This window comes from Barbatula barbatula (assembly GCF_947034865.1).
Source record: "Barbatula barbatula genome assembly, chromosome: 19".
Taxonomy (NCBI): domain Eukaryota; kingdom Metazoa; phylum Chordata; class Actinopteri; order Cypriniformes; family Nemacheilidae; genus Barbatula; species Barbatula barbatula.
In genome coordinates this window covers 13,780,040-13,901,935 of record NC_136782.1, presented here as the reverse complement: position 1 = coordinate 13,901,935, position 121,896 = coordinate 13,780,040, and the positions used below count along the sequence as shown (strand labels likewise).

General features: G+C 38.4%; 10 protein-coding genes across 19 annotated transcripts in view; 3 read left to right on the top strand and 7 right to left on the bottom strand.

Annotated features, from left to right (window-relative positions):
* Nucleotides 1-3,903: 3,903 nt before the first annotated feature.
* Nucleotides 3,904-31,876, top strand: aipl1 (aryl hydrocarbon receptor interacting protein-like 1). Of its 5 annotated transcripts, none has more exons than XM_079481444.1 (8): nucleotides 3,904-4,657; nucleotides 5,233-5,303; nucleotides 25,374-25,485; nucleotides 25,881-26,060; nucleotides 28,652-28,840; nucleotides 29,445-29,621; nucleotides 29,737-29,878; nucleotides 30,074-31,876. In XM_079481444.1, the coding sequence occupies exons 3-8, from the start codon at nucleotides 25,390-25,392 to the stop codon at nucleotides 30,658-30,660; spliced, it is 1,371 nt and encodes a 456-aa protein (XP_079337570.1). In that variant the 5' UTR covers nucleotides 3,904-4,657; nucleotides 5,233-5,303; nucleotides 25,374-25,389; the 3' UTR covers nucleotides 30,661-31,876. The 5 variants fall into 5 exon arrangements, with proteins under 5 accessions (XP_079337570.1, XP_079337574.1, XP_079337571.1 ...); XM_079481448.1 differs by having other exon boundaries at nucleotides 4,289-4,657; nucleotides 25,881-26,433; nucleotides 27,779-28,840; XM_079481445.1 differs by lacking the exons at nucleotides 3,904-4,657; nucleotides 5,233-5,303 and adding an exon at nucleotides 24,912-25,285.
* On the top strand, nucleotides 31,376-40,806 carry trarg1a (trafficking regulator of GLUT4 (SLC2A4) 1a). Its single transcript, XM_079481451.1, has 3 exons — nucleotides 31,376-33,145; nucleotides 38,663-38,789; nucleotides 39,087-40,806. Exons 1-3 carry the CDS (start codon nucleotides 32,756-32,758, stop codon nucleotides 39,092-39,094), a joined length of 525 nt encoding a protein of 174 aa, XP_079337577.1. The 5' UTR covers nucleotides 31,376-32,755; the 3' UTR covers nucleotides 39,095-40,806.
* Nucleotides 40,683-59,269, bottom strand: gosr1 (golgi SNAP receptor complex member 1). 2 transcript variants are annotated; one of them, XM_079481450.1, is made up of 10 exons: nucleotides 59,099-59,269; nucleotides 58,220-58,331; nucleotides 58,036-58,123; nucleotides 57,708-57,815; nucleotides 57,479-57,570; nucleotides 53,308-53,382; nucleotides 46,424-46,453; nucleotides 44,619-44,701; nucleotides 43,911-43,942; nucleotides 40,690-43,754 (listed from the first exon to the last, which is right to left on the bottom strand). In XM_079481450.1, exons 1-9 carry the CDS (start codon nucleotides 59,127-59,129, stop codon nucleotides 43,938-43,940), a joined length of 624 nt encoding a protein of 207 aa, XP_079337576.1. In that variant the 5' UTR covers nucleotides 59,130-59,269; the 3' UTR covers nucleotides 40,690-43,754; nucleotides 43,911-43,937. The 2 variants fall into 2 exon arrangements, with proteins under 2 accessions (XP_079337575.1, XP_079337576.1); XM_079481449.1 differs by lacking the exon at nucleotides 43,911-43,942 and having other exon boundaries at nucleotides 40,683-43,754.
* A 268-nt stretch (nucleotides 59,270-59,537) lies between these two features.
* Nucleotides 59,538-71,447, bottom strand: cpda (carboxypeptidase D, a). Its single transcript, XM_079481479.1, has 21 exons — nucleotides 70,681-71,447; nucleotides 70,317-70,564; nucleotides 67,257-67,399; nucleotides 66,939-67,108; nucleotides 66,449-66,828; nucleotides 66,176-66,367; nucleotides 65,925-66,092; nucleotides 65,736-65,845; nucleotides 65,467-65,566; nucleotides 65,221-65,363; nucleotides 64,963-65,132; nucleotides 64,524-64,826; nucleotides 63,927-64,122; nucleotides 63,707-63,842; nucleotides 63,481-63,627; nucleotides 63,306-63,404; nucleotides 63,145-63,209; nucleotides 62,784-62,915; nucleotides 62,519-62,704; nucleotides 61,875-61,977; nucleotides 59,538-61,611 (listed from the first exon to the last, which is right to left on the bottom strand). Exons 1-21 carry the CDS (start codon nucleotides 71,316-71,318, stop codon nucleotides 61,385-61,387), a joined length of 4,056 nt encoding a protein of 1,351 aa, XP_079337605.1. The 5' UTR covers nucleotides 71,319-71,447; the 3' UTR covers nucleotides 59,538-61,384.
* Nucleotides 71,448-72,233: 786 nt separating this feature from the next.
* ywhae1 (tyrosine 3-monooxygenase/tryptophan 5-monooxygenase activation protein, epsilon polypeptide 1) lies at nucleotides 72,234-76,686 on the bottom strand. The gene is made up of 6 exons (XM_079481333.1): nucleotides 76,421-76,686; nucleotides 75,065-75,264; nucleotides 74,874-74,980; nucleotides 74,556-74,762; nucleotides 74,140-74,276; nucleotides 72,234-73,048 (listed from the first exon to the last, which is right to left on the bottom strand). Exons 1-6 carry the CDS (start codon nucleotides 76,482-76,484, stop codon nucleotides 72,996-72,998), a joined length of 768 nt encoding a protein of 255 aa, XP_079337459.1. The 5' UTR covers nucleotides 76,485-76,686; the 3' UTR covers nucleotides 72,234-72,995.
* Nucleotides 76,687-77,178: 492 nt separating this feature from the next.
* On the bottom strand, nucleotides 77,179-81,567 carry crk (v-crk avian sarcoma virus CT10 oncogene homolog). The gene is made up of 3 exons (XM_079480794.1): nucleotides 80,983-81,567; nucleotides 79,809-80,389; nucleotides 77,179-79,560 (listed from the first exon to the last, which is right to left on the bottom strand). Exons 1-3 carry the CDS (start codon nucleotides 81,200-81,202, stop codon nucleotides 79,423-79,425), a joined length of 939 nt encoding a protein of 312 aa, XP_079336920.1. The 5' UTR covers nucleotides 81,203-81,567; the 3' UTR covers nucleotides 77,179-79,422.
* Nucleotides 81,568-91,766: 10,199 nt separating this feature from the next.
* lrrc75a (leucine rich repeat containing 75A) lies at nucleotides 91,767-105,187 on the bottom strand. Of its 2 annotated transcripts, XM_079480895.1 has the most exons (5): nucleotides 104,456-105,152; nucleotides 103,838-104,326; nucleotides 101,691-101,819; nucleotides 99,935-100,035; nucleotides 91,767-94,731 (listed from the first exon to the last, which is right to left on the bottom strand). In XM_079480895.1, exons 2-5 carry the CDS (start codon nucleotides 104,090-104,092, stop codon nucleotides 93,906-93,908), a joined length of 1,311 nt encoding a protein of 436 aa, XP_079337021.1. In that variant the 5' UTR covers nucleotides 104,093-104,326; nucleotides 104,456-105,152; the 3' UTR covers nucleotides 91,767-93,905. The 2 variants fall into 2 exon arrangements, with proteins under 2 accessions (XP_079337021.1, XP_079337020.1); XM_079480894.1 differs by having other exon boundaries at nucleotides 93,252-94,731; nucleotides 103,838-105,187.
* Nucleotides 105,188-106,458: 1,271 nt separating this feature from the next.
* Nucleotides 106,459-110,668, bottom strand: poldip2 (polymerase (DNA-directed), delta interacting protein 2). Of its 4 annotated transcripts, none has more exons than XM_079481856.1 (12): nucleotides 110,509-110,668; nucleotides 110,180-110,378; nucleotides 109,411-109,492; nucleotides 109,223-109,320; nucleotides 109,045-109,141; nucleotides 108,824-108,899; nucleotides 108,603-108,710; nucleotides 108,369-108,505; nucleotides 108,226-108,252; nucleotides 107,606-107,731; nucleotides 107,453-107,532; nucleotides 106,459-107,280 (listed from the first exon to the last, which is right to left on the bottom strand). In XM_079481856.1, exons 2-12 carry the CDS (start codon nucleotides 110,362-110,364, stop codon nucleotides 107,166-107,168), a joined length of 1,131 nt encoding a protein of 376 aa, XP_079337982.1. In that variant the 5' UTR covers nucleotides 110,365-110,378; nucleotides 110,509-110,668; the 3' UTR covers nucleotides 106,459-107,165. The 4 variants fall into 4 exon arrangements, with proteins under 4 accessions (XP_079337982.1, XP_079337983.1, XP_079337981.1 ...); XM_079481857.1 differs by having other exon boundaries at nucleotides 109,411-109,486; nucleotides 110,509-110,603; XM_079481855.1 differs by having other exon boundaries at nucleotides 110,484-110,566.
* Nucleotides 110,343-113,519, top strand: vma12 (vacuolar ATPase assembly factor VMA12). Its single transcript, XM_079481860.1, has 8 exons — nucleotides 110,343-110,639; nucleotides 110,718-110,956; nucleotides 111,039-111,251; nucleotides 111,337-111,410; nucleotides 111,659-111,748; nucleotides 111,847-111,889; nucleotides 111,995-112,107; nucleotides 112,209-113,519. Exons 3-8 carry the CDS (start codon nucleotides 111,080-111,082, stop codon nucleotides 112,302-112,304), a joined length of 588 nt encoding a protein of 195 aa, XP_079337986.1. The 5' UTR covers nucleotides 110,343-110,639; nucleotides 110,718-110,956; nucleotides 111,039-111,079; the 3' UTR covers nucleotides 112,305-113,519.
* Nucleotides 113,520-116,947: 3,428 nt separating this feature from the next.
* Nucleotides 116,948-121,896, bottom strand: part of smtnl (smoothelin, like) — a gene marked incomplete at its 5' end in the record, with an annotated part of 16,110 nt that continues 11,161 nt past the window's right edge. Inside the window, 3 exons of the mRNA XM_079480856.1 lie at nucleotides 116,948-119,168; nucleotides 119,995-120,146; nucleotides 121,238-121,361. Coding sequence (XP_079336982.1) covers nucleotides 119,042-119,168; nucleotides 119,995-120,146; nucleotides 121,238-121,361 — 403 coding nt within the window. The 3' untranslated portion in view covers nucleotides 116,948-119,041. The remainder of the gene's footprint in view (nucleotides 119,169-119,994; nucleotides 120,147-121,237; nucleotides 121,362-121,896) is intronic.

Sequence of the window (121,896 nt, the reverse complement as noted above, 5' to 3'; positions counted from 1 at the left end):
TTATGAAAAACATAGTACTGCTTTACCAATTATCAGCACTGTTCTGACGTGTTGCAACCACTCCAAGGGCCCAGGTTATAAAATGGTCTTAGCATTTCAGAACGTAAGTTGAGCTGTTGAAAACGTTTCAATGGACTCTAACCTTAGTCTATTGCCATGCATACATTTACAGAACTAGCTTGCCCCTAGTCCCCTTTATCGTTGTATTTATTATATACCAGACGATGCACTTATTGGACTTGATGGATTAGTAATGCAATAGTCCACTTCAATTCCACCCAACAAAAGACCTCAAGTTCCCCTCACAAAGGTGTACCTCTGTTACCATAGTGTGGTTTATTTGTTTGTTAGATTTCATTTTGGTTACATTCCTTTTGTTCGGCAAACATTAAAACAACGCCGAGAAAGAAGGCAGGAAGTTGGGAGCAGATTTGTTTTGTAGCTCATGCTTTCATGCTCAGTTTGCCTGTTTTGCAACTTGCAGATCAGCTTGTCAAGGAGAGCGTGTTCCATCGCATGAACAAGGCTAATCATATCTGTAAGTAGGCCTTGACCTTGAACATGGAAAGGGAGATAAATTCCTCTCAAACTTTCACTCATAGGACTTCTGACGGGAGTCCACCACAAAAATAATAGGTGACGTGATGAATAGTCCTATGGGACAACCCATCATCCTCACCTTGTACTGTAGGTGTTTTACAATGGGAACATGTTTTATATAATAAATTAGTTCAATCATAACTTCCTCTCCATTAGAAAAAAGTGTAATCATTCCATCTGTTTATTATGTTGCTTGCAGTAAATCTGTTTTTATGAATAAAGGTAATTGTGCTTACATAATCCTTTTGATTAATAATTAATTTTTTGACTGCATGTACCACATTTGACTGATGGGTTTCACTGACTAATGCAGTTAGAACCACATAATGTGATTCCGTATAGGACTTAATGTTTTCTCCCTTGTGTAGTTCTGGTTTTGTGCTGTGCTATAGGTATTGCTGGGTTTCATGGTAAGGTATCCTGACAGAATGCTAAATAATTCAGTTTAAACAAAATCAGGTTGTGCTGTTCGTTTCTGTAGCTGTGGCTCAGTCATAAGCTCAAATTCCAAAACCGATTTTAGGAGACTATCGTAAATTACATTAAATGACATCCTGTATTTCTGATCAATTTCTTAAGCGATAACAGCTGGCCCTGCTTTTCATGCTTGGATGTTTTCTAAATTGCTATTGGTATTATTGAATACCTGCTCATAATGAGCCATCATTAATAACTGTCAATCAACCCAACATCACACATTTCATTAAACAAACAAACAAACCTAATAATAAACCATCTTCACATTTTCACACATTCTATTGCACAACTGGCTATTATATCGGGAACTTGGAAAGTCTGGCCCTACCTTTACAAAAAAGCAGGTTCTAGAAGTATGTAGGCCTACTCTGAGGTTCAGAGCGCATGATGTAAATATAGCTAAGGCCGTGTCACCAAGGTCTTGGCTTGCTTGCTTTTGCAACTATCTAGTGTAGAACAACATCCAGGGCATGACTCCTATCCCAGAATATGTATATCTGTAATGAAGCCTAAAAACATTTTTTAAACCTATTGTCTGAATGATCATGGTGATGATGAAATATATATTTTGCATGGTACAGCATGTTTGTATTATACGATGCGTTGTCACAGAACCGTATTTGTGTTTAGTCAGGACTATATGATTGTGATAGGATATATGACTGTCATTTTCAGTCATGTGGAGCCGTGTAACATGATGACCGGTGCTGAGTCATGCTGCGTCTATCATGAGTATGTACAGAAGGTGTGTTTTTGATTGAAAAGGGTAAAAACTGAAAGTTGTCTTTTGCAGTGGCACTTTGGACAACTTTGGGAACTAAACAGTTTCGGAGATTTGAGGGTGAATATTTTACCACTACCTACTTTCACATGGTGAGCACTGGCTCTTTAAAATGCTGTTAAGTGTCATCTCGCACGCACTTGCTTGTGCTGAGTCATTGGGTTCAGGCTGGTTTTGTAACCTCCACCCAGCGGGATGTCTCATTGGCTCAAATTCTTACTCAGCTGCCTGTGTGGTTGGCTGCCAGGACCACTAATCGGTTTTCTTTCGCAAAAGGCAACTCTTAAAGTTACAGAGGCTTTACTCTGATTCGTCTGGCTGCTGCTTTACAGTCAACGGGGAGGGGTTAGTTAAAAGTTGGGCAAATAATAGTCTAAATAAAACTGCAAGATGTATATAATGCATTGTGGTTGGTAAAGAGGTAAAGAACTCTTAATAATCTAAATTATTTAGTTTTTCCGAGTTAAAACAATTTTATCGACCTGGTACATTACAGAAGTTGATTACACCAACAAGAATATTTTTAGGGACAGATCAGATACAAATATGAATTAGCTTTACTTGCAACAGTTCTTTTTCCATTTTAACATTTCTTTCTGCACTAAGTTAAAATAGAATAGATGTTAAGTCATTGTAGCAACGTTCCTAAGAAGTGAATATAAGTGAAGAATATATTATATCTTCACATATTTGAAGAGTCTTAAAATCATACAATTTTGAACAATGTATGAATCTAAGAGTACAAGTCCAGGAATAATATTGATCTCAAACCTACACAAAAGTGTACAAATGTGTGTCTATGTATGGGTAAATTCAATGCACTATTAACATCATGTATCTGTAATTACTTAGTTAGTAGGATCACATTCTTGGTTTTACATTTTAGAAATGTATATTATATATAAGGATGCCCCTAATAAGAGAAATGCGATCATCTTCAATAGACGGTAATTTTTGTAAACAAAATGGTATAATCATGGAGGTGTTTTGTTCTACTCACGCAGAAAGGCTCTTGTCTGGGAGTGGACCGATAGATTCCTGGAATCCATTTAAGAGCTGGAACAATATTAACCACAGCACAACATCATCCCAAAATGTTTACATGGGGGCGAACTGAATGACATTTAATAATTCAATTGATGGGATTAATTCTACAAACACTATGATGTGGTACGATTTACTACAGTCATGTGAGCAAACTTTGATGCAGCCTTAAGTAAATGTGTAAGTGTATGACGGAAAACCTCATCATATCATAATGTTGCATACTAAGTAGCAATCCACCATGTTCACATAATGTCATAATTTACTATAACTACAGTACATTTATTGATGTTGTTTTTCAGTTCTGAAAGCTTGTGTGTAATTCTAAATAATAACACTAAATCCATTCATCACACTGTTTCTTATTTCTCTCCCTGTGGGCATTTTTGTTCACAGTAAGCCCAAAACAAATAAATAAATTTAAAAATTCTGACTTCAAGCAATTCAGCATTCAGTGGCAGGAATTTGCATTTTTGTTTAAAAATCCCTCTTGATTCAGCAAGCCACCAATTAAGGTTTCCGTCCACAAAATGAGCAATAGCGTAAATGGTAGTCAGCTTTGTTTAACCAGAAACCTCAGGAATTATTTTCATAGAAAATGAAATGCAGCATTGTCCTTGCCAGTCGTTTTTCACGTGATCCGTTATAAATAATAATTTAATAAGAATAATTTATTCTAATTATGTTTTGTGCCATTGTATTTGTTCTACTTTGTGTCAAATGTATACTAAATGCTGTGGCAATCTTTTTTTAATGCTGTTTAGTTGAAAGTCAGATTTAAAGGAAATCTCATAAACTGTTACACAGAGGTGCTCAATAATTTGCTCGTCGAGAACCACGCAACGCCTATCGAAGACTCCATTGGACAGCATGTTTTACACCAGTCTAACTCTGAGCATGCCATTAGCTCGCAGAACTGCCATTCAAGATCGGTCACAAGTGGGCGTTACTTATGTTCTTTGACGTTAGTGTTTGATTGGTCAGCTGTTGCTTTTGGCGTCACTGCGCTGCCAGCTGATCGGGAGAAGCCGGTATGAGGGGAGTTGAAGCAGAGCCTCGGGACGCAGCGATGTTGTGGGCTAGATCGTGACATTTACCTTGAAAGGTTTACGGTGTGTCGTGTTGAAGTTAAGCAGTGGCACTGTTCGTAAATCCTATAGCATTCCTTTAAATTGCTGAGCATTTTCGCACAAATTCTATTTTTTAGCTGAGTCAAGCTTTAGCTTTGATGTCAGGAGGGACTTGGAGTTAAGGTGTGGCTTTCGGAAAAAAGCGATTTACATATGCCATGCCAGTACTTTGATGATTTCTTAAGGTTATTCATAGTTTTGGCGAGGATTTGTGATGCGCGTGTCATCGGTTGGGTGGGATGAGGTATTTAAATCCAGGAAGCGATAGATTACACAACGGAACATCCAACGTTAATCGCCCCGAAAATGTCAGAAATCGAATCTCGATGACGGATTTTTAACGTTCGTCGTAACTTTGAGCAAGTGTGAGACTCCACTTTCTGACCGAATTGAATCTGTGAAATTTCATTTGAAGAGATCGCGACGTGGTCTGGGAAAGCGCAAGGTTCAGAGTTGAGTCGTAACGTTACAGGGCGTGAGCCGTCTTTTAGTAGACAGTCTGTAGGACTATAAGGGAGGAACTCGTCTATCAAATAAATGATGTTAAACATATGATTTCTGGAAGTGTCACCGGTTACCCTTAAGACATGCGAGTCGATCTCGACAATTCTACCAGTTGAAGAAGGTAGGTGTCGTAACTTGGCTCATTCAGAAGTTTTCACTCAAAAGGTGTTTGTAAAAACTGAAATGTTTAATGTTTTACGTGCTTTTAAGAAGCGACACTGCACTTAAATCGATTAAAATCTATTTATCAACTCGAGTAGGTTTACAAAGTCCGACTGAAGTCATTGAGAATTAACTGTGTATTAACACTATAGGGATATAACAGTGGGCGTCGCTCTACTTTAATTTAATATATCAGACTCGTTTCTAATTCTGACGTATGTTTGTAAAGAATATTTCAAATGTAATATTTTCTTGCTGCGTTGTCTTGCATGTTTAATCATTTTAACTTTTCCAATGAAAAAAAAGAAATAGGCCTTAAACGTATATTAAAGCCTGGTATACGAAGTATTTGGTATAAAGTATAAAAACAGCAACAGGATATTCGGATTAGTGAGAAATCTCCACAAATCCAAATAATAGGCGAGTGCATGGCAAATTCCACAAGACCCCACCCAGTACGCGATATATACGAGATTTTTTCCTCTCTTTCCCCCCCCCTCGAGATTACTCACTTTTCTCCTTTTTTACACGCAGGCCAACATCTGGAGAGAAGACCTCGGTATGTCATTGAATGGATTTCGTCTTTGGTCTTCTTACTGCTGAACGTAAGTTATGAAAAGATTGCTTAGGGTGAGAAGGGCAGGGCAATGTGTCAACTATATGTTTTAAAGCCCTGTTTATTTTCCGATTAAGTCCAGCAGGCTGTTTAGCTTTTGTGAAATGTTCTTTTACATAATCGTTCAGGTCGTTACATTTAAAATGACTAGGCAAACAATGTGCAGGATTCACTTCCATCACCAGATGACTGTCTGCTTTCTTTCCTTGAATTTATGGGTGGAATTATCTCAGGAATGAAGTGTTTACAAGCACTCTTAACTCGTGTTTATGCAACATTTTTTAATGGATTTCATAACTTGCTCTTGTTTTAAGGAAAAATACATAAGCTTAAACCACGATTTACTATTTACTCAGTATCAACCTTACTTTACAGTACATACCGATGCTAAGACCCAACTAACAATTCACAGGAATTGTTCATGTTTTGACTTTTAAGGTCCTCCTGATACAACAATTAAACAGTTGTCATATTTCTGAATATAATCTAGATTCCTGCGTCATTTCCTTGGATAAAATCTTAATTTTATTTAAATATCTATATTTATATTAACTAAATAAATTTTTAATCGATAACCGTATTCTAAATGTAAAGCTTTTCTTAACTAGGTTAGGTCTGGAATATGAAATCCTTACCATTTGTAAACCATTTTAAATACGATAAGCCCATTTAGATTCAGATAGAGCTTATTATAGAAGTAGCAAAGTTTATGGAAAAAGAACATCTGTTCTTTTTCTGTTTTCTTGCCCAGGGTGATCACTGATCACATTCAGTTGGACGTTTTGGATCTTTTCGTTCGTTTTTAGACTAAATTTTTTTTTCTTATGTAATGACTCTGATAAGAAAGACTATTATTTCCTGATTTATAAGTGCTTGTTTATCTAAAAACGTCGTTGAAATGTTTTGCCCTGTGATTCTGTTGTCTCGCCTTACTTGTTCGGTTCACTTATAGGCGAGTTTATTCTTAATCTTAGCTAGGAATACCAATACAGAAACCTACCCGCAGTGTCTGAAACTACCCGTATAGTCTAGGCACTAAATGAAAAAAATCAGTGAGAGGGCTTTGATTACTATTCAAGGTCTCTGCCGTTCAAGTGCTTCCTCTGTGTGGTCTCTGACATTTATCTGCGTTGTCTTTATGGCGAAACATTTAGTTTCTGAAACATTTAACTTTTCTAAGTTCCATTTTTATTCTTTCTGTTTAATCTTGACCCCATATAGTACCTCGACTTGCGTATATGAGCTGTTAGAGGTATTTCGTAAGATCTGTGCTTAAGAACTGACACGGCCTGTAGAGTTGAGCTTTGTGTGCGTGGACACAAGAGAAGAAACATCATAGCATGGATATTATAAAAAGCCACACCCTTAGTGTTACACGCCATTGCTGTTCTGCAAGGCCCTTTGACACTTTCTTTTCTCTTTATCATTTGAGGTGGTTTGAGAGCGACTTTATCCTACATTCCACCATGGCCTCTAACTGAGGCAGCAGTCGTGCTGCACAGACTGTGAGTGGGTTTTTTTGCAGACGAAGCTCGGCTGTGACATTGATTTGCCTGTTTGGCAGGTGGCTGTAGTTGTGTTGAGTGTGGGAGGGAAGGATCTCCGAAGAAGGTCTGCTGTTGTCTCAAGGACAGTGGAGCTTCCCGTCTGTGCAGTCCTGTGGGACCAAATGCTGGCCGCTCTGGTCTCAGGAAGTGAGCCTGCAGTGCTTCTGTCTACATTTTTTGTCTCTGTCCTAGAGCCAAGGAAGCCTTTTTCATAACAACTATGTCACTAACATTACTTACGATGTGGTCCAGTTACCCTTTTTGTGTCTTTTTTATGACAACCGTTTTCTAGCGATACCTTTCCTTGTATTACTAAGCAGATGCTTTGGGGTACTATAGTAAGTTTGGTTGCAGTGCTACCCTGATGAACCAATATAAGTTCCCTGTGTTTAAATAGGCTGCAGGCATTGTGTTCCACGCTGTCATATAAGTGACCCACTTTGGGGTTTTGTGCTATTGTTCTTCATTGAACTTCGGTTCCCAATGCCCAGGAAACATACAAGGCACACACACATTGAACGTGCATATTATTTGGAGTTTGGGAAACCTCAAAATTCTATCCTGGGGAAACTACTTGTTTAAAAACCTGTTAACTTCACTTGCGGACTAGCTCCAAGTCTCAGAGCAGCCGAGTTACAGATCACATCAGCAGCACGGAGTGTGAGCTGGCCTAGCTCTGTGGGAGGGTGGAGTTAGTCTAGCACAGAGTATCTCAGACAGCATGGAGGGCCTCTGCAGACAGGATGGAATTTATACCATATGTACCAGGCATCCCAAGAATGCGTGGCGCACAGACTTAACCAACGGAAAGAACTGCAGAAAGCGCATTGGAAAGGGGTGAGTGAGAACAGAAATTTGTGTGTGTATGAGGGAGAGAGGGATGAATCTGTTGAGCGCAATATTTTGGCTTTCGGTAAGTGGCGTTGATGAACTGCGGCTATGTAATATAAACAGTTAAAATCGCAGTTTGGTGCTGCGCTTTGCATCACTTTTGATTGCGATATTGTATCCTGTTTCCAAATCACTTAATGAGTAACTAAGCTTTGCTGGACCTTTTGCATACCTTATCTAATAACATGCATACGTTTCTCACAGTTTTGACAGAACGCTTCTCTGGTGCTGAATAGAGATATTACCATTCAATTTTATTTACCCGTAGCACACTATTAAAAGCATGACTGAATCGAGTCAAAGCTCTCGCTTCCTCTGCCGTGCTGGGAAAGGCAGCTGCCGCTCTGATCGTTGCTAACTTTGTGAGCTATGATTCAGATTGTGGGGTGGGTGAACAGGCAATGCTTTGTCATTACAACAGCCGACATAATGAAAGAAGCTTCATTTGAGTTATTGCTTATTCATGGTTTACCAGCTGCCATCGTGCCTGGGTTCTTTTTCATTAGATTGCAGTTTTGTCTATGCTGCTTATGCAAAATGTTCTCATGTATAATGTAGTAAATTGTCATTGCATTAGACTTGAGAGGAGGAAGAGGTCCTGTATAGTCATGTAGACACGTATGCAAGCAGCAGAGCTTAGCCCAGGACCTGATAATTGTTTTGTCATATTTGTCATGTTCTTTTTGTGACACTGAATTGTGTGGAAATGTGTTTTTAGCTTTGCCACATAGGCATAGTTTTACAAAACGATGCAAAAAAACTGAAGCCTTGTTTTTAATCTTGGCCAGATGTTCTGCATTCTTTGGTGCTGCAATCAGCATTTCAGAAGAACATGCAAAGAACGTGCCATTTACCTTTGAGTTATGAACTGCTGTGGTTTTCTCAAGGTGGTGGTCGTCATTTCTTTATACCCTGTAGCGTATGGCAGCTATTGCAGATGTGCATACGTAGCATGTTTGTTATTTTATGTGTGTAGTATAAGTAGGTCTTTAAAAAGCATAGTTTGTGCTGGTCAGCCGAGTCGCCATTAGCATATGTGTGGATGCTTTTAATTCTCTTAAAGGCTCTGTGACTTCCATGGGCCTCTGGAGCTCTCGTTTGAGATTTAAAGAAACTCCACCCCTCTGACCCTTCCGCATTGCCCCATAGTCATTTCCATTGTATAAACCAGCTGGAATTTCCTCATATCAAACTGTTTTGCCTACGTGTTTGCCTGTTTGTCAAGGGGCTGGAGGAAGTCTAGCAACGGTTAAGGAAGCACGTCTTAGAGGTCAGAGACGCGAATTGGAGGCGGCGCTCATGTAAAACAGGAGCTTATAGTTTCCGAGACCTTAGGATATGCAGATTCCTAGTTCTGGCGTTGGTGAGACAAATTTCCTGGTGAAGTTTGGGAGAGGAGAAGGATGTATGTGGTTTGTCGGTGTACCGGACGAGCCCCTGTTAAGTCTTCCTGTTTACCACCTCTCACTTCTCTTTTTCATTAAAAATCCCTTATGTACAGGTGCATTTATCCGTAGTATGGTTAATTCCCATCTCTTACCCTTCCGGCATCTGGAGGTTTTCAGTCTTTTCATCTGTGCATTAGTGAAATGGCATCTATTTCTCAGTGTCTGCACTTCTCCATCTTTTACTGCTGCCCGCCGGTTGACTCATGCTGTGATTCATGGCAAAATTACCCGAGCAGTCTCAGCATTTGAAGCATCGCTGTTGGATCAGCGGCCCGCTCTGATTGCCTGGGCTTCACAACTATGTGTGATTAAGGAGGGAACAGAGAGGCAAATGGTCTTGATGCTCGATGCATATGTAAAGGGTGGCGAATAATGCACAAGCCCAGTGTGACACTCAGCTCTGTGTATCTGTGCTGTCACATTAAACAAAATTTGGACAGTGGACTTCCGGACCAGATGTAAATTTCTGTGTTTGCTTCTTCAGCATGTCTCAAGATCCAGGCTTTACGTAGCAAACTGTCATCCATAAAAGAGCTGCACGATTGCAGAGGTGCATTTGTTTTTGCATTAAGCTTGTGCAGCCACTGACTTCTAGTTGGAAAGGACTGGCCGTTTTTCTTCTCCCCCAGATGCAGATGATCCGTTAGCATGCTATGTCATGTGGCATTTCATAACTAAAATGTATTCTTTTATCCCTCAGGGCTCAAGCGGTTTCCATCCAGAGATTCTTATTGCATTCAACCAGTTTATGGTTTTTCGCTGTAACAGAAAGACAAGAGACTTTCCTGCGTTTCAAAATCTGGGTGTGGTTCTCTCTTTTCTTTTTTTATTTTCTCCTCTTATTTTCTTTACTGTACTCCCTCCGAAAGCTCCTGCTTGACAGGACAAGCATGACAGGAATGTAACATCTGCACCACCGGCCTCTGACTAGTTGCGAGTGCACCTTTAAAGCCGGTTACCCCTAATAATCATTATCTCGACTCAGGAATGACCTTGCTGGGTTTCCGGTTAGATAAATACGGAATTTAATTTTAATTAAAGATCCCTCCTCCACCCTCTCCATCAGTTGCTTCTCGATTACCGCTGAAGAGGATGACTGACGCATTGATCCTCAGTGCACTTCGGTTGGTGATTTATGTTAGACGTATGTTACAGCTGTGTGGCAGCTAAAGGATCTGCCTGTATGTCCGCTGCTCCTGTTTTGGGGGTGTACTCACTTTGAAAATATTGCTTCTGACCTCATCCCATGGGCGTCACAAGTGGGGGGGGGGGGGGGTGACTGAGTACATAGGGCCTTGGTATGTGAGGGGCCTTGAAGTTCCTGAAATTATATTTATTATTATTTAAAAATTGTTCGCCTATACTGCGCGTCTGTGCAACTTTTGTTCTCCGCTAAATTTGAGAAGCTTCTGCATGCCTCGTCGTGAACTGCACGATAGGCTCTATGAGTGAAGTAGAATAGACTTCCATAGATCGTGAAGCATTTTGTCATCACTCCGCAAGAGATCTGTGTATTCCTAACCCAGAGTTTTCCATTTCCCGCTTACAGTCTGTTTTTCCTGACGCCGCTCACAGCAGATTATTGATAGTCTCATCGACAGGTAGATGAAGTACAATGCACTTTACAGCTAGTGCTTGATCCGATTAAAGTAGTATTTGTTATTAGTGTTTGTGTCGGAAATATTTTTGTTTCAGTACGGTGGTCTAAATGAACACCAAATTCGCTGTTCTCAGCCTCCACAAAAATAAGGCAGGATACTATGAGAGTTATATTCTGCAGACGACCCAAAAAAATTGTTGAAGGGACAAACAACTTGCATCTTTTTGTTTTTATCTGCGTATTGAGGTAAACTTCTGAAATGTGCAACGTTGAGGCAGTTCTTCTGACATATTCTTTTAATCCCTAATAATATATAAACATTCATTTAAAATAGTAACATGCTAAAGTTGAAAAGAACAATTAATATGCAAGTAGTAAAAAGATGTGCTTGTGTATTTTTAATAAAAATGTATAAGAGGGGAGCTATTTTTTCTTGACAATCTCGACTTTGCATTAAACTTTTTAAACTGTCAATTCATGTTCAAGGGGATACTGAGGTGATCTATTAATAATTAAATATATCACAATTCATACAGAAATGAGATTCATAAATAAATATAACAATTTACTTAAAAAATTGCATTAAGAGGCCCCACATATTGCCTTTGCAGAGGCCAGAGATTCTGTGCTACGCCCCTGCCTCTTCCTATTGTCTTCCAGTTGTTGGACAATCACCGCTCCTCGCCACTCAGCTTTAAATCCAGCGTCTGTGGCAATTAGATTGAAATGCACTTTCGTGTCTCATCTGCCATTCGAGCTGTTCGATGTCTCCTGGTAACGTGAGCATGCTGCCGCTTTGAACGCAACGCCTAGACAGCTGATGTCTCAGACGCAAGACTTTGAGTTCAACAAAGTACTCTAGAGATGAAAAGTAAAGGTGTCCTCACGTCTTGAAGTGTTAGTTAATCGGTTTATTTGAAATGGTTTACTGCGTGTGGATGTAAAGCTGTAGGCTGGAAAACAAGTTTTCCCTTGGTTTGTGGAGCAGACTGACTGTAATTGTTTGGGAAGGTTCTACATCTTTACAATAAATCACTCCTTGGGAACACTGTGTTCTGCACGACAGTATTTTCATGCATTGTGTGTTTGTCAGGGAGTCGGAGTGTTTGAAACGGTGAGCGTTTAAACGTGCTCCATTATGTCCAGCGTTGACCACTTGGTACTGAAGACCGTGGCTCTCAGGAATCTTGACTGGGTGGGGACATTAAAAAGATACTTCACCCAAAATGTTTAATTCTGTCATCATTTACTCACCTTAGTTCGAGTTGTTCCAAATTTGTATACTTTTGTTCTCATGAACACAGAGAAAGATATTTGGAAGAATGCTTATAACCAAACATATTGTGCCCCCCATTGACTCCCAGAGTAGGAAAAAATATTTCTTTCTTTTTTTGATTTGTGGAACTCAAAAGCAGATATTGTGAAGAATGTAGGACGGCAAACAGTTCTGGGGAACTTTTGACTAACAGTATATTTTCCTACTATGGTAGACAATCGCGGGCAAAATCTGTTGGTTATAAAGATTCTTCCAGATATCTTTCTCTGTGTTCATCAAAACAAAGACATTTCTACAGATTTGGAACAACTCGTAGGTCAGTAAATGATGACAGAATTATTTTGGTGAAGTATCCCTGAAAGCCATTCGACAACCAGTGAAAATAGTTTAATGCTTTGTTCAATGAAATGGTTTGGAAAGTGTCTGGTTTTCCATAAATGCATGTTTGCACAGACAGCATTGTCTTGTCTGTGTAGCGCTCATTCAATAGGGTGTCCCAATTCCATGGGTGTCACTAGTAGAGAGCATATTAAAGTGTGAATCTAGACAGTGGTTTGTGCATTTAAGTCTTGTAACCGAAGCCGTCAGCCCTCCCTGCTTGCAGTGTCCTGGACAGAAGGATCTTATCTTCGCCTTCAGACAAAGGTCAATATCACCACCCGGGTGTCTGATAACAACAGTCTCAAGACCCAGCAGAAGGGGGAAGCTGGTACCGAATGTGATTTCTGTCACTGAAAGCAAAGTAGATGCATTGACTGTCCGTTTCCCTGTTGAATGGTTAAATAAGTATGGGAAGATAACTCATGCTGTTTGGCAGGAGCTATTGTTTGCAAGTCATTGGTGTTAGAGCATGAATGATTCTTTATATGAATTGTACTTTGTTTTCCCACGGATAAAAGTAAATATGCATTTTAATTTTTTTAAATTGTTTACCAAAAGTTTGAACCTTATTCGATGGTGGGGTAGCATGCACAAACCATGTGTGTATGTATGTGAGAAAGTGAGAGAGAGGAAGCAAGTTTGTGTTCTTGCGTAGGGAGTGTCAAGTCCAGATCCAGTTGGATTTACTTAGCGCTTTGGCCCCTTTTTTCATCGTTCAGCGAGGTCATTGGGTTCACAGAGGCTGTATGCTCTCGCCTTTAAACCACAGCAAAAGTGCAGAGCTTTAGAGCCACCTTTAACACCATGCAGATCAATGGGCGAGTCAAGCCTGGAGACTGGCTGTCTGTGAAAGAAGAAACATTGAGAGGAAATGAAACCATACTTCACGTACTTCTCTAAGAGAAGAATGAATAGCTTGATTTCTGACTGTGCGCAAGAGATTTCTTATTGTGGTGACTCCTTCGGTTAAATGAATCCGACTCGTTTGAAACTAAACCTTAGGTCGATTGAATGAGGAGACTTTTAATGCTGTGCGAGTGGTATATAGTCTAGCTGCAGAACCGTTCTGGCATGATCAAAAGCTTTTGTCCTGCGCGCAGGCAGCGTATCTATCTGTACTCAATTAGAGGCAGGAGCTAAGCGGAGTGAATGAATGCTGAAGCGGTAGCAGGACTGCAATACCTCAGGGGCAGAGAACACATGACTAAACTGCTCTGTCTCTCTTGCCTGCGTGGCTTTGCCAGTGAAAATGGGAAAGCTACTGTTCAAAATTTATCCAAATATGCTCTTTTTCAGTCACAGTGTTTTTCGTTTTTCCACTCTGTCTGGATTTAGTTTTCCACTCTGTCTGCTTGTAAATTTGACAGGAGTTTTGTGAGATGATACATGAAATGTACCATCGCTACAGTTGTTTAATATTATAACTGATTTGTACGTTTTGTTTCTGTTGTCTTATTGTACGTCACACAACGTTTTCTTTCTTTTTTACCCCGCAGGTCCAACCACGCCCAATTCCTTCTGGAACAGACTCTGAGGAGCCACTTGGCTGACCTGCAACAGTTCTTCACTGGCAAGCTTTATGTCGTTGTGTACCAGCTAAAGCTGCCAGCTGAAGAACTGTTGTGGTTGGCTCTTTCCTGGCACATCCGGGGTGACAATCCAGAGGTAAAGGCATTGTGGGTTAAAGCCCGAATCCTTCCAGACGGCTAAGGCCTTCTCAACCAATCCTGGATCAGACGGATTCCACTTTTTATTTTCTCTCCAGCAACCTTCCCCCAAGCTCACGTGAGGTGAGCCATCTAAGCTTGGCTATTCGTACTTCTCGGGCATGAACAAAGGATACTGAGCAGGGTCTGTGCTGACTCAGCCAAATTCCTTGCCCGGTGAGGTCCCCTTGCCCTTATTTGGGTGTGGAGCAGGCAGGGAGTGGCATTCTGAACTGAATAAGATGGCCATCTTGCATTGCTGCCGGAGCAGCGGTTGTCTAGTCTGATGTGTAGCTGGAAAAAAAACACAAGTTTGAACAACAATTCAAACAATAGTTTATTGTTCTTATATATGTTTCTATGTATTCTGGAGGCTTGCCAAGGCTTTGACGTGTTTTTCTTAGTCTCAAAGTTCCTCCGGGAAATGACTAATGAAAGCCTGCAATGCGTATGTAACTTCCTTTTCCCATTTGAGGCTATACTGTGGCATTAATATGATTTCAGTTTGTTTGAACAAAGTGTACGAATCCGACCTTGGTCAGACTTTGTGTACGCACATACAGGCCTCCATATATACACACCCTCTTCAAATCACTTGACCCTAGGCAAGCCGTAAACTCTACCTCGAGGCTGGCCTCATTGCCGAAAACAAGATATGAAAACAGTACTTTCTAAATCCTCTCAGCCAGATGAAAACGATAGAATAGTCTTGCAATTTAGCAGAAACAGATGCTTTGTGCCGGAAATGTGGTCCGCCTTTTTCTCCCTCCATCAGGAATGCATCAAAACATTTTTTTCGAACTTAGATAAGATGTTAGACACATGTAACTTGCATATGGCTCTGACCTCCACACAAGGGCTTCTTCAGGTCATAGGAGAAGATTTTCTACCTGATCCGCTCTAGTCTAATGTCAATCTCCCCACAAGTGCATTAAAAGATTGTTGAGGGTCGTCGTCTCAGCTCCTCTTAAGCTTAGCCAGTCTGTATTGAAGGTGCACTTAGGCCATAGATAGCATTTTATTATCAGAACCTTGCACTCCAACCTCTTGCCATGCTTTTCTGCTTCTCATGGAGGACACAGATCTCCGTGTTTATCAAAATGTGATTAAAGATGTAATTCTGCTCAAACAAAAATAAAGTGGGAATGGGGAAATTTGAATCCTGTTTTTTATTTGATATGTATTTTGGGTCTAAATTATCTACAAATGTTTAATAATTGAACAAAGACAGCCAAGAGAACAAACGGGTATGCTTGAGTCAAATTTCCTGAAACTTTAGTTTGGGATGGAAATAAGTGAGGGATAATCATTTTACCTTTGTGTTCTTTTACATTGTCATATTTGAAAAGGTCTTGTTCTGACCTCTTAGTGCAGTGGTCTGAATTAAATTCTCCAGCAGTTGTAAACAAAATACTTCACAGAGCTCTTTTGACTATCGAGATATTAAATAGTTTTCAGCAAATTTAATGGCATTCCTTAAATATACAGGCTATGAATTTGATACAGGTTACAGAGCAATTCAGCTCAATTAAATTTTTGCTGAAGCTTGATCTTAAAATTTGCTGCAGGCACCCCTCAAGTGCATTAAAGTACCCAAATGGCAAAGGTCAGGATACCTCATAGTAACTGCAACAGGGTTAAAAATGCCTTAGATCTCCAGTCAGTGAGCAGCCGCCCTTCAAACAACATTGAACACTTCAGATAATTTGCAAACCCAAAAAGGGTCATTTAGCTGAAATTATGCATGCAGTTAAGGCTCCACTGTCAGACTTCTTTTCAGTTCACTTGAACTCTTTATTTGTTTTTTAATTGTATTGTAGGCCTATGCATGCGTGTGGAATCGAATGTTGGGATTTTTGCATTAACAGAAATTTCTAATTCATTGCTCATCACAGCATGTTTTCCACGCATGCTTCCACTCGCTTTCGCACAAAATCTGTCTGTTTGGATGCAACAACATGGACCGCTTGGACGGTGAGAGCGTACAGCCCCAGACATGGTGCGAAGGGGTTTTTCAATCATCTAAATTTCCCCTCCACAGGGTTAAAGCTGCTTAATCAGATTATCTTGAGTTTCAGTAGGAGATCATTCACCTGACGAAACATCCATGTTGCAACACTGTTCCAGCATTCCACAATCCTGCCCGACCTTTGCCCATGGGCTCATGGCATGCCAGTGCCTTTTTCACCAGGTCAATGTACCATAGTCTACCTGTTGCACAGTGGGTATGATGTAACCGGACTGATTAGCAAGCAGCATGGAGTGTAATGCGGTGCTGCACAATGTCCCAAAGTTTTGTGACTGCTTGTTGTTCGAGAAGGAACACTTGTATTGAAGGGAGCAGAAACAAAATCATTATAAAGCATTCGAAAGGTTATGGTGATTATGGTCACGATGGTGTGGCAAAGCTGCTTAGCAAAATTCATTTCAGGAATGAGTCACATGAATGTACTACAGTATGTAATGTGATTTTAAATGCTTATTCTTTAACTCCCAAGCTGACAAGTATTTGTACTCTACAGTCTTGCATAATAATGTATCTTGTTGTTGCAAACATAAGATAAGTGCCAAAATTTCACATGCAGTGCAGTGCTGGTTGCTGCAGGCAGTGTGAATGCAGTCTGATGCCTTTACAAATAACACAGATCTACGAGTACTTCAACACAATACACTATGTATCAGTACTTAAACTTAAAGGAACAGTTCACCCCAAAATAAGTAAGTGAGGGAAACAGTTCTGGGTGACTTGACTACCATTTTCAACTATAGTACTATGGTTTAACTCGAAGGTGAGTAAATGATGACAGAATTGTAATTTTTGGGTGAACTCTCCTTTTTTTTCAACTTCATCTTCCAAGCAAAAACAAACGCCCATTTCACCAGGTCTATGTGCGGGCCTTGTGTTTATAGCTGCTCTCTTCAGTCTTGTAAATTTATCAGATGCTGCTGGAAAATCCCTTATGTAGGGTGTCTGTGGTCCTGATGACTCAGAGCAAATGTACAGCCACTAATGTATGAGTAACTAGCGTCCTGGTTAAATGAAGCAGTGTGATGCATGTGGCACATCCAAAATAGACATGGAATATTAGGAAAATGGGTTAAATGGGTGTATTTCAAAGGTGGTAGATGGACAGGAGGAGAGTTTTTGATTAGCAAGAGATCCAAGAAAAATTGTGTAGGAACATACTAGAGGGTCACTGTGAATGTGGAAATTGGAGGTCCGGCAGAATATTTTCTTTTATCATTAATTTGCCATCGCGGTATCTTCACGCTTAATCCCAGCAGTGACATAACCGCAGGACCTGTCCACCAGATGATTCCCATCTCTGCTTAAACTCTGGTTATATAATTCCATGGAAAGTCTGACCAGGGAACTGCCGGAGCTAGACAATCTCATTAAAGGGACATGATGCCTACTTTTATTCCCTTCTTTACTGGCTTTTATGTAACTTCTAGAAAGCTTAAAAACCTTATAGTTCATTAAATGAAGACACTAATTACAACTACCATTTTATCTTATTATTTTGTTACCGTCGGTTATGCCGGGCTAGTGTCAGTCAGGGCCAGTTTAAAGTACACTATACAACAGGGGTGGACATTGCAGTGTGCCTTCCTAAAGAGATTGTCTGACCAATATGTAAAGCAACTAACCACAGTCTGTTTTTATAGGCAGTTAGGTATGAAGATGTACCGCAATACCACAATAGGTTCCAAAATGATGCCGGTAATGGTTACAATTGTTTCCATAATTAAGTCTTCAAGTAATTTTTCAGCCATATGACTATACCAGCTCTATAAATATCATTAGAAGTATCCATTACAATTTAAAATAGCAATATCATGCATATTATTCTACATATACAAATGACTACTAAAAACACAATCGTTTAACTTTATCATGGACACTCGCTCACACATGCATTAGTAAATGTGCTGTGCTCCAGTCCAGAGAGGTTTGAAGACAGTATGTAGTTCCTGGTTCGTTGTGAGGAGTATAGTCTGTGAACAGGGTGACATGGCAACGGCAGGATGGCATGAAGCCTAGTGCTATTGTTTAAAGAAAGAACAGCGCTGTTTCCCACACTGACCCATGTTGCTCTCAGTTGTTTTGACTTGACAGGCATTCAAATTATCTGTTTTTTTAGCAGGGAGATAAATAAACTTTGATAAGAGAGAATTCAGGCATCCCAGGATCCTGAGTTAAAGGGAAAGTTCACCCAAAAATGAAATGTATGTCATCATTTACTTTCCCTCATGGCATTTCAAAATTGTATATCTTTCTTTCTTCTGCAGAACACAAAAGATGATATTTTGAAGAATGCTTGGTGACCGACCATCGATGGTACCAGTTGACTTTTATTGTATGGACACATAACCAATGCAAGTGAATGGGAACCGCCGTTACATTCTTCAAAATAGCTTATTTTGTGTTCTGCAGAAGAAAGAAAGTCATAAAGATTTGAAATGACATTAAATGATGACAGATTTTTTATTGTTAGGTGAACTATTACTTTAAGAACAAAGTCTTCATTGGACATACACTTACATAGCATACTTGAAGAAATTGTCAGTAGCCTTTTGCAAACACAGGTTGGACGCTATAATCAAAATAGGCGACAAAGATTTGAACACACGTTCCCTCAAACTCTCCCACGCTCTCACTGTCTTTCTTATGGCTAATTGACCCAATTTTCAACAGTGGAGGGTGTGTTGGCTTCAGAGGAGGTCAGTGAGTACATTTGGGTGGGTCTGATGAAATGTTTTGGTATGAACTGGGGTCTCATTGTATGAAGATGAAGATTTGTGTCACAAAGAGTTAAAGTGAAAGTTCACACAATGTGTTCACAACCATTAACTCACCCTCTGGTCGTTTCAAACCTGTATGACTTTCTTTCTTCCACAGAACACAAAAAAAGATATTTGGAAGCATGTTGTTAACCAGCACCCATTCACTTGCATGGGTTTTGTTATCACGTGCATTGTTTTTGTTTAAAGGCCATCATCATATCTAACAGCAGTGGTGTAGTGGAAAAATCATTATCACAGGGAAGAGGAGAAATAATCCTTCTGAGAAACTGTCCACTAATCCCTGCCTTAACCCCGGACGGACCAAATGAACAAGGATTTCTGCCACACCCCTGCATGAGGTTTAATTTTAATATAGCATCATCATTAAACTAGGTGTGGTGGATAAAACATCCACCTATTCCCTTCTTCTGTTCATCCTAAAGTTCATGTATTTTACGCTAACTGCAAAGTAACGGTGCACATTCCTCAGTAACACTGCTAAATAAACACTGAAGATGTTGTATTTTTCCACAACTTCCCCGCTGCCTGGATTCTGGAGAGTGCACTGTTTAGTGGACCTTTTGCTTTGGCTCTCTGCGTGGAGGAATGTGATAATGCATCCCAGCTTTAGTTTAGCCCTGCGGCTGGCTGCCTCAGTCTCTGGTCTCGAAACACGTGTCTGGCTCTGACTTGGGTCCACACGGTTCCCCCCAGAGACCAGCGGGACCCTAGCACACCACTCGCTGCTTGCTCCCCGGGACAGCATCTCGCCACAGTTACTCCAGTGGTACAGTGAGTTAACAGCTGTGTATCTGAAAGCTCTGCTCATGCGACCAAATATCAAAAGGCCTGGATGAGCAAAGCATGTCTTTGAGGTGGAGTTTATAATTGAATGTTTGAGAAATGTCTCAGTGGGGTGTGACGAGACACTTATCTTACGAGACAAGACACGAGAATGGATTCTTATAACTTTTAAAAGAAATCCCCAATGATGAAATATATTGGGAAAAATCTTTTATTCAACTTAACACAAAATGCAAAAAATGTTGGCATTATAAAATAAACTTGTACTTTATGAAACGCATTCAACTAATATTTTTACGAATTATATTATGCTGTAATAAACAATATTTAAACACACCAGTTCTAACTCGCTTGTAATATTTTTAAAGCCTTATTTGTGTCTTCGAACCGACTACTTCCTTTGGCAGGGACGTTAGACGCCATCACGCATATAAAGCTCACAAATAATGCAACATGGGCACAAATCTCTTAAAACGTAGATACAGATTCATTCACAGAGTAATTACTTTCGAGGGAACACATTTTTAATAAAGTTTGAAAAAGTTGTCAGAGGCTTGATGGTGGTGACGTTGATATCGAGCGACCTTATTGTGTAAGGAAAATTGTGTTCGGATCCTGCGAGATCTCGTGCCACAAGATCTCGTCACACCCTGGTTTTGTGTTCATATATAAAAGTCAATTGGGCACAATGTTGTTTGGTTACCAACATTCTTTAAAATATCTTAGTTTGTGTTCTGTCAAAAGTCAAACAGGTTTGAAATGACATGCGGGTAAATGTGTCGACTTCGATGCATAAAATGCTACACTTCACAGTAAATCACTGTTAGCTTTGTTGTCAGTACACAGTACGGTGACCTGTTTGTCTGTTAAGTAATGCTATGCTTAGACTGTATTATTACCAGAATCTTTCGTGATAAGGCTTTGGCTTGGGAAGCCCAATGGCAGTCTGTCAGAGATCTGCCGTGGAAGACTCTGAAGTCCAAAGAGGTTAAAGAGCATTTAGGGTTCAGGTCTGGGCTACGGGCCATCCCAGAATATCCCGCTCAGCTGGTCTCCCTGAGTGACATAGCTTATAGAAAAGCTCGTCCCACATGATGCTGGGAAGGTGGCTGTGTCAGCAAGGGCTCAGTGTGTGTGCGTTCACTCATGTGCCCTTTGAACTGCCTGCTATGTGCAGTGGTATGTATCTAAAGGTCGAGGGGAGGTACGTGAGGCTCCAGCGGGGAGATTTCTAGACACCCGTTGCCCTGGATCCCAAAGGCCAGCACGACACTGTCAAATCTGAATTAATTATCCTGACAGGAGTAGTGGCTTGTGGCGTTATATATGGGACAGAATACTGTCACATCTTGACATGAAATCATCAATAAGATTATATTAAGCTCTTGCTTCTAGCCAACAATGAAATCTCCAGAATGTCAAACATTTTGATTAAATTTGCTTTGATACCAAAGTATGTTCAAAATGAACTCAAACAAGGGGTGTCACAATATGCCGATATTGACTGTGATATTATACCGGTAATAACCAGGATATTAAACACATAATTATCAATATTGTGTTTGTAAATTGTACATATGAAAATATTGTGGATTATTTACCACCCGTTTCAAACTTGCCCCAAGAGTCACAATGAAACTTTCTCCACCTCCCTTCAACTGAACATAAACAAAATAAAGTAATTTAATTTGCAAAAACATCATCAAAAACATAAATGTTTTTTATTATAAATTCCAATTAATATCTGAAGTTGGGTTGTTTTGATTGATAAATAATAAATACAGCATAACACATCAAACATAAAACTAACATATAAAAAACATTAAATAATGAAAAACATGATTTTTGAAAGAAATGTTGGCCCCTCCAATTAACACAGTTAGAAATTACTTGATAAATAAGTACAGAATTCTTATTATTATTATTTATATTATCTATTCAATAATAATCCGTCAATTTAATCACAGAAAAATGAGAAAATGATGCATGCAATGAACTTTGATGATATATCTGCCCACAAGAACGTTAAAGTTCCCCCTACACTCGAGCCAGCCTAATACCGGGTCTGATTTGACTGATTTATTTATTAAGAAACAAAAACATTTCAACACGTGATGTCCAGTGTATGTCTTCTTATGAAATCTTTTTGCCACAAGAATCTAATATTGTGACAGCCGTAATGCGCTGGTTACTCAAATGATCTTATCTATGATTTCATATTTGCTAGCATCTCTATTTTATTGTTAATATTGATTTATCATACATTTCTGAGACAAACATGATATTTACTGTAAATAATCCGCTGAAAACTCCATTAAGCAATATAAATATCTGAGCAACACAAATCCCCCTGTCATATCAACTATTGTTTTTTTTACATATTTAAAGTAACTTTTTATTAGATGACAGCATACAGAGATATTCAGAAGTAAAATCACAAATCATGTTTGTGATCTAGTAACGTTGCAACGTTGGGTCAGTTCAGTTAGTCTCCTCAACTTTATCAAATTTTCAACTTTCAGACTATCTCCGCACATCATGAAATCTTGAAGTCAGTTATCCGTCAGTTACTCGCTTACTGGAACACACAACTTTGGGTTGAGATTATTTCTAGAATGTTCTAGAACACACTGTTTGATTATACAGGTGTGTCTGCTTGCAGGCCCAGGCAGCTCTTCTCTGCTTCGCTTTATCCAAACAGACACCCTCCTGCTGGAGCACACGTGTATTACACATACTCTCACTTCATTGCAGATGTTTATTATTAGTGTGAATGATTCAGTGGTATTGATATAAGAATCCCATAGCAATATACAGTCAAAGGTCTCATAATTCCTAGCCCTCTCAGTCTTGTTGCAGAATCATCATGCTCCAGCCCTATCTAAACATTTTAAGGTTGGGTCCAATACATGCCGTGCAAAAGGATGTCCACACGTGTTGGCCAATGACTCAGTGGGGGTGGAGAACATGTCACGTCCAATGTAAAGCAACACTGACGCACGTTCACTAAACCACGGGGGATTGAAGCATGTCTTAGCTCCCCGCACATGTCCTGCTGCCTGAAAGCAGAACGCAGTATGTGTGAAAAGCCATAGAAACAAGCTCCTGAAGAAGACCGACTGTCTCAGAAACCACTTCCTCTCCCCGTACAGGAAGCGTCCGACAGTTTCGTGAAGCCTCAGATTAGCACACTGTCACATTATGAAGAGGCTGAGAGAGAAGAACAGCTAGAGTGAATGACGCACACACACACGCACGTATACCTATGTGGGCCTCATCATGTTAGCTTAACGCTGACAAACCAGTGACACCAGCACCTGTCTACACCTGTCATAAGCCTTTTTATCTCTTCATGAATACCCGATCGCAGCTTTATTTTGCACCATGCAGTGAGTGTCACATTACATGAGCAGATCATTGATACTTTTCATTATTCAGGTTTTCATTGTAGCATTATTTCAATGATGCAGACTGCACTATCCAGGCAGACAAACGAGAGTGGCACAGCATGCGTGGGTGATCCGACGCAGTCTCCATGACTCACTATGACACCAAACCTCAGTGACAGCATCATTACTGTTTATTTTGCCTTCGTGGCCGCTGAGGAATCACCATCCATATAGTTTAGCAGAAGAAAATAAAAATAAGATTTATAACTTCATATTAATCAAAAGTTGTATATGACTCTTTCATCTGTGGAACACAAAAGAAGATATTTTGAGAAATGTCTCAGTGGTTTTGTGTCCATGCAGTTGAAGTCAATGGGGTCCAATTTGGTCCGGTTATCAACATTTCTACATATCTTCTTTTGTGTTTTGCAGAAGATATGAGGGTGAGCAAGCAATGAAAACAACCTCTTTAAAGAGGTGGAGCACCAGCATGTAAAACACTTACATCTGCTTCACTGCACAACATTGTAAATTGACACTTAATTGCATTTTTAATTCACTGGGGTATACTGAAATCACAACACAAATTACATGTATTTCAGAAAATAAAAACAGCATAATGCTTTTATGATTGATTGGGGCCTGTTCCCATGGTAACATGGTGATAAATTCACTTTCTGAAGCCGTTGAAGATCTTTCATCTGTGAAGTGTTTAAAATAAACCTCAGACATACCTAGTAACTCTATTGTCGGGACAAAATATTGGGCAAGTCTTGAATATTATTAGCAACAGGTTGCCTTTATTTAGCACATTAAATTGACTTAGTATACATGATATAATATGATTTACAGTATAAATGTTACTCAGTCTATGAAATCCAGGCTAAAGTCTCATAATCTAATTTTGCGATGACGAGAATCAAAGTTTGATTCCAAGCATTCATTTGACTATGATTTCAAACTTTGACATGAACTTAGTAAACATTTAACATTATCAAGGCTATATTTTAATGTTCTTGAAATTATGTAGGATGATTTTATGTTTGCACTGACTGGATCAGATATTACACAGCATAGGCTATATTAAATGGATAACTCTCCTGTAAAAATTCATTATTTACATGCCCGGCCTCTTGTTATTTCAAAGCGGTATGACTTTCTTTCTTCTGCAGAACACAAAATGTCGGTAACAGAAAACTGTTGGGCCCTATTGACTTCCATTGGTTTTGTGTCCATACAATAGAAGTTAATGGGGACGGTATTTGATTACCAACATCTTTTGTGTTTTGCAGTTTAAAACGATGACATAAGTTTCCTTTTGAAGGTGAACTATTCCTTTCTGATATAGATCAGATTTGGAACCAGTGTCATTTTGCCTCTGAAACAATTCTATAGAGCCAAATAAAGATCTCACAGCGCACACCGTGTCCAGCAGAGGGCGATGCATAGTCTTAAATGAACTTTAGATGACTGCCACTTCTTCTACAACATTGTGCAACACAGTATCAACCACATGATGTCAGGAATGCACACTAAAGTACATTCGGTTATTGTCAGAGGAAATGCAGGACACCCAACACATTACAACAGTATAGAAAGTGGGACAGCTGTGGCCATTACATTTCAGAAGGTTAAAAAACTTGCAACTTTTCTAACATTGCAGCGTCTAATTGGAGTTCAGATATGCCACTGGCCTGCACACAATGTTCTGACATGGCTTGTAAAAGCTATAATTGCATTAAACCGAGTGGCTCTCTTCTGTAATCCAGAGCAATCCTAAAAAGCCATAAAGCAGACGGGTCGTTCCAAGCTTTCTTCTCTGCTGGAGCTCAAGCAAAGGCAATGCTTGAACACACCCCTAGAGATCCAGCTGCTTGCCACATGTGTGTGATAGGGTCACTGAGTCCATTAGCCAGCTATATAGCCTACTACTAGAATGCTTGTGAACTACCGTGAGATGGAACATATAAAGGAACATTTGCTTCTTTCATTGATGCTTCCCAGAAGCTTCCAGACTCTTCTGGTTGAAGATGGATGTAGTGTGAAAATGCTGAGGAAAGCCTTCTGTGGATGAGAATGATATGTGAGGGTGGGGCTGAGCCTAATCCTGTTATTCCAGCCTTCTTAATCCAGAAGAGCTAGTCAGTCTTTACATCTTTTTCACCACCTGCTGTGACAACAAACACTCCAATATAAACTTCTAATACACGTATACATCTTTAAAAGCAGACATACACTGGACATCATGGAGGACAGCATGATGCTAGGGGCTGAAGGGATCAGGAAGGCCATTTTGCATGGAGGGACTGGTGAGATGCCCAGATTTGTCACAGGAACTAAGGTATATCTGATGCTCATCTACAGTGAGATACGTTTCAATGCAAATGCAATGCAAGTTCTGTTGAGATGAGTAAAGTAGTTCACTGCAAATAAAAACGGTTAAAATTTAGGGATAACTTTGATCCATTATTCATATGATGAGCCATTCTTATCTGTTTCAGTGTAAAAGCAAAAGACTGCTGTGTGTAAATTTAAACCTGTATAGTAGAGAATTTGTGGCTTTTGTTTTCAACATAAAGAATGGATGTTTAATACAAGGGTTTTTAAATGATATGATGGATTTTAAATGTTGAAGGACTGTTTTAGTAATGTCTGTTAATACATCCCAAAGTAAACTAGTGCAGAAGAATGAGTTAAGGGTCTATGGGTTAACATATTCTTCTGCATTCGTCACAGGTGACCTTCCATTTCCGCACCCAGCTCTGCAATGATGAGCACACAGTCATAGATGACAGTAAGAAGGTAGGTACACCTATGGAAGTGGTCATCGGGAACATGTTTAAACTTGATGTCTGGGAGATTCTACTGACGTCCATGCGCATAGGGGAGGTGGCCGAGTTCTGGTGTGATGTCGTGGTAAGTTTTCCAATCCTCTATGAACACCAGTGATTTGAGGGAATAAACTAGGTGGAATAAAAGTATTGGTATAATGTGGCTTGTATAGGGAATTTCAGTCCAATGTCTTTTAAAATTAAATAGAAACAAAACTCAGGAGGGACATATGGTCAATATTAATGTACAAGACTGATAGAATACAAAGACACATGAAAGTTGTGAGAAAATCAGACTTATTCCATCATATATTCATTCTTAAACTGATCCTAATATACATGTAAACCACGTATTGTGTTGTCTAGTAGTGTATAACACATATCTTTATAAATAAGTATACTGAAGACTGAAATAATTTAAATACTGTTAAACTGTGGGAATAGAGGCATAGGGGAAAGTGGGGTGAGTTGTGCCAGTTTTTACAAAAAAAAGTTTAAAGTAAGGCCATGACTGTAATGCCTTCAACTTGAGAATGTACATATATTTCAGGATGTGGTGCATCCCTGAGAACAATAACTTTGGATCTGAAATCAATTGTTTCAGAAATATAGCTTTTGGGAAAAAAGTGGTCTTGTGGCACAACTTGACCCTGACGCGGCGTGAGTTGTGCCTTTGGGGAGAATACGCTGGGGTAAATTGTGCCAGTGATTTCTGAAGTAAAACAGAACATTCTAATGTTGTGAACTGTAGTGCTATATGAAAGCAAGACAAATGAAATACAAAATTGATCATTTAAGGTTTATTTAGATATTGTCACCTTATTAAACTATTGGAATAAGTCATAGTTTGTAGTTTTTGGGAAAACACAAAAAATTAAATACACAATAGGCCTAGCTATCTTGTCTATTCCTTAACATCCCACTTCTCAATGCTGCAGGGGAATATAAACTTCTGGCTGTACCTGTTTATGGGGTGTGGGTAGTTCCTTGAGCACATCACCTCTAGGGATGACTTCTATATAATTCTTTTTAAATGTAAAGATGTGGTTTCCATCCACAGACTTCTTACAACTTTGCCTTTTTTTGCTCATGTCTCCACCCTCAACCTTCTCCACCAATCCAACGTAGTTATAGGATCTGGTTTACCTGCAACGCTGGAGATGTCACTCTCTACTGTAGACAGTCGCTTTCTTTTTGGGTTTGGTTGGTTTGGACACTTTCAGAGCCCCTCTCTTCTAATTTTCATTCATTTTCGGTTTTTCAGCCCTATTATTTTCGCTGTTGTGTGTGTATGTCAAATAGTTGAGGCGCTAAAATGTAAGAGTACAATGTACAATTACAAATTAATAATATGTTGAAAATAATCATAAGTGGGGGTGAGTTATACCACTGGCACAACTTAACCCAGGCCCTTTGGCACAAATCACCCCACACCCACAAGTTTGAAAACTAGCATGATCCAGCAGTGAAAACGCTAACATCATGCTCACTGTATATACACATTGTGTAGCCTGCTATAGCACTTAAACAGTGTGAAATGTTTTTCCAACATGTCTATAATTGTTCAGACACTACAATCAAAAAACCTTGATCATAGAAATTTTACTTTGAAAGACAAAAACAGTTTTTTGAGCTAAAATGTGCTTACTTCTCATGCCATGTGTCTCTCTTCTTTGGAAGATGAGTAAAATGGATGGCTTTTCAAAATTATGTGGTCACATGACCAATTTTTTCTATGGTTTTCCAAAAACAAGGGGTGGAACTACTTCCCCCCTGGCACAAACCACCCCACTTTCCCCTTAGGATAACTGACCTATAAAATAACTGAGGCTTGAAAGCCTCTGCTTATTTGTTTTTAAATAATGTGTCAAGCATTAAATGTGTTCAGATCATCAGGCAATAAATTGTAACCTTTCTTAAACCTTCAAAGGCAGCGTTTATTTCTGCCCCACCAAATACTGTCCCTCAAAAATAATGCAAAAATTGAACGATATACACAGTTTCTTGCTCTGAATCAGTCTATATTATAAAAAGTGCTATACATAATTAAAAAAGAAAGGTTTTCTGACATTGAATAAATGTTGCTGTGATAACTTGGTCAGGATGCTAAAACAAACAGAGTAATGTTTTGATGTGTTTAATTAGGTTGTGGGAAATCAACTGATAGCACAACCAAACTCAAAATCATAAAACAAAAGCATTCATCAAAGTATCAGGCATTTTCATATGCAGGCCTCATAACACTCACAACAAAACTTGTGTCAAAGCTAAAGTAAACAGATAACCATTTGCCCAGAGTAAATACTTCCAGAGACCCAATGGCTGGCACTTAAGTCAGTGACCTTCATGGTTATCTACAGGCCGGAGGCTTTGGAAAAGCTAGTGAGTTACCGAGTGAAGGCTAAAGTGCTTACAAAATGGGATTAATCCAAGTTTGTTCAACATTGCTGCATTATCATCATTGTTTACTACTGCCATCCAGAGGTACCATCTGAAATAGATTACTGTGGCTAACAGACTGGAGAATCATAGGAATGGCAAACACATTTATGGACACTTTGGACAGATACACACTTATGATAAACTCAAGAACAGTTGAAATTGTGCAATCATTTTTAACTTTCCCGCGGAAAATAAAATATATATTTTTTATGTTTATCCTTTATGGTCGAGCAGCACACAGGGTTGTATCCCATCGTGGCAAAGAGTCTACGACGCATTGCAGATGGGAAGGATCCAGTGGACTGGCATATTCATACCTGTGGCATGGCCAATATGTTTGCATATCACAGTTTGGGCTATGAAGATCTGGATGAACTTCAGAAGGAACCACAGCCTCTCTTCTTTGTAATGGAACTTCTAAAGGTCTAAAGCAGCTATCAGATGTCTTGAGATTTACACAATATATTTGGATTAACTTAGAAATGAGTGGACATTTGCATGGACGCACTTTGATAAATATTTTCTCATTTTTAATGAGATGACGAGTTTGGTGATAACTTAATATTTTCAATAATTATGTTGTTTATTTTGCCTTCCAATTAATATCAATCAAATTGGCTTGTATTGATTTAAGCCATAATAACTAAAGAATACAGCTAACTAACACAATAAAACACAATGAAAACATGATAACACAATAAAAAACTAGATTTTTGAAAAATCTTAAAAACAGAGTTATGTCATTTTGGAACCAAACTCTTCAGATATACAACTGATGACTTTATGACTACAGACCGTTGGCCTGTGGCTCTTAAATGTGCAGTTCTACAACACTGTAACAGTACGCACAATCGACCACTAGGTTGCGCTAGGGGGTTATTTTTCAAAATCTTTAGGGACCTGAGGGACCTTTATGTGGAAATAAATACATTGTTTAAGTCGCTTTAAAACATCAGTTTAAGGTTTATTTTCTCCACAATAAGAATAAGAATAAGAATAAACTGTTTAGTCTGTGTATGTGGTACAGGTACAACAGCCCAGTGAATATGACAGAGAGTCATGGGCTCTGAATGATGAAGAGCGACTTAAGGCTGTACCTGTGCTTCATGGTCAAGGGAACAAGCTTTTCAAACAGGGCCGTTTCGAGGATGCCACCATGAAATATAAAGAAGCCATCGTCTGCATCAAGAATGTGCAGTCAAAGGTAGATATAGAACCCTGTATCTGACTGTTAATGTATTACTACAAAACCAGAATTTACTATTATTATCTGAAAAGTATATTAAAGAATACATAAAGATTTGTAAGAAATTTCTCAGGAGAAGGCATGGGAAGCTCCCTGGCTTAAACTGGAGAAGATGGCCAACACACTCACTTTAAACTACTGCCAGTGTCTGCTGCACATGGAGGAGTACTATGAGGTCATCGAACACACATCTGACATCATCAACCAACACCCCGGTGTGTACATTAGTACTGTATGCCAGATCCTTTTTGTCCATTATTTTATAACCAAAACATGCAATATCATCTACACCACACAATTAATGTCATCAATAGTTCTACACATCAAAGAAATCAAAGAGTTAAATGTTCGAATTCACATGGTGTTCAAAAAGCCGTTGTGTTAACTAATTTAATTGAATGTTTTTTAAGGGACAATGAAAGCTTTCTCTCTGCGTGGTAAAGCGCACATGGAAGTGTGGAATGAAGCAGAAGCAAGAGCTGATTTCATGAGAGTGCTGGATCTGGATCCGGGAATGAAAAAGACGGTCAAGAAAGAGCTAGCAGTTCTCAAAATGCGTATGGACTTAAAAAATGAGGAGGACAGATTGACGTACAAGGGGATGTTCACAAAACTATCAGAAGCACAAGAGACTCTGGAGCAAAAGCTTCCAGACCAAGAGATTCTGGAGCAACCATCCCCAGAACAAGACGGAACACCTCTGGAAGAAGCACACGAAGAACAAACCAATCTAGAACAAGCAGGTTTATTGCAAACAACTCCAGCTAAATATTTTTTGGAAACTTCAGAGCAAATGTATTCAGCACGACCAGCTGACATGACTACAGAAAATGTGATTCCAGAAGAAACTAGCAGAGAACAAGCTACCACAGAAGAAAGAAATGCTGTACACATGATTCTGGAGCAATCGACTTCCGAACAAACATCCCCAGAGCCTATCAGTCCAGAACATGCAGTGCAAGAACTAATGTCTTCAGAACAAATTACTATAAATTAAAGTATTTAAAGAATATTTTGGATTTTTTTCTCTAGAAAAAAACGGGCTTTAGGCTACATTCACATTTAAACCCTGATGACCTGATGCTATCTATAATGTAAGATTTACAGGATTGTCATTGTAGTCTATCCAAATGATCCAATAAAAACAGTATTTCTTCAAACGAAACGAAGAGATGGCAAATAGTATATAATTATTCCTTTGTTTTATTTCACAAATGTGAGCGTAGTGGTTATATTAAGGACTAGTCTTTATTAGAAAGATTGGCTGATGGTAAGATACATAAATCCACCATTTTAAGCTAACATCATACGCATTGAAGTGTTGCATTAGTCGTGTACAAACAAAGCCTTGTCTTGATAATGCTACAGTCACACCGTTTCTCTTCTTCAACCAATCTTAAATCGTTTTCTGATAGTTGACTCGGTATATTAAACTGGGAAAATATTTTTAAATCTAAAAAGATTACATACGTTTTCACTCTTCAAAGTGCTGAATACATTCATTCTTTTGGCAGACGCAGCTACTTACATTGCATAATACTATACATTCGTATGTGCAATCCTCTGGGATCAAACCCGTGACCTTGGCATTACTAGTGCCATGCTCTAACCACTGAGCTACAGGAAAGCTGAATAGAGAAACAGACAGCAAACACGTGATGTCAGGAGCGAATGAATAACGCTGTGGGCTTTTGAAATCTTGCAATGGGATCTGTTGAGAAACACAAGAGAGCCCCAGACCGGATCAATGCCATTACGTCATGTGATATTGCTGTAAGAGGATTCCCCTGTGATACTGTGCACATCTTGCCAACACATCCACATGCTCCTTGTGTATCCGGGATTAAATAAGAAGAAAACTACATGGATAATTCAGCATCATCCACAACGAGCATCATCCACAGTTAACCTAGTCAGTCTGTCATTTAAAATGTTTGTATGGTAAGAATATGAGTGTGTATGTAACATAACATATGCTTTTTGTCTCTGCAGGGCCGTTTAAATGAAAATGAATTTTTTAAACCCCCAGCACATTATTGGCTTTCTACTGTTCAACAAATGCTATACAATTCAAATAAGCAATGATAAAGTATCGTAAACCTAGACTGCTGTGATAGTCTGAATTAAGCATGTCAAAAAAATTTGACGCATATCAGTTAGATATCTCAAAAAAGTTCTGCCAGGCGAACTACTCATAAAAAACATTTTCAACTAAAATCATGTTCTTTATTTTAAATGGTAGGCTATTTCAATATTTCAGTATTTCTAATGCAATCATATATAACCTATATAGCCTATAATATACCCTTAAATATGCTATAGTTTAACATGTCATGATATATGCAAAGAGTTAAATGGCTCGCAGAGATACAGGGAGGTGTTGCAACATCCTCTGGGGAAGAACAGTGTCAGTGTTGCATGAGAAGTCCTGCAGGACCCTGGCTGCTCCATCATCAGACTGAGAGAGAAACAAAGCACTCGCTCTGTGCCAACAGCAATTCTCAGCCTGCAACATAACAACAGACAAAAGACTCTCCCGTGGAGCAGGGCACCTTTTTATCGTTCCACGTGAAAACCGTTTCAGCACTTCATCGGAGCTCTTTGGCTAATGCTGTTAGGTGTGTTGTGGAAATGCAGAACTCTAGATGAGTGAGTGACTGACTCGCCTCTCTGTGGTTTAGTACATCGTGTGTGGGCGCTCAAGAGGAGACCAGGAGCATTCTGATCCGGACTGAAATACCCACCAGCGGAACTTAGTCAAATTCATTAAACCCGACCGAAGGAAGGAAGGAAGGAAGGAAGGAGAAGATCAAATCGAAATGGGAGGATACTTCTATTGTTTTATGCGTTAATTTCTAAGAGGCTTTTTGACTTGTTTTGGTTAGTTTACTACGGGACATCTTTTACCAGACTTTCATATCATAAACATAATAACGAAATAAGTAATAATATCCATTTTAAATTGGAGAACGAGCTGTTCGTCCGGCAGTAAATGATGGGAAACTAGCACCGTCCGATCACTGACAAGATTAAACGATATTTCAACTAAAGGGAGTTTTTCTTTCGGACATATTCACTTTTGGATTTGCAGAATGGCGATAAACACAGATGCGGAGTTCGCTAAATCCAACCTGGGGGAGAGCGGCGCCACGCAACCGGAGTCCCAAGAGACCGAGAAACTTCTCACAACAGCCGCCGAGACCCCCGGGGTTAAACCATCCAGCTCGTTTACCGTCAGCGTCGGCGGTGATGCTCTCGATGCGGATCAAAACGGCCACAGTTTGCCGCTCAGATCCGGATCGGTGGGGCAGCTCGGATTGGCACCCCTGTCGCCGTCCAGAGTCAGCCTGAGCCGCACATCATCAACCGGCAACACCGCCCAAGAGCAGCAGAAACCTAAAGACTATCTCATATTGGTCATTTTATCCTGCTTTTGTCCCGTGTGGCCGCTAAGCATCGTTGCTTTGGTCTATTCAATTATGGTGAGTAGACAGCTAGTGATCAGAGATAATTTGGCACTTTTTTAAATGAAGTCTGGCACGCGCTCACGTTTATATACTGCTGCATGGCACACAATTGAAGGTGCTTGAACATGTCAACTCACACAACGATTGTTTTTCAGTCCAGTAAAGCCAGTACTAATAGCCCTGGCGCGTATGCAAAGCGCGGAACGCCGCAGTCCAAAGACAAGCCCCAGTATCCCCCTGACAGGTGTGATTTACAGCCCTGCATATGCTCGCAGTAAACGGCCTGGATGCTGCGTGCTGACGATCCATTCGCCAGAAAATTGGTGCAGCCTGCTTTCGATGTTAGTGAAGCATTCAAAACTTTGAGGGCTGCTCTTTAGACACAAACGTGGTGCGTAAAATTGTAAAACACCTGAAGAATTTAGCCATTCATTTACATTTACCAATTCGAGGCTTTATTTACACTGGGTTAGGTGAAAATCATTTGAGGTTGCTTTGAAGTTGTAAGGGTTTACATGCTTTGGATTATCATTTACATACATTTTGGATTGCTATTCCACATTTGCCTTGAATAAAGCCTACTTTTTCACACGTTTATGAAACATTACCGATAACTACAGTTATGCGACAAATATAGTAAAAGGGTTTACTTCACCAGCTCATTCTGTGCTGAAGTGAACTGAGGGTGTGCACATGCAGGGTGTGGTACCATTGAGAAAACTGATGTGTGTCTGCTCCCATTGTCCCACACAAGCTCACTATACTAAAATGATATACCAAACTCCTGAAGGTAATAGATTTAGAGACATTTGGCTTATCTTCTCTCTCTCTTTCTGTGAATAACCTTCAGCAATACAACTTTTCATCACAGTCATAAGAGACCAGCTTCTGAACACATGATTTCAGTAAATTAAATAAGACACTGTCAAAGTCGGCTTGAGTGAAATCTGAACCGTTGTCTGCTCAGAGCTTATACAACTTTGGGATAAACAATTTGAGAAATACACTGAAACACTATAGATGACCGTCAATGGATGCAGACCGAAAGGTGTACCAATATTCTGCTTCTAACACCTGTACTACTGACCGCAGGGTCATGCAAATAGCTTCTGCCTCCCTCACCCTTCAACGCAAATTCAAACCATTATTTTTTCCATGTCAACAGTGTGCCAGCAAAAAGCAGAGCTGGATCACAATTCAATAGATGGCCAGACAAATCAATTTTTGGCCATTTAACCAGCTATAAAAATGCCTTTGCATCACTTTTTGGCCATGATTTGTAAGCTTATCTCTACAAGACAAATGTGAATTTTGCTATAGGAATGTGCATGTAATTCATTTCTATTAGAAACTGAATTTTTATTTGTATTTGATAAGTTCATTTGCAAAACAAGCAAACATATTTTTCATGTGCATTCCAAATAATATATATCAAACTGTAGTTGGGTTGTTCTAATTAAGTAATAACAAAATATAGCTAACAAACTCAATAAAATATAATTAAACAAAATACTATATATAATACTAAAATACTAAAAAATACTGAAAAAAAACATTATTTAAAAAAACGACTCTGTTTTTGCTAATAAACTCTTCATTTTTTATTGAACCCAGTAATTTTAATATGCAGGCTATTCATTTTTAGAATGTGGATTACTATTCGAAATCAACCAAAACTAAAAGTTAATTTTTTTTAAATGAACACGAAACAAGATCACAGATAACTTAAGCAACTCCCATTGTCATAAGGTACAAACATAGCTAGAGATCATAGGTATCAGCTGGTGGGTTACAACTAAAAACAGATGACAGAAAGAATGATGCTAAATGCAAATAAGAAAATGCAATTAACCAAAGTACTTTTTAAATGTCTTTTGTTTTGCAAAAATTCTCTTGATAGAAGCTGAGCAGGGCAGAAGCCAACATAGAAAGGTTGCATGGCATTTCTTTATCTTTAGGCAGAGTTGACAAATATATCCCACAACAGTAAAGTACACACAAAATCCTGTAATGGCCCTATTAACCTTTACCAAGTATATAAACAAAGGATATAAATGTTTGTCTCTTCAGCTTTTGATAAACACTGATGACATCGGCTAAAAAGCTATTTTATTTCCCAACCCATCCCCTCCAATCACCCAGCATCTTTGTGCTTAGTAACGCCCATCAATTATTTTAAGCTTCCGTGTCAGGTTACCAATTGATGTTCAATATATAAAATGTGGGTCATGAACCAAAACCTGTTGAGACCACTGATTCAGAAAGCAATTGTAACTGACAAAATATTACCAAGCTGTTGTAGGTACAGTATACCACCAGGAGCCCTGAAATCAATGAGCTGTGTTACAGAGGCTAACAGATCCAAATAAAATTGTAAGTTGAAGCTCACAGAGGCAGAAAGGAGCTAGTGGATGGGAGAGGGGAGGTGGAGGCATAATATTTTATTGGACCGAGCAGTGCAATGGGTGGGCCACTAAAGCAACGATTGCACACTCGGGAGGTTCTGTTGATGAAATATGGTAAGCAGAACTGCAGCAAAAGGACGGCTTACACACACTAAATGCATTTGTTGTGTTGCACTACAATAGAAATTTGATCCGACAGGCGGTTGCCACATTCTGTACCATGCTTTAAAATAACCGTATGGCGTTTGGAAAATATTGATATTATGATGATTGTTGTTTGCCTCTCAAACAAGCTCTGTCAATGTTTTTACTGTGCTGAATGAAACATCACATTATGAAAGCAAACAAGCAGCGAGATAATTTTTCAAGCGCACCTGCTCATACACACCGAAAACAGGCACACTTTTTCTATAGACTAACCGCATGTGCGTTTATGCATTTTACTAGTGCATTCAGTGTCCTATACATTACATCAATTCATGTTTTCCAGGACACCAACATATTTGTACAGTGGACGTGCGAGTGTGTTTGGTTTCGTACGTCATGCATCAATGTGCAAGCTTTCCTCCAGACATTCTTTCCTGCGCTGGCATGGCTGTTTATAATTAATGGTTCAGGCTTCTCAGGGAACACTGAGAGCCCTTGTTCAATTCCAGACTGCAGTGGGAGATAGCGAGAGATGAAAGGTGGGGGTTTCCTGTGAGTGCCCTTCTGTGAAATGGATTAAGAAGGGAGAAACTGAGGAGAAAGTTGGGTCATCGAATCTGTCAGATGACCCAAACAAATAGCCCAGAAGACTTTCCAGTTCACAGGAAAAATAATACTGAGCGAACCTCCCGGGGAATCAATGTTGTCCATTTGCCATGTCATAGAACCACATCCCCCTTTACTCGGAAAAGCCACATACTGACCATTAGAATCCACTGCAGCTTCTCAAAACCGCAGTGGAGCAAATTGCGCCTTAAACACAAAGAGCCGGAAGCCATTTGTACAGCCATATACCGTAATGTAACATCACAGCATCACCATGGACTCTCTTCACTAGGTGTGAATACATTCCAGACGTGAGATCGAGATGCGAAAGAGTCAGAAGGAGTTTTACTACTCAGTTTTTTTTCTAAAGACCTCTGCTGATTGAAAGCACTGATACGGCTTTTTGCCGTGATTAGACTTGGAGATCAATAACGTTTTGCTGCTCCAGCCACATATAATACCCCAGCTAAGATGTCAGAGCCAGTATGTAGTATTTGAACTAATCAAGGCTGGCTAGGTTAGTGGGAGAAGGAATGCTACAGGTATGAGTTAAATGACACATGTTTGCTTTAGTTTTGCTTTAGTTCACAAAATGGTAAAACAGCGAGGTCAACAAAACCAAACTAACATACTAAAGCTTGAATTAATGTAATTTCTGGGAAATAACGGAGCAAAGACTTTAAGGAAGCAAAGACTTAATGTGTGACTGTGCCTTAATTAACTAGAAAAACCCAGAGAAATATTCACAAGACTGGATAATTTTTTTCACTGTGGCTATGAAATAAACTGATCCTCCCTATGGATGAAAGGAAAACTTTGTGTATGTGTAAGATTGGGGAAGCTATTTAGTTTCCAACAAGACCAGTGTAACAGCAGTAATCCTATCCACATTTTTCAATGTGAAGCAATGTTACTATGTTTGATGTGCATTTATCATGAAGGTGAAAGTTTACCAAGTAGTAGCATTTCAATTATCCATATACAGTGCAGACTTATTACAGTTTTGTTTTCAGTTGTAGTTTATTAATAGTTTGATTTTGGTTTTGTTTTTATATATTTTGGACTATTTTTTTTGTGCTTCTGTTGTTTTATAATTTAGTTACCTTGCTATATAAAATTAATATTTTCACTCTAGTCATATATTTGAAGTTAATAACTGTGCATTTAATTTAATTCAATTTTATTTATATAACGCTTTTCACAATGTGCTTTGTTCCAAAGCAGCTTTACCGGAGAAACATTTTTTGGTTTATATCTGAGGCCACATTTATCATTTTAATTTAGTTTTTCAAATAATATTTAGACAAACATTTTATTTCAGGTAACAGAAATGTTTTAATCATTTTATTTTCGGTTTTAGCTAACTACAACAACCTTGATGTGTTATGTATTTGTCACTAAATGAAATAAAATAAAATGGTAAATCACGACTATAATATCAAAACGTAACCCCTTATTTTACAATAGAGCAACACATATTGCTATGTTTTACTCAAAAGAATAGTTGACCCAAATTCTTCTCAAACTTTCCATAGCAGGAAAAAAATTAAGAAAATTTTGGGGTAAACTAATCCTTCATTGCTCAAGGAAACCCAGGAAAAGTCCATTCAGCACCTTGGACAGCACCTCTCCAATGAAACAGAGCCTTGAGACTCCAGAGCGAACTGGTGATATTGTGTCACGCCGTAAGACGAAAAACCATGCTGATGTGATATAGAATGGAATTAGCATTTGAGTGTGGGGAGAATGGTTGGCCACTGTATGTCAGAGGCTTTTTCCAGCAGGATCTATTGCTCAATATTGATTACTTTAATGCAGTCTACTGGAGAGGCTCTCCCTAGGGTACACTAACAGCCTAATGGGTGGCTGTGGCATAGGGCTGCACTAATAAGGAAACATGGTTATCAGCTCACCCCATCTTGTGTCTAAATCACTTAGACAATTCACAGTGTGACCTCCAACCCCTACTTTTGATTCATTTCTTTCCTAAATGTGGACGTCGCAAACTTATTCACTCTTAAGTGAAACGTATGTAGAGCTCACACTGTCCATACTGTAGTTAAAAAAAGCTATTTGTAGGATTAAGGGGTGGTTTCCCATAGAGGGATTAGACCAATCCTAGACTAAAATAAATGTTAGAGTTTCCACTGACATATCTTAAAATACGTCAGTGCCTTTGTGTCATCTTAAAATGAACACAAGTAATGTTTTTAGTAAGGCATGCTTTTTAAAACGACTTTATGTTCTAATTTAACTAAGGCCTAATCCTGTTTTAAGATAACCCCTGTCCGGGAAACCGCCCCTAAGTGTTGTATTAAGAGTCTACAGTGATATTTATCTATCACTAAAATCATATTTTTCTGTTTTGCTACAGTCGAGAAACAGTCTACAGCAGGGCGATATGGATGGGGCGAGGCGTTTGGGACGCCTGGCTCGCCTGCTCAGCTGTTTTTCCATCATTCTGGGCCTCCTGATTATCATAATCTACGTGGTGGTTTCAGGTAACCCCAAAGAATCACTACATTTATATTGATGCATTATATTCAGGTTTATTTGGAGATTTGTGATTTCAGTTTAAATTATTTGATTATTTAAATAGAGACACCAGTCCACAGACTTACAGTGTAGATGACTGCTTGCTGGGAAAAAGGTTTAGCCTTCATTATACTATTATGAGCAAAAGCCATACATAACTCATTAGAACAAAATATTTTTAGAGATTATTTATTATGGTACGATAGGTTTAATTTTTTTAGCTCTGCTTGATTTTTAATGTGTGTTTTCTCCTTTGTCCTCAGTAATTTGACAATGAAAAGGAAAACCAATAAGGATCAAAAACAACCATCTACAGTACTGCAAAAAAAATGAATCACAAATGGTATATTAAAACATTCTCCCTCCTAAAAATAATGCCACTGACATTAAAAAATAAACAAGAGGAGTGTAGCAACCTGATAGGAGCCAATTAAATAGCAAAACTGCATGCAGTAGGGTAGCATGCTCGATGAAAAAGAAAACAAAACCCCATACGTTACGAGAAGAGTGACGGCTTGCATTATGTAAATGAGACACAGTGCTGTTTCAACAAGAGGACAACACGATGAACGACAGGACTTTTCTTCGGAATCTTTGCAACATTGATACGCCCAGCAAGCTGTATTTTAACCTTATATTACTCCTAGATGATCATGCATTCAAAAATTATGCACAGATATATTTGCAACGTAACTACCGATGTATGTTTTATAAAAAGATTTATACATGCAGTTCGAGATAAGGGCATACTACACTGTGGCCTATAAAGGGCTTGACAGACTTAAATGGTCAATGGAAATATCATTGGGGAGTTTGATTTTTGGTTATTTCTTTTGTAGATTTTGATTACAAAAATTTACCAAAATGACCACTTGCATGCCAGATCTTTTATGGGGATAGCCAATTACTGTCAGCATCTTTTATTTTGTTTGGATAAAGATTGGAATGTGTTACTGTCCAGTGCGTGCCCTATGCTAGTTTTTGCCATATTCTCTAAGTGAGACAAAGTGAAAAGAAAGCTGTCTGACCACCAGACTCTGGAGGTAAAACTAAAGCATGCCAGGCCTCTACCAAACATAACTGCTGGTGCATGGACCTTCACATACAGGCATGCAAGGGCCAGCACCATTCCAGCCTCCGTGCCAAGATCTTCAAATCAGTATGCTAAACAAACCACAGGACTATTCATCTTTCCGATGTTCTTTTCGAGCCAGAATGCCAGTCATCTCCCTACTTAATCCTTTATAAATATGAGATGTATATCAACATATTTATAGATATATTTAGGCATGCTGTGGGTGGACAATACAACACTTCTCTATTTTCACACATATTTATAAAGAGGTTGTGTGTACGGGACGTAGTTTTGAGACATCTGACAGTGTTTATTGCATCTCTGCGATCGCTCATCCCATCACTGACATGCTGATATTTATCAGAACTACCAATCTTAAATAAGAGAAGAAAATGGAGGTGTGGATATATAACAGCACTTATCTGGCTAGTTGGTTAGGCAGAGGAAGATATTCAAACACAGCACGAAATCTATTGATCTGCTTCATTTATACTGAAATACAAGTATTTTTTACAGCCCTGTCATTGATTTCAAAGCACTTTATCACATATTACATCAATATTCTGATGGTGGTTAGCACTAATCTCACATCCGGTCAAAACTTTTGTCCACTGTTACTTTTTGTATGACCTTGTGTGCTTTGCATTTCTCTCCAGAAACAGACTGCTTGCTCCTTAACTAGAATTAAGCTTCTCTTATTGCCCTTTTCTGACCATAATCATTTGTATGTTGTTCATTATAATCATGATGCCAATATGAATGAGATGCAAAAATGCTGCTATGTGTCTTTTAAAACTGTGATTTATTATGTACAACTTTCGGAATCTTGGTTCACTTGTATATCTGTTTTTTCATAGTTATTGTGTACCTTTGCAAGTGCAAAATAAACATTAACATGCATGGTCCACAATTTGTTTCCCGTTATTGATCTTGTACAGCTGTGGAGGACCAGGGAGGAACAGATTACATTAGCAGCAAAGTACAAAAGTAAAGCTTACAGCACACAGACAGAAAGACAAAAGCATTCTCTTTTAAAGCCTTCTCGCCAAAAGCACACATATACACGCTTCATTTTTCATGCCCCTGACTATTGCTGTTCTAAATAATGCATGACTAAGGAAATGGCACAAGATCTACTGGCTGATTTTGCACTTCCCCGGGTCTCTGATCTCCAAGTATGGCCCTATGCCGAGCCACGCTCTAGCACTCAGCACTAACAGCTCTCTCACTCACAATGACACCATATTTAAAACCTACACAAATCTAGTCACAAGCTTCGGTATAAATAAAGCATTTGTCTTATTCAATCAGAATAAAAAAATTCTAATTTATTAGCAAGGGAAGAAACAGACCTATGACAAATATATATGTGTATATTTGTGATTTAAAAACGATGAACCTGCCCAAGGAACCTGCTTCAACCGTGCTTAAAATTATTAACACAAATATGTTATCTTCCTCATGTTATTCAAAGCCTGTATATGACTTTTCAGCCTGATCTCACAGGAATTCGTAACGGTTTAAGGAGGTGGCTTTTTGCTATGAGTTTTTAGTAATCGTATCTTTTTGTACACAACGTACGATTACCTGATATTAAGATTGGAAATTGACTGGGCTTTCAACAACACAAATGATAATTGGCTTGTAAGCCTAAAACATATATCAATGTCTAGAACATAATAGCAGGACATTATCTTCACACAACCAAATCTGATTTTTTGTTACCAAAACAAAGACAGTGACTTTAAATGAGAAACTGCATCCTAGTATTTACTGAACGTCCAGTACTTACAGCAGACTGATAGGCGCTACATGAATTAGCCCAAAGCGTCAGGTTAAGTGAGCTGTTCAAGGACAAAATAGTGACAGAGCAAGACTGTGATCTCAAGTTTCAGCTTCATCTGGCGACTCGGCATCCATAACTTTTTGGCAAACAGCCTGGGAAACAAAATATTTTGTGACCCCTCTTATCCTACACACAACACACACACATTCCTACCTAAATGAAGTAGGATCACTGAGGTACCTCGCTTTTCAGAACTCAAGAAAATCTTATCTACAGATTGTTGACAGAGAGATTGGTGTTATTTATATAAAAGCAATACCACTTTCTTGCCATAAAGATTACATCGAAGACGAATTCCTTTTTAAATTACATCAGTGCCAGATGTTTCTAAAGTGCAAATGGTTATAATGCTAATATCCACCACTGTTTGCATCTGTTTGGCTGGTAACTACATTTCTAATCTTTCCGAAACTCATCTTCAATTTAAAATGGTAAACAACATCTATTAAATTGGAAAAAAAGTTACACTTTTGTGAGAACAAGGCAATTCAGTCTTCTGTCTCTTTGACAAGACCCTTAAAGTACCTTAACATTATTACTTTATCTCAGGGTACCCGCTCAATGTTTTGGAACAGAACAATTGGAGACTGATGTGACCTTTAGATAATGTACCAAAGGGGAAGGGAAGAAAAAAGCAATTTGGCAGGAGATAGCATTGGTTTATTGTTGTCTGGGAGCTGATGTCTCCATCGACGGTTGTATCGAGTTGTGCGTGAACTCTTTATACATCTATGGAAAGTTCAATGGCACTGTCACAATTTGACTGGTCCAGTTGTAGTGGATTGTTTGTCAGTGGACAGACTGGTGCCAATGAGAGGATATGCCAAGCTGGCTGGCTCAGCAGAAAAGCCCAATTTTGTCATTTGTCAGTGCAAGGAGAAAAGAGAAATAGGTGGTGGGGAAAGCAGACAAAGACTGATGTGGGCTTCCAGTCTTTCCTTCTCTACCCCTGTTCTCTCCTGCATACCTTATTTCACAGTTTGCTGGTCTTCATTCTACATACAGTACACTCACTGCGCTACTTCTTCATTTTCCTGTACGGTTTCATTTTAGCTTGTACATGTATATATTATGTATAAAGATCTGGCCTCTTTCTGCCTCTCCGCTTCAGTTTGTAAAGCTGAGGTGTGGATTCAAGTCAGTCGACTGTGAGGAATGCTGCTTTCAGCTCCTGTCAGAAGATGCAGTTGGTTAGCTGAGCGACAGAAAGCAGATCTTTACATATATGAAAATAAACATAAAATCGGCAGAACCTTAAAACAAAGTGCTACACATATAACCAGCTGCAACGCAACTATTTTATTTTTGCTGTCCTCCTTCCCAATATGCCTCTCTCCAGTGTAAAACGTCCTCATTTAGAGAGTTAAGAAATATAAAAAAAATAGAAGATGTGGAGGACGGACCTCTAGTGTTTGACACACATTTTTAATATCCTGTATATCAATAATTTATTAATTCACAAAGTACACAGCATGAGAGAAACCCTCAGACTAAAAGGACCATCAAATTAAAACCCTTTTTTGATTAATAATATACATGGAACAAGCACAACGTCAGGTTGACGCTTCAAGCATCGCTCTTTTTCTCAAAGCCACTGTTATGATACGCTCTATTCCTGTTAGTAATTTGGTCTCCAGTCCCAGTTCACATCCGAACAGCATGTTATTTGTAGTAAAGAAACAAAGAAAACGCTGTTAGAGATAAACCCTTCCCATTGCTAAATACAAATAAGGTCCATGCTGGCCACAATCAATCCTGTTACCAGAAGAGGCCAAGAGGGCATCTGCTTTGTGGCCTTAATGGTCCGTCTCTCATCCAGCCCTTTCCTCAAGGCTTGCCAATGATCTCCAGCAGACCCCCAAACTTTGGATAGCGTCCCTGTTCATCAGTGAAACGCATACAGAAGTAGAATGATGGTGCAGACACCGATGACTCCTCCCAGAATTAAAGAGTCCCTCCTCTTCCTCAAATTGATTCGCTGTATTAGGTTATTGATGGCAGGGAAACGGTCTGAAGTAAGAGGAGGAGTTAAGGAAACACATTGAAACAGCAGATTTCTTTTTTAAACATCAGTCTAGGTTGCAATAACTTGTAATATAAAACATAATTTTAGTAGACAAAGAAAGGAAGGGATACAAAAGTAAAGATTATTTAAGTATGACTCACTAAATTGAAAAGTCTACATTGAATCGGTCAGTCTGTTTTTTTCGGTCAGTAAGGAAATATATAGATGGTTTAAAAGCAACAACATAAACAAACGTTACTGCTCATGCACGCTCTTGTGGCCCAAACATACTTCTGGTACACATAAGCAAATAATACAGTCCCTGCAGAATATCTCTAATAATAAGCAAAATAAATAACAAGTAAATTAAATAATTAATTATGGGGCAGTTTCCCGGACAGGGTTTAAGGCTAGTCCCAGATTAACTGAAATGTTAGAGGTGTCTTTAACGAAAATAATTTACACTGGCATATCTTAAAATATATCAGTGCGATTGTTTTGTCTCAAGATGCACACCAGTGATGTTTTTTGTAAAAACATAACTTAAATTTCCTAATTTAACTAAGGCCTAGTCCTGGTTTAAACTAATCCTTGTTCGGGAAACCGGCCCTATATGTCTAGCCAGTATTGCTTTGGGTTACCAGTAGAAGAACTGCTACTTACCGCAAACCCATTCGACAAATTGTTTTTATACTATTATTATTCAAGAAAATGTTAATATAAATGAATATTCATATAAATTATGTATAAATAATTTTTATTTGCCAGACCGTATAACAAACACAGACCCGAAGATAATTTCAGGTCAGGTGCGTGCATTTGATAAAACAGTCTATAGGAAAATATCCTGTGGGTAGCTTTAAGGATACTGGCCAGGGTGTTGACCCTACTCTGTATAGACTTTAATATTCCACGTTGGGAGGTCATGTTCTCCTTGGTTGCCATGGCAATGCTGTGGACAAAAAAAACAGAAGAGTGGTTTTATTAGGATTTGGGGATCATTGCACATTTGCACTAAAGTGGTCAAAAGGCGCTCACTGTGGTACCCTTGACACAAGATCATTGGTTTGGAGGCACAGCACCTGTCATGACTGCAGACACAGATAGCATCAAAGACAGCAAATGCCTCTTCCAGCAGGTTTGATTTCAGACAGGAAGGGTGCAGCATGCAGAAAAGTGACCAACCATTACAGATCCATTTCCCTTGACACTGCAGAAAGTGAATACCTCATTTTTTCTCAACTAATGAGAGGTTTTCCTGCAACGGCCATCAGTGGCTCTAGCTTAATGCGTTTCAATTAAGCAGCGCTCTCAAAGTGCAATTGTTTGAAACTCATGATCCTACGATTGCAGCATTATAAAACTCAAGGGTAGGTCCCAAGCACCAGCACTTATTTGTTTTCTTCAGCTGAGTCTTGCTTTCTTGTTCCTAGTAGAGAAGATTAAATTGCTACGTGACTATATAGCTCACTTCAACTCCAGCTTCGGCTCACCAGGATTGCGAGTGTAGACTGTAGCTTCTTGGCACCCATTAAAGCTTCTCTCTGCAAAGTAAAAGCCATCGGATACGTTCCACCATGATGTTTTGGCCTCGCTCATGGAGCACAGGGGATATTACCTGCCATACTTTATTAGCACCAAGACGCCACCTAGCATGCGTTTGAGCCACAATTGTGAATTCATAATATAAATGTCTAATTAACTCAAAAGCAACTGACCATTAGTTACCAGTACAGTTTGCTTCTTCCCAAGAGATGAATTAGCCAGTAGCCATACCCCACTTACACAAACAAGGTAAAAAGCAAATGAAACATGACAGTGCGCCCTGAGGGCTGTGAACTCCCTGGTGCTTTTCAACTCCAGGTGTCCCCAGTCACGAACAAGAAACTATTTTGTCACAGCCAGACGTTTGCAGTGACACCACTAGATGCCACGGCCATTTATCATCCAAGTTCTGCTTTCACACATTCCAGGGCATATGCTTTGCACAAAAGTAATATGAAGAAAATCTCCCAAACCTCATCTCCAAACAGAGCTTTTAAATACATACATTTTTAACGTCTCAGCCATGATGGATCTCACATCATTAAAACATCAAGACCACCCCCCCTACACTCCTCAGGTCTTTGATGAAACATTAAACAATGATATCTCATTTTCACTCCTTGGCTGTGGTTGGTGCAAAATGAAGGTAATGATAAAATGTAGCTGATACAGCATACTTTTTTGATTGAATGAGACAAGGGCGAAGACCAGGAGATTACTAAATCAAACACCTGTCGCAGGCTGTGGGCTTCCCCTTCTGTCGGTGCGGCAGTGAAATTGAAGGACACGTGGGATGCGCTCATGCATGCACATAGATCTTCAGTGAGACAGCAAGATACTCACTGCTGCAGTGAGTCAGGAGGGCGCACCGTTGGGAAATTCCCATCTAGAGATTTAACACTCTAAACTAGAATCTACAAGTGTTTCTTTCGTGACACTCTAAGGGTATCAACTAAATGGATGAGGAATGTCCTACATGAGGAATTGCCTATGGCAGGTTATTGTTTCATCAGATTTGAGCACCCAATTGTTTAGACATCTAATTCTAGTAAAACAAATAAATATGGAAATATGTTTTCATTTACAAGCCTGATGGCCTGAGCAAATAGTGTGTGAAAACCAGACTTACCTTATTGTGTCATCAATAAGTCGATCTGAGCTGTAGGAAGACAAGAAAGAAAAGTGTTAACACAACGATAATCCAGCCACTTGAATGATTGGAGACCTCGCTCATCCTGAGAGTCAGGGTTAAATCAAATAAAATCAATGATAAATATGCAGTGAATGCAGATTAGGGTCTTCTGCTGGACTGTTATGAGTATAAGACTGAAGTGATAAATATCTGCATTGTCTATTGGCCACATACAGGTTTTTGTTTTACTGTACGAGTAAGGACACTTCATAGACCTTCACTGGTTCAATACCAGGATACAGATATTTTCTATCCCTTCCTAAACCTTTTGACATTATTAGAAGTAAACATGACTGCTGCTCAGTGAGATTCATCCCAAATGTGCTCAGGTCTGGATTTTATTCTTAATCACTAAACCACATTTTAAAGGGATAGTTCACCCAAAAATGAAAATTATGTCATGAATTACCCTCGTTGTTCCAAACCTGTATACATTCTCTGTTCAGGTGAACAAAAAATTACATAATAATTTTTCCAACTATGGTAGTCAATGGTGCCTCAGAACTGTCTGTTGCAAACATTCATCCAAATATCTGTTCAACAGAACGAAGAAATGTATACAGATTTGTAACAACTAGAGGGTGATTCATTCAGAACTTTCATTTTTAAATTAATGGACATCACAGAAAAAAATTCAATTCAAATAGTAAATATTTCAAAATAGCCTATGTAATATTCTTGTGATAAACCTACTATGACAAACAAGAAAAGAAATAAGGCTTGTCACTGAAATTGGTGCACAAATGTACTAATTCTTTATTCTGTCAAAAATATAATTTTCTGACAAAATTCTTCAACCGTGTTTTACTGTCTATACTGGAATTTGTATGTACCTGCCATTTTTCTCTCTGAAAATGAGCTACAGGGCTGGAGGATAGGAATGAAATTCCATGCCGCCTTAAAATCGCATCTTCCGTCATTTTAGATGAGAGTCTCATGGCCAGCAAGACCTCAGGGGACAGAAAGTCCTCAATTCCCAAATAAATGGGTTTTAGTCTGACAGAAAGCTCCGATTTTGATTACACAAGCAAAAATGAGATTGCAAATTATTTCCTCCGATGCCTATGAACTCTTTCTTTCTGCATGGTCTATCGGACAGTAGTGAGTGAATTCTGGCACAATCAAACAACAGCTGGGAAAAGAGCATCTAATGGGCCACATGCTATTTAATTTCTCTTCACATACACACAAAGAAAGAACACGTATATGTGAATGTGAGTCACTGGTTGCATGATAATGGATGTAGATTGGTTTGGTAAGGATGTGGTTACGAGTCATTTAATCGGTCTCATGAATGCTTTATTAGGCTGGTTACAGGGTCACTTGAGCGCAATTGGACGCACTTCTTATAGGCATCTACATAAGATGTATTCTTGAATCTGAAAAGAGCCCAGCCGAATGGAACAACGCAGATTGGAACAGTACAGAGTCTCAATGTGCGCTTTTAAAGGCAGACTATTTTTAACTTGATACGCTGTCCTAAAAATGCAATGCTTACAGAAGGAGCAAATACAAACAGCTAGGAATGGCAGTGCTTCAACGGTGAATGTAATTAATCATGTCCAATACCATTTATTCTTACTAAAGAAAGGTAAGGCGCATTTGAGAATCATCGTTCATTCAAATGGTTGTCCTCTTAAGAGCTTTCGGCTTTGATTGATCTAAAAGCCAAAACATTTCAACGGCAACGACAGACTCCCATGCAGACTAATCATTATAAATTGTCCCAGTGGGTGCTGATGAAGCTGATTTTGCACAGTTTGGTTTGCAATTACCAGGGCAAATATTAAGCATCCTGTGGGATAGGTTGCTTCTTCCATGATCTGCATTTTATCCTGAGGAATCATTAAAAAGACTTCCATTACTCATTAATCACATAATGTGGATCAGACACATAACCACTCGGTAACCTCCAATGTCACGGTACACAGTAAATTCAAGGAAGCTGAAACTCAAGATTAAAGTCAATTGAAAGACGATGCAGAGTTACAAACTTTCAACAATGTAGACTGTCTCCTAATTGAGCCTCATTAATTTTAACCTCAAACAACAGGGCTGTTAGTTCTGTTACATTATCTTATATCATACATGAAATTATGGTGCGATACGCAAATCTGTCAGCCAGCACATCTAGACCTGGTCTACTTCAGACACAAGCTCTGGGGAATCTAAGATGTTTTTAATATCATCAATGTTTTCACCAAAATACTCTGTATTGACTACTTTATATTAGCAACATTTCATGGAATATTTTTTGCAGATATATCACCTCCTTTAGTGTTCGTGGGGAAGACTGCTGCTAAATAAACTATACTGACTATATTTTGTACACTCAAAGATCAATATGAGAACACAACATAGCACTGTGTATGCTGTAGTGAATTATATAAATATAAATTACTGACTGTCATCACTACATGACATACAACCTACTCATTCACACTAAGGTGAAATCTTCCAGTTTAAGGGGTAAGCTGAGATGTAACTTATGCTTTTTGTTGTACTTCTGTTGTTCCAGTTGCTTCTATTGTTTACCTCATTTGTAAGTCGCTTTGGATAAAAGCGTCTGCTAAATGTACTTATAGCACTGTTCTTAGACATAGACAATAAAGTAGTCCATATGGTGTTAGATAAAACAAAATGTTTTAAATTTCCTTAAAAAACTAATAATTGAACACAGTCCACAAAGCATTACAGAGCATTTATAGCATATATCACATTAAACACAATCATAGAACTATAAGAACTGATCTAAGAATAGAGGTGTTCACCAATAAAGCTTTACCCACAATAGTCTTCGCTGTCCGAATGTCTTCTTGAATAGTGCTGCCCCACCGTGCCCAATAAACAACCCTACAGACACACTGACAAAAAACATGTGCCACTGCACACGGTCCCTCTGAGGTTCATGTTTCAAGCGGCGCTCGGCGCAAACAATGCGCTCAGCAATTTACTTGCCAATTAGGATTGATAGCGATTATGTTTCAGAGAAGGGATGAAAAACAAAAAGATGCCAAGTCATTAGTTCAGCGTCTCCTGGGTGCAAGTATGAATTCATTTGAAGGTTACACAACAAAACTGACCTTTAGATATTACTTTTGTTGGTTAAAGCAGCTGTTTTAAGGGAAAAAAAGTGAAAGGGATTCCCACAAAACAGAGTGAGGTTATTTATTTGACTTAAGAATTAGGGATTGTATATTGTCTTGTATTTTAATTAGTTTGGACATGCGCAAATGTAACACAGCCCAAGCATTACAAATGTGTTTAGAACCTGCAATTCATTCTCTTCGCAAAAATGAACTTAACCAAAACATATTTATAGTTAGACAAACATCTATATCAACACACCTGTATAGAATCACAGGCAGCTGATAGTTGTCATGGGGTGACCATATTGGTTTACCCATCTGGCACCAGACTTGCGTTAATAAAATGCGCATTGCTGCATTTGGGGAGGAGCGTCAAGCTCTATTCATGTGTTTTTATAGGCTGAGACGAGCCCAAGCCGAAGGATTTACTGTAGCCCTTTATCAGCTCGAGACAGAGGGGCAATGGAAAGATGTCAGGGTCTGATGCAACATTTCACCCACAAAAGCTCCACTGGAGGAGAAAAGCACATCTAAATCTCATCCTCAGCAGTCATTAAAAAGTTCATTAGCATAAAGCAAATGTATACCTATTCTCTCTCTGTCACCTTCAGCCTCAAAGTGTTCTGCAAAATAAAGACTTCTACAAATGGAAAATTTAATTTCTCACTGAAGCATATTATGCTCACGATCCCCATGTTCATCAAGTAATGTGTCCTGACTGTAAGTACCATAATGAAGCAGGTCTCTCTCCTTTACCCCTCAAGCTGGCAGAAAGACCGCTGGCTCATCAGAAAAGCTACCTCATTGTTATAGGCTGGCCTATGCAAGGAGAGATTTATGTTCCTGCTCCACAGGGCTGTCAAGACTGAGCCCGGGCTGCTGAGCTCCATCTGCTGGATTCACTACCCTCCTGTCATGGTACTACAGGTACACAGGTTACCCATAGACAACCTATTTTAAATATGATAATGAGGTGGAAGGAACAGCCTGTCAATCGGTAAAATAAGCACCCCGTTAAAAAGAAAAGAAAGTGTACACTAATGGGAGATTTTTTATATTTCCACATCCATCCAGATAACTGAGTAGATGTCCAGACTCAATTCAAATGCATCTTGCAATAAATAAATGGACAAGTTGGCAACCCTACAATACAGTGATGCCAAAGTGTCCTTAACTACAATAACAACTGCCTACAATATAATAGCTCTTAAACTGGAATCAAGGGAATAGAAGTAAGGTAATTATATATTTTTTAAAGAGAGAAAGAAATATGACACGACTCGTGTTATTTAGTTATTTTATTTGAATGATAATGTGCGATTAAAACCAAATCACTCATACCTCAATTAAAGAAAATGTCAATTTCATTGTGGTTCAGTTGACGCACATAGAACAGGGATCAAGCAGTGATGCGCTTTATTTTAATGTTGATTTTTGCTTTCAAACTAAAAAAAATTATATGACTTTCAAAAACTCCCATTAACCGGAAATTGGCTTACTGCTTCTGATACAAGAGATGTGCCAACACACACAGCCAAGACTGTGGAGAGACCCTCTGTCTCCACACACACACAGAGCTGTGAATGAAAATCAAGACTCCCTGCTTGCCCTGTGTCTATTGTACTGAGCAAGAAATAGGATATCATACAACATGCTGTTATGGCCCATATACAACTATTAAAAACGTACTGAAAGATGCCTTAAACAACTTGTAAAACATCTAAAGATTTTGTGTCTCTGGTGGTTACGAAAGTAGTTTTGCTTTTAAAATCTATTCTGTGTAAAGCAGTAAAACCACAGATTTAGCTTCTCAACATTGGTAACAATCCCAAACAATACGGCATCTCCAGTAATTGTGTAATGGATTTAGAGATGTTTCAGAAGACCTCTGATGCTTTTCAAAGGGAAGTTACACCACACAACATCAGATAAGACCACTTAAGAACAAATGTAATGGTTTAGGATTGGAGTGCGAGATCAGATGTGGCCATAACACATGATCATCAGACAAACTACAAATACATGTAGGAGCGAAACAAAGTACAAAATGGTGTATTTTTGTCCAAAAACAGAGATCGACCAGTCATTTCAATTAAAAGCTTCAAAGCAGAAATGAAGGAACTCATTAAAGCTGTACAGGGTCATAAATGACTTTATTAAGTTCCATAAAACTGCAAACGGAAATTAAAAACGCCCTTCCAATGACAGTACATCCTTGCTGAGGATACTAAAGCTCGTTGTACTTTTTCATTGAGTGATTGTATGTGATGTGTTACCTTTAAACAATGTCTCCTTCCCTGTTTTTCTCTGAGTGCTCAATGTAATCTCAGAGTCAGACTGTCATTTCTGTAAATGCCTGTAAATGGCAATCCTGATGGCACTGACTTCAATTACTGTTTACACTGGAATAAGATCAAGCCATAACACCAGCGATTACTTCCTCTCTGAGAGCCGAGGAGCCCATTCAAGGAAATAAAGGAAACTAGGACGGTCCAAGTCTCATGTTTTTAACTCTCATAGTCTAATTAATAGTCAACACCATTTCACTTTGTTAAATATGAAAGTTTTGAAAAAGAAAAACGATAGAGAACAGTGTAAATGCAAGAACAGACTAAATGTAAAGTGTCTATGCCCTGGGTTCCCCCTGCAGTGGGAGAAAGAGAGAGAGAGCAGAGTCTGTTGTGAGGCATGGAGTTGTGAGGGCACACTGATGCTGAGAAACAAAGTGGGCGTCTGGCCAGGACTGCAGGAAGAGAGAGAGAGGTGTACATACACACTCAGCATTCACCCGGCCTACAGCACCAACCGTGCCAATTATCAATCTGTGCACAAGGAGCTAGATAATTGCGAGACTCTCTATAACACTCACACGATGCTGGTCGCCAGAATGGGAAATTGATTTGGTAACATTTAAAGAAATAAAAATTCTGCCATTATTTAATAGGATATGGTCAGGAGGGCGCTTAACAAAGAGAGACAACAAAACACATTCACTAGACGACCAAGTGTTGTCATCATTTACTCACAAAAGGCACTTCACTCTTTGGCATAGCTATCTTTTATTCTATGCTGACATGCTAAAGCTTTGCTATGAAACAAATGACCCACAGCAAATACGCTGTCAAATTCTAGTCTATCGATTCAATTTAACGTTTTAAAATAGATAACCAGCGCACGTTTTACACCTACACTTTGTTATACAGAATCACCTCAAGTCTTCACAAGCACCCAGGCAGTTATTTACGATGACTTCAGAAATTTAAGTCATCCATTTTTCACAGACAAGCGGCCTTGTGGAGTTACTGATGAATAGGAGCGTGACTGTTACAGGTAACCTTCTGAAAGGAAAGAGTCATTTCTCAGGTAAAGTGCATTTGACAGTGTGAGCAAATGACAGAGTGAAATGCTTTGAGTGTCTTTATTCCCTTTTATCCAATTGTGACACTTCAACTTCACCAAAGTCTCTGATCTTCCTTATTCTTCCTATTTGCAACCTCTGAAAAACGTTGAAGCACCACCTTCACTATGACTAGTTCACCTTTATCAGACAGGGTGGGTATGAGATGTAGTGTTAATTCTGTTTACTAACATGGATATGTAGTAGTGTAGTAGAGTTAATTCTCCACTGAACCCCAACACCAACTTATATAATTGCTTTAACAATTCTTTGTGATTCACTGCACAAGCGACGCAACTGTTTTTCAGTGCATTGACAACAAAGGAAACTCTTACTTTCTCAGGTGCTCATGTTCTTTCAGGAAAAGCTCTGTCCGTCTGTTATTCACCCCCGAGCCACTCTTATACGTCCTGTCAAGAGAAAAGAGCATTAATAAACAATTCATCAGAACGTGTTAGCCATTGAGATGGGGTAGGGGGACCGGGTTTATATTAAGGCCTTTTCTCCATCCGGTGTGTCACAGTTTCTCTCTAGCTAAAAACATTGGGCATTAATAATGAATGAGCACATTGCTGGGAAGTGCAGCACGTTCCCAAGAGTTCAACAGGGAAAAGAAAGCAAACACGTCATGCAACAGGGGTCAGACCCTACAAGACATCCAGAGGCCGAGCTGAAAGCACAAGTTAAGACAAATCTTCATCTCAGAAGGGGGAGGTTTTGAGATTGAAGACAGGAAGATGTCAAAGATGTGTGGCGACGCGACACAAGCAACAACTCAAGTTAAACCGGGCTCCGACCCCAGTGGGTTTTTCTGTGCATCTATTGTGTACAAGGGGTGTGTAATGATTATTAAAACAGTTGGTAAACAACAAAATCTTCCTGCTGGGCTAATCTACTGTCATTCCAGACCAACCAAAGAAACTGACAGCCAGCTTAATCATTTCAAGAAGGCTTTAAAGGGCAGCGCACTAAATCGCACATGGGGGCTTCGCCATTTTTGCCAGCTGACATTTACATAGTGCAACACTGTGGAGTCCAGCTGGTCAGTGTGGGGTGGGGGGCAGTAACAGGAGAAGCACAACATGCACAACACGGCTCATAAAGTAAGCGACGGGTCAGGTAAACTCTTCAACAGTAGCCTTACTGAAACTAAAAACTCTTCAGCCTGCGGAAAAAAAAGTAACTGGCAAACAATAAGTATGCAAACACTGGCCTAAGTCATCTGACACAACCAGCAGTGTTTTACACAAGGCACATTATCTCCCCCTGGTGGTGAATATGAATAATACAACCTACAATCCACACATTTTTGATAATTTCACATTCTACAATATAAACTTCTATACAATTTATACGGAGGAAAAAAAATTGTACAAATAATAATTGTCCAAACTAGACAGTCAAAGTCATAGTCAGAACCAGAAGCAGAAGCTAATAAATAAAATGGTAAGTACAAATGAAGAAGCACCTTAAAGAGGTTAAATGGACAGATCACCCAAAAAGGTCATCATGACCTGTTATTTACAAGCATTCTCCCAAATATCCTACTCTGTTTTCTTTAGAAACATTTTCTTTTGTTTAGATTTGGAACAACTTGAGAGTGAGTAAATGCTGACATCCACTTTGGATGATCTGTTCCTTCAATACAGGCCGCACGTCTGCACAGGAAAACCAAAAAGCTCATTGTTCTAAAGCTGCCATAATAAGTTTATAAGCAATTCAATAGGACTCAAGTGCCATGTGACATCGGAGGAAGAGTAATGACATCTTGTAATTCAACTAATAAAAGACAGGAAGTGTTGGAGGAAACCTGTTTAAAAACAAGCCATCATAGACACACACACACTTTCCCCCTTCAGCTTTAACCTGATGAAAATAAGATAAACACGCCTATAAAATCAGCTGATTGAACAATCAATCTGTTTTCTTTAAATCCCGGTTAACAGGAAGTGTACTGTTGGTCAGGCAACTGCAGTGCTGACAGGCAGATGGATTGAACCCAAATCTCCTTTCGACAACCAGTTTATTTGCACAGAAAAAAATAAGTTCAACAGCAGTGGCAAGGAGCCATATTGAGTTTTTTATTATAGTACTGAAGAAAAATTTCAAGGCACACAAATTCAATACACAGCCTACAAAGGTGCCGTGGTGCTGCACCTCAGATCAATAAGTCATTAAGAAGCCCTGGAGTCATGGTCTGGGGGTTATGGCTCATTTCTTTAGCTCTGCTGTGGGGACTGGGAGCATCAAGTGCAAACAGGACACATCAGGGCTTGACATTAAATTTGTCATTCGCTTGTCCAAATACAAAAAATAATATTTAATTAGAATATTATATAATCAATATAATTGTTTCGGATTAAGATTTGTGAAGTTTGCTTTCAAGCATTTTAAACTAGTGTCTGCTTTGGCCGCCTGAATTTCTTTAAAGGCTCAATAATAGACTCTCAGTGACTGCTCAGTGTCTGCACATAGCACTGCTACAGAGAGGTTTAAAGTTTGGTAGCACAAGTGTAAATAATCATTAAAAAAAATATGCAAGTGCAGTTCATCATGAATAGGCAGGTAACTGACAAAATACATAAATCTTACATACAGATGGATAAATTAGTGCCATATAATTTTTAGATTACCTAAGTTCTGTGTTTTTCCTTTTTTACTATACAATAGAGGTATATTTGTCCGCATAAACTACTATAGTATTTACTATAGTAAACTGCAGAAAATTCTTAGATACTATAGTGTTTTTGAACTTTACTATAGTAAACAGTGTTTATCAATTTACTACAATAACTACAATTTTCAATAATTTTCAATAGCAAATACTATAGTACACTTAGTTTATGGGACCTTTATTTTGACGGATCTTCAAGAACACGCTTGTTGAGTTTAACAGTAAAACTTTCGTAAAATAAACTCTCAGAGCAACTCTGGAGATGAAGTTCATGTGTTTATATCCTTATACAGTAAATCCTCGACCATAACTCGTGTTGAATGTTCAACTGTGCACATAATTCATGCAGAACAGCCAGATGACATTTAAATAACAGGGTTCTGCGTCCGCATTTAGTTTCATGGCCATTGATTATTGTCAAACAAACAAGCACAACCACAAACGCAATTCACACAAACACGCAGTTCTGTCTGATGCCCATATTCTTATTATTCTACATAGAGGTTTATCTCAATTAATTCGAATATCATGAAAAAGGTCAATATTTTGTGTCACTCATTTCAGAAAGTAAAACCATATATTATATAGATTCATTGCACATAAGAGTGAAATATTTCAAGCCTTCATTTCTTGAAATTTTTATGATTATGGCTTACAGATAATGAAAATCCAAAATTCAGTGTCTCAGAAAATTTGAGTATTACATAAGAACAATAAAAAAAGGATATTTTAAACAGAAATGTCAGGCTTCTGAAAAGTATGTTCATTTCTATGCACTCAATACTCGGTTGGGCATACTGTGTTTTCTGAAGTCCACAGTCATCTACCAGGAAATTTTAGAGCACTTCATGCTTCCTCCTTCTGACAAGCTGTATGGAGATGCTGATTTCATTTTCCAGCAGGACTTGGCACCTGCCCACAGTGCCAAAGGTACCAAAAGCTGGTTCAATGACCATGGTGTTACTGTGCTTTATTGGCCAGCTAACCCGCCTGTCCTGAACCCCACAGAGAATCTATGGGGTATTGTCAAGAGGAAGATGAGAGACACCAGACCCAACAATGCAGATGACCTGAAGGCCGCTATCAAAGCAACCTGGGCTTCCATTACACCTGAGCAGTGCCACAGGCTGATTGCCTCCATGCCACGCCGCATTGATGCAGTAATTCATGCAAAAGGAGGCCCAACGAGTTTTGAGTGCATAGAAACGTTTCAGAAGCCTGACATTTCTGTTTAAAATATAATTTTTTTATATTCAAATTTCTGAGACACTGAATTTTGGGTTTCATTATCTGTAAGCCACAATCATCACAATTTCAAGAAAAAAATGTTTGACATATATCACTCTATGTGCAATGGATCTATATAATATATTGGTTTTACTTTCTGAATATATGTCACGCTGCAATTTTTTTCAAGTTACTTGTCCGGTCAGGCAAGTAAAATTTTCTCTCACTTCTACAAAAACATTCACTTGTGAAAAAGCGGACAAGCATTAATGTTGAGCCTTGCATATGATCATCTACCACCAATTTAGATAACACTGTATAACTTCACCACTAGAAGGGTTTGAACTATGGAAGACAATATAACTAACATGTTGTATAGACGGTTTCACCTAAAACAACATAAAAGTTATGTGGCATAAAAGCATGTACATGGAGATACCGTCACAAAAATTCTAATTCGCACGTAACATCACCCTGCACCATAGTGACGGGTAAAAATTGTTTATATCGATTTTTTACGAGCCTGTCCGTCAAAATGATGGACAATGAAAAAGTGTAGCGCAACCTCTGTGTGCATTCAGAAAACTTTTTATGAGAAAACTTACTCAATATCTTTTCTGACCGACCCCAACAGGTCCTCTCTCTCCCTGATTGCCATGAAGTTTGATTTGGTTTTATGAAATTCATGTGTGTAGTCCTAGGGAAGAAGAAAAGTTAAATGTTACAAACAACAAGTCAGTTTTTGTGAAACAAAATGCAAATTGATTATAATTTCATTACTAAATCAATGCACTGATCTCATAAAATGTGAGAAAACAATGAATGATAACTCACCTGAAGAATATCTCGATGCCTTTGAAGAGTGTGCATCAGAGCAGCATTAAGAGATGTTACTCCAGGTGTGCTTGTGTACTCAGCCATCTTGTCATTTACCCCGGTGAGCTAGAAAACGGCAAAAGAATATTGAAAGTCTTGAAAAAAACCTCCTCCTTTAAAACAACAGACTTTTTACTCACACCTAAAAACTCAAAGATCATGTTACGCCAAGTAATACAAAATGTATGACTCATTAATGAGACCAATAATGATAACTCACAAACAGCAGAATGCAAAATATTATGAACCGTGATAAATACAGAATAGTGATATACAGAAGTCTTACTTTCGCAAGTAGTTGCTCAATCTCCACCGACATGGTGTCAAACATTCTGTCCTGAGTAGAGTTGCACAGGAGAGGTTGTGTATCGGAACTATTAATAAAAGAGACAGAAGAGCGTTAGGAGTACATCAAAGTTCAACCAGGTTCATTATAATCAAAACGTTCTCAGATCTGATCTTTTTGACACCTGTCTCCTCTGCGGCCATCACGTGAGCTGCTGTAACTGGTGCACAGTTTACTGAAAGAAACCAGCTTCAGGTCCAGCTCGTTCTCCAGCTGCCTTGCCTGCTTTCGCAGGTCTGTCAAAGTGCAAGATAACAAGATTGCATTTACTGTTTAACAAGTTAACATTATCTAGCCAGCTGAGACAGATGATGATTTGTCGTAACTGCCTGAATGAATTGTGAAGGTCTCAGAAACAATGTTATTAGATTATATGAGAGCTATAAAAATAGATAACACTCAGCAAAACGTTTATATTGCAAACTTCAGAAAACATGGCAGTTGAGATTGATATCACTTTATTAGGCCAAAACATATGTACCTGGTGTAAAGTGCACCTGAGGCTTGACAGTTTAGATTTACTGACACTTGTCTTACAGTAGGGGACTAGTTAATGTTTTTGGAATCATGGGATTGTTCACACAGAGAGATCACGTTTTTAAAATACCCTTCTTTTTAGTTTTTCAAAAATTATTTTGTGAAAAAGTTTCAGCTTCATTTGGATAAAAGGGGAGCTATCTATTCTGACATAATCTCATTATGCTTTTTAATTCCCACGCATAACATGCCGTTTGTGTCAACTAAAATATATTCTTTCGATTATAACAATGACAAATGGAAACTGTCTTGCTGTAGTAATACCCAGTTTAAGGGCTAGCCAACAGTATTGGCGTTGCTGCGGACTAGCGAGCTAATGCTAACGACGTACGTTAAATGGGTAGCTTGACCGCGTTTTCGCGGAAATTATACAAAAGGCCATAAAGACGACACAATGGCCTGAGTTGTCAAAAGTGTAATAAACGTTTCGGTCGAGAATAATTTTGTTAACACTTTGCCACCTCACCTTCCCAATAGTTGCTGTTTCCTCCTGCCATCTTTGTTGTTGCACGTCATCCGAGGTGACGCTGGCAGAGGCGGAGTCAAGAGCAAGAGGACATCGGTTCGCACTCTCCGCGCTGGGCGTTCATCACAGCGCCCTCGTGCTCCGTAGGAACCGTTCAGACTTCATGAATATGATAAACATACGCACTTCAAAATATTTCAACTCTTAATTTTTCCGTTTAAATAGACAATATTTTAGCAATTTTGCCACCAATAAACTGGCCAACATAAATTTGAACATAATAATAAAATTATAGGATCACTTACTCATTCTTTATTCATTTATTTTCAACCTACAGCATAACACAAATGTAACTATGAGACTACCCCATTCCTAAATAAACCAATGCTATTCAAACAATTAGTAAAAAAAGTCTTAAAACAATCAAATGTGCATCAAATATTCAGAACTAATTTTATTTACATCTCATTGCATTAGACACCATTCATTTCAGAAAACAAACTGGAGACGGGATAATTCAGTTCTTTCACTCGACAGAAATTGCACTTGTGTAATTTACATATAGTTGGCAACAATTCAATATCTACAATCGTTGTTGTATAAAAGAAAAAACAAACATCACCACAGACATAGAAAAGTCAGACATACTGGTTCATACACACCCTGTAATTTACATTCAAGCATGATAATCAACATCAAGCCAATCAAATTCAGATTAAGTTGGTAACAGGTAACACAATTTATCAAATTATAAACCTCATTTTCCCAGTTTTCATAATTTGACGTGTAGAAGTGATCAATCAGGCAAAAAATTACATAAATCCTTAAAAATGTTTTGATGTGTGTAATGAGGATTTTGTTGCTTTTCTCATTTGAAAGCATTAAGTATTTTACATTGTTATGAAATAGCATGTGCTGATCAATTACTAAATGCTTCTAGTCTTCGCTATCCCATCTTCTTTAGGATAAATGTAATGTAGGAGCTGTTCAGCACTGAAGTGAGAATCTGGCAGCACATAGGAGGCAGAAATCACAGGGTGTTCTGAGGGTTCAGATCATCCAGCAACACCACACTGTGTTAATGTGTCACACTAATCTAGCTGTGCAGAAATTTTGGTGCTTAAACACACCTGGTAACTCTTACGTATTCACAAAACCAGGACACAAATAAGACATGAGATATGCATGTTCACAAAAGATTACTGGTGTTTCAAACAGGTTTTATGAAAAATCTGATATAGAGGACACTTTCCACCTCTGCTGACATTCAAACACACACCATATGGCAACATCCTCGTAGTTCCTAAATTGCAAATAACATTTATGCATGTCAGCCACATAAATTAGTTCTCGGTTTCATTTATTTTTAAAATGTTTACTGTGCCTGAGAATAAGTGAGCAAATAAAATAAAATAACTTGATATCAAACAGACATTAAAACAAAGAATAAATACATTCTTAAAAAATAATGAAACGGGGGCCACAAGAGTGCATTTTAACACAAATTGAAAAACATATCCTAACATCTGGCTATCACTTTCATGTCCCTGGTACGGGGTAGTCATTCTTAATGCTTCACCATGTCCCTAAATGCCAACATAACAGAGGCGAAATTGCAAGGCAGTAAGTGTGCTTGTCTGCACATTTTATGTGACCAATGTGCAGCTGCATAAACAGAAACCATAATTAGATTGCTTAACTTTACATTTTATCTAAAAGCGCTATATCTGAAACGCTGCTAATATCCTGGGCAAACTGAATATCTCAGACAGAGACATGAATAACAAATGCAATTTCATAAACAACACCACAATGTGAAATGTTTCTACATCATTTTTCAAAGAATAAATGAAGCTTATGAGTAACCCAGAATTCAAGATGGATCGATTCCTGATGTCGACTTGAAGGGAGCAAAAAATGAATTTATATGATAAAATTCTCATCCTTACATTACAACCACCACACAACCTCTTACCTTACAAGGCACAGTGTTTCATAATCCTGTAGAGATTTATGCATTGATTAAATTTCCATTTAAAGGGTACAGGACCACTATAACATAGACCCAGATAAACAAGCAGTCTGGTCGAGAGCATGTTGTAGGGGGGTAAGTTGCAAAAATGGATCCAGATCCCTCTATGCCCTAGGGCATTAAAGTGCATCCTGTGGTGGTTGTCAACGGTTTTGAACCGTTTGGATGATTATGCTGCTGGTCATTAAAATGAGGGCCCTCTACAGGCCCAAAGGGCAGTAGAGAGACTCAGGGCAGAAGGAGAAGGTAAGCTCTCAAAGTTTGTTTGTGTATAGTGTATCCTCATCACTTTCACTCTCGTCTTGAAATTCGTGGTTCAAAAGAGACTTTTTGGACCCCATAGATGTGAGACGAATCTCATCATCATAGTCGTCACGGTGCTGCCTTAGCCGATGGAATCCGTCCTTTTGTCTGTTTGACTTGGCTGAGCAGACACACCAGATGATGCAGGCCGTGATGACCAGAGCCGTCATTGCTGCAGCTGAGCATCAAATAATAATAAACATCAGCCATAACAAATGAGTAAATTTAAGCTAAAGTGTCTGACTATCCTTGTTGTGCAGAGAAAACGTAGTGATTTGTGGTTTATCTATCCAATTATTGTTTTGTGGTTGTGTTTGCTTGTTGAAAACAATCGGAGAACTTGACTTTAGCACTGATAAAATTGTAAATTTGAGTCTACTTAATAATATTGGGAAGGTTAACATTTGACTATTAAAACCTTAAACAAGTTGATCTACCTACCTGCACTTGCCACGACTAATTCTCTTGGCAGGCCAAATATATTGTTTTCCACGTCAAACTCGATAATAATGGTACTTGCTGCTTCAAACCGTGACACAGACACCTGAAACAACCAACATTAATTGTGAAACAAAAACAAATACATGGACAATAATACATTTCTATGTACAGCTGCAGAAAAGATATAAGAGACCATGATCATTTCTAGATATATTACGGCCATTCCAGTCCAATATCTGTTGAATTACAACAAAATCCAACCTCAGGAGGAGTGAAAGTCAACTGATACTGATCAAAATCAAGATAATCACATAAACAAATATTTTTTACTTTTTTTAAATGTACAACTATGCTTCTAGGTGAATATGAACTTGTTTTCTTTGCAGTATTTGAGGTCTGAAAAAGACCTCAAATTTTCTGTTATTTTAACCTGTTTCTCCAGTTCCATTATCTGCAAATGAATCCAAATAAAAACAATATTTTTATTTGGGAAAAATATTGTTAGTTGTTCTCAAAATGAAAAAAAAAAGATCCTTTTACCTTAACACGTACCAAGAAAAAGTTAATTTGGAAAAACTGAAAATAATAAAAAAATCCCTAAATGTTTTTTCTCAGCTGTAATTTAACCTTAGATATATACCCACCTTCTGTGACTGTTGCTGGTAGCCGTCAGCTACCGCTTCGATGTTGTGTAAACCTGGAGCAAGAAGGGCGTGGAAGAACCCTCCCTCACTGGTGAAGACTCGCACACCACCATTCAACACTATCATAGCGCCCGCGATCGGCTTACCGTTCCTATCTTTGACCACTCCACGAATTCCTTTATGCACCTTTAACAGAAAAATCTGCCTTAGTATAGAAAAGCAAAGTTGTAGTGGAACAGAAAGGCAGACCAGAAAACAGACTGACCTCTACCAGCATTCTCAGCAGTGACTTCCTGTTCTCAGCCCAAAGTGTGGGCAGCATTTCAGCTGTAGGGAACAGGCAGCAGCTGGTGTAGACCGTGATTTCAGGACAGTGACCAAAGTCTACGCTGAAGTCCTGAAACACGAGAAGGAGCAGAGAAAGGGATATAAGACGGCAAAAAATAACTGCCAGGGTAGAATAGCAAAATGCTTTATCTATGTTTTGTTGACAACAAAGAGATATCAAAATATCTTCTTTTGTGTTCTGCAGAAGCAAGCAAGTCATGCAGGTTTAAAATGACAAGAAGGTGAGTAAATAAACATAGGATTAAAATTTTGGGTGAACTTTCCCTTTAAATATCTACCTTCATGCTGCCCATGTGACTGTGCCACTCTGCTGCTCTTAATACACCATCAGGGATGATGCCCACTGGGAGAGGTGGGAAACAGAAAATATACTTATTTCTCCTAACCAAATAGAACACGTTATTGTATCTGAAGTATGAACAAAAAGTAGTGAGCATACTTTGGCCGCTGTTTGAACACCCAGTATTTCCCAAGTGCATTGTGGGATGATGGCTGGCATACACTGTAGCCAAATATCTCAAAGTATCTTCATTTTCAACTGAAAGACGAAAATTAGGACACTGAAGCCAAAATAATGTGCAATATATAGAACAGCAAGCATGGGAAAAACATACCAGGTTGCACTGGTTTGTCATATGGGTATGTGACCAATAGAGAGCCTCCATCTAGAGCCACAGAGAGAGTAAAACCCCTTTCTTGTATAAGATCCATCACAGCTCGTGTCTCCGGCTGAAGCTCCCCTGCACGCTGAGATGCATTACCTGCAGAATATGACACAAACGGTCAGTACATCTAACTGTCTGACATGTGAGGTGCAGTGTTACATGAATGTGCTCTCACCAAAGAAATCATTGTCGAGGTCTTTGCCGTGGGCGTTGGTCATGCCAGCAGTGGAGTTGCAGTCTTTCTCTTTTGCCAGCTCACGCCCATCTGGGTTGATGCTCGGCAGGATAACAATTCTGGTCTCATTGATCAGCTAAATAGAGGAAGAGAGAGACCTTAGACAGACCTAAGGAATGTTAAACTATGTAAAAAAGAAGACAATAAGCTAAATTCTTACTCTGGTGATGGCAGCGTTCTTTCCGTAGTTGATGCAGAGACTTGCAGCAAACTCCAGAAGCATATCTGTGCCCACTGGGGCATTGCCATGAATGCCCCCCACAAAGCGAATCTTGGGTTCAGATGGTTCTTGGACTTTAGGGTTGTTTGAGATCTCCAACGCCCATATAGTTCGAATCTCCACACTCTGACCAAGACTTGACAGGGGAAACAAAAATAATTCCAAGATGCTGAGGTTAAACACAGCATTGGCTATAACCAGCAGTACCTGGAGATGTTCACTATACTCTTGTAATTTAAACTCGGTGACACTTGATACAGCACATACAATAATTTCCTTTAACAGGTTTTGGCACTGTGCTGCAGTGAGATAAATGCAGTTCAATCAGAAACTTCATTGTGTACTACTTGTGTATTGTGTTTAGGGATACTGTTTTTCTCTGAACATAGCACAGAGAAACATTGCCTCTGATTTTAAAGACCCTTATGATCCGACTGGCCGCAATAAAAAAATCCAATGCCTTTATACAAATAGTCAAAAATACCTCAAGATATTCACAGTAGACATCCGAGAGATGATGTAAACAAGGTGCAGTACCTGTGAAGTGAGGTTATCTCTGGGAAGTTCAGGGTGAGGCCCCGCAGGAACTCAGAAACCTCTGTATATCTCCGGTAGCGGAAGCTGCTCTGGGTAGGAGTGTTCTTGATCAGCTCGTCCAGACCGGATTCTACTGACAGCTGCTTTATGAGACTTTCAAACTCTTTCACGCTGGGGTCCTGAACCGGCGAGGCGTCTTCCGTCATCCGCCCATTTGCATTGGTGTTAATTCGGGTCAGCGTGAAGTTAACAATCTCTACCCCATTTTCAGGCACAGTGGCGTAGGTGCTAACTGAGATGTAGCTGAAAATATTTAATGGTAAGAGTGATTTTATGAGTGACAATTTCAATGGGATGCACAAAATATCTTAACTTGGTATTAATTCAAATTAATTTGGTGCCACAAGTGACACGGAAACTATAGGAAGTACTCTCTTACCCTTGGGCAGATGCAGTCAAGTGGTATGTTTTTGGAACTAGCAAGCGCCAGTAGTCCCCTGCAATGTTAGTTGTGACAGGGTGATCAATCGTCTCTACAGTGATGGTCGCATTGGGGATGCCAGACCCATCCTTGCTGTCAATCACCATCCCCTTAAATCCTCTGTGGACCTGCATGTCCAGAAAAAAGTTATACAGCGAGTTGCAAGATATAAGTAAAAGAAGACAGGGAAAGACAGGGAGACAAAGAAAGACTGACCCGATGCATAAACTGCAGAAGCGATCTACGGTTTTCATTCCAGTACTTTGGCAGATCATCTGCTAGTGGATACTTGTAACAGCCCAATTCGATGGTCACCTCAAAACAGTTGGTATTGATGTAGTTCCAGTCCTGCATCCCCCCTGAAGAAATAGCAGACAGTGCACCGCCGTAGCTTACATTGACAGACCATCTTACATTTATAAACCTTACTGGTCTGTTACCGTCCAATTATATGATTCTTACCGTGGACGTTATACCATGCAGCCCCATTGGTGATACCATCTGAAAAAAACTCTGGATCTATATCTGGACAAGGGTGGCCGTTATGCATTTGAGTGTTTTCCTGAAGAAAAAAACCCAAAGCAAAAGGTTTTGAGAGTTAGGCTATTGTTTTTTTTAAACTTAAAGGTGCGCTCAAATGGAAAGCCGTCTTCACCCTTTCAAGTAAATAAGCGCTATACTTGTATGCCCATAGTCTACACAGCAAATATAATCTGAGACTGCATATTCACCTTGGAGTATGCGAGAGCCAACATCTTAAATACATCATCATCTGATGACCGGCTGTAGCCAATAACATCCTCTAGATTATCATCATATGGATAATTCACCACCAAGGAGCCTAACATACAGAAAGAAAGATGAAATATTATCTGTGCATGCTTGCAAATAAACAAAAGCCTATCGCTGAAAGGAATTACCTCCATGGAGGTTGGCAGACAGCACAAATGGGTAGCTCTTCGACCAGTTCATAACTGCAATGGTCTCTGGCTGTCTGGGATCCGTGATGAAATTGAAGCGATCAGGAAAGTTTCGGTTCAGGTCGAAATTGTTACTGTTGTTACGGCCCTGGATGCCACTTATATCTCCTGCACAAAATATTTATCACAGATTTGAAGGCTGCGCTTCTTCAAGCTGTGTGAATGCAGCTGATGATTTTGCAAAGCCTTACCCTCCTGAGACACTTCGTATCCGTCAGGGTTCATGGAAGGCATGATGTGTATTCGTGTGGAGTCCACAAGCTGGGTGACCTCAGGGTCACTGCCATAGTTTCGGCAGAGGTACTCGATAAGATTGAGGAGCAGTTCTCGGCCAACCACCTCATTGCCGTGCATGTTGCCAATGTATTTAAATTCTGGTTCTCCTAGAAGGGAAAATGGGATGTGAGATAACTGTTTGCTTGACTTTTTAATATATAATAAATGAAACCATGCTAGGCATGTACCTAACTCATGGACACCAGGGTTATCAGAGATCTCCATGACCCACAGGAGACGCCCCTGCACGGACTTGCCAATTGAGTAAAGGCGTGTGATGGAGCTGTATTCAGAGCTGAACTTCTGAAGGAACAGCTCCATGTCATTGTAGTAGTGATGGCGGAAGTCCTGGGGCTGAATCGCGAGGTTGGAGCCTGTCTCTTTCTCCACTGAATCCACACCAGGGCTGCTGGTGTCTGCACTAGTGCTGTTGGCGGAGGTGGCAGTGGGGGAGTCTGGGATTGAAGGGGTGGTGGGATTCTCATCAGTTTCAGGCACAAGGGTGAGGTTTAGTTTGGTGGCAATGCCTTCTTTCACCTCTACACCAACCACAGACATGGGTATGTAGCTATAAAAAATAAATGTCAACGTCAATTGAAAGGAAGTTGATTCTTAAATTGAAAATTAAGACCAACCCATACAAATACTATATTCATACTAAATTTACTTCATACTAACCCAGGGGCTATGGCTGTGATGTTGTAGGTGCCAGGTAGCAGCAGACGATAGTAGTCACCAAAGTGCGTGGTGCTCACATTGTGATTAATGCCTGCAACCATTATAACTGCATCTGAAACAGGGGCTCCATTCCTGGCTGCTCTGACATTGCCACGTACTCCGATGTGAATCTTCACACACACAATCACATTAGAAATTCCAACAACACGCAAGCACACCAAAATTCCTTCATGGTTTCTTAACACAGCATGCGTGTCATTACTTGCACATCAGGTTACTCATGAACCATTGGTGCTGTTGCGGATACACTTTCGTTACCTTTTCCATGTAGACCAGCAGAGACTCCCGATTGTTGTCCCATTCAGTTCTTAGTCGAGATGAGGGTGGGTATTTGCAGCAGCTAAGCTCCATAGTGATTTCAAAACAGTTACCCTTCAGGTAATTGTAATCCTGCATTCCTCCTGTGTGGAAATGAAGGAAAAACTATGTACCGAAGGTGTGGGGTGCGATAGCATGGTGGGATTGTTATTTGTCACTCTTCAAACAATGAAGTCTGCAAACATTAAACAACTTTAGAGACACTTTAGAAAGGCGTGACCAAAACTTTAACATAGGACTTTGTGCTAAACTAACCTACTCGCGTCCCTTCAAAATAGCCCCAACCCATTTTAAGATGGATTCCTTTCCACAAAGACATGTATGATATAGGGCACACACTGGTTATGTGTGTTTTAAGAAGAACATTAGGGCCATGCTTACAGGAAGTATGCTGCCAAGCGACAACACTCCCTCAAATGCTTCTGAACAAATTACCATAGCTATGGGTGCTGGAACTCAAAACACTTACACCGTGTCTACACCATTTCTTTTGTTGCGTCAGGTGCATTCGTGTAGACACGGTGTTACATAAACCTTTCCAACAAACACTGTTCCTTTTCGCCTCCAGCCACAAAAAAACATGAAAAGAATGCTTCTCAGAAATGCATAAATCAGCTTTATATAGTAGCTTGAGTTTACTTTGCCAAAATGCACTTACAATCAAAATTTAATTATGGAAAAGTTCACATTAAAGCCATGCTGTAAATTAGTCAACTGTTTCATGACTCAAGAGTATGTGAAATGAGTTTACAAAAGAGTTGCCATTTGCAGGTGCATCACGCAGATCTGCTGTGAGAAGACCATCATATGAAATTTCCCATCACATTCAGGACTAAAGCATTTTTTCCCCTCACAGGCAGTATGTGTGTTCAGCTGCAAACAGTCCTTTAAAATGTGTTTTTAACACTGCAACACCCTTTGGCTGTGAACTTTGGCAAAGAGCAAAGTTTCCTCTGTTTCAAAAGTGATATTTGTAGATACTGAAAATAAGATTATTGCCATTTTTTATCTATTCAGAATAGAGAGGTTTGTATTCAAAGTTTTTGGCCATCGTTGCAATGCCCTGGCTGCTGTTTCAATCCTGATCTAATCTAACTGAACAAGAAAAGGCTTTGATTTCCTGGACATTTTTGTGTAAAATATGTCTTAAGTCATAATGCAATACCAACACAATAAGCTTATCAACTGCTTCTAACTATGAAATTAGATTTTGTAAAACTAACTTTTCACGATGGGCCAGTAAATGCACATTCTAAAGCAAAAAGATAATTTTATACCTTCGCTAACAAGACAGCTAGGTCTTATAATTCAAGGTGAGTGAAGTTTACTTATCCTATCTCTCTGTGTAGGCTACCTGTCTGGCATTTGTTTAAAGAGGACATCAGAAGGCCGGTTCAAGTTTGCCACCGCACATCCTTCATACTAGACTAACTTCATACTGTTACTCAGAAAACAAATATATTTAGAGCACCCTGGTTAGTTCCAGAAGAGCGATCATTTTAAACCATGCATTAAATTAAATGGCCTTGTTATGTTATGGTTAAACTACCTCATAATAATGCGCCAGAGTTTATTAAACTGTAATCATTACCTTTATATTTGGGCCACTGAACTGTGGGAACAGACAAAATATCGCTTGTGTTTGCTCCAAAAACTCAATATACACAGCTGGTGGTTTCTAGATGATTAAACTGGATTGGAAATGACCTCAGTGACATGAATCCTATCAATAACCAGACTTTGAAGTTGGTAACTCATTCGAACAATTTTGTTACAGTAGATTGTTAGACTTTTCAAAAAAGGCAAAACTATAAAAAAATTGTCACATGCTTCAGTCTTGTATGCACTGTATGACACAACCTCACCTACAAAGATGTAATTTAAATGTCGTTTAGTTTAGTCAATATATATCATTAAACAAACAATTAAAAATCCTGTGATATTTGATTTGGATTAAATTGTTTGTGAAGTAACTGCGCTTTGTAAAGATTTAATCATGCGCAGTATATTATATATTCCTTTATGAATTGGATTTGTCCACCCCATTCTTACAACAGAACAGGCCGTGCTCTTAGCTTGGACATTCTTTACTACAAAAAAACCTTCAGTTTTTCATTTCATTTCAATAAAATTTCATGTTCTAAATAAAATGTTATAAACCCTTAAATGAAAAATCTAATCTGTACAAGTCATACATCAGAGATTGTATCTGCAGACTCAGAATCAATTGCTCGTACCATCAAGAACAAACAAAACACTGTGTCTCTATAGGAGAAAAAGCAGAGAGAATTGTGTCCAAACAAACTTAATTATTTTTACAACCATGAGACTGGTTAAGCAAGTCTTCAGGAACATTGTGAAACAAACTCCCAAGTGTTCGGGCACATTATGGATCAGGTTGCTGCAGTTTGACAGTGATGATTAAAGGTTGTGGAGACTGAGGTCACAATGACTTGTAAGGACAGTAATCAGAGAACCGCAGGGTCTATTGCAGAACAGTACGCTTACAGTCCAGGTTTTAGATTACTTCCTTGACTATTTTATTTCTAATGAGAACTGCTTAAGCACAATGTAAACACAACCGAAATCCAAGCAAATGACGTTCCAGCTTTAGACAACCAACAATGTGGCTAATATTAAGGTCAATGAAATAAGGTGGTGAAATATTTTGGCTGAGTGTTGTTTTTTTGTTTATGTAATCCAATATCAGTCATCCTATTAGGAAATCTGTTAAGGAATGTTCCGAGTAAAGAAGGATGTGGGCGGAGCCAAACAGTGGCAGCTCAACAACACAAAGTCTAAGAAAGATTCACTCTTTAAACAGAAAAGAACGAACCAGATAAAATTTAAAACCACAGAAGACAAGTTAAGCTTATTCACTATGAAAACAAATGTTTTTTAGGCACCGTGATCAAAACTGGCATGATGCTTGTAATTTAGATATGAAGAACAAATAAAGTGGGTAAGTCGAAGAAAGGGGGTCGAGTGTTGGCAACATACCTGACACATCATACCACTTTGCTCCATTAGTAATACCATCCTGGAAGGTCTCGGCCATGCTTTCCTCACATTTTGGCTGTCCCGTTTTCATGACAGGATTATTTTCTGCGTAAACCAGCGCCAAGTATTTGAAAAGAGAATCATCGGGCGACTTGCTGTAGGTGCCTTCAGGATTATGGATAGCGGAGTCATCATAGGGATAACTGGCCACCACAGTACCACCATGCAAATTCCCAGAAAGCACAAATCTGGAAAGAAGATTAACATCAAACGGCAGAAGAGTTATATTTAAAGCACATATTTTACATACTTTGCATAGATAGCTATTTCCTCTGTGAGGTTTAGTTTGCGTGAACGGTCTTACTTGTTCTCTAGTATCCATCTCATGACAGCAGCACCTTCTGGGATGTCTTCTGCTTTCACGTGTATGTCATCAAACTGGTCTGGGAAACTTCTATTGAGGTCAATGTTTTTGGCGTTATACCGACCCTCGTCTTTGCCCATACAATCACCCTCGACAGACTTCTCAAATCCATCAGGGTTCATGCTAGGCATGATATAAATATCCGTGTTGTTGACGAGCTCAGTGACCCGTTGATCTTCGCCATATTGCTGCAGCAGGTACTCCACCAGGTAGATCAAAACTTGTCGGGACACGGTCTCATCTCCGTGCATGTTGCCGACGTATTTGAATTTGGGCTTTCCCGGTACATCGGCATTGGGTTCCCTGGTGATTCGCATCACCCATAGCTCCCTACCTTCCACGGATCTCCCAATGCTGGTCAAATTTGCGATGTTTGAGTATTTCTGAGAGAGACTTTTAAGAAGGGCTGTAAGCTCATCGTAATTGTAGTATTTATTGTAAGTCTCTAACGTTACCGTTACTTCATCCCCACTTTGATCGGCGGAATTGGTGGATCTGATTAAAATAAAGAGCAGCAAAAAAACCGACAGCGAGTGTTTAAGCGCTATATGCAAGTTGGTTACCCTCTGTCCCGACATGTTTCCGTGGAGTCCTTGGACTCGCACATGAAATCCTTAAATTTGTTCGCCCTGAGCCAGGTCCTTTCTTCAGCCTGACGTGGGGATATTTTTTTAGTGGGTACTTCCTGCTAACCCTTCATTAAGGGCGGAGTTTCGATGGCAGCCGGAGAAGTTTCAAAATAAAAGACAAAGACAACTATTGTATTTTATTGTTGTGAGATTGTTTAAAACAATTAAAATAAATTACATAAATCATCATTACACCCAGTTAAATGCAAGAAAAACAACCTGAAGATTTAAAATGCATCGTGGCATTTTGGAAATAACGAGGCAACTGTTCCCTTTAAAAATTATAATGATAGAACCGGATCAACTAAACAGTAATCTAATGCCCAAGCTGCTTACTTCCAACACATTACCAAGGAAAAACGAACAATTTGATGCAATCCGCAGTAAAACATGATGTACACGTTGTTCACGAATACAAATATCCATTGCTTGCATTTAATAATAACACAACAAAAAGTATACCTGTACCTATACCTTACGTGTCAAATTTCTATTTGGCATATCATATTGATTTTCTCACTGAAATGTAATAGTGTAAATGTATCAAAATCTAATACCAGCCAACATGTCTGAATGTACGGTAAATGCTTCAGTAATGGAATCTTATTTCATGTACACAATGTAGAAACGAGAAGGAAAACATTTTGAGTGCAGACGAGCAGGTTCAATATTTTACTTGAGGCAGTTTTATTTAAGTTAATTGTTAATTCCATGCTGTTTCGTTGTAATACAGATTCTAGGTTTGTGGTTCCAGTCATATATCCAGTAGTACAAACTAGTTTCAAGTTAACAAAGTACAGAAGAAAGTCTATGCATTCTATAGATTCGGGGAAGAAGAAAAACAGACCGTTTCATATACTCATGCAGGCTTAAAATCAACTTTATTAGTGCTTTTTTTTCTTTTTGAGACAGCCAATGGAGACCTGCATTTGTCTTAGTTCTAAAAGCAACAAGGCTCCTTCAATTTAATAGAATTGCAGCTATCCACCAATCATCATCAGCCTATGTGAGCAATACAGTATTTTAGCACAAATTACAGTCCAGACCACTACATAACTACTACTTGATGTTAAGCATTTTGCTCCACATGGATATCAAGAAATTTGCTTCAACTTTCTCTGAAAAACTAAATTAACAAAGAGCACTTGAATAGACTTGCCCTTTTAAAGGTTTAATTGTTTTCTTTAACTGCATTTGATAATTGCACTAACACAGAAATATTACATCTCAAACCACTAATAGTAGACATATCAGTAATAGTAATAAAAGTTAATTTCTGTAATTACATTAAGAAAAACTCAAAATATATCCAGCAACTGATAAAAATGTTGAGAAATAAAGCAAATGAACATAAAAAAAGAAAATAAATTGTACCAGGACAAAAAATACTCCAAGTTCTGACCATTCAAAAATCATAATTGAAGGTTGTTTCATAAGTGGTATGTTTTATTTCAATTTAAGGTCTAATAAAACAGAATAATATTAAAAATCAAACAAAGGGAGAGAAAAAACTGGAGGCATCAAGCTGTTGAGTGCCACTCATTAGGTTGGGCTTGGTGGCTCCCTTTGTGAGTGGGGTTTAGGGAGGAGGGGAGTGGGGTGGAGTCTCATATTGGCTGTGTTGTCTCATTGGTTTTCGTCCTCCACATCTTGCAGCGCCTCTTTATTCTGTTCCTCACCTGTGGACAGAGAAACAATCCTGTTGTTATTTGAATGTTATAACAACATAGCTTATCGCAATCGACGTGTTCCACATTTTCCCACATCAAATTTACCACCCTTGCAAGATCTGTGCATTAGGAGTTCGCAACAAAATATATAAAAGCAAAACTCAGTAGTGAAGGACTGAACACATGCTGTGAGGAAGATGAAAATCATTTATCATGTTATCAAGATCTAATTTCCAAGTAATTTTCAAGCGCACAAGTCTAATCTGAATGCGGCGTTATCTCATGTGGTCACATATATAATTCGATTACTAAACCAACAGACATTTCAAAACATATTTCAGACACCCTTACTGTACCGAACAATTATGGAGAAAATACCATAACTTCCCAAACTGTAATATATTGGTACAACACAGTCATTCCAATTGGACATTGAGGATTTGGCAGTGATCATGCAGAAACAAGTCTGTTTCACACATGCTGCACATATAGCACTCCGGTGGCTACAAAGAGCGCAACACAAAGCTTACAAACGGGTGAGTGATGATGCAATTTGTGGACAAAGGGCAGGAGCGGGAAAGAGTGGCCTCACTTACAAATAAAGTTTGTGGGCAATTAACATTTTCCTTTAGGAATCTAAATAGTGGGGATGGAAAAAGGCAAGATGGGTTAAATTGAACGTCATGAGCTTGGACACATTACAAGATGAAATGTAGTAGAGAGATTGTCCTGTATGCTTGGTGTTGTGCAGAGAAAAATACAATTTCAGCCTTCTGACCTAATATAAATATATTTATTTTCTTATTGGAATGTTTCCAGAACAAATCTAGCTTTATCCTAAAATATGGTTGCCATAAGTAAGGTTGCCTGGCTCAGCCTTACTTGAAAAGCAGCTATTTTTAAACTTGCATTATAACGGTTCTTTCATAGATATCAGGAGTTGGAGAAGCAATCACTTAATCGGGACACTCTGAAACAATCCATCTAAAAATAGCTTTGGGAGGGACTTTCAAAGAGGTCACCTTTCTATTGCAATGTCTTTCAAAGAAATGTTTTGCGATTAAACTTTTACAATTGCAAAAACCCATTATGTGCCTTACCATCTCCCTGCATATCTGAAGTCCATAGTGTCAGGTTATCACGTAACAATTGCATGATGAGTGTAGAGTCCTTGTAGCTTTCTTCACTCAATGTGTCCAGTTCGGCTATAGCATCATCAAATGCCGCCTTTGCCAACCTAAGATCAACAACCAGACAAAATTAAACCTAATCAGTTTCAGCCTTCATGGGAACACGCTATAAATCTGAATATGCAATCATTGGTCAAATCAGCACCCAAAACAGCGTTAAATCAAGACTGTTTACACTAAACATTATTTTTCAATGCATTTATATTTGTACCACAAAAGGTTTAAATGTTAATAATAACGGATACAGATTTAAAAAAAAAATATAGAAATACATTTTTTATTGATTAAATAGCTATATTAAAAAAGGAAAGACAAAGTGTACAAACCTGCACGCGCGATCAGGAGAATTGAGAATTTCATAGTAGAATACAGAGAAGTTAAGAGCAAGACCCAGGCGAATGGGGTGTGTTGGCTGAAGGTCTGTCATCGCAATATCACTAGCAGCTTTGTAAGCAACCAAACTGTTTTCTGCCGCCTCCTTCCTGTCGTTACCTGTGGCAAACTCAGCGAGATACCTGTGGTAGTCACCCTTCCTGTAGCATCAAAGGGGATAAGTTCTGTTAAAACACTGAGAAATAAAACAGCGACCTCAATGTGCCAAAGGTAATGCAATGGTAGATTCGTTTGGAGAAACCGATTCATACATTTTGTAGTAGAAGACCTTGGACTCTCCCGAATTTGCGGCAGGAATTAGGTGTTTGTCCAATACATCAAGGATGTCATTGCAGATTGATTTCAACTCAGTCTCAACCTGCACATGAAAATGTAAAGGTTGAGGGCACAAAATGTGCAAAAACTATTATTTTACAGAGAAATAGCTAATCTAGCAATTTACCGTTTGCCTATATTCCCGAATCATTTTCAATTTGTCCTCTCCGCCTTTATTTTCCTCTTTCTGCTCAATACTGCTGATTATCCTCCAGGATGCTCTTCTTGCCCCAATGACATTCTTGTAGGCCACGGAGAGCAGGTTTCTTTCCTCAACCGTTAGTTCTACATCCATCCCAGCCACCTTCTTCATGGAGTCAACCATTTCTGGAAAATTGAAATTAAATCAAATTTAACTGAATGCCATCATGACTAGAACTACATCAATATGGCCTGAGATGAGCTCATGCAGAAATATGGACTATCTTGTCTGTAATTCCGTTAAGATAGAAAGTAAAGGGTTCATACCACTCATTGATTTATTAATTCAAGACCTAAAGATATCCATTGTGTTTATACTTCTTTTAATGATCATACAGTATAGAATGCAGTATAGCTAGTGCTTGTAACTGCTTGAATTGGAAGCTAAAATAGGTTTAAAAGCTGATCTTAATAGACATTTATTAAGAAAAGAGACACGGTCAGATGTGCAGGGTTTTAAATAAAATATATGACAAAACACACATGGTATCAAACGGATCCACACGTGGTATCAAACGGATCCACTTATATATTTACTTAATGGTAAAAACGTCATGAAATATCATGCCAGTGAGCCTTGTTCAAGCAGACACACGTTACTCGGTAATGAAATCTCACTGCAACGTTAGTGTTTCTCCGCTTACTAAGCATTAACTTCGTTGCTTTACCGTACGGTTGCTTGCCCCTTTAATGGTCCGACTATGTCCTAAAACCTAGAGAGGTGTCTGCCCAGACAACATTTTTGGGTATCATAGTTCATCTCGCCAATAACACCCAAAAATGCTAGGTAACGTAGGGCAGCTCAATACGTTTTTAAGACACAGCCGCAATCTTTCGTAACGTGTTGCAGAGGTAAACCCAAAAAAATCAGCACAGCTCCCGAAATAACCATTTCCCACGGTTAACCGATTCTATTAAAACAGCTGTTAACTAATATTTGAGGTGTTCTTCGCCTACATGAGGCGTGAAGACCGCAACCACCCCCTCCGCCATGGCTAGCAACAGCTTGCCTCACCCACTAACACGACGCCATTTTGTCTCCTCAAAAATACGTCTCCATCTTCATAAGCCATTCTACAGTTACCCCAATACCGCCTCGATGAAACAATCGGTCTGTTAAAATATAAAAGCAAAGGAGGACATGGTTGTCATTAACAGACCGCTCGCCATTTTAATCGCAAAAGCAGCTGCTAAATAAGCAAGCTAACCTGACCGTCAGTTAGCCTGCCTGGACACCCGCTTTGCAAAAATAACGTTACCGTTACACATCAATGTCTCTTACCGTCATATCTCTCCGCCTGCTCTGCCAGTTTGGCTTGATACACCAAATCGTCCCGATCACCCATGATGGAAAGTGCGCTGCGAGCGTGTTTTGCGAGAGATTTGGGAGTAAAGGAGGAGTGTGAGTTAACCGGCAGGCCCTTGCGCGAGCAACAGCTGCGGCTTGAATGGTGGAGTAAAGATGGCGTTACACCTTCATCCGGGAACTTTCACAAAGAGCATCTCCACACACTCCCTCTCTCCCGTCACGAATGCTGGATTTTCCATACCTCGTTTCTTGAATCGAGATTTAATACTGTAGTGCTTCTCTGTACCTTTTTGTGGCACAATTTTAGTCTGCGTGTGGGACTGCTTTTTGTAAGCGGACTGACATATGCAGGATGAAGTACAATAGACCCGATATTAAATGACGAAATAAAAATGTATATACTATAATTCAATTATTGACTGAAGCTTGCGTACTTGTGTTATCGGAATATAGCTTGTGATACTTTTGCTAAATATATGTATAACACAAAGTTACACCGAAATAAAACTGTTAAAGAAGTCACTGTGTGTTGCCATGCAACCTGAAATGGTATTTCAGTACTATTGTGTTAACGCACAATGCATTAATTAAAAGTATAACTACTTGATACCATACTTTAATAACACAGTACTTTGCTACAGGTGTACTATTTTTTAAAGAGCTCCACAGAATAAATAACTGTAGAAAAACAGCAAGCAACAAACATTGTTGTGTGACAGAAGAACAAAGTCTAACTATGAAAAATTTATTTAAAATACCACTTATTTAAAAGTTTGTCAATGGCAGTATAAGAGGGTTTTACAAGTCAATGCATTAAGTAAAAAAATGACAAACAGGCAAAATAAACTTTGAGTAGCATTACTATAGGGGTCGACTTTATTTCATGAACAGGAATAAAACTGTAACAAAAATTGTATTTTTTGTGTGTGTGGCTTAAACACTGTTCTGACAGATAAAGGATAAACACAAGGTTAATTTCACAAAATTACTGTGTTGATAATTAGGTCTAAACGTAATACTTTGGGAACAAAAAATGTACAGACATAACTCGTGATTATTCAGTCATCCCAGTCGAAGATGAAAGCAATGTTTTTTTGAGGTGAAATCATTCTTAATACAAAGAACAAGCAAGGAAATGACAACAATATGCTTTGTGGATGATTTAAGAGATCAAATTAAAAAAGGTCATTTCTGTTTGAAACATATCAGAGACAGTTAATAAGACAGATAATAAACATCAAAGTCCTTCATAATTATGACTTAGGTGACAATTACATTAACATGGCCGGCTTGCCGTCACATCATGACAGCAATAAGCTAACCTACACATACACAGCAGAGCTTTCTAACATTTAGATGTGACAACATAAGCGATGACGGTCTCCAGGTGATTGTCATTGTTACTGAACAAAGTTAGTCAACTTTTTAAAAGTAACAACAAATAAAGGGTAAAAACATAAAAATGTATAGTGTTGTTCAGGTTGCCTGTCTATTAGTGTTATAATTTATACATTTGTCCACAGACATTCAAGTTATTCCCTAACTATGAGCAATAATAAAGGAAATGGTTCTGCAAGGTTATTGAAATTGTGACCCGTCCACTAATTTTTAGCTAACTAGACTAAAGACATTGCTGAATCGGTCATTGACAACAATTTGCAATTAAGGCAGGCAGCGAATTAGGAAAACATCTGTTATTGTACAGAAGTACTTGGGCATTAACAGGACAAAACACACTATATTTCTGCATTGACAGAAAACACAAGAATTTGGAGATTTATGTTTAAAAACAAAAACCAATAGCTAGATTACAAATACATTAAACCAGTAAATGAACGCTATCTGTCTGTGCAAAATCAGTTCTGAGTAGACATTTGAGGCATCAGGTTAGGCTTTGCATGATAACGTGACATTTCATAAAACCGTACAGCTTAGTAAAGATAACTGTGCTGTTCTTGAAATATCTAACTAATATTATAATAGTTTTCAGGGCACATCGAGAGAGCTGCAACAAGAATTATATTTTCAGCGTTTTGCCCGAAACACTTGTAAAATTTAATGGATGTTGGCTTTTTATTAAAACAAAAACAGAAATGTAATCTGCCGTTGACATTTTCGAGAAGCTCAACAGCTGATACTAGCATTAGGGTTACACATTCAACAAATCTGCATTTAGTGGAATACTTACAGCAATAATTGTAAAAGGAGCCAGTATCGTTTCCTGATAATAGATAATGTAATAAAACTGATAATTATTTAGCGGTAGTGAATATGACGGACCGTACGTCTAAGTGACCATTGGCTCATCCTCTATACATTAGAAATATTGTGCATAAATAAAACTAATTGCAGTGAGGGCTTGGACTGCTCCATGTGTTCAAATTTCAGCCTCTCTTTAAGAGTGTACTGCCCCAGTCAGCCCATTCGACCAATCGAGCCAGTAGTGACTATCAAGATGAGTGTTCTAACTGCGCTTTTTAAACTATTCAAACATAAAACGGTAAACATTGGCATGTTTGAATATCACTTATTCAGCCACTGAATACTTTTATGTGGTAGATGATCTGTAGTGTGGAAGAGGGCTTGTTAATCCCTATGAAAGCTGTTGTGTTCTAAAACACTAGAAGTAGTGTGTGCTGCCGCATTCAGATAAGCAACGGAACGCGACCCTTGTTAAAACACCCAACTGCTCACGTTTTAAGTCCAAGTAGGCATCTTCTCTTATTTTTTAATGTTCACAACACTAATTAGCCACACACTAAAATCGCCCTCTTTCTCCGTAGTGTTGCCTGTAGAATTTAGTGTTTACTCAATTATTGCATAAAATCTAACAAGGGAATTGGTGTATGTTGGCATGACTGACACAATGGCACAAGGTAATGACAGGCCAGACAGGAAAAGTAGCTGTGAGGATGTGAGGAGCTGGAGTGTGTGTGTGTACATCTAAGGGCTGCTAGGGAAGACAGTCTGTTCTTTCAGCTCAATTCGTCCTCTGGATTGTGCTGGTCCAGCAAGCGGACATGGGTAAAGGGAAAATGGCCATGCTTTCCCTTGCACTCACCCTCCCACTGCCCGTTTACATTGATCTTGGTCACCTTCACCATGTCGCCAACCTGAAGCAAAGCACAACATTGTGAATATGAAAACGCTTAACATAACATTTCTATTAACTATTACAACACACAACAACAACAAAGGTGTCAATTGAAAGACAATTTAACTGCTTCTGTGATGCATCACTTAATCAGAAATACGTGACCCATAATGGAGTGTCCCAAGCAGGTACAGGTCCAACCAAGGAGATCAAAGAACCTAAAACCTCATTCTAACTTAGAAAACTCTAACATTTTTAGTTAGTTACCTCTAAAGCAAGAGCAGTCTTGTCATATGCATTAGGAACTCTCTTCTGGATGGCTCTGGCGTAGACTGGACCATTCTGTAGATTGGGTAAAGATGTGGGCTGGGCATACTGGCCTGGCTCACCAAGCAGAGGGGGCGACTGAGAACTGTGGCCATCCGAGTTGCCATGAGCACCTGGTCCTCCACTAGATCCCCCACTTCCAGGGGCCCCTGACGTTGGCGAGGCTGGCCGATACTTCTCGACGTATGGCACAGGGATCATCCCGATGCGGCCTTCGGCATTCTGAGCATTCCACCACTGCTCCTCTGGCTTCTCCAGTACACGGAGAACATCGCCCTTTCGAAACGGAAGGTCCTCGTCGTCGTTGCCTGGGAAGTCAAACAGAGCTCGGACAACCTCTTCTTCCAGCCTCGGGGGAGCTCCTCCTGTTGCATTGACACTGATGAAGGAAGAGTGCTTGGCTTTGCTGATGGGCTCAATAAGAGTGGTGGTATCCAAGTAGTGGATCTTATAAAATTCCAACAGGGCAGGTAAGGCATCAAACTCCTGATCTCCAATGCGGAACCGTGGAGGAGCAAGACCTAAGCAATGACAGCACAATAGCACATCAGTATGTGTGGAAAAGAAGGGTTTGCATTTAATCAATGCAACCAAGCCTAGAAGAACATGCATTATCTCTTTAAAAAAATAGTTTGTACCTTTGAAAATGGCAAACATATTTTACTAGGATAACAGCAAAGTAATAAATTCTGATATCTAGCATGGCTTGTCATCAAGCTGCAGCATGCCACATTATCAAAGAAATGTGACATCATTGAAATCTTCCAAGGAAATTTAAATCATAGATTACAATAGTGATTACAATACAGTCATTCAGAAAAACATGATCAAGTCTAACTATCTAAATGACTGAGTTAAAACTACAGTTTTTGAGAAAACTATTTTATAATTTGAGTTCTATATTACTAAGCATCTTAAATCAATACATTTACTCCAGAATTCCATATTACATTATTTTAGACTGGCATTAGAAAGATAGCCGCGTTTTAGTCTGTATGTGTAGAACCAACTAACGTTAAGTTTGTCATTGGCGGCTTTACGTTTTGTTAAAGCGTTATTTATTCGTTCACTTGTTGGTAATAACGAAGCCTACCACTTTGCAATAACCACTTACCCGTTCCCGACTGGCGATTGCTGCTGATGCTGTTTATTATATAATGAGAGACTTTGGAGTTCTCGGAAACAGAAAGCACGTAGTCCCCGGGAATAGTGATCGAGTCCCGCACCAGGAACACCCCGTGCCTCTGCCCTTGGAGCAGCGAAACCGCGTCCTGCCGGCTTAATCGCCCCCAATACCAGCTCCCTCGGTCCTCCGAATCAAAATTTCCGGCCATGACTAGCACAAGAAAAATTCAAGGCTTCACGGGCCTTCCCTTCGCCTCTCCTTATCCGCAAGCAGCGTTCAACTCATGCAAAAACTTTACCGCGTTCCGTTGTCGAACACGTTTCGAATACGCGCACCATTCGCACAGGTTCTACCTTTATTTGTTCCGATCGGACCAGAAAAGAGCTGACGCTCGACTACCAACGTACATGAGATGCGCAAACCACGATTATTCTCCCAGATCCTCCGATAATTTTTCAGTGTAAACGATAACGTACATTGGAAGTTGTCACAAGGAAGTTCAAATATTTCAAATGGCGGACAAGGGAAACAATTTTTGACCTTATTTCCCGGATGTGATGCAATAGCACGGGCAAATTGGGTGGTGCCTTTATGTAGCCATTTTGATACGGTCAGTGCTAAAATGAGACCATTGCGGTTTTTGTGTTTTGTGATGTGATAGATTTTAGAAATATATTTCGATGTATATATTTTACTGTGTTTATAAGTGTGTTTATTTATTAACACCAACACATATGCCCCACTAAAACAATAGAAATCAAACCATCACAGAAATCTTTAATGGTTATGATGAGAATTGATTGAAACTTTATTGGTCTTTGTTGGTATCTACTAGTAATGGGTTAGGGTTATGTAACTTGGTGGGATGTTGTCTGGTGGTTGGGGAACCAATGGAACATCTTTAAATTGAACTGGAATAAAGCCCAAAGCAAGGACGTTTTTTAATATTTAAAGTTCATAATATCTCAAAAGTAGTGGCTAGAATCCATGAATCGATTCTAAACTTACCGTGGCTTACACAAATCAGTGAAACGTTGAATGATTTAACAACCGCTAGATGTCGACAACGATTACAAATAATTTAACAACCTACAATAAAATACTGTTCCAATCAAGGTTAATAATATATTGATGCACAACACATTTATTTACACGTTTATTGTACTCCCCACACTTCAAAGAACCTAGCAATTGTGCTGTGCTGTGCTTGTTTAATGTTCACTGGTTGTGTGCCATTATATAAACATATGTCTATGATGCAAAAAGTCATGTTTTGTTTTCAAATGATATTCTGTGATGCAAACAGTCACATTTGGTTTTTAAATGATATTCACATATTGCTGTTCCTGTGTGTGGTTTGTTATGTTAACATTCTATTTAAATACGACTTAATCAATATACACTGTCATTCAATTTTGTTATTAATATGATAAACTAGTTGTACATTTGTGTAAAATTGCAGTCACATTTCAGTTGATAATAAGGCACTAAACAATGACATTTGTATAGATATACAAACAGAGCATAATTGAATCGTGTCACTTGTTATTGTGAAAATGTGGCTTAAGAATACAGGAGATAAATGGAGCTGGTGTTTTGATTCTGGGAGATTTAAGGACAAGATAACGAGAGTGTTGCAGAAACCGCTGCACATGTAGCAGACTCATAATGAGCTCAGTTGCCATCGCAGCTTGCCAGTGAACAAGCTACGAGAGGAGGAATTAAACCCAGAAAAGTAATAGTGCGAATACTAATTCATAATGTGACCATCACTATCCACACCAGGACATGCATATATAAGGAAGAAAGGGGAATAATAAATATCCTGATTTGAGATGCTGTGATCATTCTGGATGATATATATCCCTTCCTGTTCTGATCCTGTCACTGACCTAGCAAATAAACCACCAGCATTGTTGAGGAAATGGCTAAACATCAGCTCTTTGGCCATGATCCCGAATCCCATGTCCTTTAAGAGAAAATGCCTTTCGCTCCCTTAGCAACCTCACCCCGAATGCATTTGATCCAATTCAATTCTGCTCTCAGTCTTGATCAATTACAAATGTTATCATCTCATTATAAAAAAAAGATGCACATTAACCAAATATCGGCAACTACAGTATCTATCACGCACAATGATATCAATCATGCAAAAATACATGCTAACATAAAGCATATACCAATTGAAAAGTTTCAACTATCTAATAAACAACATATTTAACTTTACAGGTCATATACTGTTCTTTTTAACCTGCAACAATCCAGGTGTGAATAAAACTATAGTATAATAACTATGATGCAAAGAACCTGTTCACCAAGCTACTGCATATACCACTCAGGTTTAAGAAGTCGCATGCGTTATATAAGAGTTAAGCATATTTTGCCTGTTTTAGAAAGAGAATTTATTTAAGCAGGAAAGGATATAAGGCTGTTTAAAATCAGAGATTTTTCAATCTACTTAATGGTTAACATGCTTATTGTAGCTTTTTAATATAGCTGCTATTTATTTCTTTAAATTCTTCTTAAACTATTCTTTAATTTAATAAAAGTACACTATACTATGTCACATCATTACCTCCAACATTTGTACCTGATAGCTGATGCATGTTGTGAAATAATACTTCTGAAGATTGTCGACCCTGTGAAAGTCAAAGGAATCAGGTGATTTCTTCAGTGTGAAAGATCTGAACATTTAAGGGTTAGACTGAAAATAATAAGGTTAAACCTTCTCACTTCTGTTGAGCGTTACAGCGATAAAAATGCAAGCAGCAGGAGGGAAGGAAGATATGAGAGACAAGTCATGGGTCCAAATTTAAGTACTCCATTTCTCGCAAAACACACAGACAGATGCTTTGATGGACTGCAATTGGATTGGATAAAAACAGCAGTTGCATTTTGAAAGCTTGGACTGGGAGCAGACTGACAGTTGAAGGGGAGGAGATTACGGATGCTCCACCCAAGCAGTCTAACTTATGTCATTATTTTGAAATGGATAGTCATTAGAGGGCCGAAGTTCATTTTCAGATTTTAAGTAACTGAAGATTATGAGGGCACATGAATTTTAAAAAGAGAATTTCCCACATTGGTAAGATGTTAAACGTTTCATGAAAAGACAGGATTTGTAAATTTTAATTTCCCTGGTACCTTAATTTATTTGATGCAAACCAAAGTGCATTTACAGATAAAATAAATATAACATTTGGTTTACATGTGTACTTTTTTGACATTTCTAGAACATTTTAACAAAACCATATATTCATTAATCACTATTGGTCACTATATTTGTGATTTGAATTTTTCATTCCGTTTCATGTCTAATCACTACCATTACTCCAGATACATGAAGAATTGCAAATCAAAACCGACTTAGCTTCTGAGAAAATATTTTTTTACCGCATTATGGCTGAATTGATTTAATCTTATATATTCAAACACACTCGACAGAAACACCTTTGCCATTTTAAATTCCAACAGCTGCATTCACATCTGATAACTGCACCACACTAACAGTAACAGTTCACCGTTCTGAAGCGCAGAGCTGTGTGTGGTGTGACTCAGCCAAGCAGCAAAGCTCCAATAATAAATACAAAAACAGTATGTACTGCTTTCCAGTTCCCATTGGGCGTGTGTGTGTGTTTGAAAATGAGACAAAAACTGTCTCTGTTTATTTTCACTGTTAACCGAAACAATTTAACAAAACCCTACATGTAGTGGTTAATGTACATAAAACATCTGTATACTCTCTCATTGCAGTTGCAGATATAATGCATCTGCTGCTATTGAAGCCACATTGTGGTAAAGCCAAATGTTGAGGAATGTGTTTTCTTTATGGCAAATTTTATACCTTTCTATTTCTTTCGGCCGTGTTGGGTATACGCAGCAGAACCATGGTGTTATAAAAAGAGCACAAGGCACACAGTGGGAGGCAGCTCTCCTTCAAGGGATAGTTCACCCATAAATTAAATATCTGTCATCAATAGTCTAGTTTCCATTACAGATTTACACTCTATTTTCTAAATGTCGATTAAAAAAGTATTGCGGAATGACTGCGATTTCATTAAATTATGTTAAACAATCAAAGGCCGTTTCTCAATTCCAAGAACGCAAAGAGGCCTTTGTAATCTTGTTGAGACCATTCTTGCGGGTCAGCCTCGGAAGAACGAACTTGGATGGATGCGCCGCAGTGACCTCTGGGACTTCAAGCGTATTCTGTAAGCAAGGCTGTTGCAAGGCGTTCTTCAGCAGTCTTGTGTCCTCATGTTCTCGCTCTACGTCATCAACGTCCGATTCCAATACTCAAGAACACAAAAACAGAGAACGCATGAAAGTACCCGGATATGTTCTCGATATCAAGGATGTATCGAATGCATCTGTACAAATACTGCATACTGTAATATAATACAAATTACTCTCTCCAAAGAGTATTAATTACTTATTACTAATTAATTTCTATTTTCTTCATCAACCTTGATAAGAATTGATTCAAGGATAGACATGAAATGTCTTTTTGATTAATTCAAATAAATAATAAATTACTAGATATTTTATTCTTATTAACTGACCAAAGTATTACAAAAAGATACATTAAAATACATTTTAAAGTAGACTAATAATTTTGATTTCATTTCCACTATTGAACATATTACACAGTATTTAGTTAAATTACATCAGAAGTAATTGTAAATATAGCTGGAAGCATTGATATGGGGCCAAGCACCCCAAGGCGCCACAAGCGTCAGCGCAGAGCAACAAGAGCAGAAAAGACAGAAAGAGAACATTTGTGAAAAACTGACAGGTCGAGAAGAATAATTGAGAACAAAGTCAACGTGAACAATTGACATATAAGCATAGAACACACCCCCAGCCAGATCCGTACCGCTGACGTCAAAGACTCCACGTTATTGACTTAGCGAGTCTTGTCACTGAACCAACATCCCACAATCGGAATCCCAAGGAGAGTTTTCACAGCTTTAAGCATCAACATTATAGTTCAGAATAGTTCAATACGAGAAAGAGACAATGTCAAAGACATAGTCAACTTTGCAGAGGTATATGTTATAAAAATGCCCCAGAAATCAAAGATCAGTTCAGCCATTTCCGTCCGGCTCGATCCAAAGATCATAATGAGCATTCACATGCTTAACAATATGAAGCGATTATTAGAAAATAACAAATGAGGCATCAATGGAATCAACACAGACCAGGAGAAATAATGACCGTCAAAAACAAATTTCAAATAAAGAGTTCAAGAGTCATAAACAATTATGTTAAAAGTGTCATCTCATGAACGCTAGGTGGCGCTGTCTTGAAATTTCACATTTCCGGGTGTGTAATTCAATGGCTTGTACCAAATTTGGTGCCGATATATGATACAGCTCAAAAGACATTACGATTTATGACAAATTTCAAAATGGCAGACAGGCCGATCATCCAATCATGACAGAATTGTAGATCCGGCATGACCCGAGGAACCCGTAGACACTGAGATATACCTTTAAACCTTTACATTTAGTCATTTAACAGACACTACATTGTACTAGTGGAAAATTAAGATATATTTTCTCACAGCGAAATAGGGACAGTTCGCCCAAAAATGAAAATTCTGTCATACTCATTCTCAAGAAAATCTGTGTAGATTTATTTGTTCTCATGAACACAGAGCAAGATATTTGGAACAGTTCTTGGCCACCATTGTCTACCATAGCAGGAAACATTACAGTGTTAAAAGTGCCCCAGCACTGTTTGCTTTCCTACATGCTTTAAAATATTTTTTAGTGTTAACAGAACAAAAATAATTATAAATAATTTTTCCTATATGGTAGTCAATGGGGTCCAAGAACTGTTTGTTTTCCTACATTCTTCTAAATATCTTCTTTTGTGTTCCACAATACAAAAAAATTTATAAAGTAATTTGTCCTGATATGGTAATCAATGGTGTCTAAGAACTGTTGGTTACAAGCAATATCTTTTTCTGTATTCATCAGAACAAATACCTTTATAAGGATTTGGAACAACTTGAGGGTTGGGTGAACTGTTCCTTAAATTTCTGAGAAAGCACATTGCCTTTTGGTATACAGCAGAGCTCACAGTAGAGTAACAAAATTGACATCTGTCTCAATACCAATGAATTCTATGAAATGTAAATTCAAATTCGGTAAATCTATGCAACTAGATTGTTCTGTTAATAAAATGTAGAGAAATATAGAAATTATCACGTATGGTGAAAATCTGCATACTGAGTGATACTGCATGTGCATCAAAAGTAACATTTCTTAAACAAACAACAAATCTGTCAACCTAAATTTAGAGTGAAAAACATTTGTAGTAGGCCTATAGTTGTTTTTGTTCTCACGATAAGGAACGGGAGGTAACAGTATGGCTTTAGAAATTGGACAAAATGTGAGTGTGTAAACACAGAGCGCAAGAAGATTACAGCTGCGCGAGATACTGAAACCGTTCGCGCGTAAAATGTGAACCTGTAGAAATTGCTAATCTCTAATTTGAACACGGAAACCAAGATTGTGCACATAAATCAACACTTAGGAGGCGAAATAAAAAATATCATAATATAAGCCTACTGTTGATATTTTAATATCACACTTAAATCACTTGCACTATTGTTTATTATCTGTTCATAGCCACCTGTACATTAATGTTCATAGTATATATAGCCATCTGTATATATTGTTCATACATACTGTCATATTTCCATAGAACATACCTACTGTAAAATATTTTCATAGTCCATGCCCACTGTATAATATTTTCCTAATATTGTATTCTGTATTTATTCACTGTATATCCTGCACTTGGTAATTGCACTTCTGGTTAGACCTAAACTACATTTCGTTACACTGTATACTTGTATATGTGTAATGACAATAAAGTTGAATCTAATCTAATCTTAATCATAGTTATTGTCAAATAATAGAATATGTAAAAAAAGATTTTGCATATCTTTCTTACAGTTTATTCTTATTGACTATGATATTGCTGTCATCTTCACCTATAGGCCTAGTAGCATAAAACTGTTTGTTTTCAAAGGGAATAAACTAAACTTAAAAACTCGTTACTGAAAAAAGTGTATGACTGCAGTTATAATCTCGTGTTATAATGAATGAGGTTGACTGCATTAAACTTCCATTATAATAAATTAATCTGCATCGTATAATCTGTTGTTTTTATAAGTAAGCGGTGACTCATCAAAACCTCTGTTTGGCCATTACGTTCATGCGCCGAGACTATGACAGGTAGTAAGGCTAAATGTTGAATTTTGTTGAATCAATTTTTTTAGTACGCTAAACTATCTGGCCCGTCATTCTGTCTTTATATTTCCCAGCAGCCAGCGCACAAAGACGCACAGATAACTTGACAAGCGGAAACTGCATTTTCCGTCTCTTCAGATTTGTACTGATAAAAATCTGTTAAAAATGACTGTATAATGATTCACAGGATAGATATATTTAGTAAAAGTTACACAATTCTCGTGTTAACAATAAAAATCTTGCCAGATTAGAAAATATATAATTATATGAGCAAAACGTTTATTTTTGTTACAACATGCACATGCTAACCATCTCTCCCAGCGCACACTCATGTAAAACGCACAGATAACCTGACAAGAGGAAACTCTGTTAAATAAACAATACTAGCAACAAATAATGATAAGAATATAGAAAAAATTATTAGCTGAAATCAAGATTTTAAAGAATCTGTCGAGTCAGATTTGAACTTCATTTAAATATGACTGTAGCGATTCACAGCATAAACATATTTACTGTAGAATTTGCCCGCCATGAAAACTTTCCCACGATGATATGAAGATCTACAGCAACCTGCTGTATACAGGTTCTACAGTAAAAAATTGATCCTTTACAGTAATAATGCTGTAAAACAACAGAAATTTGTTACAGTGCACCGATTGTATTGCTCCTGTATGACATATTGCATATTGCTCCCTGAACTCTCTGTAAATTGCTTTGGGTAAAAGCGTCTGCCAAATGACTAAATGTAAATATAAATGTAAGCCTGCTCAAGCTCATTTAGAAAAGCTATCAGGTGTTTAGTGTTGTATGATCCTAAAACTGGTCTACGGCATACCAGACCATATTCAGATATAGCTACACACATTGAGATGTCTCCCCCATGGTGTTGAGGCACTTGGATGGTTGCCCTTTGGCCAATAAGGTGATGTCCACAAAGTCTGGTTTTCGCCAGATTGAAACCGGCCTCATCAACAAAAAATGTATCTGTAATGATTCCCAGCAGCATCCACCTCCTTCACCCTCTTAAACAACAATTATTTGGTCACCTTTTACAAAAAATAGATGACATTGTTTTTCAATACTCTAAGTCATACAGTACACCAATTTACAGTGGTCTTGTACCTGAACATATTCTAAAGGCAGTTGTTTTACTCAGTCATTGAGCGCTTTCCACCATTGCCCCGAACCGTTCTAAGCACAGTCTGAAACAGTTACAGTTATGTTTCCTCGTGAGCCTGGTTCAACACGGCACGATTACAAACTGTTCTCGGCTCTGACTTTTCGAACCGTAATTCTGAATCTAACCTTGCTAATGAATGCGCACAGAGACGTTATAGCTCAGTCTCTCATGTTACCAAGGCAGCAAATGACGCGTTTGTGTTAAGGCCTACATTCTAAAAATTTCTGTTATCTGCCCTGCGGTGGAAAATTAAACCATTACCATACCGTCTGGCATGGATCGGCTAAGAGTGGAAAGATTGAAGAACTAGAGCGATTCAGTGCGATGATGGAAAAGCGCTCATTGTTTCTCTCAAAAGGCACCAGGTGAATTTGTTTTATAGAAACCTGGTACTTCTTCAAATGGCGGGCAATAGTTGCAAGGCTAATAGATGACACATTGGCAAAGGGGTCATTGCTCTCCACAATAGCCTTCTAGTGCTTGATTTCAGAAAGCTGTATGCTGTACTCAAGACACGTGTACAACAGTATGCTGTCAATATTTTATTGATATATAAAAATTGTGAACTGACAGTGTGTGTCTGGAAATGGATGTACCACCTGAACTGAGAGTGTAGTTGTGAAAGACTGTAATGCGATAGAAGCTCACTCAGATACTGATGAGCTAAACCAGGGCCTTTAGGTTATCAGTAAGATTTTAAAGTGAATATGTTGCTTAACAGGTTACCTGTATAATGTTGACAGAACCAAGCTAATATACTCAAACTTTTTTGTTAGCATAAGAACTCTAGCTGCTGCGTTTTTGCCTACAGGGCAACCCCCTTATGAGTGCATTGCAATAATATATATTTATGGAAGAAATTTACTAAATATATTCATGGAACATTGTCTTTACCTAATATCCTAATGACACTTGGCATAAAAGAAGTACTGTGGTACTTAAGGTTTTGTGATCCAGGGTTTAGATATTACGACCAGATAATAAAATGTCCAGATTCCTAGCTGATGACAATGGTTTTATGGAACATCAGTTTATAGTTTTGTTCAAGTTCAACAATAAAAAGTTGCTAATTATCCATTTTTTATATCGACTATGCATTCCATTTTTCTGCATGAACTGAGTTTCATCTGCATAGGACTGAAAGCTAACCCGGTGTCTCTTAGTAAACACTGTGGCTTACAAACCAGTGAAAGGGTGGAGGAATTGTCAACCACTAGATGTCGACAACGATTACTATACTAATAGATTAACAGTCTGCATTAATATCCTGTTCAAATCAAGGTTTTTATTTTGAACACATTAATTTTCACACGTTTATTGTACTCACCAAACTTCAGAGAACCTATCAATTTATGTGCTGTATAAAACAGAAGTAAAATAGTTTTATTGGTTGTGATGCCAACAGTTTTTACATGTTTACAAATGGGTATTCACATATTGCTGGTCCTGTTTGTGATTTGTTGAACAAACATTCCTCTTGTTTTATTAAAGCGATAGTTCACACAAGAATTCAAATTTGCAGTTCATTTACTCATCCTCAGGCCATTATAGGTGACATGTTTTCTTGAGTAGAACAGTAAAGAAGATTTTAAAGTAAATATGCATCCCTCGATATGCTTCATATAAGCGATGTAAATGGGGTCAAGTGATCAAGAGCTCCTGATGACCAGTGATGGTAATAACGTTGTTATAAACAAATGCCGTTACTAACGACATTAGTTTTCTCAGTAACAAGTAATCAAACAAGTTACTGCTTCCCCCATCAGAAAAAAATCTGAATGTTATATTCCCCCCACTTAAAATGGTTTTACTTTAAAGAAATGTTGGAATATTGTAGATTTTTTATAAATATTTCTTTTTTTACAGCCGCCTCTGCTCATATTTACCGATGGTGCCAAAGGGCACTGTGCCTTTAGAACTCTTGACCCCATGGACCCCATTTAGATCCATTATATGAAGCACAGAGGGCTGTGGAATAAGACATTAAACAACAAATTTGAATTCTTGGGTGAACTATCGCTTTAACAATTGTGTGAATACAAGTTGACAGAAATGCAGAAAAAAGCAAATGACTTCTCTGATCACAGCTTTTTAATTCCCTTTTTGAAATGGCAGAATTTGCCAAAATATGGCTTAGAAACAGATACTTTGAGGCTACCTGGTGACCATAAAACAACTTGCTATAAAAAGAAAAATGACATGTTATGTCATGACAATTTAACTCTAGGGAAGGAACTGAATTCACATTCAGAAAAACATGATTAAATACAAGGTTTAGCATAATATAATATAATAATTTCTATTTCTCAATAAGGATTTAAAAAATTGAAATAAATTGTTTTTATTGTTTTAAAATATCCATTTTGCCAAATACCATTTTTTCAATTTACACCGTCATTTTAAAAAACAACTGCATTCATATGAAATACTGGCATATTTGTACATTTGAGTAAAATTGTAGTCAAATTTAAGTAGACAATTAGGCACTAAATAGATGTTTATACAATTAAATACTTTGTCTCTATCAATAGATAAACAGAAATAAAACTTTGAAGGTATACTCCACCCAAACTTTTGTCCTGAATTACTCACCCAAACATTTCAAACCTCTATAAATGTATTTGTTCGATTAAATACAAAGGAAGATATTTGGACGAATGTAAGCAACTGATAGCACCATTGACTATAGTAGAAATTTTTTTTGTATAAAATTCTGTTGAAGAATTTAGGATAGCAACCTTTGACTAACCTTCAATTATTTTCTATTATGGTAGTAAGTGGTACCCTAGAAGTGCGGTGCTTACATTCTTCCAAATATCTGTCTTTTTATTTAGCAGAACAAAGAAATGTATACAGCTTTGGAACAACTTGAGGATGAATAATTCATGACAGAATTTTCATTTTGGGTGGAGTATCCCTTTAATATGATTTCTGTGCTTTAAGGAACTATGCTAAAGAATAGAGCTGGAAAACGTCACATAGGCCTCAAACAACAACAACACATTCATTTTATATGTTTTTGTAGCCAAGGATCACTGTTCTGTGTAGGGAGTCCTTTCTCTTTGGCTTCGGGGTCTTTTTAAGCACTGCGCTTTATCACACAAATGGACAGCTTTGGGGTCAAACTCTGACAACAGGTTTTGGTTTACTACTGTATAAATTAGGGACACTTGGACTTCAAGTTGGGCGAGCAGTTCAAAATAGGAGATTAAAATATCCATCTTCCCAGATCTTACACCAAAGACAGTTCTAGCCCGACTAGCCTTTAAGGGGGTCATATGACACGTTAAAAAATGTTTGATTTAGATGTAATGCAATGTGTATACACGATCTAAGGTTAAAAAATGCTGTATTCTCCACATACCATGCATGTTTGTATCTCCTCTTTGCCCCGCCTCTCTGAAATGCTCAGATTTTTTACAGAGCTCATCGCTCTGAAGAGTTAGGTGTGCTATGATTGGCCAGTTAACCAGTGCGAAGTGATTGGTCGAATACTGCAAGCATGTGACGGAAATGTAAAGCCTTTTACCATATTTGGAACATCAGGTTCCAAAGTACTCGTAATGACAGGTACTCCCATCTTACTTGCATATACATTTGGGCTTGGTCTTAGACAAATTATACCACGAACTGACGTAGATTTGTGGGGGCGTGGTTACACGAGGAGTTTCAGGCAAGTCTGGGTGAGCATTCGCTTTTGGATAGGAAGCATCTTTTATTCTGACACTTTATTTTTTTAATTTTACGTGTCTAATATGTGCATGGGCAACTTATAACACACCAAAGACAAATAAAAACATGTATTCGCACCGTATGACCCCTTTAATGATGTCCGCAAGAAGCTTGGTAATATAAATTAGGGGCACTTAAGATGAGCCCAGCTACGTCCCATCCACCTGACTCCTGGGACAATTCACTGGACGATACTGAATGAAAATAAAAATTTCCACTGCTGGATAGAATGTGATGCCTGCAACGGTCAAATGCATAGAGGAACACACTGATTCATGCAAGATCTGGAGATGTCCAAAACTGTGGATTCTTTAAAACAGTGTTTATATTAATCTCTTTACACCCAGAACACATACTGTATTCTCAAACCCATAAATACACACATGTGCCTCTCCAGCAACATGTTAAACAGGCACACAGGCAGAGGTTTATGGTTATGAAATTTAGTTTTATAAGGTATATTATAATATATACTATGTATATTAATTTTCTCCTTTTGCAACATTAAAAATAGTAACCTCACCTTGACATCATAATCTATGACCCTTACATCACAGCTGTGATTGTCAACCCCACAAAACCTGTTAAGTTCCATGTGCACATGGACAACCCTCTCTCAGTCTGGGCACCCACCTGAAAACAATCAAAACACTGACCGGCTTTTCTTAGCTTCTAGAGAAAGATTCTCTATTTTCCTTAAAGGGATAATGGTTACAAGCTTTATTCAACTTTGATCAGGTAGGGTTATCTGAATGACAAGCTAACTGATAGGGGACAGAATCTTCTCTCAAAGGCTCAATGGCTCCAGATGAGTGCTGTGACTGGCTGGAGCAAGACAGATGGGAAGACTGACTAACCAAGTCCTCTTCGCCCTCTGCCTTATATACTGCCATCTCCTTTCTCCGCACAGTTGGATCTTTCACCAGCCGTTGCTCCTCCAAAGTCCACATACTGTCATCCTCGTCCTCCTTTCCCTGTACCTCCCTTTCAAAGCCTAGCAACTCCTCCATCATGTTATCGATCTCCATAACACCATCAATCTCTTCTTCTACCTCAGACCTGAGCTCCCCAAGGCTCTCTGTCCTATTGGGATCATCCGCATCGTCCTCGTCTACTCTGCCCTCAGGCTCGCTGGCCTGGCTCTCACCAAACTCCTGGATGGTGGGGAGATTGCCCTGTTTGGGGCATCTCTTGCGCAGGCTAATCATAAAGGGCTGTGGGAGAGAGAAGATATCCACGTTGTTCCCCAGGTCGATCCAGGTGATGCTGGGGAAGCTGTTAGGGTCCTTAAGAGTGTCAGTGAGTTCTTTAAGCACTGCACGCGTCAACCTGTTGCCATTGAGGGTGAGAGTCTCTAGACGAGGAAGAGACGCCAGTGTGGGGAGGAGCTGGAGAAAGGCCTCATCTGTGAGCTCGGTGAAGCCCAGCTCAAGGCCTGTGATGCGAGTCTCGTGTTGATGCAGATAGGCACAAAGACGCTCCATGTCTTTTACAGTAAGATGGATGCTGGAGAGGTCTAATGTCCCCCTGGATGGAGTGCCGGACAGGACAGATTTCAGACTGAGAAAAAGAATGAGAAGGCAGTCAATAAGAATATGTATAGAGGTGGGAGAATAACAATGCACTACAAACAGCTAAAAAATACTAAAACATGTATATTGGTCATATTGGCAGCCTCACAGTTTTTATTCTGCAGGAGTTTAGTGCCTCGGAGATGACATCATTTTTTTATGCAATCCCCGAAAGCGAGTTAGCATTTTGGCACATCCGGGTCATTTGCCCCAAAGTCTATGGGTTTTTGGTAAATCGCTTGAAATAAGGTATGTGGTTAATAAAACCTCCAAATACTCACGTTTTAATCTATGACATAAAGTTATAAGTTATAACCCGCTTGTGATTTTATTATGTTACAAATAATGCTACATGGCCACACATCTCTAAAATCATTGTTGGGGATTCATTCATAAGTAATTATTTACCACTTTTTTAATACTTCTACATTTATTTAGCAGACACTTTTAAGTCTATGGGAAAAATGGATAGGCTTCCGGACGAGGGAACCAGCGGGAGGCTAACTTCGGAGCTGGCCTTAGGGCTGGGCGATCTTCCCAAAAACACATATCACAACCTTCATAACAAAGAATCTCGATCCAGGATCTGAACTGAAAGAATTGAACAGGGCATAAATAGACTGGTTAACGAAAAACAACATTACTGTTTTTTTTCGTGTTGTCTATTTTTGTACTATAGAAGAATCAATTTATGTGGATGTTTATCCACATAAAAATACTGTGGTATACTTTAGGATTTACTAGGCCTATTGTAAATTGCAGTAGATAATATATTTTTAAAAGTATAAAAAGTATTATGTATTATGTAAATGTATTAAAGTATAGTACAGTTTATCAATTTACAAGAACAATACAGTATTTTTAATAATTGTGACGGGTTGTCATTAAGACGCTCCCTCAATAGACACTTGAGTTTTAGTGTGTGCAGTTCAATGATGATAGTTTCTCTCAAACAGTGAAAACAATTAAATACTCTCAGGGCAACATCACGGAAATCATAGGGCTCTAGATATAGGCTACATTAACTCAATGCAGCCGGAGTTTCAATCACAAAATAGACTAAGTAAATAAAGTAAGTTAGAGGTGCGCCATCGATTAGCTTCACATACAAACAGGCACATGGACAAACACACTTCACACAAACCAACTGCTCTGTCTAATGCACTTGAAAAACTGTATGGCACGAGTGCCACACTGGTCATTTTTTCTTTGCACAGACCAATATACAAGTCGCACTGTACAGCCCTGCTGAAAAACACATCAGTATTAGTTGGCACCAACTCCTCTTCTGCCTTACCACTAACTTACTGATTTGTCTTCAAATACATCACACATGGAAACATGCGAGACAGACATGTGATATATTTTGGCCGATATATTTTAGACGATGATTCCATTGAAAAGTGGATTGAGGACACCTTGAAAAACGATCGCGATTTTAAGATCGTCAGATTGCCCACCCCTAGTTGGCCTACAAAAATGCGTCATCTCGGAGACACTCCATTAAGCACAAGAGAACAAGAGTGTTGGTGTTGCAGGAAGCGCTGCACATGTAGCAGACTCATAATGAGCTCAGTGTGCCATCGCAGCTTGCCAGTGCACAAGCTATGAGAGGAGGAATTAAAGCAAGAAAAGTAACAGTGCGAATAATACTTCATGTGTCCATCGCTAATTCACACCAGGACATGCATATATTTCTCAGAATGGCATTTAGAAAGGAGATTGGAATAATACATATTCTGATTTGACATGCTGTGATCATTCTGAATTATATACAGTATTTCCCCTCCTGTTCTGATCCTGTCACTGACCTAGCAAATAAAACAGCAGCATTGTTTTGGAAATGACTAAACCAGAGGATGATATCAGCTCTCCTGATGTTACTGGCCAGGATCCCGAATCCCACGCTCCATAAGAGAAAATCAGCAACCTCACCCTGAATGCGTCTGACTCACTTAAATTCTTGATCAATTCCAAATGTTCTCATCTCATTAACCAAAGAGTCACATTGACCAAATATCGTCATCTATCTATCATGCATAAAGAAATCGCGCACAAGAACAAACATGCTGACATGAAATATAGTTTTAACAAATCCAGTCAATTCTACACAGATAGTTCTGTAACGGTGTGCAAACACAATATAGTAATAGCCATGATGAAAGAAACCTGTTCACCAAGCTACTGCGTACACCACTCAGGTTCAGCACTGTCTCCACCGGCATGACGGGTTGTTCTGATGGTATTTTCGTGTCGCACCACGCCGCATTCTGTGCGCACAAAATGTTTAAATAACCTGACAGCTTGTGCATGTTGTGAAATAATACTTCTGAAGATTGTCGATCCTGTGAAAGTCAAAGGAATCAGGAGATTTCCTCAGTGTGAAAGATCTGAACAAAGGTTAGACTGAAAATAAGAAGGTTAAACTTTCTCACTTCTGTTGAGCGTTACAGTGATACAAATGAAGGCATTGAGCAGCAGGAGGAAAGGAGGATGTGAGAAATTAGCCATACTGCATTACATTGTTACAGCTTCTTCACATTTTGTCATAGGGAAAAAAGAAATAATTCTCTAACAAAACGATACCGTGATAGTTTGAGTCTGTGATCACTTTCTCCTAAATTAAAGTCTGTCTCTCTCATGGGCTTAACGTGATCTAATCAGTTGGTGACCTGGATAATTGGGCTAATGAAATGCAGAAAAAAAGATATCAGATCAAACACATCTGTCATTTCAAAAGCAACATTATATTGGCACATTTGTGGATTGTAAAACAGTATTTATTCTGCAAATGAATGTGAAGATGTCTAAATGTGTTATTATATAAGAAAGTAAGAAAGAAGAAAAGATGAGGGGGATAAGAAACCGGAGTAGGAGATGTGGGGGGAAATTTAGGAGAGGGACCAAAAGACAGGCAGAGACATGCCTATGAGATGACACTATGATTTCACAACAGCCCACATTCCACCACACCCTCCCATCTCTCCTGTTTTCTAATCACAAACACGTTTTCTTCTAACACCACTATTAACATCTTGTTTTTCATTCTCTTTCCAAAGTTAAACCATTCCAGCGAGTTTGCTATTAATGTGGATGTAATGGATGTAGATCGTGGGGTAAAGCTAGATAAAAGAACATTGTCAGCCAGAAAGCTTCACCAGCTTCTGACAGATGTGAGCTGGTTGTTATGGACTGGAGGTAAAACAATACAGGTCATGTTTAAGGTTGCAGATTGATGCGGATGCTATTAAGCCAACATAACTGTGAATACAGTTCTCAGATATCATACGCTTGTAATGACCTGCTCATTTTGTTTAATGTACAACAATATGATAGACCTCTAAAATCACATCACAGAGACTGGACTTCATCTGCAAACCCTTTTATAGACACAGATACATGTAGAATTGTAAATCAAAATTGACGAAGCTTGAATGTAAATATTTGTGTGGAGGCACACAGATGAAACTATTCCCACACCATGAGTAATGCAAGCGTCACATAAACACAGTTGCAGTGGAACATCTATGAGAAAGATAGGACACCTGTCTGGTAGACGGTCTCTCTCTAATAACCCGAGGAGGAGGTTAATGTCATGTTAGCAACACTTAGCCAATACTACATTGGAGAGGGCAGATGCATTATTGGAGTGGACTGAAAAAGAGAAAAAGAGGAGTTTTCCTTGATGAGAATCTTTCCTTTTTTATCCAGATGAAGAAATCCTAATTTCGTATAATTTGGTATTTCTTCTCTTCGAAACCTAAGGAAGTTCTCATTTACATTTGATTTGAGCATCAACTACAAAATATGAATTAATTATTATTATAGTAAGGCCAAAAGAAAATTTGGAGGAACAGCTGCCAAGATCTTTTCCAAAAAATTTGATTTTTTTCTGCATGTATCTTCAGCGTATGATGGCTGAAATGATTTAGCCATTAAACCAAACTGATGAAATTTTAAGAAAACATAAGAGTTCAGACAGAACAAACAAAGGCGCTTAAGAAAGTTCTTAGTGAGATCGAGGAAAACCACACAGGCTTTCAAAACACTCATCTTTCCCGTTTTAGACTCAAACAGCTGCATTCACATCTGTCTCAATAACACGCAACGCACTAAATAACAGCAACAGTTCACCGTTATAAATTACACAAAGACGTGTGTAGTGTGACTCAGCTGAACAGCAGAGGTCCATAAACCAAAAACCCAGTAAGGATTAAACAAAACACAAACAAAGGAGATAAAAGAAGAACGTATCAATAGGAGCCAAAGCAATGAATCTGCATTGAGATAGTAAAGATCCCTGCAAATAGGTTAAGCACATTATAAAGGGTTCCGTTCCATTCAAATCGTTTTGGTTCACAAGCAAAATAAACATAAATAAACAAATAAACAGTGCTCAGTATTTCCTCATTCACACATCATGCACACACACTGTCTGTGTTTTGACTATATTAATGGTAACTAGAAAGCGGCACCACAAGTCTGGGTCTATGCAACAGAACCATGTGTTAGTAAAAGAGCACACGGCACGCTGTAGGAGGCAGCTCTCCTTCACTGACTCACTCGGCAGAGTAAACACGGCTCTTATCATCAATGAAAGGACTGGAGAACGCTGACAGCCAATTCACAGGTGATGATATTTGGATGATGTACACAGCTGCTCTGGAAATATGTGAGATGTTGTCTATCAAATCAATTTGGGGAGATCGGGAGTACAGGGCCGAAATTTCAATTAGCGATATGCTTTTTAAAATGTCATTCACCTCTAAGTGCTGAAGATTCAGTGCATGGACAAACATCTGGCAGAGCAATGATTCATTTTCTCTGCAAAGCCATGGGGCCTTTTTATTTTTAAACCAACTAATCACTTAATCTAACGAACAAAGCGAAGCACTTGTCAGCCACTAGGCTACTGTGTGTGGGCTGAAGCATAAACCATCAATTCAATTTATAAAGTAGCTTATAACTAGGTATTCATGTGAATGGCATGTAAGAAGCAAAGAGATGAGAAGACAGGAGTCAAGAAGTGAGAAACAATTTAAGAGAGGACAGGATGAAGTGATGAGTCAAGATGAGGTGAGATGAAGCAAAGACAAAAGCATGAGAGACCCATGGCTCTTTCATTTGGTTATGAAATGAAGGCAGCAGATGCTCTCACTTCTTAAACCTGTCTATCAGTTCTGCTTTCTCACCAGGCCTGTGGCTTCCTCTTCAGCAGCCCCTGGGAGTGCGGACTCAGGTGGTACATCAGCTGACGGCACACCTTCTCCATAGCACCCAAAGCATCGCCCTCCTAAAACAGAGAGAAACAGAAACAGAGAATCACCCAAGCTGTAAAAATATAGCAGGTTAACAGGGCCTAGCAGAAGATGAGGGACTCAGAGTTCCCAAGATTAAATACTAATTTCTTTGACATCTGTGATGACAGAGGAGTAAAACTATATGGACTGAATGACATATCACTCTATCTTTAGACTGACTTAGGCTCTACGGGTGTATGTGTTGTGTGATCCAATGGTAAAATGCATTAGCAGATATTGTGTTAGCAGAAAAAGCTGTTTTTATACAAATGCAATTTGTCTGGATATTGGTACACATTTCATTATTTTAAAAAATGCAAATGTGGAACCTTGGTTATTAGTTTTTAGCAAGTATATAAAACATGTTCTGAATCTTCAAATATTTGTTCTTATAGACCACTTCGGATTATGTAATCAACACTCGTTTAATGCTGTTCCAGAAGAACAGACGTTTGAACAAAAAAACAATTTAGTATTTTAAAGAAATAATTTAAAGGTTTATTCATATATGTATATGTAAATGCATGTATGTACAGTATATGTAAATAAATAAAATTTTAAACCGGAAGTGTTTCTTAATCAGTGTTTACATATTGCAAAGTGGTTGATACCTCACACTTCCATATGTTATGATTTGTCGATGATTTTCCTGTGTTGTCTGGACTTTTAGTTTGTTTTCCTGAGTTCCTGTTTCCTCGTGTCATTTTGTAGTTAAGGGCCAAGCCTGGTGGGTTCAAAACGGCTGTAACTTTTGAACCCATTGATCTACATAAGTTATATTCGGCACATGGCATCCACTTCCCATGTTCATCACATTCCATGCATTACATGAATACTCCGCCCGTTACAATAGTGGCCATCTTGAAAATTCAATTCTTAATAAATGTATAACCACGATAAATCCATTATGGATCTTGTTACAACCAAAATGTTCAGAGGTTTATAACTGTAATAAAATGGATTTGGCTCAGGGAATGAAGTAGACTGCAGTAAGATGTTCTGATCGTACCAAACTATACAACGTGTTGTAAATTGTAAATGAATGACTGCACAACAAATGTCACAAAAATGAATAAATACTTACAGCATAAAAACATTTTTTGAATTCCAACATTGAGAATGACATTTTCACTTAACTGTTCGAGAAAACAATATCACTATGCAAACCCTCATTGCTATGAAACAAAATCTATGACTTCTTTCTTTGATATTATGGTTGACAGGCTTCATGAGATTCAATCCAACCACATCATGTCCAGCGTATTAAGAGGAAAGCAGATGTTGTTTTGGTGAAGGTTTCTATAGAAGATGAGCTGGTGTTAGTTGTGTGATATAGTGCCTGACTTGCTTCATTAAGTGCAGCGGCAGCAGCATGTCTTGAGAGAAGGCTGACTGGTCTTTAGTGAGTGTGACTCATCCACCAGCTCACCTCCTTCTGCTCTCCGTTTCTTTCACAGAAGCTTAAAACACAATATTCCATCCACTTTCATGCTCACTGCACTGGAATGGCATGATTCAATTTCTTGTGTCTTTCTACTGTACCTTCGGGTCAGTGCTATAAATACTTTCATCAATTGTTTATGTAATGGCATATAAAATTTACGAAGAGCATGTGTGTGTGTGTCTACAAAGAAGCCGAGCACTATACCGTCTTTGGGCAGTGAACATATTTGGCCAGGCTAATGATGAGGTCATGGGTAATGGGATCCACCAGATTGCGAAAACTGGCATAGCGGGAAAGAACATCATCCAGAGAGGTCGACTCCATTCCCAGATCCTGGAGAAATTACACAATATAGGAACAGATATTAGATTGAGAACTATGAAATCAGTATTTAAAAACTATATAGATATTTGCAGCAAATCCCACAATTTTATATTTTTGCTTACAATATGCATTTTCTTGTCAAAATAAAGGCAATGATTTTTGTGTTTTGTTTGAGTAAATGCCAAGCTAAAGAGGAAAATTATTACTACACATCTACTCTGATGTATATACACCTGAAGGCTACAGTATATGTAGAACATGTTATTTACCACCAAAGATAGTAACAACTGTATAAATAGTACATAGGAAAAACAAGCAAACTATTCATGTTTTCCTAAATGTCCCAAAAAGCATTGATATAGCCCTAGAAAGAGAACACACTTGATTGTCAGCACTTCATAATTAAAAACAAATCCTTTACCTCTGCATACAAGTAAAACCAGATGAAAAATGTAATCTACAATATTGAACACTGGCAAGCTACAAAGCAGCATTACAGGCAATTTATAAATTGCAAATGTTTATGGTGCTGCAAGCTGTGCGGTCAGAGCCAACTGATCGACAGCAAACAAAAGCAAAAAGGGTGTGCACGAATAAAAGCAAAGCATCAGTGAGGAAGTGAATGAGCTGAGGAAAAATTGTTCTTTGTTATTTATGAAATGTTTATTACGTCAATAGACACAAAGCCTATACATTTCCTTAACACCAGACCCCCTCCCTACGCCCCCAAATTGTGCACATGGAGAGGAAACCTTTTGTTTCATCATCATACCTCTATGGAGCAGAATCTTGATTCATCGATTTCCATTTAATCAAAGGCCCATCCATTTTTATGGTTTCCGGGCAACAGGGTGCACTTGGCTACCACTGGACAAGAGACGCTCTTCCTTTGACTCTCCTTCTACCTCATTATGTGCTTTATCCCCATTGCCGGATGCACTGCAAAATGTGCAAATCCAGTCAAAATGTCACATTTACTTGCGGGGAAAAGCCTTACTTTGAGAACAAAGCGTGCAGTGTGTTCCAAAGCCACCTGTTGCTTCAACATACTTTTAGAAATAACTACAGAGGATTTCAAATCCCTCATTGATCCCTTTTCCAAAAATTACTCTATACATGAATTGACACTTCTGATAAAATTTTATTCAAGCCATGAAATCTATTCATCAATTGGTAACACTTTACAATAAGGTTCTATTAGATAACATGAGTAAATGCATTAGTTAACAATTAACTATTTAGTTTATTAATCCTTGTTAATATTGGTTCTTGTCAATAGAGTTATTCATATTAGTTTATGGTGCATTAAGTTATGTTAATAGTGACAACGTTTGATTTAAATAATGTGTTGGTAAATGCTGAAATGAACATGAATTAATATTAATACACGCTTTATAAGTATTCGTTCATTGTTCATGTTAGCTAATGCACTAATTAACTGTTAACAAATAGCACCTTATTATAAAGTGTTACCCATCGATTTTCATAGATTATTTTAATTCCATTTTATACAGGATTATTTTTCTTACTCTTGTTGACATAGCATAAACCACGCAGATGGGGTGGGGGTCTAGGAAAGGGGGAGCCCTGGAGGAAGTCTCACACCGTGACAGGTGCAACGTGTTATTACAACCTGCCTGTTCTTATTGAATCGTATCCAGTGTGGACTAAATCGAAAATTATAATGGGTTCTAATGCGTTTTGTCGTGTCCCGTTGCTCGTGTCCAGTGTAGACATAGTGTCAGGGGTAGGGTTTGCATGGGACTGGGGTGGCATAGACAGGACAGACAGTGATGGGGCACAAATCAACAGCCGGGGTGGCACAGAGGGCAAAGTTGTACAGGGGAAAGACTGGCTAACACAGGGGACAATGGGCAGGACATTAACTCTGGGGCCCCGGGAGAAGAGAGCAACAAGAGCATTGATATATAGAGAAAGAGTTGACAGAGGCACCCAGGGATCACATTCAACAACCATTATACAACTTCATGCTTAGTGCTTCCAATCTCATATACTAATATTTGTACCTGCCGCAGGGTCTTCAGCATCTCCGTCGCTTCATCGTGCTTCCCCTGCTGTGCCATCAGCATCATCTCCTGTATCATCCCGATGCGTCGCTGGTACGGAGGGGGAGTCCCACTGTTTCTCAGCGTATTCCTTGACCTCAACATTAAAGAGGCGAGGATGTCACCTCGCTCTTTCGTCGGGGTCCGTCTCCATCCCGCACTCTGAGGACTCGCTCCAGCCTCCTGTCCCGCGGCCTTCGTCTGCTTCGCTCCCATATTTGGTTATAGAGTCTGACTGAGGGAAAGGCCCTCCAGACCGGACACACTTTCAAAACGTGTTCACATTAATCAGGAATAAAAAACGTTGAACTAAAATCTAGTACAAAACTTCAAGCTACAAAAGCAAACGAGAAATCACTGAAAGGTCCTTGGAGAATGACTGTTTAAAATAAATCTTCGCACCACTGCTTGGCTCCAGTTGCTCACCTCACACCTGTCATCATCTCACACCTGACAGAAAGTAAACGCACGTTATTTGAATACGCATTTATGTCATAAAAAGGTCATAACTTGCCTTACGTGCCATTTCTGACATTATGGCAGTAAACCATGTTTTACAAAGCCCCCATTTGTACTTACGTAAAGCGATGCTGTGTTTTTTCATCACATTTTCAGACCACAACACTAATAAATGGTCGACTCGTGTTACGTCAGTTGTTTACTTTTAGAAATGATCAGTTCCGCATGCGCAAATTAATTCTCAATTTAAAATTATGTCACAACTCAAAATATTACATCTATTTTGGCAAATGTGCCACGAACTAAACGTATCTCAGCACAATGAGGTGGACGCTCCATTACTACGATTTATATCTATTCTGTCAAAACTCCTCGTTCCCCTCAGGTTGGGAATAGATCAGATGATGCTTGCAGCATGACCGCAGATTAGACAAGCGCAGTCCCGTAACCTCCAGAAACTCCGACACTTCGCTTCAACATACAATCGCAGTACGATCTTTTCAAACCATTTCTTAAGATCGCAGTTTGTCTCTACGCAATGTATGTCTCTTTATGAGTTGAGTCAATGGCGAGCTGTACCGCTGTGAGCAAGGACATGTAAATATTCGTCCGTGACTGTTTTCCTCCCAGCACAAGTCTTCATCACAGCATTTCCACACACAGCCCGCAGAAATATCAGTGTTCACTGCTGAAACGTGTCGTGGCGAATTAAATCCTCGTGTTCCCTTTGATATGACCTCTCCCCAGGTGTGTCCCGTCTGAGTGCTGGCCGGGTGTGTTCAGAGACCCATCTTCTCTTATTGTTAACGATCTCTCTTCACTCAGACGCAGCGGACGAACGCTGGGTCTCTCGACGCTGGTTGGGAGGGGTGGAGCGGTCTGCAACATCCTCAACTTGTATTTCACTGTAGGGTCGAGAATGCAAAACTGCCATGTACAGTTAACCAAGTGGAGCAGATGGTTGCCATTGGAACTTGTTCAGTAATAGGCACTTTAAAGCAAATGAGACAAGCATTTGGGCAATCCAGTATGTACGCTTCATTGCAGGACCCCGTGTATCTTAAAAACGCGGATGACTGTCAATGCTTGTCGTTTCTTTGCTGACATCTGGCGTTCAACGCGTGGCAATCCAGATCCAGTCTCCTCCCGTCGCGTTGTGATTGGTCGACATTGGATCGAGTCTCCTCCTACTGCATCTTGATTGATCGATTGGTGGACACGTCATACTCGTGTTGTTGCTCTACCATTGTATATATACAGTTGTAGTTATTATTTTGACCAAAGACAAACTTGATTTAATAACGTGTTTTTAATCTCCTATTTTATTACATTTAGGCTTAGGGTAAGGGTTTGGGTTAACATATTTAACTGTGATCATTTTACAAGCGTACTCTAAATTATGATTACATTGATAAGAGCAATCCAGTATATGTATGCTTCATTGCAGGAGCCCAGTTAAATCGTTTAACTATTGTAAGGTGGTGAAAAATGTTAAAGAAGAACCACCCACAGGCCCAATGGCGGAATCCAAGTGGCGTGGCGAAGACATGCGCGCGGTCCCTCCAGCGTTAGGTTGTGATTGTTAACGTTAGTTGAAAAATGCGTAATTTGTCTCGCTCCAAAAGATAAAAAGGAAACTTCGTTGAATGATATTAGGCCTATTTGCTTATTATGCGTGATAATAATCATGTAATTTGGGTCGATGTTTGATTCTAAATTACACTCCTTCATACGATCCTCAGTAGGCTATCACTTAAGAGTCTCGCGCCGGCCGTTACACGTGGATCTCTCTAAACTCGTCATTCTTGGTTACTGCCAAAGGCTCTATGATTAATAATACTTAAGAGAGCATTATATTATCTAGTCCCTTAGACTATAAAAAATGTAAATAACGATTGTTTTCTAATCAGAGGTCATGACCACTCCATAGAGTTGAATAGACCAATCGTACTTCCTCTGATGGTAGTTTTTTTATAAGCAATCATTTCCTATGTACACTTAGTTAGAATAATATTCCGATTGAGACTAAGAAATGCAGACGTAACGGAGAAAATATAAAGCTATCAACGTTGCGCTCTAAAGTCAGTTGTCATTGCAATAGATAATACAAAACGAAAAAAACATCAACTTGAAAAAGTCTTTATTTATGCCTTTACAAACGTATTTACAGTAAATAATAATGCAGATCATTATTTATTATAACAATTAATTATAAGATCAAATGTCCTTTCTACAGTTTTAGCATACAAGACGTTCTTAGTCTAACCATATTTCAATGACGGGCAGCTGACGTTGGCATGGCCAATGTAATCTTTGTAGCAATCCAGTTACCAGGCAATAGCTTTTGGAGAAAACATTGAAAATAAAACACTGGGAAGTTTTCTCCAGAACACGACAGTACTCTTTCGAGACTTTTCAGCTCAAATGATCCAAGTAAGGAATTAAAGGAAGCTGGATCATGGTTATTCAATTGATGAATACAATTATTCAAATAAATAGAAGGAAAAATTCTTTCAAACAGTCTCTATACTGCTTGTTGAGGTTCTGGAGCTTCAGACAATAAACTGGCAATGCCTCTATTCTTACCAGAAAACCTGCATCATACCATCGACTAAAATCCACCTCCTCACTTTAGCTTGCCTAATTCACATGTTCTTTTAAAATATGCAGTTGCTACGAATCTCCGGTGCTGCATTGAGAACCAGGCTGAAGGATGTTTCGCTAAATCATGCATTTCATATATTTAAGAAGCACTGTCGAGGAAGTTGAAATCTGCATGTCCAAGAGAAACACCTGGTGGCGTAGCTGAGTTGTGAAGGTAGCAGGTTTACTACAAGGGATAGCCAGCAGGGGTAGATTTGTCATACTTATTGCTCTCTAGTGAGAAAGGTGGAATGCGCACGTCAAAGTGTGAGCCATCTGTTCTCTCAAAACAGAATGTCCCCCTAGAGAAACAAAATAGTAGAAAAGGATTTTTAATGCTCATTGTCACAAATGTAAAACGTCAAAACAAGTCTAGTGTGCAAAAAGCACTGATTGGTAAGCGAATGTCTTACCCTATGAATTTTAAAAGAAAAGAGGTTCAACCTATAGTTGAAGGTATTTTGATCAACTCACCACATGTGTCCACTCGGTGCTTGAAGAGAAACATGACTGCTGTACTGAAAGGCTGGCTGTTCTCTGGACAAAACGGGCTCCTGGTGAAATATTAAAGGTTTTTTCAATAAATCTTCAATGGTGTTATGACCATCCAGTAAGACTCTAAAGTACCTTGCCCACGACTCCTCTTCCACGGACTGTTTCCAGAGTTCCTGAGAGACTGAAGATTCTCCAGTGTCTTTCCCTTAGTTGCACCACCTCATTGCTCAGGTTCTCTAGACGGATGCAGTACCTCCACTGAGGAAAAACATTAGCATCATCAGGAATATTAATTCCTGTTCACACCAGATTGGTAACTATGGCAATAACTGTATTAGCATTCATACCAGAAGACAAAATGTTCTTCATTTTATGTTCACAATATCACATGTAAATCTCTTAAATTAACATGATCAATACTGTCTTTATTCTGGTGTAAATATTTAGCACCTGTTTAAAATACTTTAGCCTTAAAAGGGACACAATGGTTTTACACTCTCTCTAGGCCTCCCTAAACTCATATTTTGGCTATGATTTGTTGGCCAAAAAGAGAAAACACGAAATAAACTAAATTAAAGATAAACTTAACTGATAGCATTATTTACTGAAATCGAAATGATACCGTTATCATGATTTAACTGTAATTGTAGATATGAAAATGTGTGTCGTTTAGTGAAAAATTGTGGGCCTCTATTCTGTAAACTGGTTTATAGTTAAGAGTAGAAGTAGCTTTTTTTAGTATGTTTGCTTACCCAATACACATGTGAATTCTGAGCTTCCTGTATAAACAGAAAAACAGAAATCTGAATCAAGATCGATAGTTCATATCTGTAAAAGTGAATATATTCACTCCACTGCACATATATTACAGAACATTTAAAGTCTCTGATCTTACTCTCATGCCCATGTAGAAGGGGATGACGGTAACACGGATGTTCTCCGTGGTTTCCCTGTGCACATCTGAGAGCTCGAGCCAGGGATGGTTCTTCTCCTGCCAGGCCCTTAGCGTATCTCTAGCGGTGAATGGGGGATCTAAATAGGCAATGATGAGACAACCGGTGAGACAACTGATCAGACACTTAGTTTTAATCAAGCAGTGGTTAAGCACTGTTGAAAGAAGTGTCGTTACTTTTTGAGGGGCTAAACAAGAGGAAGCGTTCAAAAAGTTCATGCTGGATAGGAACTTGCTCAGTGGAGTTGTAAGGCAGAATGTCTTCATGACTCACATAATCCAGACCTAAGCGACACAAGCACACAAAAATAAGTCCCTACAACCACAATTTTGATAAAATGGGAATCATCATCACTATTGTAAACATAGTGCATTTTGTATTATGGAACACTTATTACCTGGGATAGCATACAAGGCCCTGCTGTCATCATGATTGGCCAAGAACGTAACCGCTTCAGTCTGAGACCGCTGAGACTAATCGTTACAAAAACAAAGTAGATAAACAGACTGCCTACTACACAAATATAAGCAAGGCGTCACAAACATTAATTCACTTTTATTATTATAAAATGCTTGCTTATGCTACATACATTTACATCTCTAATTTGATGTCACTTACTATGTGTGGACAGTCTCTGGTGTCTATGAGGACCTGGTAGTATGTATGCATTTTCCCTTTCACCTCTTTGGATCCATGGCCTGCAGTGTCTGGCTTGCTGAAAAGTAAGATGACAAACAAGTTAACAACTCTAAAGTATCTTTATCAAAAATAAGCCCACAAGAGCTGAAGCACATACCTGTCAGCCGCAGCAGGGCTCACATCTCGATCATATAGGCGAGCATGCCAGGGGAATAACACGATTCCCCTGTAGCCAAATATACTATGCAGGAAAAGCTGTGGATAGCATGTTGAAAAGACGTTAAAGGGTTACTCAAAATGTTTGCCTCAAAGAAATATAACAAAGAAATAATTGTACTCTCTCACCTGGCCTGTTTCATATTTGCCGTGTTGCTTCAGGGCCTCAAACACGCCGACAGGTTCAAGTATTTTCCCCTCTGCTCTGTTTCTGCCACAAATTAAAACAACAAAAAAGTCAACTGAAATATCTTACACTTGGAAAAGGTTTATTGACCACACAACCAAAATCAATTCCTCTCAGGCAGCAACTGATCAGCTAGCAAGAAATGACCCGTATTCGACACAGACCAGATTAAATTGTTCCAGTTCACCATGCACTGACCTGACAGCTATGCAAGCTGACCACAGGAAAAAGACTTGTTTACTCTGTTGGCTCAGGCACATATCACCAATTATGTAATCAAAAATGTATTTTGAGGTTTTAAAGCAAGCCTGAGATGTGTCCATCTTGAAGGCCTTGTTTTGCCATGTTACTACCTGCCCCATGCAAGAATTACAGTTTTATGGCAATGGCATTTTAAAAGAAACTCAACAGTTGCATCACTAACATATCGAATTGGTTTATGCAAACGAAGTTAATCCCATAGTTATTTCACTGAGCACTGAAACTTTATGGCAACAGTATCGCAGCTACGAGCATGGGAATCCTACAAAGTACAGTTACGGCTTACATCAAACTCCTGACAGCTGATTTGGAAGTTTCCACGTAATATACATTTCATACATTATAAAGTTTTGCACTTACAACAGTTTGTTGACTAACGTAACAATTCCGCGCAGTTATTTAACACGAGGAGGTAGCAGTAAATTACATCTCTCTAGCCATTAACGTTACCTTGATGACATGAACCTCGTCTGCTGAAAACTGGACAGTCCACAAGCTGAACATAACGCCTGAGGTCTTTTCAGATCTAATCCACTGTTGTACTCGACTGCACTCCGTAATCTGTTAGTGGATTTCAGCTTGTTATATTTACTGGCGGTGGACAATAAACCCCGACGTATTACGTACGCTGCCATCTTGGTTTAACAACCTGTACGCGAACACAAGAACATAGTCAATACAATAGTCACAATTAATCCAAAAAAAGGCATTTAGAGTTGTGAAATTCACGAGTTTTTACAACGACAACGCTCACTTAATGGCTCTTAATTCACTTTTACCGCTATAAGGCTGATTTGGACCATACGCAGTTATACAGCATTTCCCATCAGACATTGCAACCGGAAGTCGTCGTGGATCTTTGGAAAAATGTATTGGAATAATTGTTTTTAGAATTGAAACCGCACTAAACGTAAGGAAAACACCACCCAATACAACCAGAATTATGATTAAATTTAAATTAATAAATAATCAAATGCTTTTCTCACAGCAATCAAAAGGGGCGGTCCCTTGTTACGTGTAACAGAAGCAGTCAGATGATCTGCAGAAGAAAACAGGAAGCGTGTTTCATTTAGGACGAATTGTTTAATATAATATTAATGTCGCTGTAACATTAGAGCTACAGATATATACGCGTATATGCTGTGCTTTTCTGTAGATGTTTTTCTTCTTTTTTTCATGTAACGTTAATTCGGGACGTTGCATTTATAAGTAGCAAAGAGCTCTAAGGTTAGTCTTTCGACAGATATATATATAGAAGTTCTTTTCCTGTAATATTCTTCTGTTTATGGTATTTATGTTCTATTTATAGACTATACTGTTTAGTATATTGAGTCGGCATCTTCGTTAAGCATGGCTTCTTCGTTTAAAATCGGAGAGACATTTCATAAGAAGGTGAAAGATTTACTGAACAAAGAATCTTCCATATCGGAAGAACTAATGGAAGAATTGGAGAACCTCAAAAATCAGTCCACAATACCATTCAAGACTGCGAGGAAACTCCACAAGCTTCTGCGAGCAAATGGTAAGAGAACCCTGATCACTGGAAAGTCTTGCTTATACGTACCTAAATATGAATTCGCTATTTTATTGATTTGTTCCTTCTGCAGCACACCCAGTGTATCTACATGAGCTGCTTGAGGACAGCACACTTTATCTCCCAGAAGTTATAACACCTCCAAGGGTAAGTGAAAAAGGTAGCAGGACTGTCCATAGTTGCATAACATTTACATTTATGCATTTGGCAGTTGCTTTTGTCCAAAAGCGACTTGCATTGCATTACACTATACATTTGTTTCTGACTATGTGCAATCCCCTGGGATCAAAACCATAGCCTTGGTGATGCTAGTGCCATGCTACAGCCACAGAGCCACAGTAAAGCTAAACGTGCATGTTCTTTAAAATGTATTTATTTTCTGTTATTTACAACAGAACCCCCAGCTGGTGGCCAGGCTAGAAAAGATTAAAGCCAAACTAGCCAATGAAGAATACAGGAGAATTACACGGAATGTCAATCCACAGGTGAAGTCTTGGCTGCAGTGTTCATAAGGGACACACAACCTCTTTTCATTCGTAATGTCTTTGAAAATGTAAGCCAAAATGTCTGTTTTGCATAACAGGAGACTTCTCGTCATGGAACCTTTGTAGACTTCGGAAGGCAAGGTAAAGATGTTTTTCATTCTTGGTTCATGTTGTTGTATTTTCTCATACGGTTCATCATTTAGATTGATCCTATCTTGTTCTTTACTGTTCATTTGTGTTCAACAGTGCGTTCTGTGAAGGCGGTGGTCGTTACTGTATTCAACTTCCTTGTAACTGTAATTGCTGCATTTGCATGTTCATATCTGGGCAGCCAGTATATCTTCACTGAGACAACAGCGGTGAGTGCACAGCACACACCAATCAATGCACAGTGACAAGTCATAAAATTGCTTTTCACAAAATTATGCATGTTTTTATTTCTTCTATTTCTTTTTCTCAGAGGGTAATAGCGGCAATGATTGCAGCATCTGTTGTTGGTCTAGCAGAGCTTTATGTTCTGGTTCGAACTATGGAGGGAGACCTTGGAGAGCCCTAAAACAGATAGCATCACTTAACACGTCAAACACTTTTGTGTCTTTCAGTTACTAGGAACATTGTACAGATTGTTTTGACTGTCGATGGGGAAGTAAACAAAGGTGCCACGTTTGGAAGCATATTTACTTGACTATAAAGGTATTAAATTACTTAAAGTTTGTCTTTTGGAACCCACCACTTTGATTGGAAGGCACTGTAAGTTACTTTTCGTAATGTTATGTTTTTATTTGTTATGTTAGTCTTTGTTTTGTGTACATGATTGTAAATTAAAATGAAAAAAGATAATAAAATGATAACTAAAAAACAATTGCAGCTTTGAGTCAGACACGCTGAAAAGAAGAATTTCTTACTCTCTGGTAATGTGTGGTCACTGGGCGCACCTTTATTTCACCAGAATTACATCATTTTCTGCTTACCCAGATCCAGTGCTTCAATTGTACAGAAACACAATTATAAACATTTGTGGATTTTAAGCTTTGGCAAAACCTATTAGACCTTTTTATGTGGTGTGTGCCTTTAAATCATACTCATTCAATTGAATTTGCCACAGGTGAACTCGTAGCAAAATCAAAAAGCAAAACTGGAAAGCTAAATTTCAAGTGTCCCAGAAAGGGCTGTGAATACTTACGCAATTTAATTTCAATTGTTTATTTTACGTTAATTATCCAACTTGTCACAAATCAGTTTTTTTTAAATAGACTCATGTACATTTTTTAAAGTAGTTTAACACGGAGCAGAAACATAAGAAAATGTGGGGAAAAATCAAGGGGTATGAATACTTTCTCAAGAAACTGTATATGTGCATATATGAATATAACACTATATTTAAAATCAGGCAATATCAGGTTCAGTCTTAATCCTTTTGAAGTTAAAGCCACAATATGGAAAATTTTTGTTGTGAAATATCAAAAAATTACTTGCAGTGTGATATATTTCATGCAGTTCTGTACTTACATTATCCCAAATGTTCCCAAGAATGTGCTAATCCAGAGAAATTCCTATTTAAAATAAAGGCCCATCCCTTGTCTTCCTTGTATTTGTCGCCTATCAGTGACTTAATATCCATTGCTAGCGCCATGCTCTAAACACTGGAAAACTATGCTACCATGAGTTATTTTGCCTTTATTCGTTTATACATATTTATGATATTACCATGTTTTGGTTGTGTATGGGATTTATTTAGTTTTATTTTTAATAAAAAAAACTTGATTATTTGACATCAAGCTTCTGTGGTTTATTTATATGTTCGGCCATGACCAGCAATTTTGGGCGAGTTTTAAACAAGCTATTTGAATTGGATTTGGCCCGTAACAGATGTACAGTTTATCTTAATTTTAAAAAAGTCTCAATCAAAATGAATTTAAATATTATTCTATGAGGGATTAAAATTGTATTTTAACAGAACCTTTTGTACATAAATCAACATCTTGTCCACTAAAAAAAGTCTTAATGTAGAGTTTGGTGAGCTTAATAGGTACGTTTATGTATTAATATAATTTATTAGTGTCCAGTTGAGTATTTATTTACATTTTGTACGTTAATTCTTAAAGCCTGCTTCATTATTGTTTTTTACTTTCACTTTGTGTGAGGTAAAATGCGCGAGCTCTCTCTCTTTATCTAATGTACCTTACTTTTGCGTGCCGCACAGATGCATTCTCAGGTACTGAAATTTGGCACTGATTGGTTTAATGCGAATCATAACTTGATAGATGCAATGTAATTTGGTTGCGAGAGTTCCGTTGACATCCTTTGAAAGAATGGAATGTTGAAGTCATTTGTGTCTGATAAAAACAGAATTTGAGAGAATGCTATAAAGATACAAGGTTGTTAATACAGTATGTTTATTGTAAAATAAAGACTATTGTTGAAATATAGATATTGTTGAATCAGGAGTTCATCTATAAACATCCGAGTAGAAATGTTCAATATAATAAAGTCCTTAATTCATACATTCATAAATGATTGTATAGTACTGATCATACTCTGTGTGAATTCTTTTAATAATTTCTTCTCTTACCTCACTATGAATCTCTTCCTCAGGATGCTCGGATTCAGGAAGATTCAGATATAGGGTATGCTGATCTGATGTCTGAAAAAGTAAAACAGATTTCTGTTTCAGTTTGAAAACATAAAGTAAAATATCATTGATATGTTTGTATTTCTTGTACATTCTGTAATGTTCTTGTTCATTTGTACATATAGCAGTAAGTACCTATTGTATTGTAATGTGTCCATAGTCTGAAAGAATTCAAGCGCATGTGCATTTGTAATCTGAGGAAACTGATCTGTTGCCTGTAAAAGTAAAAACAGAAATGTATTACTACAACTACTATTATTATTTCTTATTATTTCACATTTTGTTTCTTTTTCTTGTACATTCTGTAATGTCTGTGGATATGTACATGTTGCATATATAGCAGTAAATGCCTATTGTATTATATTGTGTCCATAGTCTGTAGAATCTTTCAAGTGCATGTACATTTGTTCTACTAATTTCTTTCCTTACATCATGAATCTCTTCCTCCCTGTCAGGACATTTAGATTCAGTAATCTGGGTATCTGTCGTTTGTAAAAGAGGAAAATGTTGATTTAGAGAATTATATCATTGTTGTTGTTATTATCATTACTGTTATTTCATATTTTTTGTATTTCTTGTACATTGTGTAATGTCTGTAGATATGTACATTTTGTAAATAAACCAGTAAATCCCTTTTGACCATAAGCATTCAAGTTCTCGAAAAATAAATAAAAGATTTTGATTTTTAAGTCAGTGATTAATCGTGTTAAATGACCCTGATCTCAATATTGACGTAAAAGTCAAATTTACAAAGTAATCGCGATTATGATTTTTTTTCATAATCAAGCAGCCCTAGTACCTGTACATAGTGCTTGCACATATGACAATAAAGAAAGTTGACTTTCCCTTAAGATACATGGTATTACTGCAAATTTAATATTTTTGTATTATATAAAAGACATCGGTTCATCAGAGAAATTCATCTACATACATGTTTAGATTAGATTAGATTAGATTTAACTTTATTGTCATTACACATATACAAGTATGTAGTTTAGATCTAACCAGAAGTGCAATAAGCAAGTGCAGGTTATACAGTTAGAATAAATACAGAATACAATATTGAGAAAAATATTATACAGTGGGCATGGATTATGAAAATATTATACAGTAGGTATGGATTATGAAAATATTATACAGTAGGTATGGATTATGAAAATATTATACAGTAGGTATGTTCTATGAAAATATGACAGTGGCTATGTACTATGAACAATATATACAGATGACTATATACTATGAACATTAACACTATGAACATTAACGTACAGGTGGATATAAACAGATAATAATTTAGACTAAACAATAGTGCAAGTGATTTAAGTGTGCATAGATTATTGACATTAGCTATTAAAGTTGCAATGCAATAGGTGAGTTAATGCAGTTAATGCGGTTATTAAAGTTACGGTACAGTATACGAGTTATAAATAGAGTAGAAATGTTCAACATAATTAAGCCCTTAATACATACATTTATAAATGATTGTAAAGTATTGATTATAGTTTGTAGACAGCTCTGTGTGATTTGTTTTATATTGTTTCATACCTCTTCACTTGTAGAAGGGTTGGTCTGGACTCTGGAGATCTCCAATATAATTTTTTCACGATTCGCAGTTGTGGGGTCATTTTGTAAAGATAGATTAATATCCAGCCCACTGTTGACACTCAGTACGCTGCTCACCTCAATCTTAATGTCATTGACTTTAAGACTGAGATTCATGATGTTGCAAACTGTGAAAAAAGGAATTGAGAATGTTTTATATACGGCAATGGTGCACAAAACATTTCCCAGTCAAACAAGAAATCATAAGTCAAACAAGAAACCAAACCTATGTATAAAAGGACACAACAGTTACTGTCAAACGGCTGACATCCATATGCAACAAATATCCAGAACATGCCTATTTTACAACATTGAGTATTACCTAATATCATTAACTCATATTTGAAATAAATATGGTTCTAAGCAATTATATAGGGCAGATTGGATATTTCATGTTCAAATAACACTAACGTTAGCTATTAACATTTTGCTAAGTTGTTAGCATGTTAACACGTCACGGTATATTTTAATTTCTTGCTGGGAGTGTTCCACACTGGTAAACACACCAACATACAGGGAATTTTGAAAATATGCTGAAGCCCCCCTAAAAAGGGCTTAGTGACGCCCCTGGTTGTCATTATTTGCGAACGCGTGTTTTCTTTGAAACTGCAGCCCGAATACAAAATCAAACCGTGACCGTTTCATCTTTAGTAACATTACTAACGAAATTCACGTCTTACCTTTTAAGGAGCGTTTGATGTCAAGTTGTAAAGAGTGAGAGTTACTCCTGGTTGCTTTGCACCGCTACCTGCCATTTAAAACTTCTGCTGCTGCGCGAGAGGACGCGTTCTACTATATGACGTAACAATGGAAGCGTCTCGAGCTTATGATTAGTGTTTTTTTCTATTTTTCTTGTATGTGTCATTTACTGGAAAGCACAACGGTAGTTGAAATGAATTGTGATATATAAATAAATTGTCATTGTCATATTATAATTTTTTTCATTGAAAAACGTTATCCAAATCGGATCAGACATCTTTTTTATGTATAAGGTCCCACAGTTAACAGTGCATGTCAGAGCAAAAAACTAAGTCATGAAGTCCAAGGAATTGTCTGTAGACTGCCAAGACAGGATTGTATGGAGGCACAGATCTGGGGTAGGGGACAGCAAAATTTCTCCAGCATTGAAGGGCCCAATGAGCACAATGGGCTCCATCATCCGTAAATGTTAGAAGTTTGGAACCATCAGGACTCTTCCTAGAGCTGGCATCCCCATGCTGTGGGGATGTTTTTTAGCGGCAGGAACTGGGAGACTAGTCAGGATCGAGAGAAAGATGACTGCAGCAATGTACAGAGATATCCTCGATGAAAACCTGCTCCAGAGCGCTCTGGACCTCAGACTGGGGCGAAGGTTCATCTTTCAACAGGACAATGAGCCTAAGCACACAGCCAAGATAACAAAGGAGAGCTACAGGACAACTTTGTGAATGTCATTGAGTGGCCCAGCCAGAGACCAGATTTGAACCCGATTGAACATCTCTGGAGAGATCTGAAAATGGCTGTGCACCGATGCTCCCCATCAAACCTGAGATCTTGCAAAGACGAATGGGAGAAACTGCCCAAAAATTGGTGTGACAAGCTTGTAGCATCATACTCAAAAAGACTTGAGGCTGTAATTGGTGTCAAAACTGCTTTACCAACTTCTTTCGTCTTTCTTTTTTTATAAATTTGCAAAGATTTCAAACAAGCTTCTTTCACGTTGTCATTTTGGGGTATTGTTTGTAGAATTTTGAGGGAAATAATGAATTGAATCCATTTTGGAATAAGGCTGTACCATGACAAAATGTGGAAAAAGTGAAGCGCTGTGAATTCTTTCCGGATGCACTGTATGTAAGTATTCTGCATTTAAATATCCAAAAACCAATATTGCTGCAAGAGCCGTGTGGAGCCACAGCTGCACAGAGCCACAACAGTAAAAACAGCAGAAATAGAACGTACTTGAGGAAAAAAAAGGTGAAAATGAAATCAAAATGTTGACTTTACATATAAATGTAACAAACACTACACAGGATTCAAACCCAGATCCTCCAAGACTCAAGTCTTGCGGTTTAACAAATTGTTCCACAGTTGTCATGCTTTACCCAGGCTGCTGTGGACACCTGCTGGAGCTGCATGCAGCAATGTGGGCCATACAGAAATAATTTAGAAATACATTAAAAGAACAAATATCATAAGGGAGAATAAACTCATAAAGATTCTTTTGTGTATTAATTCTTGTATACCATCAGATTAGTTTATTATAAGAAAGGGACAGCACAGTCAACTGTAAAGAGGTATTTCTTGAAAATGGCAGCAAATATAAAACATTTATTCAGTAATTTCTGTGTGGCTCAGTCCAAAGATTATATGAGCCAGCCAGGTTTGGAAAAAACGTGACCAAATTTGTAAAACTTTTTCATAAGTGTTAAATAACATAAACATAATGCTAAAAATGCTAAATCAGACATTGATGGAATCCGCATAAATCAGAGAAAATAAAGATGTGAGAAAATGAATTTCAAAAAATGTATGTGAAAAACATATGACAGATATGTGAATTGTGTTTGAAAGATATTACAATTTATGACAAAATTTCTAAATGATGGACGGGCAGGTTATCCACTCCTGGTAAAATCATCAGATTCTGTATGACCCAAGGAATCCGTACAACGAGTTAACCTTGTCTGACAAACATTTCAAGAGTTATGAAACATTTCAAAAGTTATGAAACATTTCAAAAGTTATGAAACATTTCAAAAGTTATGAAACATTTCAAATCTTGTGACCCATAGGTGGAGCTGTTCCAAAATTCGTCATGGACACCCAGATCAGGTCTCGGAACTCTCGATGATGCCTACCAAGTGTCGATTGATTGAAGAATGGCAGAGATACAGCCTAATGTGATTCTAACCCAACTTTATAAATAGTTGATGAATAAAAGCAAACATAGATGCTGGACTAACAACATTGGTTCCTATGGACATTTTGCAACCCCAAACTATGGTTACGGTCTCAGAGTTCAATTATGTCCAGCAGTGGGCAGTGCAGCATTGTCAGCCGGGACTGAATCGGCTGAGACCTCATTCAAACTTGCGCAAGTGGTTATATAGAGATTGAACGTAGGTAAAAACACACATGGGGTCTGGCTTTCTGCCCATCACCATCATGTCCTCCACTTCAATGAGTCTATCACAGCCAGCTTTCTTCCTGTAAATAGAGGGCAGAAAAAATAACTTTACTTTCTTGTGGTTATGTCTTGTGACTGCGGTATATCTGTAATACATCTTTTTATATAATGTTCATGCTGTAGTTTGAGACAGAAATGTCGAATTGAGGCAGAGAAGTTCAGAGAAGATCATGACGTCATACTTCAGGACTATCAATTCTGAGTGGCCAGTTGAGGGTAAGGGGAGGTTTCTCTAAACTCAACAGGGATTTGTTGGCATGCTTTGCAGGTTTCAAGTGCGGGTTACAGACATCCTACCCTCAGATCCATCGGAAACTAAGTAACACAATCTTGCGTGTCTTATTGTGAGGTGATGAGATGCACAACTGCAGATGATTTGTGAGAACTTAGTCGTAATGTTCAGATCATATTAGGTTCACGTATCATCTCTCGAATTTGTTCTCATTAAAAGACTTTAAATAATTTATTAGCTCCTTTAAAGGAATAGTCTAACAGTGGGTCATTCCAACCCCATATTCGGTTATTTGTTCAGTAGAACACACAAGGGGAATTTTTAGGAATGTTCATTCAGCGACCACGTCTGTCAAACTCCAACTTAACATAGAACACCATACAAAAACCACTGACGTACCATAATACCTTGATCTTTATTTTACACCCTGAGAAAAGTATACAGGTGTTTTAAATATCATCCAGCATTATTCAACCCTGCCCTGCTTTTATAATGTTTGAAAAAAAGATGACAGCATGACTACTCAACTTTACTTAAGGTTAACACACATCTACTGTGTTGACCACTAAACGCCATTGTCAAAAGCCAAAGTTTACTTCATTGCAGTGACTTACTCTGCAGTGCTAAATGCCAACTCGAAGTTATGTTTGCGCTCAGCAGGGGACAGCGCATTGTAGTCAAACTCTGTGGGGAAGAACGAGTGGACCAGGGCACAGAATGCCATGCCGTCACTCCAACTGCTTGAGAAGTTCTGAATGTCGATATTCTACAGATTGATGAGAGAGAGAGAGTTAGGGGTTATATTTCATAGACACCAGTTTCCATTTCCTATACTTAGGAGAACAATATATCTGGTCTTAGTGTTGCATGATTTGTCAGTGCAAGGTATAAAAAGTTTTTTTTTTAATCAATTGTAAAAGGTAATTTTCTTGCTCAAGGCTTTGCGGGTGGGAAAATAAGTGTTAGTCAATACTGTATCTTGTCATTGTTTACACATGTGCCTTTCTAAAAACCTAACAATAATTGTGGTAGACTTCAAATGTGTAACAATGGGATGTGTCACTTGGACATTACTGAAGTAAAATGAGTTACAAGTGGTGTTTTGTGTTACCTTTACAAATCATAAATTATAATAGAGTGTGATAATATTGATCATATAGGGTCAAGAACTAATGTTAATCCTCAAGCAGCTTTTTGCCTAAATCAGAGCAATGATACTGAAGTTTCTTTAAAACTTTCCAGACCTGTTTTGTGAGTCTAAGCAGATGAGGAATGTTTTATTGTTGTCTGGCTCTTATCATCATCAGCTGGGTCTGTCTCCACATCTCATCATTTATCACCATTGACTACTCATCCAGAGCTGATAAATAAGACCCCGTCTGGGTCAATGAGGGAAATCTAAATTGTCATGTGTGTTGTGAGCTGGCTGCTTCGGTTCTCATGTTTACATAGTGTTCACTCCTAATTTTAAATCAGCTTTGACATTACCATTTCTAACCGGAGCCATATGGAATGGTTTTTTAAAGCTAAACTAGTGCCAGGCACAGTATAGCTTCAGCTTCACTTCACACATAGGCTATAATGTTCATAAGCGCTCTTAACCTTGTTAATAATGTCACCGGTTGAAGCTAATTAATAAAATAACACTTTATAGTGCGTCTAATCTTAAAAAAACATTATGGCAAGCCCTGTGAGGTGTGATAATCCTCTTTTTACCGGGCTGGAATGTGTGTGGATCTTTCCCGGGTCTGTTTGCTATGGAAAGATTTAAGTGTGTGCAAAGCTGCAGATGACGTTTCTCCTTAATTGCTGTCCTTAGATGTTCGGAGATAAAATTACATCTTCAGAATGTCTTACCTGGTACCCAATGGTCTTGGAACGGCACCACTCCAAAAGAATCTGCTTGATACTGCTGGCACTGGACACTCCAAAACTCTGTGATCGTTTAAGCTTTGGCTTGGAATCAACAGGCTTGGGACGACTGAGATGGAAAGGATCAAAGCAAGGATAAGCTTAGGTTAATGAAAGCAGCAAATGAGAAATTTCATGTTTCAACAGATTTCCAACATCAGATATGACACAGTGGGGCAAAGAAGCGAAAATTTAGGAGGATCTATGGACAGATAAGCAATATAATATACATACCTATGTGTTCAAAGGTGTAAAAAGACGTTATGTTTTATTTACCTTAGAATGAGCTATTTTTATCTACACAACGTGGGTAGCCCTAAACGGACAAACTGCTCTACAGAGCGCGTTTCATAAATATGTTACTTCCTTCGGCAAAGAAGCGAAAACATGATGGCATCTTTAACCTTTGAGAGCCGCCTTAGTGCTTTGAAATTGAGCCGTTGGTTGCATTTCTCAACCTCACCGCTAGCTGCACCTAAAATCTCCACATTGATCCTTTAACAGCATAACAATTCAAATGCATGTGTTTAGTTATTTACAAATAAGTGCAGGAATGTTATAAAATATTTCCTACATTTTCATCATAACTCTTTTTAATTCTAAAC

Bases quoted from the DNA above. Each gene is read 5' to 3' on its own strand.
- aipl1 (XM_079481444.1), top strand. From the start codon at position 25,390: ATGGAGGACAGCATGATGCTAGGGGCTGAAGGGATCAGGAAGGCCATT. The intron at 25,486-25,880 runs GTATATCTGATG...CATTCGTCACAG, and splicing joins GATTTGTCACAGGAACTAAG to GTGACCTTCCATTTCCGCAC. The intron at 26,061-28,651 runs GTAAGTTTTCCA...ATGGTCGAGCAG, and splicing joins AGTTCTGGTGTGATGTCGTG to CACACAGGGTTGTATCCCAT.
- trarg1a (XM_079481451.1), top strand. From the start codon at position 32,756: ATGGCGATAAACACAGATGCGGAGTTCGCTAAATCCAACCTGGGGGAG. The intron at 33,146-38,662 runs GTGAGTAGACAG...GTTTTGCTACAG, and splicing joins CTTTGGTCTATTCAATTATG to TCGAGAAACAGTCTACAGCA.
- gosr1 (XM_079481449.1), bottom strand. From the start codon at position 59,129: ATGGCAGGAGGAAACAGCAACTATTGGGAAG. The intron at 57,816-58,035 runs GTAAGACTTCTG...GCCGTTTTCTAG, and splicing joins TTGAGCAACTACTTGCGAAA to CTCACCGGGGTAAATGACAA. The intron at 43,755-44,618 runs GTATCCTTAAAG...CTCTTACTTCAG, and splicing joins TAGGGTCAACACCCTGGCCA to ACCGTTTCCCTGCCATCAAT.
- cpda (XM_079481479.1), bottom strand. From the start codon at position 71,318: ATGTCGGGACAGAGGGTAACCAACTTGCATATAGCGCTTAAACACTCG. The intron at 66,368-66,448 runs GTACATGCCTAG...TTTCCCTTCTAG, and splicing joins CCCTGGTGTCCATGAGTTAG to GAGAACCAGAATTTAAATAC. The intron at 63,210-63,305 runs GTATGCTCACTA...CACCTCTCCCAG, and splicing joins GTGTTCAAACAGCGGCCAAA to TGGGCATCATCCCTGATGGT.
- ywhae1 (XM_079481333.1), bottom strand. From the start codon at position 76,484: ATGGGTGATCGGGACGATTTGGTGTATCAAGCCAAACTGGCAGAGCAG. The intron at 74,277-74,555 runs GTTTGTACACTT...TGTTGATCTTAG, and splicing joins TCTCCTGATCGCGCGTGCAG to GTTGGCAAAGGCGGCATTTG. The intron at 73,049-74,139 runs GTAAGGCACATA...CTCTGTCCACAG, and splicing joins TTCAGATATGCAGGGAGATG to GTGAGGAACAGAATAAAGAG.
- crk (XM_079480794.1), bottom strand. From the start codon at position 81,202: ATGGCCGGAAATTTTGATTCGGAGGACCGAGGGAGCTGGTATTGGGGG. The intron at 80,390-80,982 runs GTAAGTGGTTAT...GTCATTGCTTAG, and splicing joins CAATCGCCAGTCGGGAACGG to GTCTTGCTCCTCCACGGTTC. The intron at 79,561-79,808 runs GTAACTAACTAA...GCTTTGCTTCAG, and splicing joins AGACTGCTCTTGCTTTAGAG to GTTGGCGACATGGTGAAGGT.
- lrrc75a (XM_079480894.1), bottom strand. From the start codon at position 104,092: ATGGGAGCGAAGCAGACGAAGGCCGCGGGACAGGAGGCTGGAGCGAGT. The intron at 101,820-103,837 runs GTACAAATATTA...TAATTTCTCCAG, and splicing joins TGCTGAAGACCCTGCGGCAG to GATCTGGGAATGGAGTCGAC. The intron at 100,036-101,690 runs GTATAGTGCTCG...TCTCTGTTTTAG, and splicing joins ATGTTCACTGCCCAAAGACG to GAGGGCGATGCTTTGGGTGC.
- poldip2 (XM_079481856.1), bottom strand. From the start codon at position 110,364: ATGGCAGCGTACGTAATACGTCGGGGTTTATTGTCCACCGCCAGTAAA. The intron at 108,506-108,602 runs GTAACGACACTT...TTGCCTATTTAG, and splicing joins CTTGTTTAGCCCCTCAAAAA to ATCCCCCATTCACCGCTAGA. The intron at 107,732-108,225 runs GTAAGCAAACAT...GTTTTTCCTCAG, and splicing joins AGAATTCACATGTGTATTGG to TGGAGGTACTGCATCCGTCT.
- vma12 (XM_079481860.1), top strand. From the start codon at position 111,080: ATGGCTTCTTCGTTTAAAATCGGAGAGACATTTCATAAGAAGGTGAAA. The intron at 111,252-111,336 runs GTAAGAGAACCC...TTCCTTCTGCAG, and splicing joins CAAGCTTCTGCGAGCAAATG to CACACCCAGTGTATCTACAT. The intron at 111,890-111,994 runs GTAAAGATGTTT...TGTGTTCAACAG, and splicing joins TGTAGACTTCGGAAGGCAAG to TGCGTTCTGTGAAGGCGGTG.